The sequence below is a fragment of the Eulemur rufifrons genome, chromosome 8 (genome assembly GCF_041146395.1).
Source record: "Eulemur rufifrons isolate Redbay chromosome 8, OSU_ERuf_1, whole genome shotgun sequence".
NCBI lineage: Eukaryota > Metazoa > Chordata > Mammalia > Primates > Lemuridae > Eulemur > Eulemur rufifrons.
The window spans coordinates 103170548-103299419 of NC_090990.1; the positions used below are offsets into that span (position 1 = coordinate 103170548).

General features: G+C 48.1%; 8 protein-coding genes across 12 annotated transcripts in view; 6 read left to right on the forward strand and 2 right to left on the reverse strand.

Moving 5' to 3' along the window:
- Positions 1-17341: 17341 nt before the first annotated feature.
- On the forward strand, positions 17342-24324 carry THEM5 (thioesterase superfamily member 5). The gene is made up of 6 exons (XM_069478760.1): positions 17342-17464; positions 18716-18917; positions 20567-20705; positions 23426-23536; positions 23842-23966; positions 24278-24324. Exons 1-6 carry the CDS (start codon positions 17342-17344, stop codon positions 24322-24324), a joined length of 747 nt encoding a protein of 248 aa, XP_069334861.1.
- Positions 24325-32385: 8061 nt separating this feature from the next.
- C2CD4D (C2 calcium dependent domain containing 4D) lies at positions 32386-34190 on the forward strand. Its single transcript, XM_069478761.1, has 2 exons — positions 32386-32600; positions 32923-34190. The coding sequence occupies exon 2, from the start codon at positions 33017-33019 to the stop codon at positions 34079-34081; it is 1065 nt and encodes a 354-aa protein (XP_069334862.1). The 5' UTR covers positions 32386-32600; positions 32923-33016; the 3' UTR covers positions 34082-34190.
- A 5176-nt stretch (positions 34191-39366) lies between these two features.
- On the forward strand, positions 39367-67845 carry RORC (RAR related orphan receptor C). Of its 4 annotated transcripts, none has more exons than XM_069480578.1 (11): positions 39367-39449; positions 41626-41655; positions 53954-54039; positions 54399-54540; positions 55766-56272; positions 56512-56633; positions 57903-58035; positions 58203-58310; positions 58489-58599; positions 60107-60216; positions 63842-67845. In XM_069480578.1, the coding sequence occupies exons 1-11, from the start codon at positions 39410-39412 to the stop codon at positions 64001-64003; spliced, it is 1551 nt and encodes a 516-aa protein (XP_069336679.1). In that variant the 5' UTR covers positions 39367-39409; the 3' UTR covers positions 64004-67845. The 4 variants fall into 4 exon arrangements, with proteins under 4 accessions (XP_069336679.1, XP_069336680.1, XP_069336681.1 ...); XM_069480579.1 differs by having other exon boundaries at positions 58203-58274; XM_069480580.1 differs by lacking the exons at positions 39367-39449; positions 41626-41655 and adding an exon at positions 43824-44790.
- LINGO4 (leucine rich repeat and Ig domain containing 4) lies at positions 67845-71107 on the forward strand. Its single transcript, XM_069480583.1, has 2 exons — positions 67845-67917; positions 68680-71107. Exon 2 carries the CDS (start codon positions 68693-68695, stop codon positions 70472-70474), a length of 1782 nt encoding a protein of 593 aa, XP_069336684.1. The 5' UTR covers positions 67845-67917; positions 68680-68692; the 3' UTR covers positions 70475-71107.
- Positions 71108-81297: 10190 nt separating this feature from the next.
- TDRKH (tudor and KH domain containing) lies at positions 81298-95893 on the forward strand. Its single transcript, XM_069478762.1, has 14 exons — positions 81298-81353; positions 88191-88339; positions 89050-89156; positions 89775-89964; positions 91067-91206; positions 91303-91624; positions 92437-92597; positions 92763-92935; positions 93147-93211; positions 93498-93649; positions 93875-93976; positions 94244-94340; positions 94882-94973; positions 95166-95893. The coding sequence occupies exons 2-13, from the start codon at positions 88216-88218 to the stop codon at positions 94932-94934; spliced, it is 1686 nt and encodes a 561-aa protein (XP_069334863.1). The 5' UTR covers positions 81298-81353; positions 88191-88215; the 3' UTR covers positions 94935-94973; positions 95166-95893.
- Positions 95894-97410: 1517 nt separating this feature from the next.
- On the reverse strand, positions 97411-100357 carry OAZ3 (ornithine decarboxylase antizyme 3; the record flags this gene model as incomplete). Its single annotated transcript, XM_069479237.1, is given in 6 exon segments — positions 97411-97553; positions 98260-98345; positions 98831-99006; positions 99770-99844; positions 99846-99906; positions 100197-100357. Coding segments are annotated over 6 exon segments (702 nt in total), but the record flags the coding sequence as incomplete, so codon positions are not given.
- A 4012-nt stretch (positions 100358-104369) lies between these two features.
- On the forward strand, positions 104370-108280 carry MRPL9 (mitochondrial ribosomal protein L9). Of its 2 annotated transcripts, XM_069478764.1 has the most exons (7): positions 104375-104661; positions 104838-104994; positions 105484-105608; positions 105828-105878; positions 106915-107016; positions 107544-107627; positions 107738-108280. In XM_069478764.1, the coding sequence occupies exons 1-7, from the start codon at positions 104509-104511 to the stop codon at positions 107870-107872; spliced, it is 807 nt and encodes a 268-aa protein (XP_069334865.1). In that variant the 5' UTR covers positions 104375-104508; the 3' UTR covers positions 107873-108280. The 2 variants fall into 2 exon arrangements, with proteins under 2 accessions (XP_069334866.1, XP_069334865.1); XM_069478765.1 differs by lacking the exon at positions 106915-107016 and having other exon boundaries at positions 104370-104661; positions 107738-108263.
- A 20214-nt stretch (positions 108281-128494) lies between these two features.
- RIIAD1 (regulatory subunit of type II PKA R-subunit domain containing 1) overlaps positions 128495-128872 on the reverse strand; it is a 7607-nt gene continuing 7229 nt past the window's right edge. The window contains exon 5 of the mRNA XM_069479238.1: positions 128495-128574. The gene's annotated coding sequence lies outside the window, so the exon portion shown is untranslated. The remainder of the gene's footprint in view (positions 128575-128872) is intronic.

Below are 128872 nucleotides of genomic sequence, written 5' to 3' on the forward strand. Positions count from 1 at the left end.
GTCTCTAGTGTCAAGCTACAGGAAAGGGACCAGTAGTAGATGGGGAGCCCAGCAGGAGGGGGAGGGACACGACAGAGGTGAAGCTGGTAGTTCCTTCTCCCTGGAAACCAACAGAGCTTAGAAACTGCCTGGCAAATGGCTGAGCTCACAGCCCTGCAATTTACATGTCTGGCAACAGCCAGCCTTTTTTCCCAGTCTTCCTTCCAGCTAATCCTGAAACTGCAGCGACAGTGGGCTCTTATGACAACTGTATGTCACATGTTGAAAAATGTGAAGCTGAAGGAATGAGCCAGCACTGCTGTCTAGTTTCACTTAACACGTGGAAAGGAAGTTTCAACAGTGAAGATACTTTACTCTCATCGTTGGGTTTATCTGACGGGCTTGCAAAACTGCCATAGCACATCAGACCTCCACCCAAGGCAAAAGAACCTACCCAGAAGAAGGCCAAATGACCAGTTTTTCTTCTTCCTATTAAGTATGCTCACCGCCCCCTTCTCTATCCACTTTTATAGTTTTAGTTCTCACACTGGTTTGAGCCTGTCCAGGGTGGTTGCAGCAAGTGAGCGAGACGCTGCACAAGGGCCACTAAGGGAAAGCTCAGCCACTGTTAACACAGGGATTCCTCACGGCCAGGGAGGAAAAAATGGTTTCCCTGCTTCATAGCAGCCCATTCATAGGCTTCCCCAGGCCCTGGCCTTCTTGCCCTCACCAGCTGTATGTTGACAAATACGTGAAACGGCAAGAGGTGGCTGAACAGTCAGAAAGAAGGAGGAAGGTGCCATCAGAACTGTGGCTCCTTCTACTCCATCACCGGCTCACTGTGTGACCTGATGGAACTATTCCTCGTTGCCTGTTCCCCGCCCCCCTACGCTGCGTGGTAAATAACATTTTGAATGAAGATTCCCACCCATTACCTTCTCGGGACCCTTGGCCCTCCCTCTCCTGGAGAGTTGTGAGGCCAAATTACTGTTCTACCTAATAACTGGCCATCACGGACCCTACACAAACATGTATTTTTCAGTGCCAAGTATACAACATTATCTATGGAGGAGACAACAAGTCAGTCTCTTTCAAATTTAAGTCATGGATTTTGTGTCTCAATTTTAAAATACCACTTGATAGTATTCTTGGTCTGGCACTACTATGGCGAGTTTAAAATTACAGAATTGGTTTATTCCAACTATTCTTAAATATAGATTTAAAATTAAGTGGGCTGGCCAGGCGCGGTGGCTCACGCCTGTAATCCTAGCACTCTGGGAGGCCGAGGCAGGCAGATTGCTTTAGCTCAGGAGTTCGAAACCAGCCTGAGCAAGAGTGAGACCCCGTCTCTACTAAAAAATAAAAAAAAAGAAATTAGCTGGACAACTAAAAATATATAGAAAAAAATTAGCCGGGCACAGTGGCGCGTGCCTGTAGTCCCAGCTACTTGGGAGGCTGAGGCAGAAGGATTGCTTGAGCCCAGGAGTGTGAGGTTGCTGTGAGCTAGGCTGACGCCATGGCACTCTAGCCAGGGTAACAGAGCGGGACTCTGCCTCAAAAAAAATAAATAAATAAAATAAAATTAAGTGGACTGCAGACAAAGATACCACAAGAGAAAAAAGACAAAACAAAATTATAGACCAATATCCCTTGTGAACATAGATGCAAAAATCCTCAAAAAGATACTAGCAAACCAAATCCAATAACACATTAAAAAGGTTATACGATATGACCAAGTGAGATTTATTCCATAAATGCAAGCTTGGTTCAACATAAGAAAATCAATGTAATATACACATTCATGGAACAAAGGAGTAAAACCACACGATCATCTCAATTAATGCAGAAAAGGCACTTGACAAAAATCCAACACCCTTTCATGACAAAAACACTCAGAAAACTAGGAATAGAAGAGGTCTTCCTGAACATAATTTATGGAAAATGTACAGCTAGTATCGTACCCAATGCTGAAAGACAGAAAGCTTTCTTCTAAGATCAGGAACAAGATAAGGATTTCTACTTTCACTACTGCTATTCAACGTGGTACTGGAAGTCCTAGTCATAGAAATTAAAGAAGAGAAAGAAAAGGCATGCAAATTAGGAAGAAGTAAAACTATTGGCAGACAACATGCCTTCATATAGAAAATTGCAAAGAATTCATAAGAAAAAACTACTAGCACTAATAAATGAATTCAGCAATGTTGCAGGGTACAAGACTTCATAAAAATTAAAAACTTTTGTTCATTAAAGAATATTACCAATAAGGTGAAGAAAAACAGAATGGGAGAAAATATTTGCAAATTATATATCTGATAAGCATTTAGTATTCAGAACATGTAAAGAATTCCTAAAACTCTACAACAAAAACACAACCCAATTTGAAAATGAGCAAAAAGACTTGAATAGATATTTCTCCAAAGAAGATATGGAAATAGCCAATAAGCACATGCTCAACATCACTAATCATTGGAGAAACACAAATCAAACCACAATGAGATACCATTTCACACCCACTACGATGGCTATAATCTTTTTTTAAAGGAAAATAACAAGTGTCAGCAAGGACATAGAAAATTAGGAACCCTCATACATTGCTGGGTGGATATAAAATGGTGCAGCTGCTATGGAAAACAGTTTGGCATAGAATTACCATATGACCCAGCAATTCCATTTCTAGGTATAAATCTAAGAGAAATTAAAATTACATCTACACAGAAACTTGTATACTAATGTTTATAGCAGCATTATTTATAATAGCCAAAATATGAAAACAACACAAATGTCCATCAGTGGATGAATGGGTAAACAAACTCTGGTACACACACACACACGTACACACACACACACACACTGGAATATTATTCAGCCATAAAAAGGAATTACATACCAATACGGGCCACAATTTGGATGAACCTTAAAAACTTTATGCTAAGTGAAAGAAGGCAATACTATATTCAGAATAGGCAAGTCCATAGGGAAAGAAGTATAATAGCCGTTGCCAGGGGAAGGAGGGAGATGAAGGAGAGAACAGGAAGTGATTAGTACTGTTTGTCTGGGGTGATGAAAAATTTTGAAACTAGAGAAAGGTGGTTGCACAACACTGTGAATGTACTAAATGCCAATGAATTGTACACTTTAAAATGGTTAATTGTATGTTATGTGAATTTTACCTCTTTAAAAAAAATCGACTACGATCGAGATACCAATTTACAACTACCAGGTTGGCTATAATTTTAAAAAATGGAAAATAACAAGTGTTGGCAAGAATGTAGAGAAATCATATGTTACTGGGAGTATGTAATATGGTGCAATGACTCTGGCAGTTCCTCCAAAAGCTAAACAGAATTACCATATTGCCCAGCTATTCCACTGATAGATACATCTCAAAGAAATTGAAAAGAGGGACTCAAATAGATACTTGTATTTCAATGTTCTTTGCAGCATTATTCACAACAGCCAAAAGGTGGAAACAACCCAAATGTCCCTCCACAGATCAATGGATAAACAAAATGTGATGTATATGTATGATAGAATATTATTCAGCCATGAAAAGGAATGAAGTTGTGACGCAGGCTACAACATGGATAAACATTGAAAACATTATGCTAAGTGAAATAAGCCAGATATGAAACGACAAATATTATATGATTCCACTTACATAAAATATCTAGATTAGGCAAATTCATAGAAACAAAGTAGATTGGAGGTTACCAGGGACTGGGAAGAAGGAGGAATGGGGAGTTATTGTTTAATAGGTACAGTTTCTCTTTGGGATGATTAAGTTTGGGAAATAGTGATGATGGTTGTATAATATTGTGACTGTAATTAATGCCACTGAATTATACACTTAAAAGTGGTTAAAATGGCTAATTTTATTTTATATATATTTTACCACAACTTCAAAAAGTTATTGTAATATATCAAAAACCATTGAATTGTATACTTTAAATGTACAAATTATTTGTTACATGAATTTTATCTCAACAAAGCTGGTTTTTTTTAAAAAAAAAAAAAAGGCCGGGTGCAGTAGCTCACGCCTGTAATCCTAGCACTCTGGGAGGCCAAGGCGGGAGGATTGTTCGAGGTTAGGAGTTCAAGACCAGCCTGAGCAAGAGCGAGACCCCGTCTCTACTAAAAATAGAAAGAAATTAACCAAACAACTAAAAATATATAGAAAAAATTAGCCAGACATGGTGGCGCATGCCTGTAGTCCCAGCTACTCAGGAGGCTGAGGCAGGAGGATTGCTTGAGCCCAGGAGTTTGAGCTAGGCTGATGCCACAGCATTCTAGCCCGGGCAACAGATTGAGACTCTGTCTCAAAAAAAAAGAACAGCCTGGGCACCATAGTGAGACCCCGTCTCTACTAAAAATAGAAAAATTAGGCCGGGCGCGGTGGCTCACGCCTGTAATCCTAGCACTCTGGGAGGCCGAGGTGGGCGGATCGTTTGAGCTCAGGAGTTCGAGACCAGCCTGAGCAAGAGCGAGACCCCATCTCTACTAAAAATAGAAAGAAATTATATGGACAGCTAAAAATATATATAGAAAAAATTAGCTGGGCATGGTGGTGCATGCCTGTAGTCCCAGCTACTCGGGAGGCTGAGACAGGAGGATCACTTGAGTTCAGGAGTTTGAGGTTGCTGTGAGCTAGGCTGACGCCACGGCACTCACTCTAGCCTAGGCAACAGAGTGAGACTCTGTCTCAAAAAAAAAAAGAAAAGAAAAATTAGCCAAGCATAGTGGTGCGCACCTGTAGTCCCAGGAGGCTGAGGCAAGAGAATGGCTTGAACTCAGGTGTGTGAAGTTGCAGTGAGCTATGTTGACACCACTGCACTCTAGCCCCAGCAACAGAGGAAGACCTGTCTCAAAAAATAATAATTAATTTAAAAAGTAAATAAAATAAAACTATTTTAATTGTTAAGAATTAAGTGGTCGGCCGGACTCGGTGGCTCATGCCTATAATCCTAGCACTCTGGGAGGTCGAGGCAGGAGGATCGCTTGAGCTCAGGAGTTCGAGACTAGCCTGAGCAAGAACGAGACCCCGTCTCTACTAAAAATAGAAAGAAATTATCTGGACAACTAAAAATATATATAGAAAAAAATAAAATAAAATTAAGTAGTCTAGGCCGGGCGCGGTGGCTCACGCCTGTAATCCTAGCACTCTGGGAGGCCGAGGTGGGTGGATCGCTCAAGGTCAGGAGTTCGAGACCAGCCTGAGCAAGAGCGAGACCCCGTCTCCACTAAAAATAGAAAGAAATTATCTGGCCAACTAAAATATATATAGAAAAAATTAGCCGGGCATGGTGGCACATGCCTGTAGTCCCAGCTACTCGGGAGGCTGAGGCAGTAGGCTCGCTTAAGCCCAGGAATTTGAGGTTGCTGTGAGCTAGGCTGATGCCATGGCACTCACTCTAGCCAGGGCAACAAAGCGACACTCTGTCTCAAAAAAAAAAAAAAAAAAAAATTAAGTGGTCTAGAAAATGCATCAATCTTGCATTTGTGATAAATGTTTATTTTGTAGATCTTGTTTATTTTATTAATTAAGAGAAATTAAAATTGCACACGCAAGAGAACTTAAAGTTTTCATTTTTTTCCGTTACTGCCTTCTCAGGTTCTTCCTGTTTCTTCCATTCCCTGTCACCAGCAGAACTTTTCAAACTCATCCCACTTGTCTTTAACTCTCTAAAGTCTTTCAGTACTATGACCTGAGTCTTACCTAATACCTAATTATTTAACAAGTTAATAAGAAGCCAAAAAGTCCACCCTCCCTTGATGTCTTTTTTTTTTTTTTTTTTTTTTTTTTTTTGAGACAGAGTCTCTCTCTGTTGCCCAGGCTAGAGTGAGTGCCGTGGCGTCAGCCTAGCTCACAGCAACCTCAAACTCCTGAGCTCAAGGGATCCTCCTGCCTCAGCCTCCTGAGTAGCTGGGACTACAGGCATGCACCACCATGCCCGGCTAATTTTTTCTATATATATTTTTAGCTGTCCATATAATTTCTTTCCATTTTTTTTAGTAGAGATGGGGTCTCGCTCTTGCTCAGGCTGGTCTCGAACTCCTGAGCTCAAACGATCCACCCACCTCGGCCTCCCAGAGTGCTAGGATTACAGGCGTGAGCCACCGCGCCCGGCCTTAAAGTCCACAAATTATTTCATGCTTCTCCCCTCAAAAGGTGGAGCTTAATTCCCCTCCCCTTGAGTGTGGGCTACACTTAATGACTCACTTCTAACAAATAAAATATGGCAGAAGTGATGAGATGTCACTTCCAAGATCAGATCAAGTTATAGAAAGACCGTGGCTTCCATCTTGATTGAGTGTTCCCTCTCCTCCTCTCTCCCTCTCTCCCTCTCTCTCTCTCTTTCTCTCTCTGTCTCTCTCCCCCCCACCTCTCCTAATTCACTCTGGGGGAAGTCATGTCAACAACAGCCCTGTGGAGAGGTTAACATGGCAAGGAACTGAAGTTTCCAGCCCTGGTCAAGTCTTCAGAGAATGTAGCCCCTGCTAGCAGCTTGACTGCGACATCATGAGAAACCCTGGGCCAGGACCACTCAGTTATCATAATCCCAGATTCCCGACCCACAGAAATGGTGTGAGATAATAGATGTTACTGTAAACTGCTAAAATTTGGGATAATTTTTAATGCAGCAATAAATAACTGATAAAGAGGAGTAGGGGATTCAAATGCTAGTAGCACAGATGATCCCAAACTCAATAATCCTGTGGTGGTTTGGGGAGGGTACCTAAAGATGTAGCAGTTTTCAAGTCTAATTATTAGACTGATATTAGGAGTGATTCATATTTCCTAAGCGTATGTTGTATATATTTGTGATTAAAGCCTGGGAATGCTGTTGAAACAAAATCATCAGGACTTAAAAATTGGCAGCAAATAAATTGCAAGGTAGAAGACCAAGAGTTTGGAAGACCAGGATTGAGCCTCCCAATGCCAGAATTGAGTTATTTTGTTCTTTAAGAGATAATTCACTCCAATATAATAGAAATCTTAAACATCTAATCATTAAATACACAAATTCTTACAAAGCTCCTATTAACAACCTAGTGTATGTATGGTGAAGTTTCATAGGTTCTAATTCAAAACAAAATGTGGAAATGGTGGTAAGGGAAATGAAATTAGAGTACCTTGTCAAGTCTAAACCTAATACTAAAAAATAAAAATGTAGCACCTTAAGCAAAAATTTTAAAAACCAAAGAAATAGGCCGGGCGAGGTGGCTCACGCCTGTAATCCTAGCACTCTGGGAGGCCGAGGCGGGAGGATTGTTCGAGATCAGCCTGAGCAAGAGCAAGACCCCGTCTCTACTAAAAAATAGAAAGAAATTATCTGGCCAACTAAAAATCTATATAGAAAAAATTAGCCGGGCATGGTGGCGCATGCCTGTAGTCCCAGCTACTCAGGAGGCTGAGGCAGAAGGATCGCTTAAGCCCAGGAGTTTGAGGTTGCTGTGAGCTAGACTGATGCCACAGCACTCTAGCCCAGGCAACAGAGATTCTATCTCAAAAAAAAGACAAAGAAACAGCTATAATAGTTAAATGTGATGGAATCCGTGGAAGTTGAAAATGAAGCAGGGTGGAAGGAATGCAGTTTTTCAGTGATAAACATTGCTTCCACAAGGCTTGACTCTAAACTGCATGCAGCTACTCCTTTGATAAAATAAAAACTGAATTTTTAAAATAGTGCATACTTCATAGGGATGTTTTGGGGCTTAAAAGAGTAAATAATACATGTCCAGTGTTCAGTAAATATATGTCTGCATCCCCAGGTAGAAAAGCGGACACCCCATCCTTACGGAAAAGACAAAACTCACAAAACTTGGCTTTTGTTGGCCAGGGCTGGGCTCCGTGCTCATGTAAGGAGACCCTTGGGCCGTGATTTACAGCCTCTGGCTAGTGAGAGAGCTCGGTAACTGTCGGTCCTTCTTCTGGTAGCTCCTCATCCTGCCTAGACTGCCTCCGAGGAGTCCTCTGGCAGCCCATGACCTGTCGGCGTTTGTTACAGTGAAAGAAAGTCGGAGTCTGGGCTTGGGAGATCGACGCCTGGGTTCCAGTCTTGGCTCTGTGCCGCTGGGCAAGTTAGGTCGCCTCTGAGCACCTCTGCTTCCTCATCTGTAAAATGGAGGTAACATTAGTCCCTATTTCCTAGGATTGTCATGGAAGGAAGTGAGTCAACAAATATAAAATGCTCAGAATGGTACCTGGTAATGCCATACACACGTTGACCGTGATGGTCACCACCGTCTCTGCCCACGTTGGTTTGGAGCCAGGTCAGCATACTTCTGAACCCACAAAATACACAGAAATGTGTTAAGTGTTCAGAGCTTAAATAGTAAATAAGCATAGCTGTCGTCAAGGAACTTACAAGACAACGGAGGAGATAAGCTCAACGTATCAACAGTGAAGTGCTTAGTGAGTAAATACTTCAAAGCATTTTTCCAGGCGATTTAGCCACTTCTGATGGACTTATCCCCGTTTATGGCCCCAGTCATGGAATCTTGTCAGACAGGTAGAGGGACAGGTAGAGCCAAGTTACACTTCTTACCCCCCCTTCCCACACACCCGCCCTTTCACTGCTGGTTTGTGGAGCCTGGAGAGTAACTGCAGAGGCAGGGACAGGGGTGACTTGCACAAGCATCCTGGGTCTTTCTAAGAGGGAAAGGACCAAGATCCCAAGATTCAAAGTGCTTTGCTTTGTTTTTTTCTTTCTTTCTTTCTTTTCTTTCTTTTTTTTTTTTTGAGACAGTCTCACTCTGTTGCCCTGAGTAGAGTGCCGTGGTGTCAGCCTAGCTCACAGCAACCTCAAACTCCTGGGCTCAAGCGATCCTCCTGCCTCAGCCTCCTGAGTAGCTGGGACTATAGGTGTGTGCCACCATGCCCAGCCAATTTTTCTATTTTTAGTAGAGATGGGGTCTCGCTCTTGCTCAGACTGGTCTCGAACTCCTGAGCTCAAGCAATCCTCCCACCTCAGCCTCCCAGAGTGCTAGGATTACAGGTGTGAGCCACCGTGCCTGGCCCCCAAGATTCAAAGTTTTTGAACTGTGTCTGGAAGTATCTAGGTGGCATGGGGGAGCTGCCTTGGTAAGGAGCAGGACAGAAAGAGGCAGCAGCAGTGGGCAAGAGTCAGAAGAAGAAGGGTTTGTAGAGTCAGGGCCACAAGGTGGCTGGACTCCAAAATGGGCCCCTTCAGCCTTTGGGGACAGAGTCTGCATGCGACGAGGTGGCCACATGTGACCACAGCTGATGAGCTGTCTGTTGAGCATCGTGGTCTACCTGGTGGGAGCACCCAGAGGGGAGCCTCACTCTTGGGAGAGGAACTTCCTCTTCTCTCCCCATCCCCAGAGAGTAGTGGTGGCTGTTATCATGGAGGCAAGAGTGTGTTTGGGTGGCCATAACTGTGGAGGAAAGACGGGCTCAGTGGGGGATGTGTTTCAGTCACCACAGTGGGCTGTTGGAGACACAGCAGAGGTGACAGCAGCACCAGCATCAAGGACTGGGTCCCTCAGTAGTCCTCCCACCCTGTTTTCCATGTTAGGAACTGGGACTGTCCCCTTGGCCCTAGTGGCTCCTGGTTTCCTGGACTTCCTGCAGGAAGCAACCCTGGGACAGAGTAAGATATGACTCATGCCTGCCTGCACAGGTTGGGGTGGCTTTGCAGCTCATGGATCAAACTTGGGACATCTTCTATTAGACCAGTATTCACGCCCTGAATAGTGTATGTATGATTATGAATGACTTTAATGAAAATGAGGGTCCCTGCTGGCTCCCCTGGGACATGTGTCCACCCTTTAGCTGTGGCAGCTCACACCCCTCCTGCAAGCCCTGTCTCTCCTTATGCTTCCAGAGCGTGACAATCTGACCAAGTGCAGAAGGGGCAGGAAAGAAGGGGGCAAAAATGGAGGGATGTCAGCTTCCGGGACAGTGATTTACCTTGACCTTAAAGAACCTTTTTTAGGTGCGTATGTGTAATAGATTTAATGCAAGATTTTTATTTTGTTAAAGAAAACATACAGTTAAATGTATTTCTCTACTACCATAGTATTTTAGTTGTAACTTTGTATCTATAACTGAGCTTTCTCATCTGTCAACTGCTTTGATTTTCTTCAAATCTTTTGATTCTAGATCCACCTTGGTTTTTTTTTTTTATTTTCCATAAACCTTTAAATGAAAAAAAAAGACATACAGATTCTGTTTATGAAGGGACTGTATCCATCTGTGTAGTCGGTTTTGCAGTGCTATAAAGGAAATACCTGAGGCTGGGTAATTTATAAAGAAAAGGTTTATTTGGCTCACGGTTCTGCAGACTATACACGCATGGCACCAGCATCTGCTTCTGGTGGAGGCCCAAGGAGCTTCCAGTCAGGTGAGGGGGAGCAGGTGTGTCACATGGCAAGAGAGGGAGAAAGAGATGGAGGAGGTGGTGCCAGGCTCCTTTAAACAGCCAGCTCTTCTGTGGACTAACACAGTGAAAATTCACTCATTATCCGGGGAGGGCACCCAGCCATTCATGAGGGATCCGCGCTGTGACCCAAACACCTCCCACATCCGACACTGGGGATCACATTGCAACATGAGGTTTGGAGAGGCCAAACATCCAAACCATATCACCATCCGTGAGTGAAATGATGAATCAGCCCATAACGCTTCTCTTCAGTGGTTCGAGCCTGCTGCAGTACAAGTAATTATGAAAAAAATGATAGGTATTACTTAAAATTACGATTTGCAAGGCATTGTGTAAACATTATTTGTGTCACCTCCTTTACTTCTTAGATCCTGTTGATAGCCTCAACTTACAGGGGAGCAAATTGTGTGAGGTTTAAGTAAATTTCCCAAAAGCACACAGCCTCTCCCGAGGTAGGTACTCTTATTCCCATTTGACAGATACGGAAGCTGAGGTAAACCTGTGCATGTACCTGTGTGTACGTCATACGTGTGTATGCGTATACATGAATGTAAATGTGTGTGAGTGTATGTATGTATGCATGTGTAAACCTGTGTGTGCTGTGTGCATGTGTACGTTTCTGTGTGTATATGTCCACATCTGTGATGTGTGTCTATATGAGTGTCTGCGAGTGTATGTGCATGTGTGTGCGACTATGTGTGTGTGCGTGACCATGCACAGTACGCTTGTGTCTGTGTGCATGTACATGTGCCCCGTATGTGTGTGTGCCTGTGAACGTACTAAATGACCAGGTAATTCTGGAGCTGCAGCTGCTGACGGTGGGGGCGGGGAGGAAAGCCCACAGTGCCAAGGAGTCAGGCCCCCTCTGCCTAACGGGGTGCTGGGGAGGGAGCAAGGCTTTCTCCCGAACTCTGGCACCAAGAAACTCTACACTGGAGCAGCTATAGCTGATGGAGCCACCGAGGCACAGTGGCCAGCCATGGACGGGAGAGGCGCCTTCCAAGAAGGGCTCATCTCCAGAGCTTCCCTGCCCTGCTGAAAGCCAGGAGCCACAGCCACAGCCACAGGAAGGAAGGGACTTCCGGATGGGTTCTTTGTCTTCAGAGACAGAACCCAGGACACAGTCTCAGAGCCAGGCACTCCTGGACAGCCCAGCTCCGAGGAGGGAAGTCTATGGGCAGACTGGTCTAGTGTGAAACTTTCCCCTCACCCTCCAGAGGCGTGAAGATAGAGCCCTACCAGCCCCCAGGAAAAGAAGAACCAGTTTCAGATGTTAATTATATTATCCTGCCCAAGTTTTACCTGCTGGGAACTCCTGTGAAAGATGGGAAGAATTCTGAGAAGAAAGGGGACGCCTCTGACTAAAAGGCAGAAGAGGACTGGCTGGGGAGAAGGGAGGTGGAGATGGTGGCTACAGGGGGTTTGTCAGGGAAGGTTGTGGGAAGGGGAGAGAGCTCCTTGTCTGGGACCACAGAGGTGGAGGTGGAGGTGGGAGAACCTTGGGAGGCCCCTGCAGGGACAGTGTCCAAGAGCCCCTCTGGGAGCTGCTTGGGAGCTGAGTCACTTCCTGAGGCCAGAACAGGACTAACCTGCACCCACACCCCTCCCCAGCCCCTCCTGTGCCCACCACAAGGGCAATGCCCTGTCAGGGCCATGGGAGCAAGATGTTCACAACCCTGAGAAAGGGGGCTGGAGTCCTGGGCACCCCCAGCAGCTGATGAAGTCTCCGCTCCCTATATTTGAAGGGCTCAGGAGTGTGGCTCTCGGGCTGGCTCAACAGTTAGTGACACCCCTGTTTCAGAGTCTTCAGGGGAGAAAGGGGCTCAGGATATCAGGGTGTTGGTAGTTTAATATGCTTTTTAAAAGGAATGTAGCTTTACTTTGTAACCCAAGCTGGTGACGCAGATATGCCAGTGGCACCGTGTGGCTGTCCCCTTCATTGGTTTGATGGTATCGCCCCGCAGATTATTGCCTGGGTTTGAGGAGGAGGGAACTTCAGGAACCAGGCTGGCAGAGCCTGTGAGTCCCACCCTGGGTGCATGTACAGACACACACACACCCCTCAGGATTTGTCACTGCAGCTTTCTGAGCTTAGAGGTCCTGCCTCTCTTAGCATTTCACAAACAGGAACTCAGTTTCAGTTGAGCAGTGGTCGGGGCTCTGACATTTGTGGAGGGGCCTCAGGTTCCCCTTGGTCCCAACCCAGTTCCCTGTCCCTGTTCTCTGCCGAGACCCCCTCCCTCAGCCCTGTGACCACACTGGCAGCTGCCACCTGGAGCCAGCGCCTATACATCAGCTGCCCTGACCCCCCTAGGCACAAGGTCCCTCTGCCACAGACCTGGGCCATTCTTCACCCAGGCTGGCACATGGAGTCCAACCACCTCGGGCCCCTCTGGGCAGAGCACTCAGCAACTTTTTCTTTTAGCTCCCATGCTATGTCCCAGGTTTTGTCAAGCCAGTTTTCTGAGGACAGCCCTGGACTCTCTGAGGCTGAGCTCAGCCCCTTCCCCAAGCTGCCCGTTAATAGCTTCTACCCACAGCAAAGACCAAAACCCTTAGAAACCAGATGAAGCACAAACCCTGAGGCAGTGTAGAGCCTACTGATTCATTCATCTTAACATGTGACAATTATTTTCCTTTCCAAAGAGCCCATTGTGGGCATCCAGGGTGTAAAATTAGTCTCAGGAAGGCGCCTCCCAGAGGGAATCAGGAAAAGGCGGCTGATCTGGGAACAATCAGGACTAGATCTGGAGCAGACAAGGGCAGACTCCTGGGATGCCCAGGAATGAGTTTAGAACCAGGTGGCCTGACCAGTGGCCCACAGGACAAGATCCAGCCGGAGACATGTGGTTTGGCTCATTCCGTATTTTTATAAATTAGTTGCAACATCCAAAGGTTAGAAGGTTTCACACAGTCTAGATTTGCACCAGCTTTTCTTGGAAAATCAGAAGTGCTGGCAACTGGGCACACATTCCACCATGCAACTCCTGCATGCAGCAGAACCGGGGTCGCCCCCACTGAGCACCCTTAGGTGTGCCCACTGCCCCTATTATGCACAGCTGCTCCTGCCCAGCTGGCCTCCGGCCGTTAGCTAGAAGGAGATCAAGAAACCCAGCTTTCCTGAGGGCAGGAGTTTGGGAGTCAACCACGGACTGACAGGGAAATGGGTGGTCTGGGCGCCCTCCAGAAATTGCCTGTGGTGACCCTACAGGGCTGAGTCTTCAGGAGGGATCTGAGGTCAGGAATGTTGTCTGGGAAAGTTCCTTCCTCATTCGGAAAGGCCAGGTAGGAATCAGCCCAGGCAGAACCACTCCAAAGTGCTGGGACTCCCACGATCGCAGCAGGGCGTCAGCCGGCCCAGGTCAGGGAGCTCCACCGCAAGTCCAGAATAGTCTGAGAAGGGTTCCCAGGGCCACTCAGGATGAGGAGGACTTTGTAAGATTTCTGGAAATGTTAATAATTTTCCTCTTGGTAGTTAGTACATACCTTTAAACACACAAAAAAGTCCTATTGTTTGCAGGGTAGGGGGGAGCAAGAAGGACAGGCTGGGGAGACTAAGCACTCCACTGTCAGTCTTATGAGGGAAGAAAACCCCAAAAGATAGGGAAGTGCAAGCCAGTTTAAACCTGGGACCAAGAACTGATCTGCTAAACTACCACGGCCTTGGTTGCTGCTTTGGTTTCACTCCAAGCGAGAGAAGTCGCCAGCGCCGTGGCATGCCAGCGCCGGTTCCTACTGGTCTGCAAGAGCCGACTGTGCACGTCTCTTCCTCACTCCATACTCAGGGTCAGTGACTTCACACTGGTAGCTTGAAATCAGCTGCAGTGGGAATATTTACACTGCAGAAACTGGCAAAATGCTACAAATCAGAGCTCCCCCAACCTTTCCCCCGACCCCAGAAAAGACTGTTAAACATTTGCCAGTGCACCACTGCTCGTCCTTCTGCGTGCCTCCCATCAGCCCGGGCCCAGGATGCGCTCCTGGGGACAGGTCGTATCTCAGCAAGAGAAGCCCCCAGACTCAACATTCACCCATGGGTGCCAACCCGGAAATGAACCAGGCAGGCAACAAGCTAAATCAGAATCCGGCAGGAGTTCTCAATTATGCTTAACCTTCACTGACTTTCCTCTTTTTTCTAATTATTTGTCCAGACAGCCTTGATCTAAGGAGAGGCTTTCTCTAAGCTGGGTTTTCTTAATTTTTTCTGAGCTTAATTCATACACAGGGAGAAGGGTTGGGGGCCAAAGCTCATGTTGTAACAAAACCCATTCAAAGTATTAGCCAAGCACCTTTCCACCTCCCTAGATCACTCAGCACTCAGCCCACACCCAGGAAGGGCTCAGTGTTGCAGAGAGGATCCACAAGATGTGCAGAATGGTGGGAAAAGGAGTTGGAAAGGGGGAAAGGAGCACTTTGTCAATAGTCCTAACCTCTCTCTTCCTAGATGGACTTCAATAAGCTCCTCCATCCTCCTCCAGCCACCCCAGTGGAAGGCCATACCCATGGTTTTGGTGTCACCTACAGATGTTCTCCTCAGATGTCTTTCCACATCTGCTCTTCAATATCACCCAGCGTCGCCAGATCCTCCTTTATTTCCTCCCTCGTGGATGTTCTCCCCTCCCAGCTGGGAAATGGTCACCTCAGCCACTCGTCAGCTGCTTCCATTCCCCTGCGTTCCCTTGTATACATCACCCAGCTGAACCTTTGAAATTATCAACTCAAGAAAATAAAAGTCGTACAAGAAAGGGAATATAAGTGTAGTGTGTGGCAAGGCTGAGAACAAATGTTGCATAATCATAATTATGTAAACATTTGAAAGTCAATTTAACAAAAAGTTGTGAAATGACTAAAGTGGGAGAATGTTACTCCTCTAGTCGGGCAACACGAGAATCAGATCCCACTGGGATGTACGATCACCTGCCCCTGCCGGGATGATAACCCAGCTCCCAGGTGGCTCTTGGGCAATGAAACAGCAATTTCCTCCCCAGTTTCACCCACTGTTCTTGGAAGGACAGCCCTTTCCTCCTCCTGGGCCCTCCTTGCTGGGATCAGTTCCCAGCCGTGAGGGGCGTGAGAGGAGCCCCCTTCTCCCCACTCCCCTTCCCTGTCTCCTCCCCAGTCCCTCTACCCTTTCTAGGAATCTTCTTTTGTTCTGTCTCCTCCTCAAGTCCTACCTTCCAAGGCAAAGATCACACACAGATAGAGGCTGGCCAAGGGAACAGAGGGTGCCTAGTCCCGGGTAGGCCTGGACAAGCCACAGGCACAGGGCACCAGGCACAGCAACCTGTTGCTCAGGAACAAAGATTATTGCTGGCAGATCGTTCGACTTTTCTGGAGATCCTCGACCTTCTGCTTTGTAGGAAACTTCCTGTTTTGTTTTGTTTTTTTTTCTTTTTTTTAATTTAATTTAATTTTTTTTTCTTTCTTTCTTTTTTTTTTTTTTTTTGAGACAGAGTCTCACTCTGTTGCCCAGGCTAGAGTGCTGTGGCATCAGCCTAGCTCACAGCAACCTCCAACTCCTGGGCTCAAGCGATCCTTCTGCCTCAGCCTCCTGAGTAGCTGGGACTACAGGTACATGCCACCATGCCCGGCTAATTTTTCTATGTATATTTTTAATTTTCCATACAATTTCTTTCTATTTTTAGTAGAGACAGGGTCTCGCTCTTGCTCAGGCTGGTCTCAAACTCCTGAGCTCAAATGATCCTCCCACCTCGGCTTCCCAGAGTGCTAGGATTACAGGCGTGAGCCACCGAGCCGGCCAAAACTTCCTGTTTTTAAATGTCGACCACTAATTCAAATATCTTTCATTAGACACAGAGCCTGAATCGATCAAAAATCTGGTTCCCCCAGTCCTTAAGGAAGTTTAATTCAAACCTTCACAGGAGGTAAGGGGAAATATTTATATTCTAGTCTTCTAGGGCAGCCAAATACAGACGGTGAGACAAACCCTTTAAATTTCCATATTAAGTCAGTTGGATCTTCTGGAAACTACCAAAATATCATAATCATCACTATTATCATCATCATCATCATGATTCCACTTTTGCCCAGTTCTGATCTTTAGAATAATGCTTTTATTTTAATAAATTAAAAACTGGGACTTTCAATTGAAAATGGACAGTTTTAATTCAATAGAAGAAACAATGCCACCAAAAAAAGTCCACGGCCTTGCAGACATTGGCAGAGCACTCCTTCCCCTCACCTACCCAAGCTTCCAGGCCTGCCAGTGGCAGAGCCCCCACTGCCACTGCCACCTGGCTCCCAGCACTCTCTCCTGCCACCATCCCCTCCCTGCGGTCCCCAAAGCATGAGTATTTCCTTGCTAAGCTGCTTCCTCCCAAATGATGTTCTGTCCTCCCACCTCAAGCCCTCCCCAACCCCCAACTCCTATCCCCGGCCAGGGACCAGAGGTGAGACTTCCCTGCGCTAACCCTTGTCTGGGATATAAGAAGGCGGTGTCCAGGGGTTATGAGCTGGTTTTCTGAGTCCCCAAATCATACCAGAGCTTTCAGAGTCTTACTGCAGAGCACACACCACAAATGCTCCACCAGTACCCTCCAATCACAGAACAGATTTCCCTTGTCTTTCTGGACATATTCTTGGGTTCTCCCCCAGAAATCCCAAGGCAGCTCCCCAAAGCTCCATGTACCCCATACCATTTGTTTATGCACACTTTTACCCCTTTAACAACTCAGGCCAGTCCTGCTGCTATTTCATGCCTAAGCAGCATCTGCTCTCCGCAACCCCAAGTGCTTGGGTAGGGCTCTGGGACCAGACAAAGGCTGCAGGCATCTGTGGGCGTTGCAGCAAACGAGTCCAGCCTTGCCCAGTCTCTCTGCAGTGGGACAGAACGGAGAGGCTTGTGGGACTCGGCTGCACCTACAGCCCGGAGGGGCAGCTGACAGTACCCCTCAGGAGTCAGCCCCATCCAGGCAGGGCTGGGATCCTAGCACCCAACCATGATAAAGAGAGCCTTCCAGGTGGTAGCAAGATGTGGCCAACAGGGAGCCCTCCTTAGGGCCCTCCGTATCCTGCCCGGACTCAACCCTGCTTCAGCATTTGGATCCTCCACAGACTCCCTGGTGAGTTCCCAGCTCAGCCAGACAAGCAGCCTTTCTCGGTGGAGCCTATTGCTTAAGGCACATCCCGAATCGCTTCTTCTCAGCTGGGGGAGGCGGGTGGTGTTTTGAGCAGCTATTTTTTTTTTTTCTTTTTCTCTTTGGAGACAGAGTCTCACTCTGTCACCCAGGCTAGAGTGCTGTGGCATCAGCCTAGCTCACAGCAACCTCAAACTCCTGGGCTCAAGCAATCTCCTGCCTCAGTCTCCCAAGTAGCTCAGAGTACAGGCATGCATCATCACACCCAATTTTTGTATTTTTTGTAGAGATGGGGTCTCATTCTTGCTCAGGCTGGTCTCGAACTCCTGACCTCAAGCGATCCTCCCACCTCGGCCTCCCAGAGTGCTAGGATTACTTACAGGCATGAGCCACCGAGCCAGCCTTGGGGAGCTATTTGATTTGGCAAGGGGAGGGTGCTCTGGTATACCAAGTGACCCTGGTTCAAAACTAAGACCAGCAGAATACTTGCATCCTGGACTGAATCTTGTGTGGCCACCAACAAATCACCTTCCTCTTACGGGGCTCAGACTGTTGCAGCTAAGTTGGGGTATCCCCAGACAGAAGCAGCTCGCTTGCTGCCCACAGTTGTGACTGGTGTGTGAACAGCTGATGCTACAGAGGTCTCCCCCTTGTCCCACAGATGGACACATTGCCTCTACCCCAGCCGTGGCACCGCACCTCTGTGGGAGCCCAAACATGTTTCAGAGGAGCGCCCTGCCTGGGCAGGCCCACAGCTGGAGACAGCGCTGGGTTAACTCCTGAAGTGAGAGCTCAGAAAAGTGGTCCTCACCAACTGTCCTCACTCCCTAGGGTAGCCCAAGTCCAGTGTGACCACCCACTCTCACACTCACAAGCTTGGCAACCTTGGCGGTATTTGCTCAGTTTCCCCATCTGTACAGTGGGGCCAATGTTGGCAGTTCTCAGCTTCAAAGCAGAAGAAGGGTAATGCACCACCACAGAGCAGCATGCCTGGAATTTCTGGCGCCCATTCCCTCCCCTCCCTTCCTTTGCTCTTTAGTGTCTCCTTGCCCAGTCACCCACAGAAGTCCCCCCACCCTCTGCAAGGAAGATTGGCCCTGTCCCCAAGGTTAACACAGGCAGAAGGGATCAAGGAGCCCAGGAGCCCAGGAACTGGCTACCTAGAGGGGCTGCAGCCCAGGCAGCAGCCCTCATCCTTCAGGACACTGGCTAGTCCCCCTGATTTTTCCTGCCCAGGTCTCAAGATTCTGTCCAGAGAAGACAGACTTGAAGGATTATGCCCTTCCCAATGCCAGCTGGTGTCCAGATATGCTGAGCCTGTACCAAGAATACCTGGAGAAGACCAAGTCTGGAGGCTGGATCAAACTGCCCTCCTTCAAGTCCAACAGAGAGCACATCCAGGGGCTCCAGCTCCCATCCGGGTTGGCAGTCGCCTCAGGTAAGGGTGGCCTGAGAGGGCCCGTGCATACACACAGCCCCTTTACCTGTGTTCCAAGACTCCTGGAAGGAGATTCACAAGCTCTCTTCCAGTTCTCAGCCTAGTGCTCCCTGCTGCCTAACTTCACCCTCACGCTGCGGCCCTAGGCAGGAGTGGGCAAGCGTCTGCTCAGGTCTCTGGCTCCCGCCCTCCCAGTGAAGCGCACACACCCTGGCGGGCCTGGTTTTGCTCCCAGCCAAGTGTGTTCCCACTGAGAACTGCCACTCAGCCTTGCCCTTTCTGGCTTCTCCCTGGGTGTTCTTCCCTTCCGCCAACCCTTCTCCCCAAGGCCACCAAAGCCTTTGGATCCCCCTCATCTCCTGCAGGCCCTGCACACCACCCCTGCTCTGCTGGGCCCGGCACTCCTGACACACCCAGTGCATCCAACTGATAGACCTTCTACCTTTGTCTTTGAGTGTGTCTGTCTGTCTGTGTCTTCCTGTCACTCTCACTCATCCATGTGGTCCTCCTGCCCAGTGGTGAATGGATGGTACTGTGGGCAGATGCCCTTGGGTTTATGGCGCAAACAAAGCAGGTACACAAAATAATATTTTTTAAGAATTTGATACTTCCAAAAAAGGATGTTGGGCCGGGCATGGTGGCTCACGCCTGTAATCCTAGCACTCTGGGAGGCTGAAGCGGGAGGATCACTCAAGGTCAGGAGTTCAAGACCAGCCTGAGCAAGAGTGAGACCCCGTCTGTACTAAAAATAGAAAGAAATTAGCTGGACAACTAAAAATATATAGAAAAAATGAGCCGGGCATGGTGGCGCATGCCTGTAGTCCCAGCTACTCGGGAGACTGAGGCAGAAGGATTGCTTGAGCCCAGGAGTTTGAGGTTGCTGTGAGCTAGCCTAGCCAAAAAAGGATGTTGTTGTAGTTGTCTTTTGAAGAAATCAGAACTTCGATGAACTTCATGAACAATTATTTTACTGTTTAGTATTATTATTTTGACATGTGGATTATGTGAATTCCATGAATAATTACATCTTTTTTTTTTTTAACAGAGTCTCACTCTGTTGCCCGGGCTAGAGTGCCATGGTATCAGCCTAGCCCACAGCAACCTCAAACTCCTGGGCTCAAGCAATCCTTCTGCCTCAGTCTCCCGAGTAGCTGGGACTATAGGCATGTGTCACCACGGCCGGCTAATTTTTTCTATTTTTAGTTGCCCAGCTAATCTTCTTTCTATTTTTAGTAGAGACAGGGTCTTACTCTTGCTCAGGCTGATCTCAAATTCCTGAGCTCAAGCAATCCTCCTGCCTTGGCCTCCCAGAGTGATAGGATTACAGGTGAGAGCCACCTCGCCCAGCAGAGTAATTACATCTTTAATTTTCAATGCTATGGTCTCCTAAAATCTCAATCTGGCCCTGATCCTATCTTCACCCTCACCCAGGGCACTTCCCTAGACAGAGGGCTCTCTGAAGACAGGGACCATGCATGCCTCTGCTCCTAGAAGAAAGGCTGCCTGAGGGCAGAGCCAGGTGTCTTCTGGTTCTCTCTCCTTGACCTTGTACCCAAGGCAGGGCTCCACACATGGTGCTGCTTCCTGACCAGGCCCCATGCCCCCACACCATCCCTTCTCCAGCCGCAACACTGCCCATCTCTCCCCAGACAAAGGTGACTGTCGCATCTTCACCAGGTGTATCCAAGTGGAAGGACAAGGCTATGAGTATGTCATCTTTTTCCACCCTTCTAAGAAGAAGTCTGTCTGTCTGTTCCAGCCAGGCCCCTACCTGGAGGGGCCCCCAGGGTAAGTCCACAGGCAGGACCTTGGCTGCCTCCTGGGCGTGGCTCAGCAGGAGCGAGGATGTGGGTGTTGGGCACTGGGCTTCAGCCTCACAGTGCTAGGCCTGGAAGGACACACTGGGTCATCTGATCTGGTCCCCATTGTGCAGATAGGGGAGAGCTTCCTTATTGAGGTCTCATAATTTTCTAGGCAAAGGACCTCAGAGCCCACTTTGAGAAGAATGTGGTACACATTCCAGAGGGCAAGATCCGGAATTCAGAGCCCAACTTCCAGTCCTGTTCTGCTGCTGTTGGCCTCAGGACTCCAAGCAAGCAATCTGACCTCTGGTCTTTAGTCTTACCTTAAACCTGGGGCAATAATATCTACCTGAGAGATATGATATTATGGGCCTGTATGTGTGTGCTCGTGAACCATAAAGCATGATATAGCTATCAAACGCTATCTATCCAAACCCCACATTTTATCCACGGGGAAATGGGGGTGCACGGAGGTAAAGTGACTTGACCAAGATAGCATAGGCAATCAAAGTCAGATCCAGGACTCCAATCTAGGAGCTGGGATTCCAAGTCTATTGCTCTCTTCACTGTACTCTGCTGTCTCCAGGCTTGGAAGAGAACTAGGGCGGAACTCACACGGGGCATAAATACACCCACAGGGAAATCAGACCAGGCCTGGGCCTCTTGCCTAATGTCATATGGTCACCAAGTTTGTGGTTGTCTGCCTTCACCTCTATCCCTGTTCCTGCTCCAAACTGAAGGCTCTTGGTGGTGCTGGAGCTCCTGCAGGGGAGAGAGAGCCAAGAGAGGGTCAAAGCAGCTTTAAGGTCCTGTGGCCCGAGAGGGGCTCAATTGGGGCTGAAAAGAACCCAGAGTGCTAAGTAGATGTCCACAGGTTATACAGCCCTCGGTCACCATGGCCATCCTGAAGGCACTCTCCATGGAGCACCACTCCTCAGACTAGTGCATGCAGACACTGGGGTACAGCTCAGAGCCCTGGCACCCTCCTTTCCAAAGAGGAAAACCCCAAAGAGGCAGGGGTGAGGCTGAAATGGGGCTGATTTTTATTTAGAGGCTCGTGGAGATGAGGCTGAAGAGGCAGAGGAGGACCACCCAACACTGAGGCCAGTTCATGGATCGAGGAGGGGTCCAGAGAAGAAATCAGTCCCCACCAGGCCCCTGAGCAATGGGAAGTAGGGAGGAGGGACAAAGTGGTTGATCAAGAGCTATTCTGCAGACTCACGTAATGCCAATGTGTCTCTGCCTGGCCAGTGGGGACGAGGAGGGAAGAGCAGGTCTAGGCCTCTTTGACACACTCCTTTTAACCTCTTTGAAGCAATTTGGGAGGTAGAGAAGGAAGTGCCTGGAAGTGTGCATGAAATTTTGCAAATATTTGTTCATTTAATATGATGAATAGGAGTTATTTTTAGTCCCAATTCATAGTGGGAAAACTAAGGCTCAGAAAGGTTTAGCAACTTGCTCAAGATCAGACAGGTAATGAGTGGTGAAGCAAGGACTCAAACAGGTGAGTGTGGTTGCTTGGTCTCCAGCTCTCTCCACCAGAGGAAGGGGGCGGGCAAGAGGGTAACCTCTGCAGTACGGAGCGGATAGCTGGCCTGGGTCCACGCAGAATTGAGATTACACTTTTGAAAATCAGAAACTCAGATGTTTGGTGTTATTTGCATTCTATTTTGCCTTTCTATTTTCCCCAATTCTACTAACAATGAAGTAGCTGGCATGGAGCTCGCACAAGTGAAAATGAAAATTGTGTGCACTTTAAATAAAGCAAATGTTTGCCGGGGCCTGCTGAAGTGGCTCTCAGCTTTCTGCAGGCAGCTCTGCTCAGGAGTCCATCTTTTTTTTTTTTTTTTTTTTTTTTTGCGACAGAGTCTCACTCTGTTGCCCAGGCTAGAGTGAGTGCCATGGCATCAGCCTAGCTCACAGCAACCTCAAACTCCTGAGCTCAGGCGATCCTCCTGTCTCAGCCTCCCGAGTAGCTGGGACTACAGGCATGCACCACCATGCCCGGCTAATTTTTTCTATATATATTTTTTAGCTGTCCATATAATTTCTTTCTATTTTTAGTAGAGATGGGGTCTCGCTCTTGCTCAGGCTGGTCTCGAACTCCTGAGCTCAAACGATCCGCCCACCTCGGCCTCCCAGAGTGCTAGGATTACAGGCGTGAGCCACCGCACCCGGCCTCAGGAGTCCATCTTGCCAGCACTTTCTAGGGCATAAGTTACGTTTCACATTTACCTGTCTTGAAATGTGGGCCCAGCATCGGCCATAGTGACTGGTAAGGTGAGAGATGGCCTGAGGCTGTGCTGCAAAGTCTAAGTCAAAAAGTTCAGGTTCCCTGTGTGCGCTCACCCTTCCGAATTACGGCAACTGTTGCCAGCAATTAGGTGATGAATCAGAAAAACGTTTTCCATCAACACTAATGAGAAAAAAAACTGTTCTGGTGAAATAAAATATTAACAATGTATCAGTGGCTGCTAACACATGCTGAGGCAAAACAGGAGAAAAACTCAGTTGATTTTGACCGGTTTGATCAGATGGGATACAGCCCTGTTTCCTTTCCTCGTGGCTGCCCTGAGGCTGAAGATCAGTATTGGGAGGGGCCGGGGGAAGGAAGAGGCAGGGTTCCACCACGGAGTGGATGGAAGGCCCAGTGGCGTGGTCTGCCCAGCGGCCCAGCCCTAGCCTCTCTCCCTGTCCCCACCCCAGGTTTGCTCACGGTGGGTCCCTGGCAGCCATGATGGACGAGACCTTTTCTAAAACTGCCTACCTGGCTGGAGAGGGGCTGTTAACACTAAGCCTCAACATCAGATTCAAAAAGTAAGTGTGGATCCTCAGGGCATTGACCAAAGTCATGGCCCTTTTCGTCACTGGGGGTGGCCATCCTTGGCATTGGGGCATGGAGCTCTGCCTGCCACACTCCTTCCCCAGCACTCACTCAGACAGTTCCTCTAGGATGCAAACCCTGGCACCCAACTTTGGGAGCTGACAGGCAGACCTTGAGCCCAGATCCACTTGTGAGCCTTGAGGCAGGGTGGGATGAAAAGACCAATGGGGCCCAGAGGGTGAAGGGATGGGGGGCTGGGGCTCACGGGAGGGATGGGCTACGCCATCTCCTCTCCCAGCTTGATCCCCGTGGGCTCTCTGGCTGTCCTGAACGTTGACGTGGAAAAGATTGAGGACCAGAAGCTTTACATATCCTGCGTCACCCAGAGCAGAGACGAGCAGACAGTCTATGCCAAATCCTCAGGTAAAGAAATCCCCAGCCTTAGCCCCAGGCCCTGTCCTGCCCCACCCACCCCCAGAACAAACGAGAGAGGATCCGTCCTAGGCTGGGGTCCAGCTCTTTTAGGAATGGGGTTGGGCACCTACTGGAGACACAGGTGAAGTGCGGGAGAAGCCAATTCGGATTGTTTTCTACCTATGAGTTACCCAACCTGTGCTGTATAGACGGGATCCAGGTAACGGGTAATTTGGAGCCAAATGCTCACTCAGATCACCCCATCAAGCTCCAGCCACCTCAGTCCCGCTCTGGCCACTCAGCTCACTCTTCTCTTGCAGGTATTTTCCTTCAGCTGCAGCTGGAAAAAGAGTCATCCCAGCAATAGTCACTGTGCCTTCAGGAGAGCCTACTGCTGACCGGCCTGCCCGCCTGGGACCCACTCTAGAGCGGTGGGGCGGGGAGGTTTCCCAGGAAGCAATTGGTGAGGTGAGGGAGAGGGCCCTGGCTTCCGAGTAAATAAAGTCTCACAGCCCCATTCTCAGCCCAAAACCTTTCAGTGCTTGGAAATCAAACTCTGTCCAGGGAATCCCACATACCCACCTTCCCGTTCAGCGTCAACAGAAAAGATGTACTGAGCACCTGCCAGGAACCAGGCGCTGGGTGAGGCACCAGGCACGGCAGCTGCAATGAGAGACAGGGCCCCTGGCCTCAAGATACACAACTGGGGCCCGGGGCCAGCAGCTGACAGCACAGAGTGCCCCAGCAAACTCCTCCCAGGCCCTCCCACCATGAGTGCAGTGCAGGCCCAAAGGGAGGAGGGTCAGTTCTGTTCTATGAAGAGATCAGAAAAGGCTTTGAAGAGGAAGCTCTGCCTGCACCGAGTCTCAAAAGTTAAGTGGCATTTAGCGGGCAGGCAGGTGAGGGGAGGCTATTCCAGGCAGAGCAATGTAAGGACAAAGGCACAGAGGTGTGGAAGCGCGCAGGGCCTCCGGAAAGGAGCGAGGTGTCGAGCAGGCTGCAGCTGAGGGCAAGAAGGTGAGCAGGGAGCAGCCGTGGAAAGCTTCATAAACCCTGGGAGGGAGCTTCACTTTGTCTTGCAGGCAAAAGGGAGCCTTTGAAGGGCTTGGGCTGGGGAGTGACAGAAAGCTTTGTTATTTAGAAAGATGACTGTGGTGGCAGCAAGAGGTCAGCTGGCTAAAGGCAGGAGCACTGGTTGGGAAACCCCTGCAGGCTCCACTAGAGACCGTAGGGCCAGAGTGGGTCAGGGCCGTGAAGTCGAGAGAGACGGGCAATGTTGCTGATGAAACAAGTGCAGGAATTTGCCACTAACCGTACATAATGAAGGAGAGCCTTCTAGGGTGACTCCAGGCTTCTGGCTAGGGAGGTTCCGAGTGGTATGGTATCACTGGAAATATAGAAAAAGCAGGTTTGAGGTGGGAGCAGAGAATGAGTTCAGTTTTACATGCATTGAGCTTGAAGCGCCCACGAAACTTGCACCACGGAACTTGCACCATCTGGCAAGTGCCAGCAGGAACCTGGATATTGTGATTCGGAGCTCGAGAGAGATTTGTCAGTCAATATAAAATCTGATATGGAACCCCTGGGAATGCCTTATGCAGAGTGAAAATGAGGAGGGGGCAGGGCAGTGACAGTGGGGGTAGGGGGAAGAGGTCAAAGATAGAACCTTAGGTCACACTAAGGCTTAAAGCTGGGACAGAAGACCAAGGACACATGAAGGAGGCTGCAAACAGGACTGGAATGACCATCCTAAGAGGGCAAGGTCAGCGGTACCAAATACTAAAGAGAAGACAAGGAAAATGAAAACTAAAAAGAGGCTTTGGCTTTTGCTTTGGCAATAAGGAAGGTGGTGGTCTCCTTTGCCAGAGCAATTTTAGAAGGCGGGAGCAAAATCCAGATTACAGTGGACAAAAATAGGAATGGGGAATGAAGAAATGAATGTAGATAACTCATTCTAGGAATTTTGTTGTTGTTATTCAAGAAAAGAGATCTGGGCTGTATTTATAAATTGCCAGAGGAGAGAGGCTGAAGCTTTTAGGAGAGAGAGAGGTGTCGTCCAACAGAGCAGCTCTCTGGTCTTAGAGTGGATCAAGGGCACACGTGGAGACGGCGTCATGGGAGAGCATCAGCGTGACTCTGAGCCCAGCAGGAAGGAGGGGGCGTGCAGAGCAGGACAGGAAGTTGGGGGATTCACGCCAGAGCACCTCAGCCTTCTCTGTGAAATAGGGGCCAAGGCCATCAGTGGGGGAAGGGCTCTAAAGAAAGGGGGATGTCTCAGAAAAGCCACTGTGGAGATCAGGAAAACAAACTGACCGATCACATGTGTGATCAAGGCGTGCTGAGGGCCCCGCTGCTGGGAGAAAACAGGTGTCTGGAGTGGCACCTGGGGTGAGAGGAGGTGGGAGCCAGCCGTCGAAACCCAGGGGCGTGGCAGGTAAGTCAGGCAAGAACAGTGGGAAAGGAGGAAAGAGCAACATGGCTGGGGCACATTTCTAAGGCGGAGATTTGCCATGAGGGAGGCCAATGGCGTGCAGCAGGCAATGGCTACCCAGGAGAAGCCAGTAGCTCCTCTGGGCCTGGGGAGGGGAAGGGTGAAAAACTGAGCAGCTTTTACAGGGAGGGCTGTAAGAGAAGAGGTGTCTTATTCTGGGATAGCTGGAATTCCATTAAGGCCAGCAAGGGGAGGGGATATTCAGGAGTAGGTCAAGGTTGGGGAAGTTTTACCAAAGAATTAGAGCTTCAAGGGCTATATCATAAAGGATTTTATTATTAGATACAATAAAGCCAAATGCTGAAACAGGTAAACTTTTAAATCTCCATAGCTTAATACCCATCTTCAGAAGAATGTATTTCTCACTCACATAAAGTCCAGCTGGTGGTGTCTAGGAGTCATTCAGGAGCCTGGCTGACAAAGCCCCGCCATATCCAGCACGTGACTTCCAAAGTGATGCTGGGTATTGGCATCCGGGTGCCAGGTGAAAGATTTGGCCAGCTTCAGGCCTAAGCTGGGGGGCCAGGATCTGGGGCTGGGGCTTCAGGAGATCAGAGAGATGAAACCCTTTGTGCATGGAACAGGGTCAGAGAGTTGGGCACAAATAATTTCAGCAGTGGTGGTGAGGTAGGTGGATTAGGTTCTCTTTCCAGGACCTACACCATACGCTTCCTAGGACATCAGTCTCAAATGATGGGCAAAGGACAGGTGGACATGGATTTGAAGGCCTTGACCCAGTGCCTTCCAAAAGCTAAGGATGTACTGGAGGCCACGGCCAAAAATCTTATCACAATCTACTATCCCCTCCCCCATATACTCACAAAAATCCCTTTCTCCTTTTGTGCTTTCACAGTTGCCCGTGATAATCTATTAAACCCAGAGTCTAAATCATTGTATACTGAAACACTGATCACCCTTTATTCATGGTCAAGGAGAGCCTAATCTTCATTCTAACATTCCCAAGACAAGAAGGGAAATATACTCCATCCTTCCTACACAGCCAAGAAAAGGAAGAAAAATAAAACAGCTGTGTTTGAGTTTCCATAATAGGTTAAATGCATCCAGGCATTTCTCTGCTGGGGCCAGTTTCTACCAGAAATAGGCACAGAGTGGAAACCTACAGAGGTGGGAGCCTCTCGGGCAAGGCCCCACAGCCAGGCTTAGAGTGTCAGCCTTGACTGGGTAAGGCCTGCTGGGAAGGCATGGGTCTTCCTAAAGGAAATAAGGTCATCGGCTGCTGGGACACTTCTGCAGAGTCTAGAGCTTTGGGAGATGCCTCTCCTCCCCCAGGGGGCCAAGTACTGCAGCTGTCTGGCAGAGGCAAAGGGAGCTGCTGCCATCACATTTGCAAACCCATTCCCCATACGTCATGCATTTATCTGGAATAAAGCTACTGCAGAGGTAGATAAGGTGGAATCCAGTAGGCCACCCAGGCAAATGCAGCAGCTTATTCTGCTTAAAGCAGAGAATATATGTTCTCCAGATGCCTGAGTCAAGTGCCAAGAGAAACCAAAGAATGAATAAGGCCATTGCAAAATCAACCAGTTCAAGAAGGCAGGGATGTCAGTAGCTCATACTAGCTCTTAAAGAAGGGCCCCCCTTGAGGTCTTTCTGGAACTGAGACTACAGAGATAGGCCATTCATTACAGGTCCTAGGTGAGAAGCCAGAGCTGCAAGACACAGTTTGTCACCACCCCATCACTTACCAGAGTCCATAGTGAACACTGGTAGCCAAGTCACACTGCATGAGGACACCACTCAAGGCCACAGGACCCAAAAGCCCAGGGAGCCTTGTAGCAATTGCCTGCCTAACTGGAGGAAAGGTCCAGCTGGCCTGGACCCAGAAAAGCACTCTGTACTGCCCAGACCCTTAATTGTCCTTCTACAATGGCACCAATAAGAGACAGCACTTGGGTCATTTGAGAAGTTCTCAAGGAGTGGCAGCAATGGTGCAGGGGGAGGGGAGCAGGCAGCACTCTGAGTCCTCACTCAAGGGAGCAGCTCTGACCGGCGCGGTGGCTCACGCCTATAATCCTAGCACTCTGGGAGGCCGAGGCAGGAGGATTACTTGAGCTCAGGAGTTTGAGACCAGCCTGAGCAAGACCGAGACCCCGCCTCTACTAAAAATAGAAAGAAATTAGCTGACAACTGAAAATACATAGAAAAAATGAGCCAGGCATGGTGGCACATGTCTGTAATCCCAGCTACCTGGGGGGCTGAGGCAGAAGGATTGCTTGAGCCCAGGAGTTTGAGGTTGCTGTGAGCTAGGCTGACACCAGGGCACTCTAGCCCAGGCAACAAAGTGAGACTCTGTCTCAAAAAAAAAAAAAGCCAACTTTTGGCCAGTCATTTGTCTGATTGCTCACAGATCCCAGCCTCCACATCCTGCTTTATGTTGCAGAGGGCTAGTGCCTGCAAACTATACTTTCCAGTCTCCTTTGTCATCTGGCTTTGGGAGGCTCTGGCAGCAGACTGGAAGATGGGAAAAAGGGAGAAGCCAGAGTATTTCTCCCCTTTGCTTTGCTTTGGGAGACAACTTAAGTAATGACTCTGTATCCATAGTTACAGATCCTTCTAGGCAGCCCTTCACTATCCCATTTGCCTTTTAAGTTCTTCCAGTACCTTTGTAACAAACTCCCTTATTGAGCCATGTAGCACATGCCATTTTCCTGACCAGACCCTGACTAATACAGCCAGGCTGTGGATATCTATAGTCAGTTTTCAATCCCACTGCTGTGCAGCCCAGATGATATGCAGCCTCGTACACAACCTTAAATTAATGTTCACAAAAAGAAGGAAATTGAAGAAGAGAGGGAGCAGGAAAGTGAATTGTCAAAGAGTAAACACAATCCTGGCTAAATCCAAATCTCTACCCCTTTTCCTCCTGCACACTGCACAGCTGAACACAGCTGGAGAAAAAACATGCAACCATGCTGTCCAGTTTCACTTTAAAGTCATGATCACTACCCTCAGCCCATAATGCTGCCCTGCAATCATGCTGAGTTCCCTAGACCATTCAGTCTCCTGCTCTCCTAGGTGACTGTTCCATTCCTGGTCTTCTCTACTCAAACTCCTACCACCACCTTCTACTGATCATCACTCAGCTGATGACCTTGCTTCTTGTGTTATGGAGAAATTAGAAGCATTCAGAAGAGACAAGCTCCCACCATCACATCTCTCCACCTGCCAGCCTCTATCCATTTAATTCTACCTTCTCTCCAGCATCTGTGGGAAATCTGTTCACATAGAAGGCAAAGGACAACCCCTAGCCCTATTTCCTATGAACAACATTCATTTCTTCTTGTTTACTCAGGAGCATTGTCCCAATAAATCTCCCTTCTCTCCTCTGCATTATCATTTTTTCCCTTTCTATTGGATCTTTCCTATCAGCATACAAACATTCCATTGTTTCTCTAATTTAAAAATTCTCTCTTGATTCTACTTCCATGTCTGGCCACTACCTCTCTTCTCCCCTACTCTTTCAGCAAACTCTTCAAGGGAGTTGTCTTTGCTCTCTCTCTTTCTCCTCCCCTTCTCTCTTGAGCCCGCTCCGATCAGGCTTTTGCCCCACCACTCCACCAAAACTGCTCTGGTCAAAGTCACCAATAACTTCTTGCTAAATCCAGTGGTCAATTCCCAGTCCTCATCTTACTTCATTTTGCCTTCTCATTTGATACAACTGGTTCCTCCTCCTCTCACCGATCGCTAAATGAAATGAACACCCAGGACTCATTCTTTGTATCCTTTCTCTTTTCTATTTACACTTCAACAAGTCTCATGACTTTAAATTCCACCTACATTTCTCTTGGTGTCCACATATGTACTTTCAGTCCAGGCCAGATTCGTACATCCAACTGCCTACTCTGCACTTGGATGTCTAATGGGCATCTCAATTTGAAGAGATCCAAAACTGAGCACCTGATACTTCCCCCTCTTAAATAGTAACTTCATTCTTCCAATTGCTCAGGTCAAAAACCTTGGCTCCTCCTTTCTTGTTGGATGGGGATGGATCCATTAGGAACCCCTATTTACTCTGTCTTCAGAATATATCCAGAAGCTGACTACTCAACTCTGATCCATGCCGCCATTATCTCATGCATTAGTAGGTTGCGAAGTCCAGATCCCCAGCCCGTCTGACTAATGCCAAAACCATGAGCTCTTGGCTGCAGCACTCCACACAGACTGACCCTCCCCAGAAATAACACCAAGGCTGCGCTGAGTTGGGAGCCACAGGAATGGAAGGTCTGGGGGTTGGCAGGGATCCTCACAAAAGAAACACTTGCTTTGTTGAAGTCTCCAAGTATCAGATGAAAAAGTGTTTTTGCATTAACTGGTTCATTTTATCTTGGTTGTATCCTGCATTTCACAATTTGTCTTTTTGTTGTTGTATGCACGTTTATTGTCTGTCTCTCCCCTTAGCTCCCCATTCTCAGCACCTAGCATAGTGCCTGGTATATTTTAGGTACTCAATAAATAGATGAACAAATGGTTTCAAGTATAATTCTGCTTAATATCACTAATTCACTCATCAAATCCTGACTGAACACCTGCTTTGTGCTAAGCCCTGTCCTTATGATGCTTATAGTCTAGTAAGAAATGCACACATTAAATAATCATATAAATAGAAAAAAACTGTAATCAATTCCATAAAGGAAAAGCATGGGGTGCTGTGAAAGTACAGAGCAGGTGCCCCCAATTTAGATGGGAGGGTGTCAATGAAGGCCTCCAGAGCTGAAGAATGAAAGGGAAGAGTGGTCATAGAAAAGGAAATAGCCTATGCAAAGGTCCTAATGAGCTTTCTGCCTTTCAGGGACTGAAGGATGGTGGGTATGCCTGGAATGCAACTGATGGTCTCATCTTCTCAGTGGTGGCCTGCGTGACCTAGGGTCTCCCAAGGATGGAGGGCATAGGCGAGCCTAATATGGACTCACTGTTGAAACAAGCTCTGTCCTCTGTCTCCCAGAAATCTAAGCCTGGCCACGGTTCCTTGAGCCAGTATAATTCAGAGAACTGGTCAATGCAAGTCACTCTGCCTGGGAGCTATTGGGATGGCTCCAGAACGGAGCGATGGGGGCCAAGGCAGGATTCCAGCAAGAAGAGCTTTGCAGAAGATGGGATTTGTGTAGCCATAGCTATGGGCTTCACGTGGGAGGGCTGGAGTAGGGCCACTGCCCACCGATGGCAGTCTCCCTCTTCTCTGTAACCCTCCCCAACCCTTAAGCAGCCCAGGCCCAGCAGAGGAGGCCTGGCCAAAAAGCTGCTTGCTGCTAGAAATCTGGCTCCAGCTGAAGGAAGAAGTTAAGAAGGCCGGGCTGATGGCCGCAGAGACAGAGCTGTGTTTATCCAGGAAAAGAGGTAGGACGTAGGCAGCTAAGGCCCTTGCCAGCTCCTCCCAGAAAGACTGGGCTTGGGGAGCAAGCTGGAGAGGAAGCTGCTCCCCTCGGGCTCTGAATGCATCCGGGCCAGAGGCCAGAACCCCAGAGGCGGCCCACAGGTGAGCCCTGCACTCCGAGCGCACGGCAGAGCCGGTAGAGGGCTCAGATTCCCGGGCAGACTGTCGGAACATCGCGCTCCGGGTAGCTCGGTGCAGGCGTGCGGTGAGCGCGTGGCGGCGGAGCCTTCCAGAGGCCGCTCTGGGGCCAGCGGAGAATCAATGCTGCCTTTGTGCTCGGTGGTTTCCTAGGGAGAAAAGGAGTGGAGAGTGGGAGGGGCGACCCAACGGCCGCCCGTAGGGCTGCGAGGCGCGGGCGGGACGGTCAGGACTAAAGAAGGGGGTGGGATTCTGTGCCCCCCTGAGAGGTGCGTCTCGTTGGATCGGCCCTGAGTGTCCTCAGGTCAGCGGCCAGGTGTGTTCTCTGGCTGACAGGAACAGAAGTGGCCAGGAGCGACTTGAGAATGCGAGGGAGGAGCCAGAGGAGGCAGGTGGGGCTTTGACCGAAGGATGGCTCAGTCCAGAAAAGCTTGCTCCCAGGCGGCGGGGCAGGGGAGAGAGTCCCGAGGGGCGACAGACCATATCCTGGAGGAGAGCCCAAATCTTCGGAATGGCCGGGGCGTAGGGAGGGGGGACGAGAAGGAGGTGAACCAGCCTCGGCCTTGGTGTCCCTTCAGGGCAGTTCGGAATCTGGGTCCTTTTTGGGACTACAGACCTTCTGGTAATCCGGATGTTATACTGTTTGTCCTAATAGTACCCTGGGGTTCTAGTGGGTGTGTTGGGCCCTCTAACTCTTAGGTGGGTGGGTCATCTTGAGTACAAGTGGGAGAGTCTGTGTACTTGGTGTCCGAGGCCTGCATTTGAAAATATGGCTGTATGGCCCTGGGCTCCCTCCATTTCTCCCCAGCCGGCCCCCTTCCCCCTCGACTTCGCAACCCTTTTTCTGCTCAAACAGGCAGCCCGGGGACAAGGGCGCAGCGGCTGACCGCCCAGTGAATACTCCAGCATCACCTACTTCTGGTTCCTCTTCTCTCCTCTCCCAGCCCAGCTCCGCCCAGCACTCCCACCCGAGTGAGACGTGGGATTTGGACCCTCTCGCCCTGCGGAATTCGGAGTTTTATTACTCCCACCCACTGCATGTGGCTCTTGGAGAAAGTTGGCTACAGGGTGGGGACTGCGGAGCCCAGGGCCGGTCGGTGGGCGCCCTCCAGCCTGTTCTCTAAGCGCAGCGCCCTGGGCCCAACCACGCGCGCCTGCCCCAACGTCCTCACCCCGGATCGCATCCCGCAGTTCTTCATCCCGCCTCGGCTCCGGGACCCCGGCGGCGCCGAGCCCGCAGCCCGGCGTGACGCGGCCGGGCGCGGCCTCCCCTCGGCCTGCTCGCTGCCGCACCTGGCAGGCCGCGAAGGCTGGGCCTTCCTGCCCGAGAGCCCGCACACGCGCCGGCGCGAGTCCCTGTTCCACTCGCCGCCGCCCGCCCCGGCTGAGGGGCTGCCCCCGGCGCAGTCCTGGCTGCACGTGTCCGCCCCGGACCTGCGCCTCTGCCGGGCCCCCGACAGCGACACTGCCTCGTCGCCCGACTCATCGCCCTTCGGCTCCCCGCGGCCCGGCCTCGGCCGGCGCCGGCTACCCACGCCGCACTCGCTGTCCCCGAAGGAGGCGAGCTCAGCGGACACCAGCCCCGCCGCGCGGCGCAGCGCGGGGCCGCCCACGCCGCCGCTCTTCCACCTCGACTTCCTGTGCTGCCAGCTGCGGCCGACCAAGGAGAGCGTGCTGCGCCTCGGGCCCCGCGGCGGGCAGCTGCGGCTTTCCACCGAGTACCAGGCCGGGCCCGGGCGGCTGCGGCTGCGCCTGGTGAGCGCCGAGGGCCTGCCCCCGCCGCGGGCCTGCCCCGGGAGCGGCGGCGGCGGCTGCTGCGTGGTGCTGAGGCTGCGGCCCCGCGTCCGGCCGCGGGCCCAGCGGAGCCGCGTGGTCAAGTGCAGCACCAACCCCATCTTCAATGAGGACTTCTTCTTCGAGGGGCTCGGCCTGCCAGACCTGGCCGCCCGCAGTCTGAGGGCCAAGGTGCTGGACAGGGGCGCGGGACTCCGCAGGGACGCGCTGCTGGGGGAGTGCGAGACGCCCCTTATTGCGCTGCTGCCCCCCTTGGGTGGGGGGCTAGGCCCAGGGTCCTCCCTGGCGCCCACCCATCTCAGCCTGTAGACTGAGACTGTGACTTCCCCAGGAGGTCTCCACTGGGTCTACAGACCTCATTCTTTCCATCTGCTCGGCGTATATTTATTTTTACTAATAAAATGTCCATTTGTTCCTAGCTGGCTGTTTCCCCTTGTTGGCACCCTACACTCTTCAGGTGTGCAGCCTACCCTCTTCCCTCTGTCCAGGGCATACATGGGGTGGAAGACGTTCATTCAGATTGTCTGAGTGGGAGCAGACCTTAAGCAGTGGTCCTCAAACTTGAAGGAGCATCAGAATAACCAGACATCAGAAATCTTGCAAGAGCTTGTTAAACATGCAGAGTCCCGGGCTCCATCCCCAAGAGATGCTACTTCAGTACATCTGGGCTGATAGGTCCTAGGGTCCCTGTCCAACAAGGCCCCAAACCTTCAGGGAGCCCTTCAATCACTGAGTCAGACAGAAACCAACACAAGCCACCTTCCTGAGGGTTCCTGGGGGCTGCACAGGGGAAATTAGCACTCCTCCCCCATGCCCCCAACACCTACATCTGTCCTGAAAAGAGATGAAATTTCCGGGTCTTAGGAGTGAGTCAGGGATTTCGGACTGATACACAGTGCCCTTTAATCTTCCTGCCTCCCTCTTGCCTTTTCCACGCCTGTGCCTCCCTGTGGGGCAAGGGTGGAACCAAGAACCAGAGCTGTGATTGGGTACCAAGTGAATGAGGTATAATGTCGCAGGGATTGCGATCTGGGGGAGGAGGGGTACTACCGCAGTGTGAGAACTGTTCTCAGGAAAGCTGGACAGGGGTGCAGGATTCTCCAGGACATGCTGCTGGGAGAGTGTGAGGTGCCCCTTATTGCACTGCTGCCCCCCACTTAAGGGGGAGCTACTACAGCCAGGAGCAGGAGTGGGTGGAAGATGGATAAATGTAGGTCAGAGTGTATTTACCTCTACCTGAATGTCCCTGACGTCAGCGGTGACCTTCTCTCTGCCTCCACCTTCTTGGGAGCTGGTTCCTCTTGGCTTAGGCCAGGCTTGGAGGAAGGGGGGAGGGAGGAAGGGAGTAGGCAGGGCCAATCCAGCTTTGTTCTCCCTTCCCCTTGGGCCCTTTCTTATTTCCCATGGTGCCAGCTGTGGCCCACAGCAGGGCTAAGCCTGTTGGATCCCAACAAAACACAACACACACACATACACACACACACACACACACACACCCCTCTCCATTGAAATAGCTCCCTAGTTCCTTCCCCCTCCCCGATTGGGTCCCCACCACCTAGCCCTAGGCCAGGGAAACCTTGCTCCACGTGTCCACGAGGTGGTAGCATTGACCAAACAATCAGAAGTGCTCACAGCTACGCATAGATTATGCCCACACAAGGAACTGTTCCAACAACTTGTCAAGCCATTTATTCCTCTCGGCAACTCACACAGGGTGTAAGTACTATTGTTATCCAATGTGACCTTGGGCCTTCTGTAGCTAGTAAGAGGTTGGACTAAAATTCAGAGAGTCTGGCTCCAGAGTCTGGGCTCCTAATCACCTCACTATAACAGCTGCAGCTACAACAGCTGCCAGCTGTTGCCTCCCAGTCAAGTCAGTCTGAAAGGGCCCTCCTTCCCCAAGATGATAGTTCTCCAATCATTGCACACCCTGTCAGTTTGAATTCACCTATAGGTTTAGTTCTATCCCTTGTACTGTACTCCCATTTCAGCCCCCAAATCCTCCCATGACCACCTTTGGTGAGCAACTGGATTTGGTACCCTTTTGAAAGTACCTGGAAAGAAACATACAGGTCATATAACCTTCATTCATGCATTCTTTCAGCTAATCCTTAGGGTCTAGGAAGTGCCAGGCATTGGATACAGCAGTGGCCAAAACAGACATGAGGATCAGACAAGTTACAAAATGAACAAGTAAAATGTAAAGAATTTTACTTGGTGATGTTATAGAGAAAAAGCAAGCAGGAAAGGGAAGGGAAAGGGGAGTTCAGATAAAAACGAGAGACGACTATAAGAATGGAAAGAGGGAGGGAGGAAACAAAACATTTTTTTAAGCCTCGGTACTTTGGAACAGGCCCTGTACTGCACCTGTGCTGTCTCAGTTAATCATCACAGCCACTCCGTAAGGTAGGTGTTATTATTCCCACCTTACGAAGGAGGAAATAGATCAGAGAGGTTCAGTAAATTTGCCTGGGCATCAGCCCTGGCTGTAGAGAGGGGTTCTGACTATGGCTCCTCCTAGACACCCCCACCCACCCTGGCTGCTCAGGGAAGCTAGCAGAGCCCCTGAGGGGACATCCTGGGCAGCTAAAGCCAGGGAAACATGCCTGGGGAGCAAATAAGGTCCTAAGGACCCCCCCCCACCCCCAATGTGCAGACCGCTCTGGCCCCAGAGCAGGTGTGCAGACAGTAGTCAGAACAGTTATGTCTGCCCCCTTTTTACCGATGTGGTGGCTGAGGCCTGGGATTTGCCTCAGGGCCCGCAGCTAATAAACAGCAGACCACATTCTTACAATGTATTTCTGCTCCAAAAATCAGAGCTCCTGTTTCTTTTCAACCGTCCTTGCTGCCTCTAATCCTGTGTGACTGTAAAGGGTAATTGATAGATGAGAGGGACAGGCTGGGTCACCAAGGGAAGTTCAAGGCCAGGAGCCAGGGTCAAACTCCCACTGTTCCCTCCACCCACAGTGGCCTTTGTGACAGGAAGGAGAGGGGTGGAGGCTGTGAGATCTGGAGGCTACAGATGTTTATAGAGCCTGAGTTGTCCTTTTTTTTTTTAACAGTTGGGGCACAGCCCATCCCTAAATCACTCCACTGGATCGAGGTCTCCCCGGACTTGGTGCCCCCTGGGACCCAAAGAAAGGTGGTCCCTAACCACTGGATCAGGCTTTCCACAGGAGAGGACACACCAAGGATGGGGCTGGGTCAGTGTGTGGCATTGCAGGCTGCCCGGGCCACACACATTTCTACCTTTCGCCCCCAGGCCCTCCCTGGAAGGGCAGGTTGTGCTGAGCTTTAAGTGGTTTCTGTGGTTCAGGGGTGGGGAGGGAGGGAAAGAGAAGTTGGTGACTTCTCCCCAGTTCCAAGCCACCACCACCACTCTCCACCCCCTCCACGCTGTTTGCCCCCTGCATTGAGATTGTCAGGCCTGATAAGGGGACTGGGCACGTGGGGGGTGAAATGATTCTTTGATCTCTATCAGCCTTGTCCTTGCATTTGAATGTAAGACTGTATTTGATGAGGAAATAACCACTGCCCTGCTTTGAAAGGACTGATTTCTCCAAAAAAGGAGCTCTGATTGCAGCAAGAGGGAGGAAGTTTAGACAAGAGGGTAGATTTTCCAAAAGGATAACCAAGGGAACTTCTTGCCCTGGGGAGAAAGAACCCAAGCCATCCATGCTTAGGGCAGGGAAGGGGCAGAGAATGCTTAGAAAGCATGTGATTCTCTTAGGCCTAGAGGCAGGATGCTGTCTTCTCAACCTCCAGTCACTTCCTCCCCACCCCACACAGTAGCACAAAGTGGCACAACTGGGCAGGCAGCCATACCTGCGGTATCTGGGGATGCCCAGTGCCCACCCTCAAGCATTCTGCGTGACCTCCACCCTGTGCCTACAAGGGATGGGGGTGGTTAGTCAGGAAGGGCCCTGGGAGACCCAGAGCCACAGAGGCAGAGAAGCCTCAAGATGAGAAGAGATAGAGAGGGGAAAGCTGGGAGGCACAGAAAGTGAAGAGCCACAGCCAGCAGGGACCAGGGGAGAGACAGAGAGAGAGGATAATGGTGGAGTTCTGGGGCAACAGGGACAGAGCCACACTACCCCCGGCACTCCAATTCACCCCTCCCATACCCCCGCCCCACCTCTTGCTGGCTCCACTTGTCAGCCAGAGGGTCCTGGGTGCTGCAGAATGCTTTGCCTATAATGCCAAACCTGCCCAAGGGCCAGAGCCCCAAAACAGATCAATACCCTGTTCTGTGCAGAGAAGCATAGATGGAAGCGTGGGCCCCCATTTACCAAAAGGATATGGGGACAATCCAAGCCTAGAGGCACAGAAACATACCCTCAGACTCAGTACAGAAGGTCCCCCAAAGCTTCCCTTCGTCTTCCTCACTCCCCATCCCTTGTCAACCACCTTAAGAGTTGGAAAGTCCTTCTCCACTTCTAACTTTTGTCCCGCAAGCTGCAGACTTTGGGAGGTTCTGGGAGCTACCCAGGACCAGAGGTGCTGATGGTAGCAGAGTGTGAAACTCCAGGGTGGGGCAGGAGCAGGGGATGGCAAGATGGGACGGCAGAAGAGGGAAGGGACAGCTGCCTGCACTCTCCATGCCAGGTGCCACGTGCACCAGGTGGGGGGAGCGGGCGAGTCACGAGGCTGTGGCGTGGCTGGCTCCTGCTCCGCTGTTTACCAGCTGGGAAGGAGAGCGGGAGGTGGCGCCAGGGAGCCTCCCGCTGCAGCCTGGCCCCTAGCCAGCTGCCTGTTGGGTAACCGGGAGAGCCAGGCCCAGCTAATCAAACTCTGGGCCCAGGCCACGCAGGAGAGAAGTGGCCTCCAGCATGCACGGAAGCCTTGTTCCTCGACCCTCCTCAGAGCCCTTCAGTACAGGCCTCAGTGTGGGCCCACTCAGTCTAGGGGGCTCTCCTTCTCCCAACTAGTCCAGGGTAGCATCTCTCGTCTGCACTCCTCTCCATTGCTCCTTTGCCCCAGCACACTCCTCCACGCCTGCCCCTCGCCCTCAATGCCCGAGAGCACGTGGAAGCGGCAGGGCAGCAGGGAGTTCCAGGGAACTGAGGCATGACTGGGATGAGTCCAACCCCGTTCTGGAGAAGAGGCAGAATCCCCCCAAACATGCCCTCCCCTCCTCCCCTCTCCTCCCCTCATCGCTCCTATTCCTGACATCATCTGTCTTAGGTAGAAAATCATAGCTCAACCATGTATTGTCCTTGTGTACGTCCTTGGGCAAGTCATTAATATTTCTGAGCATCACCTGACTCATTGATGAATCTGGAATAATTATGCTTCCCTGTGGTGGGTGTTGTGAGGATTTATACAAAGTATTAATAAAATCATGGAGTTACATAAAGTACCTGGCAGAAGCACCAGCATACAGTAGGTGATCAATAAATGTAAATGCTATTTCCCTTCCTCTCTCCTATCCTGTTTCTCCTCAAGCCTCCATACTCTGGTCAGCTGCTCTCTCCCCATGTCCCCTCCTGGTGCCAGGACGCTCTGCCAGCCACTCCTTTCCCCTGCCTGCTGACGGGCCAGGTGCTCCCTCCCTCGTCCCTCCTCCCTCCCCTGGGCCCTGCTCCCTGCCCTCCTGGGCAGCCAGGGCAGCAAGGACAGCACCCAGGGAGCTGCCCCATGGACAGGGCCCCACAGAGACAGCACCGAGCCTCGAGGGGTAAGACGCCCCACAGCCCGGGAGGCAGGTGGAAGAGACTGCCAGGAGGTCCAGAGGAGGGGAGGGATGAGAAGAGACTGGAAGTGAGGAAGGAAGGGAGAGAAAGGCTGGAGGAGAGAGCAATGGGTTGGCTGGGCAGTGCAGGAGGCTAAGACAGAACAAGTGTTGATAGAAACTGAAGGAGGAACTAGAGGAGCAGCTGGGGAAATGCCAGAGGAGGAGAAATAGGAAAAGGGGAGAAACAGGAAATGCATGGAGGGGAAAGAAAGGAAGAAGTGAAGGAGGAAGAGACAGGTGGAGGAGGGGGAGGAGGGAAGAGCAGAGTCAGGGAAGCTAGACCACGATCCCTTGAGGGATCAGAATGTGGGCAGGTGCTCCCAGGTGTGAGCATGCCCCTGGGAGGAGGTGGGGACACTGCTTTCCTGATCTTGCCTGGCCAGGACCCCAGGCAGCAGCGGCTGGGACGCTGGCAGCTCCAGCTTCGTCTCATTCCCCATTGGAGAAACCTGCCCTTTAAGGAGTGACAGACCTGGCCGGGGAGAGGGCAGCCACACCCTGACAGCTGCCCATGACCACTGGCCTGGCACTTTCTTCCCCACTGGCCCCCACAGGGGTGTGGGGTTTCATTTTTGCAGAGAATGTGGGGCACCAGGTCGGCGTCGGGGAAGGACAGAAAGTCAGGTGGTCCTCGGCCCCACGCATGGCCTAAGCAGGAGCCCCCCAAGGCAGGCGCCCCCCCAGGCAGGCGCCCACTGCCGCATGCTCAGTCAGCTCTGAGCACGGAGGGGAGAAGTTTGAGTGCCAGAGCTGCCAACTCCAGGGCCACCTGGCGGAGGAAGAACTCAGCTGCCGGGGCAAGAGAGGGGAGCACGAACCGAGCCGGTGCCACGTCAGGGAGGAAGCTGGGTGGGGCTGGACAGGATCACTCGGGGTGTGGGGGCACACCCTCTCTGTGCAGTCTTGTCCCCGCACCCACTCTCCCCCACGCTGCCCTGTGTCAAAAGCCTGCCAGTGGGGCACATCTCCTGAGCAGAGGGGCAGTGTTTGGCGGGGGGCATTAGGATTGGACAGCAAACTGCACAAAAATAACACAAGAACAGAGTCAGAGATTAAAGAAGCTGTAGGGGGCATAAGACAGGGCCAAAGCGCTTTCTGGGACAAAAGACTGGCCCTGTGCTCTGTGAGGAGCTGCTGTGTGGATATAGGAAGTGGACCAAGGACTGGCAGAGGAAGTCTCTTGCCAGGGGCTCCCTAGCTAGGTGTTTCCTAAATGCCAACTGTGTGACGAGCAAGCCCCAGCGGCGCTCTAGCTAAGGCTCTCCCTCAGAGCTGCCCCTTCTGGAGTCCTCAAGTCCTTGTACCCCGTCCACCCACCTGTGCTCCCTACTGCCTGGTCTCCACGCAGACCAGGCCACACAGCAGCAGCAGCAGCAGCAGCGACGCCTTCCTCTGCGGGCCGGTGGCCAGCAACGCCTGGCCCGTGGAAGCCAGAGAAGCCTCTGTGTTTGCAGCTCTCCCTTCCTCTTCCCCCACATGTCCTCTCCCTCCTACTCCCAACCCCATACCTCTGGGGCTCCCTGTTGCTTTCAGGCAAGGACAAGCAACCAAGAGACTTCCCTCCCACAGAGATTTGCCTTTGGCTGCAGAATATTTATTGTGCACCTCTAATGCGCCAAGTCCTATGGAGGGCTCTGGGAATAACATGGTGAAGGAGCGGTGTCCCTGCCTTCACAGAGTTTACAGTCTGAAAGGAAAGACCCATCTCATAGAGAACGCCACAATTGTGGCAGTCAGGTGATGCCACGAGTGCCAGGAAATCAGAAGCAAGGTGCTGCGTGTGTGCAGGGTGGGGATGGGGCGTGGATGGCTTCTCCCAGGAAGAGACACAGTCTGAGACCCGAAGGCTGAAAAGAAGTTGCTAGATTTGGGTTGTGGGAGGGAAGGGCACTCCGGGCAGGAGCAGCTCGGGGAAGCACCAGAGGCAGTGAGGAGCCTGGTGGAGGACTTGGAGGAGGACCAGCGTGGCGGAAAGGCAGAGGAGGAAGGCGAGAGGGGCACAGCAAAGGATAGCCCACCTGGCAAGGGATGAGGTGGTATGGGATCTTGGGAGTGGGGGGAGTCTCAGGCCCTTGGGGGCTCCAACTTTGGGTGCTGACGCCCTCTCCTCTCTTTACAGAGCTGCTGGCCGCAAAGAAGACCCACACCTGTGAGTAGGGGGTGGCAGGAGCTGGTGCCAGGGTGTGGTGAGAGGGAGAAGAATTCAGCCAGGGAGCTGGGGGAGTCAGAGGTTGGGCGGAGATGGCAGGGGCTGAGGACAGGGTGGCCTGGGAAAACAGGAAAGGAAGGGGCAGGGTGAGAAAACAGACTGGGGCAAGAGGAGATAAGGAAGAGGACTGAAGAGTAAAAGGGCTCTGTAAGGAAACAAGGAGAGAACCACGGGAAAGGGAACCGTGACCTTGACGAGAGGAGAAGAGAGATGCTGGACAGAGGCAGGTGGGTGGGAGGGGGTGGGACAGGCTGCTGGACCAGGGGAGGAAGGAGGTGGAGGTGGGGGTGTGAACTCAAGGCCAGGGAGCCTGCACCAGGCTTTGTGGTGCAGAGCCAGGTTTGGTGTGGTTAACACATCCTGAGGTGTGAACCAGCCTGGAGCCAGGCTGTGCAACACTGGAGCGCAGGAAAGTGCAGGAAAGCCTTCACCTCTGTAGAGACAGAACGCACTGTGCCCTGGGGCCCTGAAGACTGAGGCTACAGCATGTGAGCAGGGCGCTAGAGCTTAGAAAGGACTTCCCATGGACACTAGTGAGTAAGCATCCTCTCTAGGGACCTCTCAGCACATCAGATCAACTCTCCTAGTTTGTGGGAGAGGCTACTCCCCCACAAATGCACCCACTCCACCTCAGTCCCAAAGCTTATGCACATCAGGACCATGCATGCCCTCAGCACCTGAGCACTTCTGTGAGCATGGGTCCCTGGATTGATGGGGACCTCTCTAGGCCTCCCTTGATTGCCTACCAGTTCCTCCTGAGAGCTCACTGCCATCCTTCCCACTGCCAAAATCACCTAGAGCCTCCCTGTTCCAAGCAAAGACATCTCAGAGAGCAAAGCATCACCCTCCTCCCTGAGCTGGGCAGCCAGGGCCAGGGGGCCATCTAGGATGCTACATCCTCCCAGGTGGGGGGTTGCTTTGCTCAGCATAATCCTGATTGGTGCCTTGCCTGCCGCGAGCCACAGGGCCCCACGGAAATGCTGAGCAGGGCCCTGGGAGGAAAGCGGGTCAGGGAGTGACGCAGGTGAGCTGGGGGAGGGGGTCAGGGACTGTGGGTGGGGGGAGCAGGGGGACTTTTGGAGCAGCGGGAACTGGGAGAGGCCAAACCCCATTCCTACGCTTAACCTCCTACCACAGAAACCTCAGCCAGGACCCTGCCTCCTTATCCCCTCCCTGGCCCTCTGCCACCATCCCTACCCCACCCCATGAGTGTCCTCAGGAGGATCCAGGCGACAGCCCCTCCCCCATCCACTGCCCAGCTTCGTGGGCACTGGGAAGGCCGGCAGGAAAAGGCCTGTACCTGGCTGAGGAGCTGCTGGAGTGCTAGCAAGATCAGAGGCTTCTTAGGTGGTTGTTAGCCTAGAGAATCGGGAGATATTAAGTCCTCACCCAGGCCGAGAGACTCTGCAAATTGTCCCCCAAATTGAGACAATCCCAAGAAGGGGGTCCAAGATGAGGAACCCAGGGGGAATCCCCAGACCAAGAGGAGCCCTGAATCCTGAGGGGCCCTAAAGAGGGATTCCCAAGGCCAAGCTACCCCACAGAGCAGACATGAGGCTGCAAAGAGCCTCTGGAATTGTTTGACCCTTTTGAAGGACACATAGGCCAAGAAACTACAGAGAGACTCACGTGCCAGGAGATCTCCCAGGCTGAGATACCCTCAAAAGCAGGCCTGAACTGGAGAAACCCACCCATCCCTCAGATAGACTCTGGGGCCAGTCTGCTTGGGTTTGAATCCTGGCTCCACCACTTACCAGCTGTGTGACCTTAGGCAAGTTACTTAACCTCTCTGTGTCTTACTTTTCTCATCTTTGTGGGGTCTGCTTTTTTTTTTTTTTTTTTTTTTTTTTCCCTGAGACAGAGTCTCACTCTGTTGCCCAGGCTAGAGTGCTGTGGCGTCAGCCTCGCTCACAGCAACCTCACACTCCTGGGCTCAAGTGATCCTCCTGCCTCAGCCTCCCAAGTAACTGGGACTACAGGCATGTGCCACCATGCCCGGCTAATTTTTTCTACATATATATTTAGCTGTCCATATAATTTCTTTCTATTTTTAGTAGAGACGGGGTCTCACTCTTGCGCAGGCTGGTCTCGAACTCCTAAGCTCGAGCGATCCTCCCTTCTCGGCCTCCCAGAGTGCTAGGATTACAGGCGTGAGCCACCACGCCCAGCCAGTTTTCTCATCTTTGAAATGGGGATAATGGTAGTACCTCATAAAGTATCTGTGAGCATTAGATAATCCACATAGAACATTTACAACCATTTCTGGCACATAGATTATGAATGTGATATGCTGATGAATTCACTATCATTACCTGCATTCCAATTGTAGCAATTTCCCCCTAAGGATATTTCTGATGGACCAATCCCTCCAGCACATCTCGGGTATTTGCCTGATGATTATCAGTGCTACATTATCTTCATTTATGCCCCAGCCCAGGGTGTACACTGTGTCTGCAGGGAGGAGCCTGGGCATGGTGGGTGGTGGGAGAACCTCCCTGACTGGATCGCACCTGGCACAGCTGTTGGCAGTCCACAGGGCCTCAGGCAGCACATGCCACCATCCTGGGCAGACATCCTGGACTTACCTCAGAAAACATCCCTGTCCCTGGAGTCACCTGGCAAAGAGGGTCAGGCTCGGAGGGTCCTCAGAGGGAGGAGGAGTAGAAACCTGGCCCCAGGCTCGTGTGAGCTCCATTCGGCTCCCCAGCCAGAACACCCTGGTGGGTGGAAACAGCTTTTACCACGTGTGGCTGTCGCATGTGGTTTTGGAATTTTCCAACGCCCCCTGCGATTGGCTGCCCCAGGCCCAGATTGGCCACGTGGGGTGCCTGTCATCTTCCCACTGCACCCCTGGGGGGGCAGAGTAGGGGGGTGTCACTTGGCCACCTGTGTGGTGCGGAGCTTAAACCCCCCTGCCCAGAAGCACTGGGGGAGAGCTAGGTGCAGAGTTTCAGGCAGAGGCACCGCTGAGAGGGCCTCGCCCCACCTCGCCGCCAGCTGCGCCCCACTCCTGTACCACCCTGCTGAGAAGGACTGGGAGCCAAGGCCAGCAAAGCCCAGGCTCAGTCATGAGAAGTAAGTGAATGGGGCCACCTGGGCGGGGGGAGCCGGGATCCTGTCATCATCCCTGAGCCCTCTGGAAACAAGGGCGTCCTGGGAACAGTGTGAGGAAAGCTCAGGGCTCCTCCCTGGCAGGGTGCATCCGGTCAAGGTCTCGATCTGTTGGGACATGGGTGGAGTAGCTGGGGAGTCCCGCTCCCCAGGCAGTTCCCTTACGGCAGTGATGGTGAAAGGACCGTTGAGGAACTCCTCTGTCGTGAGTTCTGGAAGGAATCTCCAAGAGTACTGAGGTATCCAACGCCCTCATTATACAAAAAGAGGCTGAGACCCAGGGAGGCTGAGTCCTTCACTCAGGATTACACAGCTAGTAGCTGATGGAGGTTGGTAATTACCGGGGGCCCTGAACTTACTCTCGGGCTCCTATTGTGATGTTTCCCTCGGTGCCTCCAACCTGCTTGTGAGTGGGGTAAAAGTGAGGCCAGAGGAGTTGCTGTGCCCTGAAGCAGCAGGACAGTGAGACTTAACTGAGGTGAGCAGTCAGCAGGGCTCAGACTGCAGCGTCCAGGCCTCAGGGCCACCGTGCCTTCTGCCCAAGCCAGGGACATGAGGACTACATGGACTCCAACCTGGGTGCCCCATGCATGTATGCATGTGCTTATGTGTGTGCGTGTGTGTTGTGGGGGGGTTCCTCCAGTATCAGCTGTCCGTTTGATAGGGGGATCAAGGCAGTGGAGGTGGAGCACAAAGACCTCGGCCTCACCCTCTTCCTGGCTTGGAGCCATGGGCCAACAGCTGGTGGGCAGATGTCTGGAGCCCCTGTGCTGTCCAGCAGAGCAAGGGTGGGCACATCAGACAGCCCCTCATCCTTGTGTAAGGGAAGCCAGAGAACCTCTCAGAGCACAGGGTAAAGCAGGGAAAGGGAAGCTCATGCCCCTATGGCTTGAGGCATGAGGCAGCCCCAGCTTCAACCTGGGGTCTTCCCACAAGCCACAGAAGGGAGGCCCCCCTGGATCCTGGAAAGACCCATGGATGGAGAGTCTACAGACCAGGTTCTGGTGCCGCCTGTGTCACTGTCTTAGACATGTAGTCTTAGACAAGTCAAGTTACTGGGCCCTGGTCTACCATCCACAAACGAAGGGAGCTGAATTTTAAGATAAAACAAAACAACAAAACCAACTATGGGCCGGGCGCGGTGGCTCACACCTGTAATCCTAACACTCTGGGAGGCCGAGGTGGGCGGATGGTTTGAGCTCAGGAATTCGAGACCAGCCTGAGCAAGAGCGAGACCTCATCTCTACTAAAAATAGAAAGAAATTATATGGACAGCTAAAAATACATATATAGAAAAAATTAGCCGGGCATGGTGGTGCATGCCTGTAGTCCCAGCTACTCGGGAGGCTGAGACAGGAGGATCGCTTGAGCTCAGGAGTTTGAGGTTGCTGTGAGCTAGGCTGACGCCACGGCACTCACTCTAGCCTGGGCAACAGAGTGAGACTCTGTCTCAAAAAAAAAAAAAAAAAAAGAACCAACTATGAGAGTCTCCCAGTTCTAAGGGCCCAGGACCAAGGAGAGAGCCCAGGTCCCTGAGGTTGGCAGCCCCCAGGTAGTGAAGGAGACACAGCCTGCCCAGAGGACAGAAGGAAAGGAGGGGGCTCCCATGCAGGGGAGTGAGCTGGGTGCATAGGAGGGGTGGGGAGAAGAGCCAAAAGCTTCTGACACAGGAAGAGGGCCCCTTGGAGCCTCAGTCCCCTTTCTGGCTGCTCCCCACTAGCAAAGGCTGACAGTCTGGTCTTCCCACAAATGGCCCCAAATCAACAAATTAACCCTGGGAAGCAATGACTGGGTGTGCTTCAAGCCGGCCAGGGGGCAGGAGTCCCCAGCAGCGTCTGAGGGAGATGCTTGCGCAGCTGTCCTTCATATCCACCCCCGCGCGCACCGAAACCCACACACACACACACACACACACACACACACACGCATGCACACACACGGCTCCACACAGGCTGGCAGGAAGGAGACAGGGGTCTCCTTCAATTGGGGGTCAGTGCCACTGGTCCTTCTCACTTGGATGTTTCCGGGTATCTCATAGCCCCAGGTTATCTGACCCTGGTGAGGAGAGTCAGAGGACTTGGGCCTTGGGACTGTGACACACCCAAAGACCAAGGTCCAGACGCACAGGAGGAGAAACAGACCAAAGGATGGGAGACACAGAGGCCGAACTCAAAGGGCAGATTTATGGAGCACATGGGGAGAGGGTAATGCCCAGAGGGAGGCACGGGTGGAGAAACCCCAGGACATCCAAAGACATGGAGGCGTGACACCTAGAAGTGGCAGGAGTGCGGGAGACCCCCGGCGCACACACACAGGCAGAGGTGGGGACAGAAGATTAGCAGCCGAGTGGAGACGCAGTCAGGACTGGTCTAGGAAGCAGTACCTGGGAAGTGCAGAGGTTGTGACACTCCACACAGGGATGGCGGAGGGAACAGGGTCCCTGACATGGTGGCCTGCTGCTGTCAAGTAGGGAGGAAATGTCTGTTAGCCAAAGAGACTCCCAGCCAGCCAGAGGGAGGGTGGCCCAGCCGTCTCCCCCTAAGGGACATGGCTGGTGTGGGGCCAATGGGCATGAAGGCCCTGGCCTTAGGCCTAGATGAGGAGGTGGGAGGCCAGGGGTGTGAGGTCACATGCCTGTCTTTGCTGTGCCCTGATCTTTCTTAAGTCTGGTCGTGATGGTGAGGAACCTTGGGCCAGAAAGAACTGCAAGTCCCCAGGGTGCCACAGATCTCACCCTGAGAGCCCAGAACCTTCTGAAGACTTCATAAAGGCCTTCTTCCTTCCTTGCATCACTCCTGCGCCTTTCTCGTTCCCTTTCCTCGCAGAAATCCCAAACACTCAAGCCCAAGGCACTAGAATTTGGAGAGTCCCAGCCCGTCCCATTATGATGAAAATACGTGTGTTGGTATTGTTGTCCCTATCAGGGGCTCACTCTCCCCCTCCCCTGCCTCTGTGCTGCTTACTCAAACCAACAGGGAGCAAGGACTTGCTGAGGGCTGAGGGCTTTCCAAGGAAGGCAGCCTTAGGTCTTGCTCCTGTTCCCAAACAGCTGGTCCTTTCTGAGGTCTAACCTCCGCTCCTCCTGCTGCTGTAGTACAGCCTCTTCTCTGGGGCTGTGAGGCTCAGAAAGGATGGAGGGAGGGCAGGGCGGGGGCTGGGGCCAGGTCTTTCTGGGCAGCTGCCCTCCTGGAGGCAGAGGTGCTCTGGAAAGGAGGCACTAGGGTCCTGGAGGCGTGGAAGGCTGCTCAGGCCACGTCTGGGCTCCAGTCCTCAGAGCTTCCTCCTGTGATTCATCCCCTCCCCCCATTCACTGGTTGTTTTCACTCATTCTTTTGTTTCCCCTCCTTTCTCCTGTCCCAGACTGCGGGGGTGGCGGGGGCACCTGGAGGGGGTTTTGGGTGGCTGGCTGTCTTTCGTGGCTTTTCAAAGCCCCAGACTCTCCCTCGCCCACCTGAGTTTTAGCTTCACTATTTTCTCAGCCCTGGGATCGGGATGTATCAGCAGAAAATTCTCCCCACGGCTGTGGGGGGGGCCCTGGCCTGCGCTGGGGGCAGTGTTCACCGGGTACAACCGCTTCTCCCCTGGCCCCCACCCGGCCCTGCTCCCCTGTGGTGGCACCTACCACCTTGGTTTCCAGCTTTGCAGAAGCTGAGGGAACTGAGAGCTGAGAAAGGAGTGAGGCTGGTGACAGGTGGGGGTGTGCAAGGGACCCCTGGCCAGGAGCTGTGGTCTCAGTGGGGGAGGGACTGAGCGTTCTGGCTGAGGGGAGAGAAGGAGACTAAGCTAAGAAAAGAGATGCATTCCTCTGTCTCATTCATTCATTCATTTCTGCAAAGAGAGGCCCACCGAGATGTGTGGAAACCCCGTGTATGCCCTAAAGGAGCTGTGGTCTTCTGGAGAAGTCCACAGGAGCTCGGTGGGGATGGATAAGTTGTCCCACCTTGGCCTTAGGGAGAGGGGGAAGGGCAGGAAGAGGCTGGGACCACAGAGGAAGAGTTGGGACACAATAATATAATATTTCTTAGGATCTTTATACAGATGCCAGCCCTGGCTTTAGCTCTGTGGGTTTCCTCCCTGAATTCTATTTCCTAACCCACCACGTTCACTTCATACTCTTTCCCCTGCAGCCAATGACCTTGTCCTCTATCCCATTCTCCTTGGCGCATTGGGGCATCTCATCCTCAGAGTAGGTAGCTTAATGGTTGAGGGCGCTGGCTCCAGAGTTACAGAGACCTGGGTTCAAATGCCTGATCCGCCGCTTCTGGCCGTGTAACCTTAGTCCAGCCACTTTTCTCTCTAGGCCTCAGTTTTCTCATCTGTAAATGGGGCCAACACTAGTAACACCCACTTCGGAGGGTTGTGATTATCAAATGAAAATGTATATAAAGCCTGGCACGGAGTAAGAATTTAGCTACCACTTATGTCTATTATTATTCCTCCTAATCAATATCCATTGGAGAAAAGGGGGAGAGAAAGAGAAGAGAGGGAGGGGCCCATGTCTAGGCTGGCAGGGCACCAGGGGGAGATGAGGACTCCAAGGTTCCACTCTCTGAACCCATCCTCCACTATGACTGGGGGTGGTTCTGGGGTTTGAGGGGAGAGATCCCCTGGTTGCAGCCCCTCCTTGGCTCCTACCACTTCCTCTCTGTGGTACAGGGCACCTGGACAGGGCTCAGGGTTGGCTTCCTAAGGTGGCACAGGGCCAGGCTCTGGATGCATTCAAAGAGCACTATCAATGAATCTTGCAGCTGTGAGAAGGGTGCGATTAGAGGAGGTTGGAGGTGGAGAAGGATGGACCACTTTGTCTCTACCATATTTCTCCTCATAGGGGGTTCTGGTAGGATGCTCCTGGGGATACTTCAATCTCTGAAGCAATCCAGAGGAGATCCATTTTCTTTTTCTAGTACTGTTTCAGAATGAAGTTTTAGAGGTCCCACTGGGTGGCAGGGAAGATGCAAGAATGAGCTTGGGAAGGGATAGCCAACCCTACCCCCATCCCCTGGAAGGAACAGCCTGGCACAAAAGCAGAAAGAGGGACTAAATTCTTGCTACTCAAAGTGTAGGCTAAACACTGGCAAGCTTAGGCCCCGACTGGAAGCTTATTAAAGTGCAGAACCTGGATCAGGGCTTGAAATCCCCCAGTGTTCCCATTTGAGATGCAAAGAGCATTCAGTCACTAGGTGATTTAAGGCGCTAGCATGTGCATTTGTGCATTTCTCCGTCCTTTTGGAAGCCTGTGGAATTGGAGGGTTTTCTTTTGGTAAGCTTCAGAAGAGCGCTGTAGGTGAGATACGAAGATCTTCCCGACAGTGGGCGTGGGCACGGCAGAGTTGGGGCGGCCACAGGAGCAGTGATGCAGGGGCTGGCTAGAGGTTCCTGACCTCTGCTTGGCTCCGGTTCCTGGCACCAGCAGGCCCTTACATGGTAAGTTCCTGGCAGGCCAGGTTCCCGGGCAACAGTTTGAGTAATCCTGTGATTACTCAGCTCCCCCTCCCCAATCTGGGTTCCCACCACCTGCTGCTGCAGGGAGTGGCTCCCAGGGGTAGCTTTTGAAGGTGTGTTATCATCAGACATGTTTTCAGCTCCTCTTGCTGCCCCCCCAGACCCTTTCCCGTTCTCCCCGCCCCTCCTCCACCAGCCACACACACTCACACATGCTGCACCCGTACTTTCTCTTTGAGGTTTGGGTAGATGGCATTGAAGGGGGTACAGGTGGCAGGGGAAGGAGGGAGGAGTAGGACAAGAGGGCCTGATAGTGCTGAGGGGGCCTGGGGTTGAGCATGGGACCAGGACACGAGTGTGGGTTTTTCTGTGGCTCTCTTCATCCCTAAGTCTGTTTTTCATGGTCCCAAACCTCTTAGTTTCTCCAGTTCAGAGAGGCTAGAGGGTCTGACTCTGTGACCCTATGTGCCTGTCTCTCTGTGTGCCTCTGTCTTGGACTGTGGCTGGGGAGGATGGAGGAGGGGCTGACTTAGTGGCTGGGGTCCAAGGCTCCGGCGTTCCCCAAACACAGGTATTTGTGAAGGGGGTCCTTGGCTGGCTGCATCTTCCCACGTGAACAGCAGGGTCTTGGTGACGTTGTTGTGAGGATCCTAGGGCCAGGACCAGCAGCGGGTCAGGTGTGGGGCAGGGAGAGGTGTCTGGGGTCACCCATGTGGTCAGCACACACACGCATGCGGATGTGGCTCTTGGAGAAGGGAAGAGGCAGGGAGGCCTGTGGTTGCCTGCTGGGCCGGAGCCCGAGTTCCCACTGTGGCTTGGCCTAATCTCCCTCCCGCTTACTTTTTTGGGTGACCTGCGTTGGTTTCTCCCCTCTCCGGTCTTAGGGCCCCTGAGGAGAGAGATACCACAGGGCTGGAGGGGAAGGTGTTGGCTAGAGCAGAACCTTGGGGGCTCAGAGCTTCTCAGCCTCACCGGGGGGCTTCTTGGCCTTCACTGCGGCTCAGCAGTGACGGGCACACACGTGCTTCCCCTTACACAGTGCTCTGCTCAGCTGCCATCACTTAATTCCTCTGTGCTACCTATGGTCACCCCATGGACAGGCAATGTTATTTTTATCCTGATCTTACTAACAAGGGAACTGAGGCATAGAGAGAGAATCTAAGTGACTAGAAGTGTGAGCGCCCCCACATTTTCTGTCCCTCTTCCAGGCATCCGATCCCCACTTATTCTCTCTTCCCCTTCATGTGTTAAAATTTGCTCTTAATTTACTGGAAAAAAACCTGAAAAGCTGACTTACTGTCTGGTCCTGGGGTGACGGCAGCTAGTGAGCTGCGTGGGCACCGCGCAAGTGCGGCTGGGGGCGGTGTGGGGGGATCGAGCTCTAATGGAGGGACTTCAGACGCCACCCGCCTGTCCCCATGCAGCGGCAGCTACTTACTCACTTACTCTGACTCAGCTCTAGGCCAGCCCGAGGGGGTGATGGTTTAGGGCAATGCAAATCACATTCTGGGGAAAGGTAGACAGCCACGGTCTCCCTCCCCACCTCACATCAGCAGGCCCCACGTGCGCCCAGGGTCCAGGCCTGGGGCTGGTGTGGAATTCACGGGAATGTGGATTTGCCCTCCAGGGAGGCTGCCACTCCCTTTGCCCCTTAGATGGGAGACTTGTCATAGATGTGAAGGGACTTTAGCCCTAGATCACTTTTCTGGCCTGCTCCGCCCCAGGCCTCCCCCCTTCAGAGGGGAGGCAGCAGGTCAGCGATGGTGGGAAAGAGACCCATATGCTCTTGGAAGTGCTAAAAACACCTGAAGCAGCCAGGAATCCTGGCCTCTGCCCAGCTGCCTTTCAAGCATGGGCTGGTAGAAGGCCTCCTGCTGGTCCCTGGTAGCTCAGCAGAGAGCTGTGGCATTGACAGGGACAGGGCAGAGGAGATGAACCTGGGACCAGCAGCAAACCCTGGGGGAGAGGGAGCAGGCACAGGTTACAATGAGCTCAGTGGGAGAGAAAACCTGGGGTCCCAGTGCGCCATGAGCAAATGCTAGCGTACTAATATGCACGTGTGTGCACCAGCTCTGACAGACATGCCCACCGGCTCACAAATCACATGTACATTTCATGCACACACACATGCAAGTACACCTCCAAACATGTCCACTGATGTGTGTGTCCCAAACCCAGGTACGTAGAACAGCATAGGGAAAGCTCAGGGAACCAGGATGTAGACCCAGCTCCAGGCAAACTAGCCTTACAAACCTGGGCCAAGGGCCTTGCCTGATCTGGCCTAGTCCTTCACCTGTAAAGTGAAGAGGTTGAATGAGATGATCTCTGGTCTTAGCTAGTTTTGTTTTCTTCAGAGATGAGATCTTGTTGCCCAGGCTGGACCCAAACTCCTAGGCTCCAACGCCCAGTGTTTTTTTGTTCTTTCTTAAAAAGTCCTATTTAGCCACTTCCAAGCATTGTGAATATAGGCAAGTTACCCAATTCTTTAAGCCTCCGTTGCCACATATAAATGCAATGAGGATAATAGTACTCCTTTATAGCAGTACTTTATAGGGTTGCTAAGATTAAATGAGATAATCTATTGAAACGTGGTGCCTTGCACATAGTAAGTGCTCAGTAAAGCATTGGTTTAACTTAAAGCAGAAAAACATAACCAGTTCCCTGAGAGGCTCATAGGCCAGAGACATGCTCGTTGACACCCCATAGATAAATGGCCTCATTACAGAGGCTTTCCATTCAAACTTCAATAACACAGGTGTTAGTCGCTATGGAAAACAAAAAACAAAGAAAACAAAACTGGGCTCAAGCGATCCTCCTGCTTTGGCCTCCCAAGTAGCTGGGGTTACAGGCGTGAGCCACCATGCCTGGCTTAGCCAGTTTTAACAGTCATGATTTGTGCTCACACAGCTGGACATAGATGACCTTGTACACACATAGGCATAGCCACTTTTACACACTGACAGAGACAGAGCTGCCATCTCTCCACTCTGGGGCCAAGGGCCTAGGAGCCCTGTTTGATTCTCCCCCTGGCTCTCAGGCATCCAGCAGAGCTGTGTCGTCAAGCCCCACCCTCCTGGGCTCCATCGCCAGCTTCCATCTTTCTCTGGATCCCAATGTGAGCCCTGCCCCCTTGGCTCCTGGTCTCTGTCCTGCCCCACCCTGAGCCTTCACCATCTACCTGAGAATGCCTGGCATCTCTGCCCAGCCCTCAGATGCCTCCTGCCTGGTGTACCACATCTTCCTGCCATGCCCTACACTCTGCCCATGGGAGCTGAGCCCCAGTGGGGGAGGGAGGCACAGAGGAAACCCCTTGGGCGGGAAGCAGGTGTTGTGAGGTCGTGAGGACTCCTATGGCCCAAGGCAGGAGGGAGGCAACTGGAGCTTTTTGACTTGAAGGGCTGAACAGGTGGCCTCCCCGCAGCTGCTTTCTCTGCCTCTGTAGTGCTGATACAACTCCCAGCTGCCCCCTCAACACTACCCCCCTCTGGGAAACAAAAAACATCTTCCTCTGACTCTTTGCTGAGAAGCATTTGGCACTTCACTTCCCCTTCCAGGTTGCAGGAGGGAAACAGCAAGCTGGAGCTGCTTGGAGACGGGGGAAGCACCAGGCACCTGTATCCACAGCCCAGGTTCATGGTGGTAGAAAAAGCTCCTGGGCTGACCTACTTCTCTTTCTTTCTTCCAGCACAAATTGAAGTGATCCCTTGCAAAATCTGTGGGGACAAGTCATCTGGGATCCACTACGGGGTTATCACCTGTGAAGGGTGTAAGGTGAGTTGTAGGCATGTGTATGCACAGACAGACAGACACACACACACACAGAGTCTCATTAGAGATGGAGAAGGGGCTTAATGGCCTTTGTTCTGACTCCAGGAATGGTCTCCTGAGGCAGAGAGGGAACTGCCTGGATGGTGCCTCCCTGGAGGGCCCTGAACACAGGGAGGGTCTTGTCTTAAGCTGGGAAAATGACTGCAGGACAAATTGCAATTACACAAAGAAATGGAGAAGAGAAAACTGACAGGTTGCAGGATGTGGAAAAGCCGGGGCCAGAGCTTGTGGGTCAGAGGCCCTCAGGAGCGAGCTGGCCCTGGCCAGGATAAGCAGCCCTGGTCTCCACCTGCCTTCCCCAGGGTTTCTTCCGCCGGAGCCAGCACTGTAACGTGGCCTACTCCTGTACCCGTCAGCAGAACTGCCCCATCGACCGCACTAGCCGAAACCGGTGCCAGCATTGCCGCCTGCAGAAATGCCTGGCGCTGGGCATGTCCCGAGATGGTGAGGCCAAGCAGGCAGCTCCCTGGGGTTTTCCTGGTATCTCCGGAGGGGCAGCCTGGCCTGCGGTGCTACACATGTTAACCTGCAAAACTGCCCTTCCAGAGGTCGGCTCTCTATTCCTCCTTCTGACAGCCCCTATCTCTTCCACCCCTTTGATGGTCATCCCCATCAAAGCTCTTCCAAATCCCCAACTTTAGGCTTTGCTAGAACAAACCTCTTTTTCCCAAGGTCCCAGACCTCTTGTTTGGCACTTCTTCCTGGAGCTGCATCCTCACTGTGCTCCCCTCTGGCCCATCTCCCATCCGGTTACCACATCTTTCCCTCCTACCCAGTGGTTCTAGGTCTTATTCCATCTCCCTCCCCAGGTCCCCATTCCTGTCCTGGGACATGGGCTATGGCTAGCAGTGGAGCCAGAGTCAGCCTTTGAACTACCCAGAAGGCATGGAGCGGGGGCGGGGCGGGGTTCCTGGGCCTTCTCCACCTTCCTCGCCCACCACCTCCTCACCGGTGCCCCCACGCCCCCCACCACAGAAGGAGCCAGGGCGGGGCTGGGGGAGGCATGAGGTGACGAGGAGCCAGAAGGAGCCTGTCAGCACTTTTCAGTGCCCAAAATAACAAAGCGAAAGGAAGCACGCAGGGGTGCAAAGGGGCAGGCGGGGCGAGGGGCTGTGCCCCCACACCTGGGAGGGGTGGCGGGGGGAGTGAAAAGGCAGGAAAGAGAGAGCAGAAGAGGATGTTCAGAAACGAGCCGCGGAGACCGGGTTGGGCTGTGGTGAGTATCTAGGTCACCAGGGAGCCTGCAGGCCTGACCACAGGGAGACCTGTGTTCTCAGCCCTCCTCTTCCTCTGGCCCCCACAGACAGGCGGGGTGACCCCAATACAGCTTGAGGCCCTCTGCTCGACCACCCCAGCCCCAACATCAGGAGGCCAGAATCCCCAACCCAGATGCAGTCCTTGGATTCTGCCACTGTTAGAAGCTGGTTTAGAACTTAGAAGATTTTGCTCAGGAGATGGAAGTGGCAGGCTGGACAGATCCTGAAGCAAACGAGAGTGAGAGGTGGAAGGGAGCTTGAACATAAGCTCCCTAAATGCTGGAGAAGCTGTGCTTGGAGCCGGCTATTCAGGGAGTAGCAAGTTAGTCCTGTACTAACCAAAATGCCTGTTGCCCCTGCCCTGGACCGTGTTCTCCCGCCTCATAAACTCCTAATTCCTGGATCTCTTTCAGCTGTCAAATTTGGCCGCATGTCCAAGAAGCAGAGGGACAGCCTGCATGCAGAAGTGCAGAAACAACTGCAGCAGCAGCAGCAGCAGGAACAAGCAGCCAAGACCCCTCCAGCAGGGGGCCAAGGCGCAGACACACCCACCTACACCTTGGGGCTCCCAGATGGGCAGCTGCCCCTGGGCTCCTCTCCTGACCTGCCCGAGGCCTCTGCCTGTCCCCCTGGCCTCCTCAGAGCCTCGGGCTCTGGGCCCTCATATTCCAACAACTTGGCCAAGGCAGGGCTCAACGGGGCCTCATACCACCTTGAATACAGCCCTGAGCGGGGCAAGGCTGAGGGCAGAGAGAGCTTCTATAGCCCAGGCAGCCAGCTGAGCCCTGACAGACGTGGACTTCACTTTGAGGAATCCAGGCATCCTGGGCTTGGGGAGCCAAGACAGGGCCCAGACAGCTACTGCAGCCCCAGTTTCTGCAGCACACCAGAGGCGCCTTATGCCTCCCTTACGGAGATAGGTGAGCAGCTGAGGAGGTGGAGGGGGTGGAGAAGATGAGGGAGGGGCTTCGGCCAGCACCCCATATTAACCAAACATAAGGCCAGGAGGGTTGAGGGGTCCTGGACAAGGGGTTGAGAGGTCCTGGACAAGGGGCCGAGGGAGGAGGCAGAGTAAGACAGGACAGGCAGAGAAATGACCTTGAATGGGTGGGAGTAGGAGCTGGCTGGGGTCAGCCATGCCTTCCTTCTCTGGCCCCAGAGCACCTGGTGCAGAACGTCTGTAAGTCCTACCGAGAAACATGTCAGCTGCGGCTGGAGGACCTGCTGCAGCAGCGCTCCAACATCTTCTCCCGGGAGGAGGTGACTAGCTACCAGAGGAAGGTGAGGCCAGGAGACCACGCAGGAAGGGAGGACATCCCACCAGCACAGGGAGAGAAGGCTACCTGCACACTCGTGGGGGCTGGGGCGGGCAGGACATCACAGACACAGGCTGGCCAACAAGCGTGTGCACCACTTTTAAGTATGGTTGTGAGCATGTGTGTATTTGTGTGTGTGTCTACACCCTAGCAGATAGATGAGTGCTTTTCCTTAGCCCTTGCCTATTGAAATTTTACCTGGCCTTCATCCTACCTCCTCTACCACCCAGACTTGATGTACTTTCCTTCCTCCTCCTCCATCAATAGTAACAATAATCAGAACCCTGATGCCTATTTATTAAACACCCCTTCTCTGCCAGGCATTGTACTAAATGCTTTATGTAATTATCTTCAACCATTACAATCAATCTATGAGGATGGCATTTCTTCCTTTTTTTTTTTTTTTTTTTTTGAGACAGGGTCTCACTCTATCACCCAGGCTAGAGTGCAGTGGCATCATCATAGCTCACTGTAACCTCAAATTCCTGGGCTCAAGTGATCCTCTGTCTCAGCCTCCTGAGTAGCTGGGACAGACACCTGCCACCACACCTGGCTGATTTTTTCTATTTTTTGTACAGACAGGGTCTTACTCTTGCTCAGGCTGGTCTTGAACTCCTGGCCTCAAGCAATCCTCCTGTCTCTGTCTCCCAAAGTGCTAGGATTACAGGCGTGATCCACTGTGCCTGGCCTTTATTCCTATTTTTAGCAGACCGGGAAACTGAGCTCTGAGGAGTTAGTAGACTTCCTCAAGGTCCCAATGTGGTGGAGCCAAAGTCAAATTCATATCTATCAGACCCCCAAGTTTATTCTCTCTCTTCTGTCACACTCTGACAATACCACCTGCTGTAAAAATACTCATTTGGAACTTCACATTTGCTTCTCTAGGTTATTAAGACCTTGGGCATGTCCTTTGTGGGGGGAGGGGAAGCAGTATGTCTTTTTCACCTCAAGATCAAATTGTTTGAGGGCAAAGCTGTATCTCATATGTTTTTAATTCCCCCACAACAGCTAACTCAGTGTCAGTAGCTGGTGGGTGTTCAGTATGTGGGGCCAACTGACAGGAACTGACCCCTGAGTGCATTTGGCAAAAAATAGGCTTTTCAAAATGCCAGTATTGAGAATGTGGGAGCCCAGAACCCAGCCCTGCCACCCTATCAGGCGGGGCTCCCAGGGGCTGGGGGGGATCGCAGGGCCATGCAGAGCGCTGCAGCGAGATCCCCCTCCCTCCCCGCAGTCAATGTGGGAGATGTGGGAACGCTGTGCCCACCGCCTCACCGAGGCCATTCAGTACGTGGTGGAGTTTGCGAAGAGGCTCTCAGGCTTTATGGAGCTGTGCCAGAATGACCAGATCGTGCTACTAAAAGCAGGTGCCCAGGGATGGGTGGGCAGGACCGGGGTGGTAGAGGGGGAAGAGCATGGAATGGAGTAGGGCCAAATGGAGGGGGGCTTAAGGAAACCGGGATGCCGAGGCGGTCGGAGACGGATTCCTGGCTTCGCTTGACGCTGTTCCTGCGTTTTTCCTCCCACTTTGCAGGAGCAATGGAAGTGGTGCTGGTTAGGATGTGCCGGGCCTACAACGCTGACAACCACACAGTCTTTTTTGAAGGCAAATACGGTGGCACAGAGCTGTTCCGAGCCTTGGGTGAGGGGCAGGGAGAAATGAGAGAGAGGATTCTGATGCCAACCCCACACAAAACTTCATGACCCGGGCACCCTGTTTTAAAAGCAGATTGTCCTCCTGCTCCAAACACCAGGGGGCGGTGTCCTTGGGCACCACAATCTCACCCACCCACTTATTCTTCTCATTTCCACTCCATCAGGCTGCAGCGAGCTTATCAGCTCCATCTTTGATTTCTCCCGCTCCCTAAGTGCCTTGCGCTTGTCCGAGGACGAGATTGCCCTCTACACAGCCCTTGTTCTCATCAATGCCAGTGAGTGTCGCTGGGCTTGGGTAAAGGACATTCAGGTATCAGGGGCATGGCAGATATTGAAGAGTCTGCAGGTGTGGTTAAATCTGGGAAATCACTTTAAATAGCAGAATGAGCCCCACCCAACATTGCCATAAAATAAAATGAGTTGAAGATTCAGAGGCGCCTCAGAGACGGACAAGAGCAGCCAACGGTGGGATCGTAGAAGTGGAGAGAACTGAGATTGAGAGGAAGTGAGCCCCTTCCCTGATAGAAAAGTGTCTGATTGTTAGTCTGTGTCAGTGATGCCATTAGAATCACCTGGAGAGCTTTAAAGACTATTTCAGCCTACGTCCCATTTCCAGAGATTCCAACGTACAGATGGATGCTCCCCAACTTACAATAAACCCATCGTAAGCTGAAAATATCCTAAATCGAAAGTGCATTTAATACACCTAATCTACCAAACGTCATAGCTTAGCTTAGCTCACCTTAAACGTTCTCAGAACACTTACATTAGCCTATGGTTGGGTAAAATCATCTAATACAAAGCCTATTTTATGATAAAGTGCTGAATATCTCATGTAATTTATTGAATACTGTACTAAAGTGAAAAACAGAATGGTTGTGTGAGTACTCGAAGTACGGTTTCTACTGAATATGTATTGCCTTTGCACCATCGTAAAGTTAAAAATAGTAAGTCAAATCATCGCAAGTTGGGGACCATCTGTAATTGATCAGGGATGCACCCGAATTTTAATAGCCTCCCTCAGGCCACCATGATTGAGAATCACTGCTCTGTGTGAACTCATGTTGAGACTGTATGCCCTTAACGGCAGGACTCTCACATCCACTCCACTGGAATGGAGGGGTTGGCCTGAGCCTGCTGAGTGCTGAGTAGTCAGAGAACCCGGGGAAGTGGGTCAAGCCACTAACCGGAGTGTGCAGATCAAGAGTATCAGTCTTCTGGCTCTGCCAATGAGTAGAGACCTAAACATGCCCCTCAAAGTGGAAATAAAAACTTTAAAGAAGATTTCTGAGTATTTTATGGAACCAGGGCAAAGGTGGTTTTTGTGTTGAAGTTAGCCACAGACAGCTGCAAAGCCCCTGGTGCTGGCCTGGGTGGCTTCAGGAAGGCCACCCCCTATCAGGAGCCATCTTTGGTAGGGGTCGGAGGAGCCCTCTTCCAACTCTTTTTTCTCCCCATAGCAGAATCCTAGTTCCTGGCATTGAATGAGCTATGTGAAATATCAGGTTACCTGGGAGAGAGTAGTTTGGAGTTAGGAGATTAGACATTCTCATCCCTGTCATTTCTCCCCAGTTTTCCTTGTAGACAGCTAGCCAACCCCCAGGTCCCAGAGTTAACCATTATCAAAACAAGACACACACACACACACACACACACACTCACACACACACACACTCAGCTGAGAAGGCCTCTAGTCAGCACAGATGTCAAAAAAGACAGCCTTTTTTGAGGAGTTAACATCCATGTTCTTTCTTCTTGCTATGGTCCCACCCCCTCCTTCAGACCGGCCAGGGCTCCAAGAGAAAAGGAAAGTAGAACAGCTGCAGTACAATCTGGAGCTGGCCTTTCATCATCATCTCTGCAAGACTCATCGCCAAGGCATCCTGGCAAAGGTAGGAACAGTCCCTGGGGTAGAGGAGGGCAGGCCCAGTGCCAGATCTGGGACAGCAGGGCTCCTGAGGGCCAGGGTCTGCAGGTACAGGGCCACGTCATGTAAGAGAGCTCGCAATGGCAGTGGGAACTCAGCAGCGTAAAAACTGGAAAGTTAGAGAGCCTGCAATTGGGAGGTACCTCCAGGGAACAATTCAGTTTAATATAGCCAGCGCTTACCCAGCACCTGCTTATACAAAGCGCTATGGAAAGATACAGAAACTCGGGTGTTGCCCCGCCAAGAGATCTTAACTTGGCATGAAGGAGAGATTTGTGTACCAATAACTCTAATGTAGAATAGGATGTGGCACGTGATATAATAATAATGCTATTAACAAAGTGCCTTCACTGACATGCTCTCAACCTCATGGCAACCCAGTCAACAGGACAGGTGTTAAAATCTCCCTGTAACAATAAGGAGACTTCAGTGACTTGCTTATATGATTTTTTATGGGCTAAATGCAAGATTTAATCCCAGTGCTCTTTCCACCACATCACTGTCCCCCCAATATATTAATAAGAGATATTAGGGAAATGTTATGTTGTGTGTTAAACAGAGATTAGAAATAATTTGGAGGTAAAAGGGATGGATCATGAATGCTTCCTAGAGAAAATGACATTTAAACTAGGCCATGAAAGATATACAATTTTAACAGGCATTCGTGGGGGTGGGGCAGGCATTCCAGGCTTAGGGAACAATACAAGCAAAAAAATAAGGAGGCAAATGGTGCATATGTGGACACTAGCTCGTGGTACATTCTGGCTAAAGGGTAAGATCAGGAGCTGGGAGAGACTGAAGGGGCAGAAGAGTAGCAGAAGATAAACCTGAAAAATTAGGTCAGGGGCAGATCAGAGAGGACTTTCAATGCCATATAAGAATTAAGGCTTTATTTCTAGATAATGGAGAGCCCCAAAGGCTAGAAAAAGGATATAATCAGAGCTGTTATTTAGGCAATTTACTTTGGAGCCAGTGTAAAGGAAGTGTGTGTGTAATCATTCAAGAAGGCCCTTGCTATGTGTGGGGCACAGGGCTGGGTGTTAAGGATACACGAATGACTTGTCTTAAACAGTCTCGATTCTAAAGAGCTTGAACTTTAATCTACTACAGGACAGATTTGAAGGAGGAGAGACTGGAACTTGGGAGAGCAATTGGAAAGCAAATCTGGTTGAATCCACTTTCACAATGCGTCCCCTCCCCCACTGCCACCCGCCAGCCCTCACCTTACACTTGGACTATGAAAGAGGCCTCCTAGGGACTCCTGCTCTATCCTTGTCTGCCCCATGGCAGTCACACAGCACCCACAATGTCCCTTTGTAAAAGCAATCACATCACGTCCCTCTCCTATTCCCAACCCTCCTATAGCTGCCTATCCTGCTGGGAGTCAAATCTAGAGTCTCTGTCATGGCCAACCCCTGCCTTCTCCCTCATCTATCTTCCCCTGGTCCCTCAACCACCCATTCCAACCACACTGGCTTCCTTGCTGTTCCTTGGGCACATCAAGCCCAGTTGCACCTCAAGGTTTTGTACCTGCTGTTACAGTCGCCTGACAGCTCTTCCCCCACTTTTCCAAATGGTTTGCTCCAGGAGAGGTTCACCCTAACCAGTTACCCCACACAAAAAGCCCTCTCCCCCCTTACCTTGCTTTAGTTTTCTTTTCTTTTTTTTTTTTTTTTTTTGAGACAGAGTCTCACTCTGTTGCCCAGGCTAGAGTGAGTGCCGTGGCGTCAGCCTAGCTCACAGCAACCTCAAACTCCTGAGCTCAAGGGATCCTCCTGTCTCAGCCTCCCGAGTAGCTGGGACTACAGGCATGCGCCACCATGCCCGGCTAATTTTTTGTATATATATTTTTAGCTGTCCATATAATTTCTTTCTATTTTTAGTAGAGATGGGGTCTCGCTCTTGCTCAGGCTGGTCTCGAACTCCTGAGCTCAAACGATCCGCCCACCTCGGCCTCCCAGAGTGCTAGGATTACAGGCGTGAGCCACCGCGCCCGGCCTAGTTTTCTTTAAAGAACTTACTATCTGATATATATTTATTTTCTGGCTTCCTCACTGGAATGTAAATTTTTTTTTTTTTTTGAGACAGAGTCTCACTCTGTTGGCCGGGCTAGAGTGCCGTGGCATCAGCCTAGCTCACAGCAACCTCAAACTCCTGGGCTCAAGCAATCCTTCTGCCTCAGCCTCCCCAGCAGCTGGGACTACAGGCATGTGTCACCATGCCCAGCTAATTTTTTCTCTATATATTTTTAGCTGTCCAAATCATTTCTTTCTATTTTTTTAGTAGAGATGGGGGTCTCGCTCTTGCTCAGGCTGGTCTCGAACTCCTAAGCTCGAGCGATCCTCCCACCTTGGCTTCCCAGAGTGCTAGGATTACAGGTGTGAGCCACCTCGCCCGGCCCTCGGAATATAAATTTAATAAAGGTAGAGATTATATTTTATTCACTGATATATCACCAGAGCCCATCACGGTGCCTAGCCCAGATTCAGATAGGTTCTCAACAAATATTTGCTGAACGAATGAATGAAGCCATTGCAGTGGCCCTGACAACCACAGAGTAAAGCAGTGGCGATGAAGAGAATGAATCCAAGAGATGTGGAGGGGCCACCCCGCTGCCCGCCGGTCCCTGACTTCTCAGGGACTGAGCCAGGGCACAGGAGGGAAGGGCTGGCGAGAGGTATTTGTGAGCCTCTCTTAGTTGTATAGGAAACTGCAGGAGATAAATGGTTCTTTCAGCTTTTCTCCAGTGAAGTCTCCCTGCCTCTGTCTCTTCATGGGTTTCTGTGCCTTTTTCGTTCCTCCTCTGGCTGAGTGCCAGCATAATGTTAGTTACTACTTGCAGTGCTGGGTACCTGCTTAGAAAGTCTGTTTGCCGTGTGCCAAGCATTGTGATGGGTTCAGAAGGTACAGACAGGGAGAGAAACCCTACCTCAGGAGCTTATGTCTGAGTGGGAAGGCAGACACATTGGATCGTTTTCCTCCGGCGTGGGAAGTGCTGCAAGCCCAAAGGAAGGGCCCTTAATCCAGACGGGGGAGTTAGGGAAATATTCCCAGAAGAGGTGACACTTGGAGGCGAGTGAGAATTAGCCAAGCAAGGAAGAGCTGGAAAGGCGATCCAGATGAGGGAAAGGTGATCCAGCTGAGGGAAAGGCGAGCCAGATGAGGGAAAGATGATCCAGCTGAGGAAAAGGCAAGCCAGATGAGGGAAAGGTGATCCAGCTGAGGGAAAGGCGAGCCAGATGAAAAAAGGCAGAGGCATGCAACAGCGTATAACAGAGAGTCCCAGAAATTCACTATAATAAAAGCATACGGTGTGTCTTTAACAAGGTTCCTTTTAGCAGCAGCAGGAACATGATTTGGGGGCTTCATCCAGAAAACATTCAACCTGTGCCACACCAGCTCCTGTCACCTCCAGTGTCCTGAAGCATACATACTTCCACTGTCACTTTTGGATTTGGTGGATCCAAAAGTGCAAGTGCATGGAGGGAAGCAAGGAGGGTTAATCCCAGCCCAGGAAGGATGAGAGGACTGCTTTGCTCTGGGGAGAGAGACGAAGTGCTGATCCTTCCTTCCCATTATCCCATCTCCAGCTGCCATCCAAGGGGAAGCTTCGGAGCCTGTGTAGCCAGCACGTGGAAAAGCTGCAGATCTTCCAGCACCTCCACCCCATCGTGGTCCAAGCCGCTTTCCCCCCACTCTACAAGGAACTCTTCAGCACTGAAATCGAGTCACCTGAGGGGCTGTCCAAGTGACGTGGAGGAGGGACTCCTCTCCCTACAGCCTGCTGGCCCACCTCCCTGGACCCTGTCCCACCCTCAGCCTCTACCTTTCCTGTGAATCCGGGAGGGTGATCCCCGCCTGTTCTTTGGGAGAGAGCAAATGCTGAGACTGGTTTTCTGCCCACAGGCTTGCCTGACCGTGGGACAATAGCCAGAGGGTGGGGATGACACCATCTCCAGCCTCGGCTTTGTTCCTCTCATTTCCTCCTTCACCCCCAGCTTCTGGAAGGCATGGGGGGATGGGATGTAAGGAACTCCAGGGGGACCAAGTTGTCCTCAAGGAAACAGGAGAACCCAGGACACCCTGGATGAACAAAACTCAACTCTGGGCTCAGAAGCTAAGAATAGGCCTTTGAAATACCTCATTGCATTTCCCCACGGGCTTTGGCGGGGGGAGATGGCTCAAGCTCAGAGACTGGCGGCTAGAGCCCAGAGGACCTGTACATAACATGAATCTGGATCTTTAGACTTTCTGCCTTCCCCCTTTCTCCCAGCTCAGCAAGGAAGTAGCTGGGCACCCTGCCCTTTTCCTGGGGTCTAAAAACAAACTGGATGGGATAGGGGTGAAGGGCCAGAGATAATTGTTTTATGGGATTTGGGCATGGGAATAGGGTACAATGAAGGCCAAGAGCATCCCAGACAGATATAGAGTTAGAACTCAAACCTCTTATGTGCACTTTAAAAATAGACTTTAGGAGTTAGCAAAATCTGATGAGAGACACACATCCGCATACAGGTGAAACACATATAGACTCAACCTGCAATTACGCAGTTCTATAGACACATTTAATCTGACACAATCGCTCTCATCCTTGAGGGTCACGGCTCAGAGGAGCCTAGTGGCCTCAGGGAAGAGTCCCAATCCTGAGGGACCCTAGAACATTTCCATGGTGCTTCAGTCCACCAGTCTTAGACTTGCGGTGGTCCCAACTGTATCCCAGCTGCAGCTGTCTTCTACCACAAGAAGCCCCAAGAGAAGCAGGGGTGGCTGGACACTGGTCAGCAGAAAGCCAAGGCCAGACCCTGGGAGGACTTTCTTGGCCTGCTTTCCAGCCCTGGCCTTGCTGTAGAGAAGGGAAGCAGATGCAAGCGTGCTGCCCAGTGACTGGGCACCACTGACTCGGCTGGGGAAGAGGCGGCCAGGGAGCAGGGCAGCTGTGATCTTGCCCCAGAAGTCCTCGGCTTTATCAGCAGCTGTGAGCCCTCCTCTGAGGGATAAATGACGATGAGGGAGGGAGGGGGGGAGTTTCCTCTCAGGGCAGGGGTTTAGCTGAGTAAACATAAACCCCAAGTTGTGCCATTCTTTATTTTATAAAATGATTTTAAAGGCAAGAGGTGTGTGTGTTGGGGGGTAGAGGGAGCCTTAAGTAAGATCTCCCATCTTGCTCCTGGGTGGAGACCAGGTTCCAGCTCAGCGTTCCGCAGATTCCAGCTAGTTCTGCCCCTGGCCAAGCGTTCCCCAACGAGGCTTGGGACCTGATCCTCAGGAACCCTCACCGAAGGAGCCTCAAACTAAGCTCCACAGGGGGCGTTGTGTTCTGCACCAAGAACCGTCCCATGAATGATACCCACAGGGGACGTTTAGATTTAGAGGTTGCACAGAATTGCCACGCATCTGGGAGCCCAAAAGACAATCCTCTGGAAGGCGGTTGGCTGGAGCTCCGAGCGGGGGAGGGGGAGTGGGGGGGCGAGTAGGATGTCAGGATGTCAGATCCGTTAGACCCCTCCTTGGCACCAGAGCCCCCCTCTGGTCTCCTCCCCCTCACTCGCCATCCTGTAGTGGTGCCTGCTGCAGCCCTCCCAGGTTGCTTTATTTATTTATTTTGCACCAACAGGGTTGCAGCAGACTCATTCTCGCCTGGTTTAAAAAGAGAGAGAGAGAGAGAGGAAAAAGGAGAAATGCTTTCTGGCTCTTTTCTCTACCTCAGTCTTGGCAGCAGCGGCCGCAGCAGCACCAGCAGCAGCAGCAGCGGTGGCGGTGGCGGTGGCGGTGGCGGTGGCGGCAGCGGGCGGGCAGGCGGCAGGAGTGGGGAGTGAGGTACACGGGGGAGGTGCAGGGGCCCGAGGGGCAGCTCGAATGGGACAGGGCCCCCAGCCCTGGACAGATGCAGTGCCAAACTTGATGTCACCCGCCAGCTTCTCCGGTAAGTGCCCCTACCTTCTGTCCCAAAGCTGCAGCTGCCTTTCCCATAATATTCTCAGCGACAAGGCCAGTCCAGTGCACCTATCCAGGCAAGAGGGTTTGTACCCCTATCCCCACCCTGGCCAACTATTAATCTTCGCCCCATAGGACTTTGATGGGGAATCTAAAATGTGCAGGTGCCCCTGAGTGGAAGGACTCTAAGGAGACCTCCCTCCATCTCCCCAGTGCCCCCTCTGCCTCTGGGAAGGGTTTTTCCCCACAATCGGTGTGGATATTCAGTAAATCTCTGCTCCGGGAGTGCCCTCCGCACACAGGTCCCAGCCCTCAATCAAATGTGCTTTAAAGAGAATATCCATGTTCAAATGTGTCCCTGGACTGCCACATAGAGACAAAAAGAGAGCTCCTTATCCTTGAGGGAATGGTGTCCCAGATCCCACCCCCCTGAAGGAGAGAAAGAAGTGGTTCTCACACCTGTCTCTTCCTGCAAAGTGGCCAGAGGCCAGTCTTATAGGCCTGAAGGTTGGCAAGGGAAGTTTGTGACTGTTAGGCACCGCGTAAATAAAAGGGGTTAGCCCCAGGGCCCCCGACCCAGCAGGCTTTGGGGACTAAGGAAACTCGCAGGAGCAGGAGGGACGAAAGCTGGCTTACACGCTTCATTGCACTTGTGCCGAATGCAGAGCAAAAGGATGAGCAGGAACTGCAGCAGCAGTGATGAAAAGCTAGCTGTCAGGTGGACTTCCCAGAACAGGCACAGGGAGAATGAGGGGGGCTGGGACACATCTCTTCCTGAAGAACACGGAAGAGCCATGGATACCTGTTAGGTCAGGGGAGGGGCAAGAGGAGTCTGGTCAGCAGCCTTTGCCCCATGTTATTCTTCCTCATCCCCGAGCCTCGGACCAGTTTCCTGCATCCCTCTGCTCTTGTGGCCTCTTTCTTTACTTTCCCAACTACTACAATCCTATGAAGTGTCTCTAAGACAGCCATTAAATGCATGATCCTTCTAGAGAAGGGTATAGAGTGGGAAGAAAGAGGGGAGAAATCACCATCTCTTAAACTGCCTCTCCCAAGTTCCACATGGAAAAATATGGGGCAAGTAGAAGAAAGCTGACCCCGTAGGGCTCAGAGAGGCTGAAGCCTGAAAGCCCAAAAGTGACCAGGGTTGCACTGCAGCTCGGCAGAAACCAGGCACGCTGCCTCCCAGGGAGCATCCGTGGGCTCTTGCTCCTGTTTCTTTGGCCATTCTTTGCCAATTCCAATACTTCCTCTCCCTTGGGGTCCCTGTTGGCATTGAGCAGGGTGAGTCAAGGGGCTCTCACCACCTAGAGGACTCCTTTTCTATCACCTCAGCCAGCCTCCAGTAGTCATTGTTGTCACCATCTTCCTGATACTGCCCAGACCCTGGCACCCAGAAACCTACTTTAAGTTGACAGGCTCTGTACATAGCCTGTGCCCAGACACCTGCTGTGCCAGCCAAGGGCTCCCTTCCTCCCACTCCACAGTGTCTGCTCAGACGCTCTCCCTCCTCACTTACCTACACCTCCCTGGCTCACAATCTGTCCCTTGAGAATTACTCAGGCAGCTCAGGCCAAAGGGGACAAGAACTCTCCCTTGGATTCACACACTGGACTAAAAACAAAAAACCATAAGGAGGGATATAAGAGAAGCCTAAGACTGAGCACCAAGCAAAAGAACTCAGAACTTGGGCATCGTTTGGGTGCCGCATACACCCCAACTTCATCTGTAGGTGAGCGGCAGTTGCCCTTTGGCTCTTATGGGGCATTCTTGGCTTCTCAGTCAAATGCCCCCTGCATCCTGGCCACGGCTAATGTGCAGCCTGGCTATCGTCCACACAGGCATTTGAGGGGGATTGGAACTTGCTAGTCCAGGGCTCAGGCCCTGGGCCAGGCTAAAGGAGGTCAGAGAGTGGGGGAAGAGCTGAGGCCTGCATGCTTCCCAGCCGTGGGTGACTTAGTCAAGGTGAGGACCTCTCTCCAATCAGGACACGGAGCTCTGGGCCAAGGATGTGATCTCCCTGAGCTTTAGGCAAAGCTATGGGTACATAAAATGGGAGAACCAGGGTGGGCAGAGAGGAACAGAGCAGAGCTTGAGGAGAACAGATATCAGGGAGAGGGGACCTGAGATATTCCTGGATCTCACAGGGAAAAACCTACTACAAGGAGACTCAAAGTTACTTCCTTCCTGTTCCCTGTCCCATTCCCTTAAAACTTTCCCTACAGAAATCAAGCTCAACTAGGGTTCCATGAGCTAGTAAGCACTTGGCCAGTTAGCCAGGGCTGGGAGGAGGAAGAAAGTAGAGATTCCGCAAAGAGGAGTCCCAGGAAGGCCCAGGAAGGTGGTGCATCAGAACTCTTCCTGGTTCTGTGCCCTACTTGCTGGCAATGCTGAGACAGACCAATTTCTCTCCTCTGTAAGGAAGGTCAGGGAAGTTCAGGGTCACCATCATCTGAAACCTTTCCAAAAAGGGCCATGTCATCATCTATTTCAGGATTGAAGAGGGAATGGATGTGGTCACAGCTCCAAAGCAGGCCTGGACCCCGTGGTGCCCCCTCCTTTTCCTGCTCCTCCTGCCCGGAGGGAACAGTGGCAGCTGCCCTGCTGTGTGTGACTGTAGCTCCCAGCCCCGGGCAGTGCTCTGTGCTCACAGGCGACTGGAGGCTGTACCTGGGGGACTCCCGCTGGACACTGAGCTCCTGGACCTGAGTGGGAACCACCTGTGGGGGCTTCAGCGGGGAATGCTCTCCCGCCTGAGCCTGCTCCAGGAACTGGACCTCAGCTACAACCAGCTCTCCACCCTGGAGCCCGGGGCCTTCCACGGCCTGCAAAGCCTACTCACCCTGAGGCTGCAGGGCAATCGGCTCAGAATCATGGGGCCTGGGGTCTTCTCAGGCCTGTCTGCCCTGACACTGTTGGACCTCCGCCTCAACCAGATTGTCCTCTTCCTAGATGGAGCTTTTGGGGAGCTAGGCAACCTCCAGCAGCTGGAGGTTGGGGACAACCACCTGGTGTTTGTGGCCCCAGGAGCCTTTGCAGGGCTGGCCAAGCTGAGCACCCTCACCCTGGAGCGCTGCAACCTCAGCACAGTGCCTGGTCTGGCCCTCGCCCGTCTCCCAGCACTAGTGGCCCTTAGGCTTCGAGAGCTGGATATTGGGAGGCTGCCAGCTGGAGCGTTACGAGGGCTGGGGCAGCTGAAGGAGCTGGAGATCCACCACTGGCCATCTCTGGAGGCGCTGGACCCTGGGAGCCTGGTCGGGCTCAACCTCAGCAGCCTGGCCATCACCCGCTGCAACTTGAGCTCGGTGCCCTTCCAAGCACTGCACCACCTGAGCTTCCTCAGAGTCCTGGATCTCTCTCAGAACCCCATCTCAGCCATTCCAGCCCGAAGACTCAGCCCCCTGGTGCGACTCCAGGAGCTACGACTGTCAGGGGCATGCCTCACCTCCATCGCTGCCCAGGCCTTCCATGGCTTGACTGCCTTCCACCTCCTAGATGTGGCAGACAATGCCCTTCAGACACTAGAGGAAACAGCCTTCCCTTCTCCAAACAAACTGGCCACCCTGAGGCTGTCTGGCAACCCCCTAACCTGTGACTGCCGCCTGCTCTGGCTGCTCCGGCTCCGCCACCACCTGGACTTTGGCACATCCCCTCCTGCCTGTGCTGGCCCCCAGCACGTCCAGGGGAAGAGCCTGAGGGAGTTTTCAGACATCCTACCTCCAGGGCACTTCACTTGCAAACCAGCCCTGATCCGAAAGTCAGGGCCTCGATGGGTCATTGCAGAGGAGGGGGGGCATGCCGTGTTCTCCTGCTCTGGAGATGGAGACCCAGCCCCCACTGTCTCCTGGATGAGGCCTCCGGGGGCTTGGCTGGGAAGGGCTGGGAGAGTAAGGGTCCTAGAGGATGGGACACTGGAGATTCGCTCAGTGCAACTGCGGGACAGAGGAGCCTATGTCTGTGTGGTCAGCAACGTAGCTGGGAATGACTCCCTGAGGACCTGGCTGGAAGTAATCCAAGTTGAACCATTAAATGGCTCCCTCTCCGACCTCAACATCACCGTGCCAGGGATCCCAGGGCCCTTCTTTCTGGATAGCAGAGGCCTGGCTATGGTGCTGGCTGTCGGCTTCCTCCCCTTCCTCACCTCAGTGACCCTCTGCTTTGGCCTGATTGCCCTCTGGAGCAAGGGCAAGGGCCGGGTCAAACATCACATGACCTTCGATTTTGTGGCACCTCGGCCCTCTGGGGATAAAAACTCTGGGGGTAACCGGGTCACTGCCAAGCTCTTCTGACCTTTCCTTCCACGCTGGTGACCCAGCCAAGTCAGCTCCAGATTAAAAAAGGGAAAAACAGAACCAAGCCTACTTGGACCAGAACCTAGTCCCAAGCAGCACACATCGCCCCACCTCCTGCCTGCACTGTGCCAGCAACTAGTGATGCCTCTGCTACAGAGTCTACTTCCCTGAGCTTTTCCACCCGTCCTCTCTTCTCTGAGGGTCTCAGGGAGCTGCAGATACAGACCCTATAGTCAGTCCAGCCCTCTTTGGTCCCCCACCCCTTCCACACACACAAAGCAAGAAACATAACCAAGGCTGCAGTCTGCTAGTCTAACCACTGGGCTTTCTTCACACATACTTACATCTTTTAATAACCAATACCACTTGCCAACCACCGCTACAAGATTATCTCAGAGGTGGGGCTGGGAAGTGCCATTTGCTTCCTGGAGTCTCTATTCCTCAACCAGGCAGTCTCCCTTTCTTTTTTGTTACCCATCCCCACCCCGACCCTTGCCCCTAGGCTCCAGGAACTAGAGCCCAGGGCTCTGAGGCTATGGAGAAGAGGACGGGGACAGACCACACACTGGTACTGTGTCTGCATGAGCCTCCACCACCTTCCTCTGTCCGTCAGACCATTAAACCTGCTGCCAGAAGGCCACATCGGTAGCAGCCAAACCTAAACATGATCTCTGGAGTTTTCTTTACTTCAGTCTATTTCCTGCCCTCATTTCTGTTTTCCTACCCTTTCTGCTGCCCATTGATCATGTATCCCAAAGGCCTTGCCCCCATCTAACACGGCCCGGCCAACAGGGTAAAGAGGCCCACCGTGCCTGCAGAGAACAGCACTCCCAGCCCGTTTCAGTCTCCATCTCTGGAGCAAGAGAGATCCTCCACATTCCAGGGGATCCCTACGTGGGAATTCCAAACTAGGACACCCAGCTTCTGCCCTCTTTCCCATTTCTCCAATAGGCTCTCCCTACCATTCCAGTGTCGCAGACCCCTAGTGCCCTTGGGGGAAAGCCAGAAAGGAACTCCCAGAGAATGTGGAACGAAAGCAAGAATCTGCAGTTGTCAAAGGAGAAAGACCCAAGACACAGTAGGGACTAGGCTTGGAGGAACCAGGGAGGAGGGCACTGCAAGCTGCAGTGAGAACTGGAGGGCAGGGGGCGTAACTCCCTGCCTGGTTCATTTCCACCAGCCCTCTGCGGCTTCCCCTTGCTCTGTGCTTAGTGCAGCCCCAGCGGGAAGCTGTCTCTGGATAGAGGTCACTGACTTATACTTACCGAGACCCCAGATGGGGAGGTGGAGTGGGAGGTGGAACTGCTGACTACCACTGAGTGTACTTCAAAAAGAGGGCGAAGCAGAGCCCAAAGAGAAGTAGAGATGCCGATGCCAGGAGCTCAAGGGACAGGGCAACAGCCCCAGCATCTTGGAGGGGATGAGTGACGGGGGAGGAGCGTGGAGGGAGGAGGGATGAGAAATGGAGATCATGTGGCCCTGGGGAGCCTCTCTCTGCAGCAGCGTCTGCCCAGTGTCCTTAGTTTCCCTCCAATCTCTGAACTCCCACCCACCCCTACGCCAAAGCATACGCAAGCATCATGAGCTCTCCAGCTGATTCCTGCTGCTGCCGTTTGTCCTTGTGAGGAGACGCCACTCATTAGAAGATTCCCAGCTCAAACTGTCCCTGATAGGCGACAGGAGCCAGCACCATGGAGAAGGCAAAGCTGGATCACAGTCAGACAAGCTCTTTAGTGGGGCAGAGACAGGAATGTGGGGGTGGGGCCAGAGGTGAATGTGAGAACCCAGCAGTTTGGAGAGTGAGGCTGGAGATATAGAAATTCTTGAGAAATGGGTATCCCTGAGCCTCCAACCTCCCCATCCCCCATGCACACACAACTTAATTAGCATCTCGGCAACCTCCCCACGCCAGTTTATAATGTTCCAGAAAGGGTTCCTGGGGCACAGCCCTCCCTCTCCTCTCCATAATCTTCCACCAGCAGCTTATTAGGTTGGGACTTGGGAGTTGGGTGCTGGAGCTTCTCACCCTAGTTGCCCTCTCTGCAATGCACATACGGGCAGAAGTAGCAATGCTGTTCAGAGAAATCTTCTCTGGGGAGCCCCTGACACAGTTAGGAACCGATGACGGGCTGGGAGATGCTGCCGCCCAAAGTAATCCAAAGCAGCCCTGCCCAGTAGAAATAGAATTCAAGTCATATATGTAGTTTCAAACTTTCAAGTAGCCACATTAAAAAATCAAAATGAAACAGATACAATTAATTTTAATACTATATTTTATTTAACTCAATATACCCAAGTTATTATCATTTCAACATGTTATCAATGTAAAAATCAGTAGTGAGATATTAACACTATATTTTCATACTCAGTCTTTAAAATCCAGTGTATATTTTACATTTATAGCACATCTCAATTCAGTCACTAAATTTTCACCGGAAATATCTTAATTTAGATATCACAAAATTCACTGTTGAAAAAGATTCACACATCCAAGTTGTTGCAAACATAAAACATTTCCAATAACTAAATCATTCTATGTTTTAAATTTTCAATGAATTAAAATTAAATAAATTTAAAATTCCATTCCTGAATTCACTATCTACCTTTACCAGTGTCCAATAGCCACGTGGCCAACGACTACCGCACTGAAAAGCTAAGCTCCATCATACGATGACCCGCAGCATAGACTCGGGTCTCCTTAGCAGCAGTGGACAAAGTATCCCCCCCAAACACATTTATTCTCAGGGAAATGCCTGTGGAGTTACCCCCCACTACCACCCTTGCACTCCTTTCAGAGCTTTTCCAGAATACCTTCGAGAGGTGAGCCCGTTACTGTAAAGCGGCTACTGTGTTGGGCACTTCCATAGCTCGTCCAGTCATTAGCAAGACAGTCCTGTGTCTCACCTGAGGAGGCTGCCCTCAGCTCAGTTGTGGCTGTACAGGCTGGAGTGTGTGTGTACCCAAGAGTGTGCAAATGTAATTGGGGCATGAGCGGGTGGTGTGTGTGCGTGAGTTTTGTGGCCACGTGCATGTGCGGGGATGTTATGGGACAGTAGTACAGAGAGAAGAAAATAACATTTATGTCAGTGGCTTTATATGTTTTCTTATTTAATCCTCACACCAACGCTATACGGTAGGCAGGCATTTTATCTGATGGAACTAAAAGTCAGACAGATTAAGTTGCTTGAGAACACAGCTAGGTTAGTAAGGGAACTGCATTTGGTTTTGGTTGGTTGGTTGTTTGTTTTTGAGACAGAGTCTCACTCTGTTGTCCAGGCTAGAGTGCGTTGGCATCAGCCTAGCTCACAGCAACCTCAAACTCCTGGGCTTAAGCGATCCTACTGCCTCAGCCTCCCGAGTAGCTGGGACTACAGGCATGTGCCACCATGCCCGGGTAACTTTTTTCTATATATATATATTTAGCTGTCCAAATTATTTCTTTCTATTTTTAGTAGAGACGGGGTCTCACTCTTGCTCAGGCTGGTCTCAAACTCCTGACCTCGAGTGATCCTCCCACCTCGGCCTCCCAGAGTGCTAGGATTACAGGTGTGAGCCACTGCGCCCGGCCAGGGAACTGCATTTGAACTCAGAGCTGACTCAGAACTCATACACTTTACACCATACTGTCACACTCACTGATACACTTTTATAACTTCCTCTCCCAGGGCCTTTCAGCTGCAGGACATGACCCCACCCACTCTGAACTTTCAGGGGGCACTGGGGTCAGATGCTGATGCTCACCTTTCTTCGATACCTCTAATATACTGGATTCAGGAAGTTGGAATTTTTTGTTTGTTTTTACTCTTTCTTCTCAGCCCCTCTCTCAATGTTTTTACTGACTCTGCCTCAGGAAACAGTAGAAAGGAACAGAAATTCCAGGGATCAGATAGACTGAAGTGAAATACCTGGCTTCCAGCAAAGGAGCCTCTCAAAATTAAAAATGGAGGCTTCATTGGACTGATTCTTGATATTAGGGTAAAAATAAATAAATAAAAACAAAATGGAGGCTTCACACTTCCTGGTTCCTTTCTAGGTTCTAACCTCAGCAAGCTCTTATGTTACAGAGAAAGGCTGCTCAGGAATTTCCAATATGGCAGAACAATCCATGAGCCATTTCAGATTTGAAATCTTTGACTCTGCCCACCTCTTGCCTACCCCTGCCCGATAGAACCTTGCTGAGGTCATCCCATCCTGCCCTCCTCCCACCCCTCCTCCCACCCCTCCTCTCTTCCATTTCAGACATGGTCTCACCTAAGCTGAGAGAATATGGACCCAAAGATACTGTGGCACTGTTTCAACACTTTGAATTTTGGTTCCTGTTACATTCTTTCTTTTTATTTATTTATTTATTTATTTTTTGAGACCGAGTCTCCCTCTGTTGCCTGGGCTAGAGTGCCATGTCGTCAAGCTCACAGCAACCTCAAATTCCTGGTTTCAAGCAATCCTATTGCCTCAGCCTCCCGAGTAGCTGGGACCACAGGCATGTGCCACCATGCCCAGCTAATTTTTTCTATAAATTTTTTAGTTGTCCATATAATTTCTTTCTATTTTTAGTAGAGATGGGGTCTTGCTCTTGTTCAGGCTGGTTTCGAACTCCTGAGCTCAAACGATCCACCCGCCTCGGCCTCTCAAGTGCTAGGATTACAGGCGTGAGCCACCTCGCCCGGCCACATTCTTTCTTCAATTTCTGGCTCCATCTTCTTGGCTGTGCTGGATCCCTGATTTCCTGAGAGCCTTGCAAGGCAATGATCCTTAGTTTTTTTGAGTCACAACCCCCTGAGCATACCTGGTGCAATCTATGAACAAAAGTCTTTACACATTATCCAGTCATTCTCAAGCCATCACAGACTCCATGGAATGCAGGTTGAAATCCTCTACCCTGAGAAGCCCCAGGTTGAGGGGTGGCATTAGAGGTAAGGAGAAAAGGCTAGAAAGTGTGAACTAAAATAAAATTTTAAGGCTCACCCCCCCACCGGCTGACTGAATGGACCCCCTCTTGGCCAAAGGAATATCCTAAAACTAAATTGCCTGCCAGGGGGAGGGAGGTCAGACATGCCTCACCATGCCCCCCTCCCTTCTTGGGGACATCCTTTGTAACCCATTAACAAGCCTAAGGGTATGCAAGACAAACCTACAGGCCCTCAATTTACACAACAAATCTATGTCCTGGGGTGGCTTATCTCTGATAAACAGCAACTACGTTAAAATATTCCAAGCCTTTAGACAAAAGCTTCATGTCTTTAACCAATTACAAGCCAAAGAATCTTTAAACCCACCTATAACCTGTAAGATCCCCCCCACTTCGAGATGGCCCACCTTTTCAATGTATGCCTCCCACGTATTGATTTATGACTTTACCTGAAACCCCTGTCTCCCTAAAAATGTATAAAACCAAACTGTAACCTAGCCACACCCCAGTCAACTTGCCTAAGGCCTCTTGGGCGTGGCTCCGGGTCACGGTCCTCAAATTTGGCTCAGAATAAACCTCTTTAAAATTATTTTACAGAGTTTGGCTTTTTTCCGTTGACAAAAGCCTACAGTGTGAAGCAGACGTCAGCACAAGTAAGAGCAGGTGGTATGAGGGGTCCTGTAGGAAAACATGCTCTTGCCTCTAGCATTCTCTCCTCCCCAGTCCCCTTCTCCCACCAGTGCCCATCTCTCTGGGAGAAGCAGGAGACTTTGGGTGGGACTCTTTCTCTGAGAAGTATGGTGGTGACTCAGGCTGGAGAGTATGAGACCAGGGACTCTTGAGTCCTGTTCCTCCTAACTGCTTTGTAAGGGGATTAAGTAGGAAAACAGAGGTGAGTGGTAGTACCGGACAGGTTAGGAGAATCTCTCTCCTGGGACACCTGCCACAATTCATCAATCTGACCTAAAGACTGAATGAGTAGCACCAGCATAAATTATGATAATAAGGCTCAGGCTCTCAGTCTTCCTTTTGGTGAAGAGGGCTTGATTAATGGGGGAGGAAGCAGTGAATCCTACAATGGGAAAAGGAGAAATCAGTGCTGTTTTTCAGAGACTCAGATTGCTGAATATTGTTTGAATGGATCATCCACCTGTTGTGCAGGAAGGGAACTCTGTGCACAGTCAAGACTCTGGAGCCAGGTTACCTGTGTTGGAGAACCCCTCACCGCCCAGACCTCTAGCTAAAGTCTACTTTCCTGCTTCAGCTTATTGAATGGAAACACTTGCCCACCGAACTCTGAACTCTCTGGCAACCCAGACCTTATGTTAACTCATTTCACCTACTACCTCCTACAGCCTGTTCAGAACACCCTTCAGGAAAGAAACTAGACTCTTAGAAACTGGAGATGAGAATAAAGAAATTACATTTCAGTCAATCCCAGCATACCACAACTCAATCTTTCAATCCTGATTTGAACTCTTAGAGGGAAAATGAGATGAGAAATCCCAAATGCACAGTGACTTGGGAGTGAATTTGGAATCAGCTCACCTAAAGTTATTCCTTCTACTCCCCAACTTCCCTACCCAGCCAGTTAGAAGTCAACCTTCTTTTTAAAAATTTCCAGAAGTGATTTCACCTGGATTTTTCACTACTCTGATTAAGAAATTCCTCCTGTTAATTTTTAATTTTTAACCCTTCTTTTTGGACTTACACTTCCACCTGGATTTTCACTGCTCTGATTAAGAAATTCCTCCTGTTATTTAATTTTTAACTCTTCTTTTTGGACTTACACTTCCACCTGGATTTTCACTGCTCTGATTAAGAAATTCCTCCTGTTATTTAATTTTTAACTCTTCTTTTTGGACTTACATGTCCTCTTTTTTTGCCCATGCTGAAAGCCAATGGGAAGATGACAGGCCCGTGAAGAAGTAGGTCTGTGCTTTTTATAGCAACGTTGGATATTCTTCCTTGGATTTGAACTATTCTTTTACTTTTTTTTTTTTTTTTTTTTTGAGACAGGGTCATGCTCTGATTGGGGCTAGAGTGCAGTGTCATCATAGCTCACTGCAGCCTCCAACTCGTGGGCTCAAGTGATCCTCCCAGCCCAGCCTCCCAAGAAGCCTGGTTAATATTTTTTATTTTTCATAGCAACAAGGTCTCACTATTGCCCAGGCTGGCCTCAAGTGGTCCTCCCTCTTTAGCACCCCAAAGTGCTAGATTACAGGTGTGAGCCACAGCACCTGGCCATCTTTTACCTTTTTCTTTTTCTTTTTCTTTTTTTTTTGTATTTTATTCAGTTTTTTTTCTTTTACCTTTTTAAAAGTAAAAATAACTGTAGCAATCAAGGCACTCAAATACCTAGGAATAAACTTAACAAGAAATGTATAAATTCTACATGATGAAAACTTAAAAATGCTACTGAGGGGACATCAATGAAGATTCTTTATCATAAATACAATTCTCCTTTACATAATTTAAAAATATATGATTCCAATCAAAATAACATTAACAATAGAATAGAAAAGTAAATCATGGTATAGTCTCACAATACTACACAGTAATGAGAAGGAATGGACTAAAACTATACATACACAGCAACATGGCTAAATCTCACAGAAATAATTTGAAAGAAGCCAGACACAAAAGAGTACATACTCTGTGATTCCCTTTATACAAAAAAAAACAAACACAGGCAAAACTAGTTTATAGCATTAGGTAGAAGTCAGAAGAGTGGCTATCCTTGAGGGGAGTAGTGACTGAGGGGACACAGGGCGGCTTCTGGGGCACTGGTAATGTTTCTTGATCTGCTGCTGGTTACACTAATGTATTCCATTTTTGAAAACTCAAAGAGATATACTTATTTGTGCATTTTTCTGCATGTATATGGTAATTTTTTAAATTGTGGTAAAAACACATGTACAGCAATGTAAAAAACAATATGGTACTAGAACATAAATAGAACAAATAGGACACAATGAAAAAATCTAGAAATAGACTCAGATACATATGGCAATTTGGGTATCATAAAGAAAACAAAACAATGTGGATATAACAAACAAAAACAATGGAGAAAATACAGGTTATTCAATAAGAAGTGTTGGATAAAACAAAACAAAGACTGGGTGCAGTGGCTCACGCCTATAATCCTAGCACTTAGGGAGGATCTCTTGAGGCCAGGACTTCCATACCAGCTTGAGCAAGAGTGAGACTCTACAAAAAGTAGAGAAATTAGCTGGGCATGGTGGAGCACACCTGTAATCTCAGCTACTTGGGAGACTGAGGCAGGAGGATCATTTGAGCCCAGTAGCTTTAGTTTGCAATGAGTTATGACACCACTGCACTCTAGTTCAGGCGACAGAGCAAGACCCTATCTCAAACAAACAAGTTGGATCTCTATTTCACACCCTTACTCTAAAATTCCAGATGAATCAAACACATGTACAAAAAGACTCTACAAAAGTATTTGAAGAAAGCATAGGAGTTTTAAAACTAATTTTAAGTAGTGGGAGACTTTTCTAAATATGATATGAAACCCAAAAGTTATCAAAGAAAATGTTCATAAATTCAACTACATAAAAATTGAAATTTGCAAAGAATCACCATAAACAAAGTAAAAAGATATAGAACAAACTGGGAAAAGAGAAAAATATTTTTAACTTATATACAAAGAGCAAATATTAAGAAAATAAGCAACAAAAATATGAACAAAGTATATAAACAGATTTGCAAAAAATTTTCCACTTTAACACATTAAAAGATGTTCAACTTTACTTATAAGAAAAGTGAAAAATCTAAATTGCAAAGAGATATCATTTGCACTATCAGATTGTCAAAAATTGAGAAATTTGATAACACATTGTGTAAGTGGGCTATCAAACAGCTCACTCCATTGCCCTGAGTAGAGTGCTCTGGTGTCAGCCTACCTCACAGCAACCTCCAACTCCTGGGCTCAAGCGATCCTCCTGCCTCAGCCTCCAGAGTAGCTGGGACTACAGGCATGCAGCAACATGCCCGGCTAATTTTTTCTATATATTTTTAATTGTCCAGATAATTTCTTTCTATTTTTTTTTAGTAGAGACGGGGTCTCGCTCTTGCTCAGGCTGGTCTGCAACTCCAGAGAGCTCAAGCGATCCTCCCGCCTCCGCCTCCCAGAGTAGTAGGATTACAGGTGTGAGCCACCACCCCCGGCCACAAACAGGTCCTTTTCACACATTACTGATGGGAGAGAAAATTGGGTACAACTTCTGTGGGAGGCAGTTACCAAAACTCTTTTCAAAGATTGCTGGTGGAATGAAAATTAGAACAATCTTTGTGGAAGGAAGAGAATTTGAAAAATTGTATCTATCCAAATGAAAAAAACAGTGCACACACTTCTTTGACCTAGTATTTGCATTCCTAAATATTTATCATGCAGATATACAAGAGTGAAATGAAGTATGACTGTATATCGATATAATGTTAAAGAACTAATTCAATGTATCTTAAGATATCCCTCAGCCATCCTGTGAAAGTATCACTATGAGGCAGATAGGTGCAGCTATGGAAAGATTCCTAGACTATATAAAAGACAGTTGCAAAATAGTATGTATGTTAACAACTGGGTCATTTTTACATATATACGTTAACTTGTGAAAAAATTCACAAGAAAGTGATAACACTAGCTGCATTGAAGATTATTCACTGTAATCACTTTGTTTCTTTTGAATTTGTAGAATGTGCATGTATTACTTATTCAAAACACATTTTTAAATTAATAGAAAACGAAAAACTGAGGCCCAAAGACATCTCCCTAATTGACCAAAGATGCAATCTTTCGTTCATTCAACAAACGTTTGAGTGTTCCTCACGTGCCAGGCATTGTGATATTAGCTAGTGGCAACTCCTTGCCCCCAGGGCGAGGGCGGGGAATAGGGTGGATCGGGTAGGGCGCAGAGCTGGGCTCGTGAGGTCCCGCGGCTCAGAGGCGGTAGCAGGACCCAACCGTTCTTAACGGTCCCGCGGCTGGAATTCAATTTTCCAAAGCAAACCGCTAGCCCGAACAGAAACGGCCCCTGCGGCCTCGACCTGTTTCCCTCAATCCCCAGGGAGGGGCGGGCCCCTGGCGCCTCCACTGCCCGCAGCTCCCTTACCCCTGCAGTCGGAACTCGGGTCTCATCTCCAGCGCTCCCGCTGCTGTTTCAGTCCACACCATGTTTTCATGCCTCAGCAGAGGAACAGAAGAGTGGGTCTTCGCTCTCTGCGGTGCAATGCCTTCCCCTTGACCTCTCCATCTACGAAGTCTATTTCATGTTTTCAAAAAAAAAAAAAAAAGTGTCCCATGTCTTCTGAGCCCGTCGCTATATGGGGGACCGATGGATGCAAAAGATCGCAAGAGAAACAGTGATGGAGCGTCGCCCATTATGAGGCTGCTTTCCCAACGGTCACTGGGTTGTGGAGTGGCACTGGCTTTGTACAAAGACACCAGTATGCGAACTATGACACCCATGAGTGATTCAACCCCCTCACTCCTCGGTCCGAACCTCGGGCGCGCTGATTTTCCCCTAAGGCTTAGGAGACCAAAGCCTCCTCGGTAGTTGGCCTAGAGGTGGGCTGAGAGGACTCCGTAAAGCTTCTAATTGGCTGTTTAATTCTCAGCAGGTGCAATCTCAATAAGCAACATCTGCTTCTCTGGCCCTTATTGGCTGACAGGGTGGAGTGGCCTAGGATTCCATCCGGGTAATTGGGCATTAGCTAGCAGCAGCTATGTCGCTCAGGAGCAGCTCGCAGCAGGATTGGTTGTGGCAGGGGAAGGCGATTGGTCGGACTGCAAGCGGGGGTGTTGATTGGTGTGGGCGGGCTGTCGGGGCGGGGTGGTGGAGGCTGAAGCACCGCCCGCCACGCTGGGAGTGGTGGTGTGAGTGGTAAGAGGTGGCGGCCGCTGAGGTGAGGTGCGAGGCGGAGCGCGCGACGACTGACTCCAGAGGAGTGGTAATCGAACTCAAGGTTGGGGGTGGCCGGGCCGTGGGCAGCCGTGGCAACTGGGAGAGGGAAATGCGGGGTTGAGGGGAAAGGAGGCGTCCGACGCGCCCTGGGTCCAGATGAGGGTGTGGGGCCCAGGGCGGGCGTCAGAGCCCGGGGCTGTGAGGCGGTACTGGCGTAGCTTTACCCTCCGAACTAGTTAACCCTTTCCAAGGGAAACGCTCCTGCCTAGGGTTAGGCCGCAGTGTCCCGGAGCGAGAGGGTTTATGTTTTCTCCGAGTCAATTTGAACTCTTTGACAGGGTCTTCTTGAGACTGCAAACCGCCATCAGTTTATCACTTTGTTTTTAATTTTCTCCAGCTTTTTCCCATTAGAGATGGCTATTTAGAGAAGTCAGAATAATACATTGGGGGTTTTTTTATTCCTTAATGCAGGTATCGTCGTGGGGATTGGCTGGAGACCCTCATTTCAAAGCCTTATTTTTAAATCCTTAGCTTGGGAGAAATGGGTTGAGGCTCTTTTTCACTAATGGCTTTAAAATAAACCTACCAAGGATGAAAAAACTGAATGAGCAGCTTCAACTTAACAAGCATGTTACCATGTTTTGGGTACTTCTAGGTTCTGGTTATTAGGAGATAATGGAAGGAGATAACCTTGCCCACGTGGAGCTCAGAGCTCAGAATGTGATTTGACTCCTGAATGTTTTTTAAAATGATAATATAAATGCATGCCTTGGTTTTGCCTATCAGAAAGCTGTTGACAACTGTTTAATACAAATGTCAGGAAACTTCAAAGTTTACTTTTACTGAAAACCATTATCTAGCCACATTTCTCATTCAAATGACCCGCAGATGTCTCCTCTTCTTAGCTTCCCCTAGAAACTGTGGTCTCAAGTTACAGTGTCTTCCTCCTTCCCTTTCAATTTTAAGTAATAAAATCAAGCAGAGCTAGCATTCAGTACTATACAGTTATCACCATTTCCATCATATTTCCCACTTTTATTTAATTTGTTAAGAGAAACTTATAACTGAAAAGATATGCAAATTATAAACAAAACTATACTTGGTTAATCAAGTAGATATTCTTTGAGACATCAGCTGATAACCCAGCACAAATTCATTTGTAATATCTGAATAGGAGCTAGTGAAATTTAGCTTTTGGTTCAAATGGCAGTTGCCCAACAAATTTATCATTGTCATGGACCTTCATCTTCCTATGACACACTCTCTCAACCCACCAAATCAACATTGTCTATCTCAAACACCACCATCTACCAGGTACTCAAACCAGAAACCTGGTTCTACCCTCTACCACGTCATAAATCAATTGCTAGGTCTTATGTATTCTACTTATTAAAACTCTATATAGTCCATCTACTTCTCTCCATCTCCATCATTGACACCTGGACTAATCTGTTTGGTCTCCCTGCACCCACCATGCTGCCTTCAATTCATCTTGCTATAAACACAGCTGTTAAGAGTTAGAAGCATGGCATGTGTTATGAAGGGATGTTTGGTATACTACAGAAGCCCATAGCAATGAAACCCAACCTAGTGGAGGGGGTCAGGATTGAGAGGGTTTGCTGGCAGAGCCAGAAGACTATCAGGTATCCTTTTACTTTGAACTTAATTATCTCAGAGCTGGAAGAAAAAAATGCTGTTAGTCCTTTGGGCCTGTGTAAAAAGTTGTGATCATGACTGGCCTTCAAAACAGACTTATTTCCTTTGCACACTGTGTTATGTAGAAATGACTAATTAGCTGTGTGACCTTAGGGAAATCCTTTGGTATCCCTGAGCCTCAGTTTCCCAAGTTGCAACATTATTAATAGAATCAAATAAGTTCTGTGGTTCTTTCTCGTTCTGAAATTCTATCTGTGCCCTAGAAGCATGAATTATAGCTAGAAAGGTGGTGTTAAAAGCAGACAGCATGAAAGTGCAGATCAAGTTTATTGCTCTTGTTCACAGGGCTAGATTTCTTTGAGCTTCTCAAAGCCTTTAATACCTAAAGACTCCTGTCTTTCAAGATCTTCCATGCCAGGCAGGAAGCTCCATGAAGGTAGCCAAGTCCATCTTGAGTATTATGTTCCCAGGGCCAAGCATATTGGATGCTCAATATTTATTGGTTTGAATGCAGAAGAAAAGTGAGTTGTACTTTAATGAGATTGTTTTCAATTATGAACCATCTAGGAAATAAACCTTTTAAGTTTTGGCTCCCCTCAACTGTTGCATTGACCAAGAATTTATATAGTTGTCTCTCGTCTCGGTATCTGTAGGGGATTGGTTCCAGGACCCCTGCAGATACCAAAATCCAAGGATGCTCAAGTCCCTTGTATAAAATGGCATAGTATTTGCATATAACCTATGTACATATATTGTAAATCATCTCTAGTTTACTTATACAATGTAAATGCTATGTAAATAGCTGCATTTTTTAATTTGTATTATATTGTTACTTTTTATTGTTGGTTTTTTTCCCCTTAATCTGCAAATAAGGAGGGCCAACTGCATTCTCTTTGCATTGCCATGTAATTAGTTTTGATATTTATCCTTCCTACTAGACTGTATCTCAGAGCAGGAATTTTTATTTTTCCTTCCATCTCCAGCATGCTCAGCACATAACAGCTAGCACTACTTAACTGAGGGACATTAATAATGAAGACAAGCTTTGTGCTTTAGAGACCATATGAGAAAATATATGAAGTAACCAAAAGATTAAAAGAATCTAGACGTCTGGAATAAATCATCTATTAATGTAGGAAAGTAGCAATTTGGGGTTATGTATTAAAGAATTATTTAAGCAAAAAAATATTTATAAAACCAAACTTGTTTCCTTTCCTTTGGTATATACAAAGGTGTTTACATGCTACCACCCAAACATTCAGAGTGGTGAAAGGTTTTATTTGCAGCCTGTCTAAAAAGAGAAGCTGGCCAGGAGGGGTAGCTCACACCTGTAATCCTAGCACTTTGGGAAGCCTAGGTGGGAGGATCACTTGAGGCCAGGAGTTCGAAACCAGCCTGAGCAAGAGCGAGACCCAGTCTCTACCAAAAAAATAGAAAAATTAGCCAGGCATGGTGGCTCATGCCTGTAGTCCTAGCTACTCAGGAGGCTGAGGTGAGAGGAACACTTGAGCCCAGGAATTTGAGGTTGCAGTGAGGTGTGATGAGGCCACTGCACTCCAGGTTGGGCAACAGAGCAAGACCCTGTCTCAAAACAAAACAAAACAAAAAAAAAAAAAACACCTGATTTTTACCTAGTGACTTGGGGGAATAAACCTCATAAATGAAAATAAACAGCCTATATTAAACTCAATCCCAGCAGTCTAAAGGACACAGGCATAACAATTAACAGGATCAACAATTACATATAGTGTGAACAAGTGTGGTCATGGAGGCATCATTCACAGAGCCATGTGATCTAAGGAGACGCTCACTCTAAATGAGCTAGGGGAACTCTCAGAGGCCTCAGAAGAGAAGGTGGTATTAAAGATGAGACTTGAAGAAACAGAATTTTGCCAGGTACATGAGATGGACTAAGTAGGAAGACACAAGTGAAATGTGTCAGAGCAAGGATACATAAGAAAGCACATATCCTATTCCCCGGGTAGAGGTGGGGTAAGAACATGAGGCTATGAAGATGATAGGCAGAGATCAGATTATAAAGAACCTTTCATGCAATTAAGGAGTTCTCATTTACGCAACAGAGAGCCACTGAAGGAGTAAGGCATTCATTGAACAGATTATTATTGAAAATATCTATTTTTTCTTGCGGGCAGACTCAGAAGAATATCAGATAACCCTTTTACTAGTAGTCACAAGTGGCTACTGTATGCTAAGCACTGAGGAAGGAAAGTAAATTTTTGCCTTTGTGGAGTTTATATTCTAATGTGGAGACAATCAAGATGAAGCCTTGTAGATTATTATAATTTTGACTTTTAATCATAGTGTTATGGAAAGCTACTGGAAGGTTTTGAGCAGGTAAGTAATGTCATTTGACTTCAGCTATTGTGTTGAGAATAAACTGGACAATGGCAAATGCAGAGACAAAATTAAGCAATTGCAACAATCTAGGCAAAAGATAATGGTGTTTTAGAGCAGGGTCATAGCAATACAGAGGTAAAAAGTGGTCAGATTCTGGATAATTTGAAGGTAATTTGAATAAGATTTGCTGATAGGCTGGATGTACAGTTTGAGAGAGAGGATGACTAAAGAACTATATAGAAGAATGGAGTTGCCATTTACTGAGATGGCAAAGGTGACAGGAAGAGGGTGGATCCAGGAGCTTAGTGTTGTACCTGTTTGCGATGTCTATTAGACATCAAATGGAGATGCCATGTAAGCAGTTGGATATACAAACCTGGAATTCAGGACAAAGGTCCTAAGTGGATCTATTAATTTGGAAGTTATCAGCATATAGGTGGGATTTAAAGCTAGGCTGTGGAGCCAGGAGAGGTGGCTCACGCCTATAATCCCAGCACTCTCGGGGGCTGAGGCAGAAGGATCACTTGAGGTCAGGAGTTTGAGACCAGCCTGAGCAAGAGTAAGACCTTCATCTCTACTAAAAATAGAAAAATTAGCAGGGCATGGTGGCACGTGCCTGTAGTCCCAGCTACTCGGGAGGCTGAAGCAGGAGGATCGCTTGAACCCAGGAGTTTGAAGTTGCTGTGAGCTAGGCTGATGCCATGGCACTCTAGCCCAGGCAACACAGCAAGACTCTGTCCAAAAAAAAAAATAATAAGCCAGGCTGTGAATGATACTTGATGAAATCACCAAGGAAGTAAAGTGGAACAGAAAAGAGATCAAAGGGCAGATCCCTGGGGTACTACAGGGTTTAGGAGGTTAGAAAAATGAAAAGAACCTGTAACTAAGACTGATGGCACAGCCAAAGAGGAAGGAGGAAAACCAGGAGGGTGGGTGTGCTGTAGGGGAAGCCAAGGGAAGAAAGTGTTTTCAGAGAAAAGGGAATCACCAGCTGTGCCAGATACTGTGGCGAGGTCTGGTAAGATGAGAACTGAGAATTGATCTTCAGGTTTAGCAATGCAAAGTCCTTGGTGACCCTGAGGAAAGCAGACAGAGTGGATTCAAGAAAAGGAATTCAGGACAGAAATATCGAGACTCTCTTGAGTTTTCCTGTAAAAGGACAGAAAGAAATGGGAAATAGCTGATGGAGTAAGTAGAATAGAGAAAGGTTTTTCTTAAGGGAGGATGTTTGTCTGCTGATGGAAAGATCCAGTAGAGAGGAAAACATTAACAACACAGGGAAAGGAAAGAGAACTGGTGGCACAACACTTTTATGAAAGACATCGGTGCTAGAAGCAGAGACAGTTCATCTGTGGTCACAGGAGAGAGGAGCAAATATTTAGGCACAGGTGGAGGTAGGTGGGTAAATATGTGGAAGCTAATGGAAATTTTCTGTTAATGTTCTACTTTCTCAGTGAAATAGGATGCATGGACATCAGTTGAGAGGGGTTGGAGGAGGCACTAGAGGTGTGAGAAGAGGTCAGAAATAATTGGGAGGGTGAGAAACTGTGTGGAATAAGGAAATATAGTGAGGAACATGTTAAGATTTGGTGGGCAGCAAAATGAAGATACAGTGTCAGAGATTAATAGCAAGAAAGCCTGTAAGGCCATTGCAGTGGTCTAAATGAGACTTGATGAACTTTTGAATCAGGCCAGGTGCTATGGTGTTGGAGTCATTGACATAGGTAGTAATTGAAGCTGCAGGTGTGGATGAAATTGCCCAAAGAGAGCAGAGTGGCAATAACAATGGATAGAGGGCACAGGAAGACAAGCCCAAAATTCAGAAGCACCCTCCAGGGAAATAGGAGAAACCAAGAGAAAGAGGGCACAGAAACCAAGGAAAGTTTTATGGAAGAGTGGTTGCCTTCCTATTGCTGCAGAGAGGTAAGGTGAGATGAGGTTTCATGCATGCCCTCTAGGTTGATTATCTGGGAAGTTATGGTTTTGGTGAAGGAGCAGGGCAGAACCCTATTTCACTGTTGGTTGAAGAGTAAATAGAAAGTAAAAGGAGAAACAGTAAATGAAGATTGTACTTTCAAGAAAGATAAGTAGCAAGGCCTTCTCTAGGCATGGAGTGGCATTCCTTGCAGACAACAGCTTCTGGAAAGGCATGAAGGCATAGAAGGATTTAGGTTTGTGTTTTTTGTTTTTTGAGACAGAGTCTCGCTCTGTTGCCCGGACTAGAGTGTCGTGGCATCAAGCTCACAGCAACCTCAAACTCCTGGGCTTAAGCAATCTTTCTGCCTCAGCCTCCCAAGTAGCTGGGACTATAGGCATGTGCCAGTATGCCTGGCTAATTTTTTCCTATATATATTTTTAACTGTCCAGATCATTTCTTTCTGTTTTTTTAGTAGAGACGGGATCTCGCTCTTGCTCAGGCTGGTCTCGAACTCCTGACCTCGAGCAATCCTCCTGCCTCATCCTCCCAGAGTGCTAGGATTACAGACGTGAGCCACCACACCCGGCCCATAGAAGGATTTAGATAAGGAATTTTAAATTTTTTCATATGAAATCTAAGTATATACATTCTAAGTATTTGACTCGTTTAATATTTTCTTTCATCATTTAAAACTGATTATAGTTCTCCTTGGGGGGAAAAATGAAGTATGCTTCTATTTAGTTGTAGGTATATGTGTGCCTTAGCTAACTTTTAAAAAAATATCCTGAGGCCTTTTATCTGAAATAGATTTTGGAATTGCTGAAGCTTTTGAAATGGGGAGGGTAGGCAGCAGTATTCTTTTCAATAATATAATAATGTGTTCCCATGCTTCTCTGCTAGTCATACAAGTGTTGGATGAAAGCTTTCTTTTCCCTGGTTTGCTTGTTTCAGAATGTAAGTCGGCATACAGCAGAAAATGTCCACTGAACGGACTTCTTGGACAAGCCTGTCCACTATTCAGAAAATAGCCCTGGGCCTCGGGATCCCAGCCAGTGCAACAGTTGCCTATATCCTATACCGAAGGTATAGGGAAAGCAGAGGTATGGCTGTACGTGTGAAAATGTTCAATGTTCCTGCCTTGTTAAATTGAGATGAAAACTCTTTCCTTACCAGACCGGGTATTGTTGGGGTGCATTTGGCTTTCTGTGAGGAATCTTTAACTGAAACTATTTGGTTTCTTCTTTCCCGTGTTCTTACTATGAAGCTAGTCTATGAAATGAACTCATTTTATAATTCCATTCATCTGCTCCTTCAACATTAATGCAGCAATGGTTTTTTTTTTATTTCTATACTCTTATATATATGTTCCTTCTAATTAATTGTTAGGAGAAGTCCGTTTCCTCGAAGGCTGTACCTACAGAATAGGACCTAGAGAGATGACTTATGTACACACGAGTCAGGAGAGGTTCTGAGTCCAGTGAATGCCTTGGACAACTTTTGGCCTTCATTTCTCTTCAGTAGTCATGTCTTGGGAGAAGTAGTTGTTTGCCCAAAACCCAGCACCTCTTGTTTGCAGAGTCTACTTTTCCCATTTTAGCATCTGAAACAGTATCCCAGAGAAAATTCCCATCTCTAGTTTTTGGGAACCTTCTAATTCCCATCCACATGCTGTTTCTCCTTGTTATGCTGGTTGAGATCCTCAGTTTATATTTTGGATCAGTGTCTCTTTGACAGCCAGATCTGAGGGAGGGCTGGTAGTAGCTTGTTTGGTGTTATCCGAGTCTGATCTGATGAGCCATGATCTGTGCAGAAGAGCGGCTGACGTTTGTTGGGGAGGATGACATCGAGATAGAGATGCGAGTTCCCCAGGAGGCTGTGAAGCTCATCATTGGCCGGCAAGGAGCCAATATTAAACAGGTGAGTGTATGAGCAGGCAATCAGCTTTCCCAGGGATTGAGTCTATTTATTGATCTTTTGTTTCCTTCCTCTGACCCCATATCACAAAACACACCCATGCTATGTATATTGTAAAAAGAAAAAGTACAGGAACTTCTGAGGTAACTATGCTGTTTTCTTTATACAGAGGAGTACTCCCTAGAGAATGAATGACTTAGCTTGAAATAGGGGTTTTTGAATGGATGATTGTCAGCATGAAATAGCTTGAACTATTCTTTTCTATGGAGCTAATGAACTCACTAACTTGACAGTAAATATTGCTGCCTGTTCTTACCATCTTCCATTGTTGAAATGTCAAGAAAACAAAATATTTGATTCTCCAGTCTAAATAAAATTAGGGGAGAAAAACATTCTAAACACAAAGAAATGGTTTTGAATTAGCTGCTATTTGGGGTTACCTTTGTTATTAATCTCTTTCCCTAAGTACAAGTAATTGAGGACTGATTATAGCAACCCAGATTTTGCTAATGTCTTTGGCCAACTCTTTATACCTCCAGGGTTTGCTTCAGAGTGTCCTTAGCTGGGCCCAAATAGGAGGTCTTCCAGAACATACTGCCACGTATGTCCTTTTCTCTGCAGCTGCGGAAACAGACAGGTGCTCGAATTGATGTGGACACAGAGGATGTAGGCGATGAGCGAGTACTGCTTATCAGTGGTTTTCCTGTTCAGGTGTGCAAGGCCAAAGCAGCAATTCATCAGATCCTGACAGAGAACACCCCAGTGTCTGAGCAGCTCTCGGTTCCCCAGAGATCTGTGGGCAGAATCATAGGTATCACTGGATGGCTTCCTCTGCTGTTTCCTGTATTCTTTACCTTTGCCTTTCTTTCACAACTTCCTGAGGGTGTTTTCCTGGCCTATTCCCCTTTCACCTTGCTGAGGGAAAAAAAAAAAAAAAAAGACAGGGACATTGAGACAAGAGCTTTACTTTTTTATTTATTGTATTTTTTTTTTTGCAGAATTGGTGATAAAACCCATTACCTCAAGAAGTCATATGATCTGAACCTTACAAATAGGTTCCAGAGGGTTCTGGGTTCTGTTTAATGTATTTACCTTATAATAGATTTTTAAAAGGAAGCTAGGGATGCTCATGTTATCCAAAATCTTTCAACATCGTGCTCTAGAGAGTACCTAGTATGCTTTCCCCTAGATCATTCCTTAGTGCTGCTGTCAGAGGCAGAGAAATGTCCTGTCCTTGGTCCAGTGTTCTGACACACCCTGTAGCATACCTTCTTATAAGCTGGGAATATAAAGTATAGCCTTGCTGAGCGATCAAAAACATGAAAATGACACTAAGTTAACCTAGCCTAAGTGTACAGTTTAAAATGGATAACATATAATCCTAGCACTCTGGGAGGCCGAGGCAGGTGGATCGCTCAAGGTCAGCGGTTCGAGACCAGCCTGAGCAACAGCGAGACCCCGTCTCTACTAAAAATAGAAAGAAATTATATGGACAACTAAAAATATGTATATAGAAAAGTTAGCTGGGCATAGTGGCGCATGCCTGTAGTCCCAGCTACTCGGGAGGCTGAGGCAGGAGGATCGCTTGAGCCCAGGAGTTTGAGGTTGCTGTGAGCTAGGCTGATGCCACGGCACTCACTCTAGCCTGGGCAACAAAGTGAGACTCTGTCTCAAAAAAAATAAAAAAATAAAAAATAATAATAATAAAAAATAAAATGGATAACATAAAGAATCCAATATTCTTCCCACAGTAATGATTTCGGTAGCTTCCTGCTTTCTGTTCAGCATCTTACATTTTGTCCAATTTGGAAATGAGAACTGACTCCCTTCTAATATACACAAACTAGTGATTTCTCTAGTAGTTAAGGTTGACCAAGAGGAAAGGACAGGTTTTTATGTATTGTTCAATGTAGGGAGAGGCGGTGAGACGATTCGTTCTATCTGTAAGGCTTCTGGAGCCAAAATTACCTGTGACAAGGAATCAGAGGGGACATTACTACTATCAAGACTTATAAAAATCTCAGGAACACAGAAGGAAGTTGCAGCCGCCAAGGCAAGTAGCTGATAGACTTAAATCTTACCTAAAAATGAGAAGAGCCCTTTATTCCACCCAGGGTCATAATATCATCCTTTCTCTTATTTTCCACAGCATTTGATACTGGAAAAAGTTTCAGAAGATGAAGAACTTCGGAAGAGAATTGCACATTCTGCAGAAACCAGAGTCCCACGCAAGCAGCCAATCAGTGTGAGAAGAGAGGAAGTGACAGAGCCAGATGGAGCTGGAGAGCCAGCTTTATGGAAAAACACCAGTTCTAGTGTGGAGCAGGCCACACCCCTGGCAGTTACTCCCCACAAAGGAGGTGGTGACGGGGCTGTTGTAGGGCCAAAAGAAGGTTCCTGGGAGAAACCTAATGATGACAGCATTCAAAAGTCTGGAGCCCAGGCCATTCCAGAGATGTCCGTGTTTGAAAGTATGTAACAAAGACGGAAGCTGCTAACAATATGGAATATAAAAATACTGGTTTAGATAACCCAAAATAAGAAGCAATAAAAAAATCATTTCTGTTTTCATAACTACATCTATAAGTCTATCTGGTAATATGTTACTTGGATTAATACTAATATAATATTTTCCTGAATATAAACCAGCTGATGATAAAGGAAAATGAGAGAAATACGCTGACACAGGAACTAGTCTGTGAGTAGTAAATTCCATCAAATAATGGAATTTACGTGATATTCTTTCTCCAGACCTACTTTATAAACAAGTAAAATTCTCAGATTTTTTTTGGCTGTCTCATTACTGTTTCTGAAAATCATCACTATTTAAGCTTTCTCTCCTATACATAGGTACTGGCACGGGCAGAGAGGACCAGGGCCCCAAGAGGCTCACGGACTTGTCCAGGGTCACATGATGAGTCAGTGGGAGAATGGGATCTGGAATAGCCCCATATCTGTGCTGTCCATGTGAAGGTTGCTTTTTACTAATCCATGCTGCAGCTAGCATATGGAGGGCCTACCTTCATTATAATTGGTGACTGATTTGAATACATGACACATGACTAAGAATGTAAACAGTTACTAAGTTACATGGAAAGGTACAGCAGATAGCTTAGTATTTTTCTTTAGGAGGTTCTGGTACGATTCATCCAGTTGTCCCTTCAGCCATTTTTAAAATGGTAACAGCCATTTGGTATTCGTACCTCTCACTCTCCTGATGCAGTTTCCCCAGTCCAACCAGAGATGGTTCTGATATAGCCACCATCCTTATCCCTGTGTTCAGTCCCTAGTCCTGACTTTAGTTTCCATGCTGATGAGTACCTAGAAGTCTACGTCTCTGCTTCTGAACACCCTAACCACTTCTGGATCCAGATCATTGGTTCCCGCAGCCTGCAATTGGATAAGCTTGTCAATGAAATGACCCAGCACTATGAAAATAGCCTGGTGAGTTGCATAGAGACAGGGCTGGGGTTTGATGAAAAAGGGACATATCTTTTTCATTGTAATATAGTCTTCCTTGGGACAACTGTTCTTTCTTCCTCTTGCTATTCCGTGTTTACTGGCCTACCACCTTGTAACTCTGTCTTCTCCTGACATCCCCACCTGTAGCCTGAAGACTTGACTGTGCATATAGGAGACATCGTAGCAGCACCTTTACTTACAAATGGTTCCTGGTATCGAGCCCAGGTCCTTGGCACCTTGGAAAATGGGAACTTTGACCTCTATTTTGTTGACTTTGGAGATAATGGAGATTGCCCACTGAAGGACCTCAGGGCTCTCAGGTCAGTGCAGAGGCCAGGGTGGAGTCAGCTGGAATCCCAACTATTGACTCAGTTCTGGCCACAGAGTGGTGAGCTGTTGGCATTCATCGCCAGGGGATTTGGAAGAGAACCTGTTTACAGAGAGCTGGGTTAGTTGGTTCTGCCTAAAAGTAAGCAGTATAAGAAGGCACCTTTGGCCCTAGGATTCTAATTTCAGTTTCTTTCACTTTAGGAGTGACTTCCTAAGCCTTCCATTTCAAGCAATAGAGTGTAGTCTGGCCCGGATTGCCCCCTCAGGTAAATTGGCCACACCCCTATTGACTTTGCCTCTGAATAGAATAACTTTCACACCACACATGGGAGGAATTCTCACATTCCCAGACTTTTTAAATTCTGGGGACTTTTCCTAACCATCACTAGAGAGCAGCAGCCAGAAATTTACCTGTTGGACCCAGCCCCACCAGAGAACACACAGTTGCCTTCCTGAGTAGAGAGGGATAGTTCCCACTTCCCTCCAAGGTATAATCCCCACCCCTGTCAGCACTGACCCCTTTTGAGTTACCTTCACACAATCTTTTGCCAGGTGAACAGTGGGAAGAGGAAGCTTTGGATGAATTTGAAAGACTCACTCACTGTGCTGACTGGAAGCCCCTTGTGGCCAAGATCTCTAGCTATGTCCAGACTGGGATCTCTACTTGGCCAAAGATCTACTTATATGATACTAGCAATGGGAAGGTAAGATTGGAGTCACTCCTTGCTCACTATAACTTCGGTATATTTATAGGAACCTTTACTTCCCCAAAACCCTTATCTGATACTACTACAACTTTGTGAGATCCTGCTCACCATCCCACTGAAGGAATGTTTTTGAAGTGTCAATTCTAGCTCTTCTGCCTTGTTTCCTCAGATTTGCCCATCCTTACAGAGAGAACATCATTCCCTCTTCATTTTTCTTCCCAGAAACTTGATATTGGGCTAGAATTAGTTCGTAAAGGATACGCAATTGAGCTTCCTGAAGACGTGGAAGAAAACGGAGCCGTCCCAGACATGTTGAAGGGTGTGGTGAGTGAGCCATCACTGTCATTTAGGGTGCTTTTTCCAGACAAGTATAGTGCCTGGAGAGACAATGAGGGCTCCTAGTCATGACATTTTGTTAGCTTTCCTAAAGACTCTGAGCTGCTCCAGTTGATCCAAGGAGGCATTGTATATCCCCCTTAGCAGCCAAACTCAACTGCCTTAACCAGATGCCCTGAGCAGGATGACAGGATGGCCTTTCCTTTCCCAACAGCCAACATGTTCTTACTTTCTCTCCTGTTTTCATACCCTCAGGCCACTGAAACAGATGCCTCTCTCGGCATCATGCTCACTGAGACCAAAAAGAGCCCTGGAGAGACAACACATACCCTGTCCTGCCTCAGCTTATCAGGTACAAACAGCATTTCCTCCCTAGAGCATCTTTGGAGGTTACCTTTTCTCAATCACTCTGTGTTTTTTTTTTTTTTGTTTTTTTTTTTAAAGGTAGTCTCACTCTGTTGCCCGGGCTAGAGTACCGTGGTGTCAGCCTAGCTCATAGCAACCTCAGACTCCTGGGCTCAAGCAATCCTACTGCCTCAGCCTCCCAAGTAGCTGGGACTACACGCCCGGCTAATTTTTTCTATATATTTTTAGTTGTCCAGCTAATTTCTTTCTATTTTTAGTAGAGATGGGGGTCTCGCTCTTGCTCAGGCTGGTCTCGAACTCCTGACCTTGAGCTATCCTCCCACCTCGGCCTCCCAGAGTGCTAGGATTATAGGCATGAGCCACCTCGCCTGGCCTCTCAATTAGTCTTTCTAAACTAGGGAGGTTAAAGCTTGGTTTTCAGTCACGTCATTGAGCCACCAAGAGGCCCATTTTTCTCCTGAGCCTCACTAGCAGTGCCTTGCTAGAACAGGGCAGTGTCTGACTTTCTCCTCCTCACTACTCCATAGAAGCTGCCTCTATGTCTGGTGATGATAACCTTGAAGACGACTACTTGCTCTGAAGTTTGGACTTCAGCTGGCTCAGCCATCTGCTTTGCTGTGTGAGTGGAGCCATCATCTATCTGTAGCAACAGGAAAGTAATGAGGGTGACAACAGGGGCCTTGCTTGATTCCCTCTTCCCTGTGCCCTGTCTTAATATACTTCTCTGAAGCTGCTTTCCTATAGCTTAACTTGCTGTCAGATTGAGCCCTTTCAAGCTTTTTGTGTCTTTGTGTGTTTGTGTCTTTGGCAGGATTTGGTGCCTGGAGAAAGGAGTCTGTGATAAAGAGAGATCCATGAAGTCCTTTATTGCGTACACAGTCTGGCTTGCTGTGGACCAAATTCGTTTTCTCCTTCCACTGGACTACCAAAAAGAGTGGGGCAGAGGGAAACAGACACATTCCCCCTACTCCAACTCCTATTTCTCCCGCTTCCTCCAGTGTTTGAATACTGCTGTTCCGGGCTGTTCAGCGCCAGGCTCAGTCCCCTCTGCCAGTCATAATGCACAGTACTGCTAGGCTGTGTCATTTTTGAGGCTGGGAAACAGCCAGAGTTTGGTCATTGGAAGTGATGATTCTGTAAACTTCTGACTCACCTTCTCAGGTGACTATGGTTAAAGGAAGTTTTTGAGTAGTAAGCTCAAAGACTGGGGGCTCAGACTGCAGTTGAGTCAGGAGGCAAAGGCAAAAATAAGCATAATTATATTAAAAAGCCTTGAAGTAAGAAGAGAATACTACCTCCTAGCCTCAATTGCTGGTGTTATTGGAGACAGGTTTTTGAAACTGCTCCAGCTATTTCTCTGTAAACTTTAGTTAAAATACAAGTAAAGGGGAGAGGAAGCTCAGGAAATACTTTAAATTGCTAAGATACTGTCCTTATGTATGCATATACATGTACCCGTAGAGAACATATATAGTTCTGTTTAAATCATTTTGGGGGGATTCTTTGCTGAATAAAGTTCTCAAGAAAATTAAAACCAAATGTTTATTGAATCACAAGGTGTAAACAGGCTGTGGGAAAGTATCTTCTGAGCATAAATCTGGTAAAAACTTCAACCACCTCAGGTAAAGCAGCCTATCTATGAAACAAGCATTCAGCCCATGCTCACGTTCATATTCTTTCCCTGAAGTTACTTCAGATATAACCATTCACTAAGAACCAGCACCAATTTAGGCTGTGTGAATAAGACCCCACCTAAACTATTTGGAAGAAAAGGCCTGGATCAGGATTCTAGAAACCTGGATTCCAGAAATAGATCCCTACTGCAAACTTAATTAAGACTAGGTAGCCTATTTCCTTATAGCACCTTTCCATTTCTGACAGTATTGGGAGGCTAGGTGAGAACTTTGAAGGTACTTGAAAGTAAATATAAATGTATGGTAATGTGGGTGGTAGAAAAATGGCAAATGAAATGAACCAAGCAACATGAACTGGATAACTTAAAACCTGTATAAGGCAGCGTTATGTGACAATTTTTTAAAGTCTAGGGATTAGTGAGGTCTGTCTATATATTACATGGCAACTATATTTTTCCACAACCACAATTTTCAAAATTAATTTTCTCAGAAAAATCTCAGCACCAATTAGTAGAAAGCCCTACTGAAGGAGCAGCTCTGGTGAGCTGTTCGTGTAGTCTTGGAGGAATCCTTGAGGGGCTCCCCCCTTTTTTTTTTTTTGACATTTCACACGTCGGCTGCAGTGAACTCACTGAGGCATGCTCGGCCCTGGAATTGGGGCCACCATACAACAGGGTCATGAGGCCGTTTAGTCCCCATTTCCTTAGTTCCTCAGGGGATTTTTACTCTTAAGGATAGAGGTCACTTGAATATCACTCATAGGACTTCCTACTCTGAAAAATAAGTAGTGTCTCATTTCTCCCCATAACTTGTTACTGCATATAAAAGTCTATTCCTTTAATATGCCCTGTAAGTCTTGTCAGTTTACATCTCGTTCTGATGAGTTCCTTGTCATTCTAATGCAATCCAGTACTTTTTCTGCTGTCTATAATGCCATCTTCTATGCTACCTATTTCATCTGTTGATCTTCTCCATGAGCCAAAGCCGAGGAATCCATGTACTTTCTCTGGTTTTCTCCACATTTAAAGAGTTAGCACTTGTCTCCAGTTTGAACTGAAATGTATGGATGAAAACATCTAACATAGGCCTAGTCTTTCTGAACTCCCTTTCCCTTGACAAGTGCTCAGTAGAAGGTTAGAATAAGTTGGGAAATGATTTGGGGGCAGAGAGGAAGGCAAATCCTTGGGTCCCTTCCATCTCTGGTTCAAGTCCCTCTGATCTAAAATCACGGCAGTGAACTCAGCTCTGTAAGTTTCATGTTCCACTCCAGCCAACCCTACTATCCCCCCAAGAAAGAGTGAACACTTGATGATTGCACTACCCTTTATTCCTAGGATGGATGAAGTTGTCTTGAATCACATCCTGGGCCCCTGGTTCCCATGTGTCAAGCCTTCCAGCCCCTCAGAGTTGGAATAAGCATGTTCAGAGAGGTTCGCTGGGCAGGTGGCCAGGGTCCCTTTCAAGGGGGTACATCATAAAGATGGCATTGTCCCAGGGAGGAAGGGCAGGGTGATCTGGTCTGACCACCTCAAAGCCCATGTAGCTGAAGGCCCTCAGCAGGGCACCTGTGAAAGGATAGAACAAATGATTAGAATTCTGTTGAAACAATACATGTATTGCCCCAGAGATTTGATTTCTCCCACTAGAGAGTGGCCCTGGGAAGCAGTGTAGTGCAGGCATAAAGATGTGCTTTAGAGTCAAATGGACCTAGAACTCTTAGCTTATAATGTTCTATGAGTTAACTCTTCAGTTTTCTCATTTGTAAAATGGAAATCCATAGACCCTTCCTCATAGAATTTAAGATTAAATGGGATGTTTATGAAGTGTTTAACACAATGATAGTAAACTCTGAAAGAGTATCTATGAATGGTTATTGACTATCCTTTGTTTTATATTCAACAGAGTATATAAACTCCTTGAGGGAAGAGATTATAGCTTCTATAACATATGCTCCAGGCATCTGGTTAAATATATTCTTGTTTTGGCCTTGCCCAACCCTTTCACACTGTAGGTGCTCAGTACATTTGAGATCCTTTTTGTCCTGCTGACCACATCCCTTGAATGGATTCTGTATAATTTCACCAGTGCTCCTTCAGTCTGGCCTCTAATACCAACTGCAAGGAGCTTCCTGATAGTCTAGTTGTAACTTAATTCCCTTAATTTCCTTTTGTGATGGGAGGCAAGAAAAGGGGGAAGAGGGTCTCCTACAAAGGAAAAGGAACTGTCCAGCTTCCTCAGCACAAAGGACAAGGGAGGATAGTCAATCCCCACCTCTGTCATTCCGATCATTTTGGAAGTTCACAAACACGGAGTCGACGTTGGTCTTCTCCTCCACGTACTCCAGTGTTGCGGTCAAACTAGGGGCCAGAGACAAAAACACAGTTAATGAAATGTTCAGCCAACTCAATCTAGAAAGACACCCATTTGGAGCAGAAGAAATCTTTTTTGTCTTCCTGGACGCACCCAAGCCAGGAAATGAAAGTTGCTAAACTCGTTTTGGTAGATTTTTCTCTGAAGCCAAGGCATTGCACACTACTGGACTAAGGCATAAACCACAGAATGGGTCTAGGGCAAAGGAACTGCTCTATTGAGATGAACAACTAGAAAGTACTTCCTATCATTCAACTATTTCTGGATTCCCACTTCTGTGTTTGAGTCCAGAAACTTCCCATGAACTTGTTCCTTGAGCCCCAGTCCTGGCTCAGTTCATAGGCTTGTCTGTATGCCAGTTGAGTGGTTTGCGTGTATCCAGTTCCTGAATAAGCCCCACTTAACTGATTATGACATAAGGGTGAAATGCCCTACCTCTTCCCTCCCCACACTCCCATCCAGGCTCAGTCACCTGTCCCGGTTGCCTTGATCCAAGGCCCGATATGGAATATCCAAGAAGAGTCGGTGGTCACAGAGAAGGCCGTGCCAATGGGCAGAGGTCTGGGGGGTGAGGCGGAAGTGGAAGTCTAACTGTATTGGGTCTTGGTGGAGCAGGGGGTCAGTAGCCAGCACCGTCAGGCTTCCAGCCTGGAAAAGGAGTAAAAATGATTGTAATAGTCTCCTATGTGCTCATCTAGTTCTCAAATCAGATTTCAGGCAGATTTGTGTCTGTGGAAGCAAGCCAGGGTTAGTAGGGGGGCCCTGGGAGAACTGGAGCCAAGGTCTTAGAGATGCAACAATATCCCTTAGTCCTAGGAGCTAATAGCCTATCCCTATTATGGAGTTCTCCTTGATTCAAACAATCTGGACTCGAGTTGAGGCAGTATTCCTGCCTGCTGACCTCGCCACAGGAGTACAATAACCATTTAGAAACTTAAGATGTTTAGAGAGCTTATTGTTTAAACAAAGCTCTACTGTCCATTTCCTTTCTCACTAATAATACTCTTCCACTTTTTTCATCATAATGGTTTTCTTTTAATTCTTCCATTTCTCACTTAAAATGCACACGGCACAACCAGGCATGTTACTGCAGTATAATACAAGGGCACGTGCAAGAGTCCTGGATTCTAGACCCAGCCTAGCATCAAAACAGCTTTATGTCCCAAAAATCCTGTCTGCTGTACCTTTGTCCCCACTTCTTTTCCCATCCTGCTTTTCACTACCAGCTGTATGACCTGAATTTACCATCTCTGGGCCAGAATCCTTGTGTATAAAACAAGTAGCTTTTACACGTGAGCTCCAAGGTCCCATCTACCTCTAGCTTTCTGATTCATTTTCCTACTAGCTAATGTCCCTCTCTGCAAGGTAACATTTCAGCAAGCAAATGGCTGCCCTGTCACAGTCCACTTACCGAGTACAGTTCTTTAAGCTGGTTGTTGTTATCCTGTTCGGTGCTTCTGCCCACCTGGAGGCCGGCTGGGGACTCAGGAGCACTGGAGGCAGTAACGGGGCCGGAGGGTCAAGTCCTCCTGTTCCTTGTAACAGATGCTGGTTGGGAAAGAGACCCAAATTAGTTTATCTCAGAATCTGTGGTGGGGAGAGATTCATAACTTCCAGGTATACAGGACCGGGCTCTGGCGCTATCTGTATTTTCTGTGGACCAGCCTGTTTCCATGTTCCCAGGTCAGGCAGAAGAAAAAATTCTGCTAAAGTACCATGCCAGCCATCCACCCTATTTTGCTATTATCACTTCTTGCCACTTGGGAATTCCTTTCAAATTCTTTTCTTTTTCCTTACAGTGTATCCCAACAACTACAAACAGAGATGAAAACAAGTACCTTTTATAGCAACAAGGCAGCATCTTCTCCCGGAGGGTGATCCGGTATTTGTAACAGTAAAGGTAGTAGGCGTATGGTGACCAGATCGGGTAGAGGTAGTTCCGTGTTTTTCCCCTCTTGATATAAGAAAGGGAGTAGACAGAGGGGCGACACCTGTTACAAGGCAGTTTTTCAGTTCAGTGCCTCCCTGCGGCAAAGTGAGGTTCAGAGATGGGGAGCAGAGGTTTAGGCCAACTGGTGTCATTGTGACTCAGTGGGCACTATGACATGGACAAGGTGTCAGCCCTTATGTCACTTCAGGACTCTGCTGCTCCCCTCCCCCCTTAACCCAGGCTCATATTCAACTAGTATGCACTTCACAGCTAGATGAGTGGTTAAAATACAGTACTTGCCAGCAGGGTTGGTTTCTAAAGGAAAAAGAAAAAAAAAATACAGTGCTTTAAAACCTCTGTACTGGCTGGCAAACAGTCCTGCCTTAAGCACTTGTGCCTACTTGCTCTGCCTCTGGGGACACTTCCTCCAAAATCTAGCAACTAAAGAGTTGGTGTTTGACACTGCAGGAGGCTTCCAAGGCCCTGATCCAGTGTTGAGCTTTAGTTGGTTCCCCGTTTCTACCAGATCAATATTTTTATTATCGTCCCTACCCTTAATAACCCAGGGGTGCTACAGATGATTGAACTTTCTCTATTGCCTTGTAGGGTAGCAATTGCAAACTAAATGCCTTCAGGGTTTTTAGCTAGGGGGAGGGGGCAGTAGCAAAATGGAAAGCTTACACCCTGTCTACAGCCGACACAACTCAGCTCCATCCAGTTGGCAGCAGGCATGCAGACTTGGTGGTGCCAGATCGTATGATTTTTCAACAGAAACTGAAAAGACACAGTTTTGTGGTAAATTGCTCCAATTTTTAAAAAAAATACTGGCTACTAACTCAAAAAATAAAAACTGATGATAAAAAAAATCAATGTTGTGAGCAAAATTTCGTTCTGGGGCCACCAGTTTGATATCTCTGCATATTTGTTTATTCATTCTTTCAACAAACATTTATTGAGGGCCTACTGTGATAAGCCAGGCACTATTCTAGATGCTTGGGATACATCAATGAACAAAACAGGTCCCTGCCCCATGGGACTTACCTTCTAAAAGTGAGAGAACAAACCTAGAAAATAATAAGTAAATTATTTAGTATGTTAGAAGATAACTGCTATAGGACAAAAATAAAGGAGGATCAGGAGTGTGAAGGGGATAGGACAGGGTTGCAGTAATAAATAGGATGATCCAGTGGGCTTAACTGAAAAAGTGACATTTAATCAAAGACTAGAGGAGATGAGGTTGTTAACCAGATCAGCATCTGGGGATAAGGGCCTTTCCATGCAAAAGCAACTGCCAGCACAAAAGCCCCAAGGAGGAAATGTGCCTGGCGTTTTCATGAAACAGCAAGGCGGCCACTGGAGGTGAAGCAGTGTAAACTATAGGGCAAAAGTAACCTGGGCAGATTATATAGGGCCTTGTAGACCACTGTATGATATTTTTCTTTTTCTCTGAGTAAAGGGTGATGTCATTGCAAACCTCTGGGTGGAAGAATGACATGATCTGACTTATGCTTTTCTCTCTCTCTCTCTCTTTTTTTTTTTTTTTTTTTTGAGAGATTCATTGCAAAGACTGACTTATGATTTTAAAAAGGTCATTCTGGCTGCTATAAGTAAGCTGCAGAGAATTTATTACAGAGAATTAATTGGAGACTGTTGCAGTAACACAGGAGAAAGATAGTGTCTTATTCCAGGATAGAGCCATTAGAGGTGGTGGCAAGTGGTTGGATTCTGGAAATACAGATGCTCCTTGACTTATAGTGGAGTTATGTCCTAATAAACCCATTGTAAGTTGAAAGTATCCTAAGTCAAAAATGCATTTAATACATCTACTGAGCATCATAGCTTAGCCTAGCCTACCTTTAAATGTGCTGAGAAAATTTATGTTAGCCTACAGTTGAGCAAAATCATCTAATACAAAGCTTATTTTATAATAAAGTGTTGAATATTTCATGTAACTAATGTTCTACTCAATGTGTATTGCTTTCACACCATTGTAAAGTCAAAAAATTGTAAGTCAAACCATTGTAAGTGGGGGCAAATCTGTAGTTTAAAGGTAGAACCCACAGGATTTCCTGATGGAGTATGAGAAGAGTTAAGGTGAGTCCAGGAACTGAAAGAATGGAATTTCCACCAACTGGGATGGGAAAGGATGCAGGTGGGGCAGTTTGGGGGATGGGGTATATATATCAGTTTAGTTTCGGACATGTTAACTTTGAGATGTCCTTTATGTTATAAGGGGAAGATGATATTGAGGACTGAACTCTGATCTTTTCCTTTTCCTCCTTCCTAAGGAGGCCAGATGAGTCACACTCACAAATGGTAAAATCCCACTAAGCAGGTTTTTGTTAACCAAATATAGTGTGGTTTACTTCCCAATCTGATTCCGGTATAACATTAACATCACCTAAAAGGTAGAAAGCCCCCATCTTAACTCAAGTATCCCAGCAGATCCTTATCTTAACTTGAAAGATTCTCCTGTCTGGACCTCCCAGAATGCTTACTCCTTTATCTTAAATTAAGCATTTCCTTTCTGGTCTTTTAGATAAAGCCTAAATCTCTCAGCCAATTGTCAGCCAAAGAATCTTCAAACCCAACTTCCAGATGTCCCACCTTTTCGGGCCAAACCAATGTATGATTCCCACATATTGATTTATGACTTTACCTGTAACCCCTGTCTCCCTGAAATGTATACAACCAAACTGTAACCCAGCCACACCAAATCCACTTGTTCAAGGCCTCTTGGGCGTGGCTCCAGGTCATGATCCTCAAATTTGGCTCAGAATAAACTTCTTTCAAATATTTCAGAGTTTGGATTTTTCCGTCCACAATATATAAGCAGTTGAATATTCAAGTCTGGAGTTTGGGAGAAGTCTATTATGGAGATAGAAATTTGGAAGGTACTGGCATATAAACAGTAGTATAAGCCATGAGAGTAAGTGTATACTGAGAGGAGTAAAGGTCCAAAGACTGAGTCATGGGGGCACACTAAGAAGTGGAGAGAAACAAGAAATAAGCAAAGGAGACTGTGAAGACTGTGAAGTAGGAAGAAAACAAAACTGGTGTCCTGGAAGCCAAGTAATATAAGTGTATTTAGAAGGGACGACTGATCAGTCTGTGTAAGGGCCAAATATGATGATGCATAGAGCCTTTTTCCATAATCTCCGCTGCCAAATAGACCCTCTTTCCTCCCGTGTTTATGGTCTTCAGTACTGAGACCCTCCACGGGGGAACTGTCTGGGCCCTACCATCGTTTCTTTTTTCTGTGGCTATATCCCATATGACTTAAAATTCCTTAAATATTAGTTTAAATATCGCAGTGTAATGATTAAGGGTCAGACGCCTCCAGGAGTTGTCAGTTTTTTCCAAAGGATCCCATCCTTCTACCACTTTTAGGTAGATTTGAAATAAGGAAAAAAGAAAGCAACATTCTTTCTTCAGTATCCAGTTATCATAGAACATCAGAATTAAAAATTGCCTCAGACAGCAACTAGAGCTAAACCGAAGCCCCCACTTTATTTATTTATTTATTTTATTTTATTTTTGAGACAGTCTCACTGTGTTGCCCGGGCTAGAGTGCCGTGGCATCAGCCGAGCTCACAGCAACCTCAAACTCCTGGGCTCAAGCAATCCTCCTGCCTCAGCCTTCCGAGTAGCTGGGACTACAGGCATGTGCCACCATGCCTGGCTAATTTTTCTATATATATTTTTAGCTGTCCATATAATTTCTTTCTATTCTTAGTAGAGACAGGGTCTCGCTCTTGCTCAGGCTGGTCTCGAACTCTTGAACTCAAACAATCCGCCCACCTCGGCCTCCTAGAGTGCTAGGATTACAGGTGTGAGCCACTCCGCCGGGCCCGAAGCCCCCACTTTAAAGATAAAATCGAGAGAAAGATACTGCCTTTCCGGTGTCATCCACCTAATACTCATTCTATTATCCGTCAATAATTATGGGTGTCCCTCCCCCTGCCAAAAAAAAAAAAAAAAACATAGCGAGAGAGAAGTGAGGAAAATGCGGAATCATGGAGCATGGAGCATCTATCTCAACTGTCTTGTCTCCCGACAACGTTGGCGTTTCAGTGAAGCCGCAGTCCAACCCGTCCCCCCAGCTCAACCCAGACCAAAGCCGCGCCGGCTCAGGCACGCCGCGGGCAGCCCCCGTGGGGGCCTTTCCTGCCGCCGAACGCCGGGGGTCCTTCCTCAGAGCTCCCTCTGTGCTCGGAAATATGGCGGCGCCCACGGTCACGGCGCCAGGGAGAGCTCTCTTGCGGGCAGGCGCTGAGCTGCTGCTGCGAGGAAAAGTCCGGGAGCTGCTCCGGCCGCGACTTGAAGTGGGCATCCCCCACCTGGAGCGCGACTTCAGCCTCTCTCAAAACCGGGTGAGAGTTGGGTCTGGCTTATGGGGCTATTACGCCCGAGTACCGTTCCTGGGGGCGCGCTCAATCCAGACTGGTGTGGCCCGGTCTGTGGGGTGGCGGGGTTTCTTTGAGGTGCAGGCGGTAGGAGAGGGTGTTCTCTGCGGAGACTTGCTCACCCTTGCTTTCCTGGCGTCCAGGGCACGGTCATCGTGGAGCGCTGGTGGAAGGTGCCGCTGGCTGGGGAGGGCCGGAAGCCGCGTTTGCACCGGCGACACCGCGTCTATAAGCTGGTGGAGGACACGAAACATCGGCCCAAAGAAAACCTGGAGCTCATCCTCACGCAATCTGTGGAGGGTACGGCCCCAGCTGAGCTACTTCATCTCTCAGACTGGTCGTGTTCGGCATCAAATTTTTTCCTGCCCTTCTTCCTCAGCTGTTTGCCTTGCTTTTTCAACTTTGTGGAAATAATCAGTTCCATATGTAAAAAGAGAAAGCCTTGAAAAGTACTGTGATTGTGATATGGGTCTCTGGCATGAAAGATTAAAACATGAAGGCAGCAACATTAACAGTGTGTAGGGAGAGGGGCCTGACAGTTTGTGCCACAGATACTGAAATCTGACAGGACAACTCATCATTCTATACAGGGAAACTAAATTTCTACATCAAGTCTTAAGAAGACTAATTAACAATCTCTTAAGTGTTGTTTCTGGAGAATATAAATTAACATTTGTTTTAGGACGAACAAATACTGTGAGAAAACAAGAGGTGCTTCTCTCTTTGATCTTCTTTTCTTTAGGGACTCATAGAAGGGTTCTAATCCAATGTCTCTGTTCTCGTTGGTAGAAGTTGGAGTCCGGGGTGACCTGGTCTCAGTGAAGAAATCTGTGGGTCGTAATTGGCTCCTTCCTCAGGGACTGGCTGTATATGCATCCCCTGAAAACAAGAAGCTGTTTGAAGAGGAGAAATTGGTGAGCTTAAAGGAAGGACAGAGAGACTTGTAGGAATAAAACTTTAAGATTTTCTTTAGCAACTTTCTTCCCTTTGATACTTAATTTGAAAGTAAAGTACGAACTAGGAGAAGAGGAATACAGAAGCCCAGTCAATGCCCAGCATAGTAAGAGTTTGATACTACTTAAGATGAGCTCATTTTTCCTACACTTATTTTCATCTTTAACTTTCTATTCTAGCTGAGACAAGAAGGAAAATTAGAGAGGATCCAGACCAAGGCAGGTGAGGCGGTGAGTAGAAACATGGAAAGTCTTTAATTTTTGGTTCCTTACAGGAGTTACTGATCTCTTCCTGAGTGTCTCCCTGATTTCCTTGAAGTTTTCTGATTGCAGACACAAGGATGGGAGAAAGGGCAAGTGTTGTGGCTGCCCTATATAACTGGTATGGAGACTTCTTGGGAGATCCTGATGTGTTGCATGAAGTACTCTAGTATATCGAGGGAAGCTCCAATCTGGGCATCAGGACCCATAGGAAAGTTTGAGATGAGGGCTGTGCCTTCAAGAGTGTTTACAGGCAAGTTGGAGAGAACATATATACATGAGAAAGTGATCAGTAAGCTCAAGGCAGTAAATTATAAGAGTGCCATGGCATAATGGGTTTTGGGGTGGTTGGGCAGGGCTTTTTTCCACATGGAATTAAATTAGGCTTTATGGAAATAGGTTTTGGTTAGGCCAGGAGGATGGGAAAAGTGTTCTTAAGGGAGAAAAGATATAAGTAGTAATTTAAAGCATGTTTTAACATAGAAAGTGCACCAGTCTAGCTAAAGCAGAGGATTATGTAGTATTAATATAATATTAGGAAACATGGCTGGAAAGGGGATTGGAGCAGGATTTGCAACACTTCTTGAATTCTCGGCTAATGAATTTATACTTCATTCTGTACACAGGGAAGAACCGTTAGTGGGTTATGGGTGGGATTGAAGGGCCAGAAGTATTGGGCTAAAACAGTCTATTGAAAGTCATTCCATTCTGAGATATACTAGTGACCCCCACTGATGATCCTAACTTTGACATACCCTGTTTCTCCTTGCTTAGGAAACAGCAAGGTATAAGTAACATCTCCCTACAAAATATTGCTGAAATATCTTTTGACAACATTAGCCTTGAGACAATAAAAATATTCTATTTTTCCCATTGATCTTCTCACCTGTCTTGGCTGTGAGGCAGAAATTATGCCCTTTTCCTGAACAGACCTTGTGACATGCTAACATGTTTCCTCTCCTTTGATTCCAACTCTAACCCAGTCCCTACTTAAAATTCCTTTCAGACAGTGAAATTTCTGAGAAGCTGTCACCTCGAGGTGGGAATGAAGAACAATGTCAAATGGGAGCTGAACCCTGAAATAGTTGCCCGCCACTTCTTCAAGAATGTGAGTGTTCCCAAAGGCCACCATATCCCTGGGATTGGAAGCTCCCTCTGGGAATTAGACCCAAGATTGATCCCTTCCTTAGGAAAGGATGTGATCCTACAGCTGGGAGTTAAGGGAAGTGTTCTGGGTTGGTATTCCAGGGGGATGGGAGGGAAATGGCTAAGGACTAGTGATGGTCACATAGAATTTAAAGACTGATAGGAAAAGATGATGGTTTCCATTTATTTCCTGTCTAGCTAGGGAAAGCCTAGGGATTTGTGACTTGCTGAGAATTGTTACTTTTGTAGCTGAAGTGATTTTAGTCTCAAGCCCTGTTTGTCTTTGTGAATCTACCTCCCTTTCTGAGAACTTAGGATTGAGTTTCTCTACTATCATCTGTGAAGGTCTGTGCCCTCCCATGAGATCAGCCAGAGTAGACTCTCCAGTTTTAGTCATCCCTATTTAGGAAATTCTAGAACTCTCTTTATGAGGTTACCTACAGTGGCAGTCATGAAAACAGAGTGCATTTTGGCTGTGATTTTTTGCAGCTCGGTGTTGTGGTTGCCCCCCATACATTAAAGTTACCAGAAGGGCCCATCACACGGTGGGGCGAATACTGGTGTGAGGTGACTGTGAGTATTTCTCCTTTCTCCTTTTCTTGACTCGGTGAAAAGCTGGGATTGGGTAGTGTTAGCTCTTTTCTGCCTGACTGATCTGAGGATCCCTGTTGTCTTGTGTGCAGGTAAATGGGCTTGACACTGTGAGAGTACCTATGTCTGTGGTGAACTTTGAGAGGCCCAAGACCAAAAGATACAAGAGGTGGTTAGCCAAGCAAGCTGCCAAGGGCATGGCCCCCACCAGCTCCGAGACGAGCTGAGCCTACTCTCCCTCCAAGGCAACAAAGCAGAATCAGAGGAGCAGTGGAATAAAAACGGGCAGCACCCTGACCAGCTCTCACCAAATACGGAATTTGAGAGAACATGTGGGACATCAGACTGAACTGCATATGCACGTTGAATTCTCCATTTTTGCCATCTTCATCTTTAATTTTCATCACATCCAGCCTTATTGGGGCAGTCCTGCTCAAGAAGTACCAGGCTGTGGATTTGATCAGCTGGACATTAGTGGACTGAAACAGTGCAGATCCTATTTAGCCACTTCCTCCATTGGAGCTCATAGGAACAAACAGAAGAGATATCCATTGTCTTTAGTACTTGGCTTATTCTCATCATCCAAACTGAACATTTGTATCTCAAGGAGAAATAAAAAGGTTGCGTTCTTTTTAGGTAATGTTTACTGGGTTTAAGTAGACTGGGGACAAGACATCCAAGTGGGATGTCCTCTCGAACAACTGAAGTTTGCTGCTTAAAAGGAGGGGAGAAGAGAATACATTAGCAGGCTACCCCCCTGAGATTGCTCTGAGCAAGCTGAGTATGTCTTTGCTTTTTAAAATTTACTCTCATTAGATACATTGATAAAGTCATCAATCAGTGTGAGTAAGCACAATGGGTTCTACTTCTGTAAGGGAAATCTGAATAAGGCTTAAGAGTAATTGTTAGAGAAAATGAAGTTGGGATGAAAGAAGCTTAAAAAGGGAACTTATGTATTGTTTCCTGAAACAGCTCCTGAAATTCTGAAAAAGATACCCCGATTTCCAGACCAAAGTTAAGATATGGAGCTAGTCATTAGGTAATGCTGGAATAGATGTTTTGATGGGAGATAAGGTAAGTAGATAGTTCTGTATGAAAGTTCAGAAGTCCATTAGTAGAAAAAAGAACATCCATTTACAGGTGGATTGTGCCAAGGTCACTCAAATGCAATGTGAGGTCATGCAATATAGGAAGGGAAAGAAGATGGGACAGTTGACTCCTTTGCTATCCTTAGCAGAAGCTCATAGATTGGTTTCTATCCTGCCACTCTGAGCCAGTTAAGCACTTTCATTCACTTTCAGCTTATCCCAGCTGATGAGAAATTGGTCATCATCAGTAGTTGTACTGAACTATAGTCAATGCCACACTTGCCAAAACTCCGTAACTCAGATCTGGCACTGGTACTAATTGAAATTTACCATTTCTTTCTTTCTTTCTTTTTTTTTTTTACTAAATGGGAAAATAATGTTATTTCATTTGGAGGAGTGAGCAGGCATCCAGTCTCAGAACTTCTGGAAATGCTTCTTGGTCCTGGCAGCCTTGGTGACCTTGAGCACTTTGACATACACTGCCTTGCTCAGGCTGGCATTCACCCACCATGATGTCACTGATCTAGACGTCCCTGAAGCAGGGGGACAGGTGCATGGACATGTTTTTGTGGCTCTTCTCAAAGCAATTGTACTTGCAGATGTAGCAGAGATAGTCCTGGTGGATGACTGGTCTCTGCCTCTTCATCTTGTTTGCTTCACCAGACAGGATCTGCCCTCCAATGGAGATGTCTGTGTCAGCTCAACTTCTCCCTCAACGCATTCCTACTTCGCTTCACTTATGAAGTCATCTGATGTTACCAGTGAACGGGCATTTCTTGTCAGTGCAGGTGCCCTCAGTGGCCTCTTGGGGTATCTTGAAGCCCAGACTGATGCTGTTACAGTACTACAGGAGCTTCTCCTTTCCAGTTTCTCCCATCAGAACCCACTTGTTTTAAAAGATGGTTGGCTGCTTTTGATTGGCTTGCTCAGTCTTAGATTTAAGAGGTTAACTCCTAAAATGCTTCAGCCTCCATTAACTTGCAGATTTAGGAAGCTCTAATCTAGACTGATGCAAATGCATACACCCTCTGCCCCAGTTAATCCCTAGGAAATTGGAGATGCCTGGAATTAATCCCCAAACTGGGCATTGGGTTCTACCCTCCTGGATGCACCTTTAAGGCCTAGGTTGAACCTGCAGCCTTAGCACCAACCCGGAGCCTACACTTGAATCTGAAATTTACCATTTCAGTGATCCCCATCCCCACTGTCCTTGAAATGGAAGGCTCACTTAACACAGCATCTTTCAATATTACCATCACCATCATGAACTTCTCTGAAATTGAGCGACAAGCATGATGTTTCACACAGTGAATCTCAAAAAGTGTTTAAATACTTGTTGATGTTGAGTTCTTGGCAAAAACACTCTGAGTTAGAAATTTGTGTGGGAGAAGTTCTCAACACCCGTGGGGGCCTGAAGGAAGCAGGATTGGGTGGAGGGAGAAGTTGAGCTGACGCAGTTTCAACGAAGTAAACTGCCAATCCCACAGGAAGCTCAAACTAGAATGGCTGTGCTAGGGAAAGTGGGCTGGACTTACAAACCCTGCCTTAACTATGAAAGGGGCATGATCTTGGGGAGGTAGCTGACTTTAGTCAAAGGCAAGCCCTGAAAGGGGCTCAGGTGAGGCATCAACTTGTCAGCAATCTCAGCAGCTTGGGGAATGTGTACTTCGGTCCTGAAGGGGGAAATCTGGGCAGCACAGCAGTCACCACTGCAGTCCACCCCTTGCACTGCTCAGTAAGATCCATTTGCTTCACAAGTTCCAGAATGGTTCTTTCAGGATTCTGATGGGTCTCTTCCTAAAAAGACTTAAAAGAGGAAGGTCTGGGACAGACCAGAGCCCCTGCTGCTGGAGCTTATCTTGGGTCCGTAACTGGTGTTTCTCTCCTTCGTCTACTACCCATTCTAGATCCCTTCCCTGACCCCTTCAGACTTGCACTTCTGCTGGCCCATGTGTGGTTACCTGATGAGGTACCTTGCCAGAATGCCCTTCTCAGGCCATGACTGCCCTTGTTCATTTGTCTTTGAAATTGGGCATGGGAAAAACAAGATACTGAAGCAGATGACCTGGGTGCCAAATATGTTCTTCCTTGTCCCCACTGTGTAACAACAGCCCTGCCTCCTGATCATCAGGGTCAATGACTCCTAACGGGATAGTGACTCCTTTCCTTACCTAGTGATCTGAAGTTATCTGCTGGCAGCCATAACTTAAAGTTTTTTGATTCTTGGTGTGTCCACTGATAGAAATATCCTCCTCCTGGGATCCAGGAGTTCTAAACTCTCAGAGCCCAGAGTTGGGACAGGAGGCACATTGCATCACTAGGAGTGATGGTAATGTGGGGGCTGCTCCTACATCCACCCCTTGTTTCCCAGATGTGTATTGTACTTAGTGATGCAACACTATTTGATGGCCATTGATTTAGGATAGGTACTGCATCCTGGAGGATGGTGCCCCATCCTAACAGGGTATCTTCTCCAAGCTGGTGCCTTAGCTGTGCCTTTAACAGGCTGTTCCATCATTCTATTGGGATTAGCTTTTGGGTTGTATGGTATGTGATTAGAGCAGATCCCATGGTCGTGTACCCAGTGCTGTACCTCCTTGCTATAAAGTGGGTCTCTTGGTCCATTGCAATGTTATATGAGCTCTCATGCCAATGGATCAAAATTCTGTAAGCCCTTGGATGGTGATGTTGACTACGGCTCTGCAGACAGGAAAGGCAAACCCATACCCATAATATACATCAATTCCCAGTCAAGATGGAACACTGCCCTTTTTCCAAGGTAGCAAGGATACAATGTAATCAATTTACCACCAAGTGGCTGGATGGTTTCCTTGAGGATTGGTGACATCAGGCTAAGTGCTGGTTTCTGTTGCTGGCAAGTTAGACATTCACAGCAGCAATGGTTAGATCAGGCTTGGCAAGTCCATGACGTTGGGCCTAGGTATTGCCTCCACCATGGCTCCTCCATTCATATGCTCACTATGCCAGCACTGGGATGCCAACAACAAAGGCTGGCTACCATTATTTGACTAAGTCATTCGATCTACTTGGTTGGTTGAAGCGTTTTTGTGGTAGATGTTCTCTGGTGGACATTAGCATGCAATACAAAGATTATCACACTTTATACCCATTCTCCGGTACACTATGTACCTTTTCCTCAGACTTCCTTGTTTTTAATCTTCCAGTTTGTCTTTTTCCAGGCTCCTGATCAACCAGCCAAGTCATTCACCATTGCCCACAAATCTGTGTATTTTCTTACTTCAGGCATATGCACAGGCCATCTCTAAGTGGGGCTGGAGTGCAGCCACAGTCTATTTTCAGCTTACTTCCACCTACTGAGGCAACCCAAACATTGACCAAGCTCAGCCTTTGCCCTCTTCTGTCATCTGATCATGAGGGATCCTCCGATCCATGTGGCTATAGATGTAAACTGAGGAAGAAGAACCAGTGCAACAGTGGTAGGTGACAGGAGGTCCAGTCACCTACCTATGCAGCTCACTTTTGCCTTCCAGCCCTGCTTGTGCTGAATTCCGTACATCCCAGTTTTATCATATGAAGGATTGTTGGTGGAAACACCTGGCCTTATGACTTGTGGGTCTGAGAGAACCCAGGTTACAATACGTTTGTCTCAGGTCAAGCATGCTGTCTCAACTAGGACTCAGTAGCATGCCAGGAGCTACCTTTTGAAAGATGTATAATACTCTGTTTCAGATGGGCATGGCCTTGCTCCAGAACTGTAGGGGGTCTATGTGTGATGTCAGTTGGGGCTTATGCCAATAAGAGTATGTGCTGTTTCCTCACCAGACACCTCTAATGTATGATATTATACATTATATATATGTATATAGTGTCTGTAGTCTAAGCAGCAGGGCCACCATATCACAGAGCTACAGAGCCTTTTCTTCCTCTGGGCCCCACTCAAAGTTGGCAGCCTTTTGTGTCACCTGATATTTGGATCAGAGCAATCCAAGTGTGGAATAAGCCATCTGTAGACCCCAAAGAGGTTTACCAGGCATATTGCTCCATTCTTAGTGATGAGAGACATGAGATGCAAAATTTCTCCTTTAGAGATTGTTCTGGTGTGCTCCGGACCACTGAGCTTCTAAAAACATCACTGACTTGGCAAGATCTTGAATATTTGTAGGACTTGAAGAACATTTATCCTACCAAGGTCTCCAGTGTACTTGCCATTATTTGCTTACCCTGTGCAATTACCATGATGTCATCAATATAATAATGTGATGTCCTATGGAATGTCCAGATGGTCCAGCTCCCTTCAGACTATATTATGACAGAGGGCAGGAGAGTTTACATGGTCCAGGGGCAAGACTGTAAATGTATATTATTGCTTATCTCAATAGTGAAAGCAAACTTTTATTATCTTCCTTTTTTATAGAGAGATAGGGAAAAAATGCATTGCCCAGATCCATACATAACATATAACTGAGGCTGTGTTAATCTTCTCCAGCAAAGATACCACATTTGGGACAGCAGATAGAATTAATATTACTTGTTGACTGAGACTGCAGTAATCCACTATCATTCTCCAGAATCTGTCTGGTTTCAACAACGGCCAGACTGGTGAATTAAATGGCAATATAATGGGGACCACCATCCATGCATTCTTCAGGTCTTCAAGAAGGGCACTGATGTGCCATTTTTTATTTATTATATTAGTCTATAATGGTGGAGGCAGTTTCAGGGGCTTCATGGTGGCTTTCCTCACTATGATATCTCCTACCTTATAGATCAAAAATCCAATGCCAACTATGAAACATATTCATTCCAATTATCCATTAAGAACTGGTGAAATAACTACTAGGTGGGTCTATAAACCCGGCAGATGCACTGTGAGCCAGATCTGGGCCCGGTACACCTTCCTCACCCAGCCCCCCACACACTGCCAGTCCCACAGAGAGGCCCGTGATGGAGCGTGAGATCCTGGGCTAGCAATGTCAAAAAGCATTCTACACCACAGTGCTTGAAATGTTTGGATACCACTCCTCCAACATCTGTTATGAAAATAAAGGTCACAAGTCCCTGTGGATTAGAACCAAGGGAATTATCTTATACATTTGTCATAATGTATCAGGATCCCCTTTCTCCTGGGGACATAGCCTCTTTAATCAGTTGTTTACAGCTGAAAAAACTGGCTCAGGAAGACTTTCACTTCTACCCATGAAGGAATTACAGCTATAGAAATTGCCCTCCCACAATAAACAGCTATAAAACCAGACAAATTTTAAAAGAAATGTTTATAGACATTGGAAAGCAGGTAGTGTGGAACTTTGACTGAGAAAAGGGAGACCAATGAGGTGAGCCCTGTGATTGCTCAGCTTACTGCTTAGAGACAGCTTCCTGCACTGCAGTGTAAGGAGCAGTGAAGAGGGGGGAAGCCAAATAGTGCCAGCAGTCTCACTGAGTGGAGAAATCAGTGATTAGAGATTAGAGTTGGTAGAGGATGAGTTGGCTAAAAATTGAGAAGCAGAACACTAGAGATAAGGGAATAATACAGAGAGAGCTTTGGAGATCTGCAGAGAGGCCCCTTCAAATCTGTGGCTGAATACTGGTATATATGTGCATGGGGTGAAATTCCACAGGCTGCAAGAAAAAAAAAAAATACCACCAGAAAGTGGTAGGCCAAACAACTCCCAGAGCTCACATTGGGAATATTTCATTTGTGTTCCTGACAGCCTGTATGAATAGATCTTATAGTACTTGGGGCATCAGACCAGAGACTTCAAAAGGATTCAACAGTGAACACTAGAATAAAGGCTACTCTGGACCCACCACACAAAGCTTGAAAGCAATACTTGAAAGGATCAAACTGATACCAACCATGCCAGAACCAAGCCCAATACTCATTAGAGAAATGCAACAAAATCTAGCACTGAACAAAATAAAATTCCAATGTCTAACATTCAATTAAATATCATAGAGTTAGGTGTGGTGGTACGTGCCTGTAGTCCCAGCTACTTAGGAGGCTGAGGTGGGAGGATCACTTGAGCCCAGGAATTTGAGGTTGCAGTGAGCTATAATGATGCCACTGAATTCTATCCCCGGCAACAGAGCTAAGCCCTATCTCAAAAAACCCCAAAAAACAAAACAGAAACAAAAACAGAAAACAGAACAAGCAAAACTTAAAATGGCAGACTTAAGTCCTAACATACCAACAAGTACATTAAGATTAGCAGAGTGTACTAAAAAATGTGACTCAACTATGTACTCTCTACATGAAACTCACTTTAAATATAATTATATAGGCAGGTTAAAAGGATTGGGAAAGTTATATCATGCAAGCATTAATCAAAGGAAAGCAGAAGTGGCTATATTAATATCAGATAAAGTAGGTTTCAGGCAAAGCAAATTACCCAGAGACAGAGAAGGTCATTATATAATAATAAAGGATCAATCCATCAAGAAGACATAGCAATCCTAAATGGATATGCACCAAACCAAAAAGCTGGAAATTACGTGAAGCAAAAACTCATTTAACTAAAAATAGAAATAGACAATCAACAATTACATTAGGAGGCATCAACACCCCCACCTCAAAAACTGATAGAACAACTAGACAGAAAATCAACAAACATACAGAAGAACTCAACAATACCATCAACCAACAGGACCTAGTTGACACTAGGTCACCCTAGTCATTGTTTACCCAACAATAGCAGAATATACTTTTTTTTTATGTTCCCACAGAATATACACCAAGGTAGACCATGTCCTAGACCATAAAAAAAATCTCAAATGAAAAAGTATTGAATTATACAGAGTACGTTCTCTGACCACCATGGAATCAAACTAGAAATCAATACTAAAAAGATAGGGGGAAAATTTCTAAATACTTAGAAACTAGACAACACACTTTCTTGTAAATTATCCATGGGTGAAAGAGGACGTTTCAAGGAAACATTTTAAAAACATATCAAACACCTCAGGCACAGTGGTGCACACACCTCACACCTGAAGTCCCAGGTACTCAGAAGGCTGAAACAGGAGGATTGCCTAAGCTCAGGAGTTCAAGGCCAGCCAGGGCAACGTAGCAAGATCCTATCTCTAAAAAGGTTTAAAACTACATTGAACTGAATAAAAATGAAAACACAATATATCAACATTTCTGTCACACTTTAGCTGAGGGGAAATTATAGCATTAAATGTACACATTAGGAAAAAGGAAAAATCTAAAATCAATCATTTCAATTCCTACCTCAAGAACCAAGAAAAAGAAGAGCAAACGAGCTGGGCATGGTGATTCGTGCTTCATAATCCTAGCTACTTGGGAGCCTGGGAAGGGAGTGATCCCTTTTTAAGATCAGCCTGGGCAACATAGTGAGACTTCATCTCTAAAAAAATTTTTAAATAAATTTTTAAAAAATGAGCAAACTACACCCAAAGTGAGCATGAGCAAGGAAATAATAAAGATACAAAAAAGAACAGAAATCAGTGAAATTTATAAAAGAAAAACAATAGATAAAATGAATGAAACAAAGAACTGTTTCTTTGAAAAAAATCAGTAAAATTGACAAGCCTCTTGCAAAACTGATGGGAAAAAAAAAAAGACACAAATTACCAATATCAGGAATGAAACATGGCATATCACTAGAGACCTTGCAAACATCAAAAGGGTAAAGGAATACTATGACTCTATACACACAAATCAACAACTTAGACAAAATGGAACAAATCCTTGAAAAACATAAATACCACAACTAACCCAATATAAAATAGATCACTTGAACAGCTCTAGAACTACTAAGGATATTGAATTCATAATTTAGAACTCTCCCATCTCCCAAAAAAGGAAATCTCCAGACCCAGATGGTTTTGCTGGAGAATTCTACAACATGATTAAAGAATAATTAACACCAATTCTATACAATCTCTTTCACAAAATAAAAGAGGAAGGAATACTTCTAAATTCATTTTGTGAAACTACTAGTACCCTGAGGGGAGGAAACACACAAAACAGTATAAAAAATTTAAGTAACAGACCAACATCTCTCACAAATATAGATGTAAAAATCCTTAACAAGTATCAGCAAATAGATTTCAGCAATGTAAAAAAGCATTACACACCATGCCCAGGTGGGGTTTATTCCAAGGATGCAAGGCTGGTTCAATATTCAAAAATCAATGTAATCTATTATATTAATACTCTAAAGAAGAGGAATCACAAGAGCATATCAATTAATGTAGAAGAACCATTTGACAAAATTCAATATCCATTCATGATTCTTTAAAAAAATCTCAGAAAAATAAGAATATGAGGAAACTTCCTCAACTTGACAAAGAACACCTACAAAAAGCCTATAGTTAACATTGTATTTAATGGTGAAAGTCTGAATGCTTTTCCTCTAAGATCAGGAACAAGGCAAGTATTTCTGTTCTCCCCTCTCATGTGCAATATAGTGCTGGCAGTTCTAGCCAATGCAATAAGAAAGGGAAGTAAAAGACATACAAATCAGAAAATAAAAAATATTTATTGTTCCTGTTTGCAGATAGCATGATAATCTTTACAGAAAATCTCAAGGAATCTACAAAAAAGAATACAAAATACATACACATACAATGTGAACATCAAAATTAAAAATATAGTACTGTTTACAATTGCTCAAAAAATGCTTAACTGTAAAATAAATACAGTATTTATACAATGAAAACTACACAATGTAGATGAAAGAAATCAAAGATCTAAATAAGTGGTTGAGAGACATACTGTGTTCTTGTAGCAAAAGACTCACACAGTAAAGATGTCAATTCTCCCCCAAATTGATATTCAGGTTTAATGTAATTACTATTAAAATCCCAGCAGGCCAGGCGCGGTGGCTCACGCCTGTAATCGTAGCACTCTGGGAGGCCGAGGCGGGTGGATCGTTTGAGCTCGGGAGTTCGAGATCAGCCTGAGCAAGAGCAAGACCCCGTCTCTACTAAAAATAGAAAGAAATTATATGGACAGCTAAAAATATACATATATAAAATTAGCCGGGCATGGCGGCGCATGCCTGTAGTCCCAGCTACTTGAGAGGCTGAGGCAGGAGGATTGCTTGAGCCCAGGAGTTTCAGGTTGCTGTGAGCTAGGCTGACGCCAAACGGCACTGCAGCCTGGGCAACAGAGAGAGACTCTGTCAAAATAAATAAATAAATAAATAAAAATCCCTGCAAGATATTTTGTAGATATATACAAGAATGTTCTAAAATTTATATGAAAAGGCAAAGGAACTAAAATAGCTAAAACAATTTTCAAAAATAAGAATAAAGTGTGAGAAATCAATCTACCCAATTTCAAAACTGATCTAGCTACAATAATCAATGTTTTGTATTGTAGTATAGGTGGAGGGACAGACACATAGACTAATGGAGCAGAATAAAGATCCCAGAAAAAACCCACACAAATATGCCCAACTTTTTTTTGACAAAGGTACAAAAGCAATTCCATGGAGGAAAGATAGCCTTTTCAACAAATAATGCTGGAACAATTGGACAGCCATAGGCAAAAAACAGAAACTCCACTTAAGCTTAATACCTTATACAAAAATTAATTCAAAACAGCTAAACACTTAAATGTAAAATGTAAAACTATAAAAATTATTTTAAAAATAGAAGAAAATCTTCAAATTCTAGGATTAGACAATGCGTTCTTAGATTTGACACTAAAACCACAATCCATACAAAGAAAAGTTGAGAATTTGGACCTCATTAAAATTAAAAACTTTTGTTCTTGGAAATCCAGGTGAAGAGTTTGAAAAGACAAGGTCCTGGGAGGAAATATTTGCAAATCACATGTCTAACAAAGGACCAGTACCTTGAGTGTATAAAGAATCTTCAAAGTCAATAGTAAAAAACCTACAAACAATCCAATTAGAAAATGGGTAAAAGATATGAATATGTCTTTCACCAAAACAGATACACACAAGGCAAACAAATACATGGAAAGATGTTCAACATAATTAGCCATCAGAGAAACACAAATTAAAACCACAATGAAGCACTATTATGCACCTATCAGAATGGCTAAAATAAAAATTAGTGACAACACCAAATGCTGGTAAGGATGCAGAGAAACTGGTCATACACTGCTGGTAGGAATACAGACTGGGATGGCCACTTTGGAAAAGAGTTTGACAGTTCCTTATAACGTTAAACATAAACTTACCATTTACTTTACAAATCCCATTCCCAGATACTTACCAAAGAGAAATGAAAATTTGCTAATAATATATTAATGTTCACAGTTTTTTCATAATAGTCCCCAAATGGAAACAATCCAAATGTTTACCATCTATAGCATAAACAATGGAATACTACACAGCAAGAGAAAGGAACTAATGATACAATACTGACAAACCTGAAAATATGATACATGAAAGAAGTTGGACACAAAAGACTACATGCTGTATCATTCCATTTATGTGAAATTCTTAAAAGAACAACACTATCAGTGGGGGCTAGGGACCAGAGCTGTGGCTAGGGATTGACTGGAAAGGGGCATGAGCAGCGGTGCAATTGGGAAATGTTTAGCAGCAGGCTCTTGGTGGAGGGGGAGCCCTGGTTTGTAGCACTTGCCAGTTTCCATGGTGTAAAGAATTGCTGACTTCAAGGTGCCAGTGTGACATCACTGAATCTTTAGTAGAGAAGAGAGGCTGGTTAACATTGGATGGCACAAGGTGGTGTAAGTGGGCTCCAGCCTACCACTTGGGCACAGGGGAATCTGGGGGTATGATGGAAACGTTACATATCTTGTGGTGATGGTTAAACAACTGTCCATATCTGCAAAACTCATCAAAGTGTATATTTAAAATTGGTGAATTTTAATGCAGGTAAATTATACCTCAATAAAGATGATTTTTTTTTTTTTTTTTTTTTTTTGAGACAGTCTCGCTCTCTTGCCCCAGCTAGAGTGCAGTAGTAGTGTCATCATTGCTCACAGCAACCTCAAACTCCTGGGCTCAAGTGATCCTCCTGCCTCAGCCTTCCGAGTAGCTGGAACTACAGACTTGCGCCACCATGCCCGGCTAATTTTTGTATTTCTTGTAGAGACGGGGTCTCACTCTTGCTCAGGCTGGTCTCAAACTCCTGAGCTCAAGTGATCTTCCCACCTCAGCCTCCCAGAGTGATAGGATTACAGGTGTGAGCCACCACTCCCAGGCCAAAGATAAATTTTTTAAAAGCTGGGTGCAGAAACAGCAGGGAATTGTGACTTTCTATCAGGGTGGCTTCCCTCAGCCTCCTAATCATCCATCCTTAATTTCTTTTTATTGTACACATTGAGCAATATCCTTGTTTAGTACCATCTATCTTGTCCCCAGGAAGCCGTGTTCTATCAGTGATCTCCAGAGCTCTCTGCTGGCCAGACTCTGGCTACCTCTCCAAACTTTACGCTCAGTACAGTAATTCTGCCACTTTGCTCCCAGCATCCTATCATCCCCACTGCTATCAGTGAGCGCAGCTCTGTGACAGTGCGCCCTATGTCAGCTCTGGCCTACAGAGTATGGCCATCCCTGAGCTTCTTAATGAGCTAGTGCCCATCTTCCCAGCATGTTCTTTATGACTTCAGTAAATGGAGTATCCTTTGGGTTGTCTGATAAAACATAATCATTTGGTGAGTTTTTTGACTTTACACATTAACTCTAGCATGCTCACTTTTTGAGCCTTTTGATGCCTTCTTCCACTATATGCCACAACACTTCACTTAATGTGGGACATGGCTTTCTCCAAGCTTCCCAGAGCCATCCTATCAGAACATTAGCAACATCTTTGGGGTTCCTGTCAGAATATTAAACCCTATGTCATGGGAAAGTACTCCCATATCCATATACTCTCCCTTATCCAACTTTATGTCCCACCCTCGTTGACCCAACACCCTCAGCATCCAGTTCCATACATCTGCTCACAAGTCCTGTACATGCTGGCTAGGTCCTCTGGTAGCTCCAGGGCATACCTCCTTTCTTCTCTTAGGGGGCTCTTAGCTGGGTTCTGAGGGGACTTCATCCTACTTACTGGTTTGGAGGTTAGGAGTGGAAGTGGGGTAGGTCTTGAAGGGAGCGTGTGTTGTCTTGCAAGGCAGAGGCCTCTCCATCATCTGTAAGCAAGGCAGTAGTGACAGCCTTTAACAGCCAGAAGTGGACACCTTTGCAGTCTCAAAAGATGCAAGAGAATTTGGGGATTCATGAATTTTTCAAGCATCAACTCAGATGCCCCCATCCTATGTCCCAGGGTCTCAACCCTTCCCAATAGACCTGCCAGAGTTAAGAATTCAAACTTCTCTGGAGCCCTGCTACTCTTATAATTACATCCTGGACCTTATTCTCAGCTTTTTGAGACCTTTAGATGCAGGAGCTAAAAATGTGTTTTAAGTTGCTAAGGAGGGCCTTGGGCTTTCACACTTAGCCTTTATTTGGTGATCAGTCACCCTCAGCCTTTCATTGTCTCCAATGCACTGTGATTGTCTCCAGGAAGAGCCATCCAGTTCCATTGTCTTTATAAAACCTGATGTATTTATCAGACTTGATATATTTCCCCCACTAATGCATTCCCTTCCACCAGGATCCCATACCAGTTCAGCACTGGTGAAAGGTTTCACAGTTATACTGTTCCAGCGTGCCGGGGGGCTAGCCACGCTCTGCCTGCTGCCAGCGACCGGGTCCTCATCGCCTGCTGGCTGGCAGGTAATTCCACTTAAAATCTCATTTTAGAATCTGCTTCCTCAGCACTCTTGGCACCAATTGCCAGGTTGGATTCCTTGGAAAACATACTCTGAGATGGAGATTTGAGTAAAGGAAGTTGATTAGATTGTCCTCTCTGGATCAACAACACTGTGAGAAAGGCAGACAGACCACAGGACGGGACAGAGGGAGTGCTGGAACTGCTGTGGCCCTGCAGAGTTGTCCCATATTGAGATAAGGAAATCAGACCTTTATACTCCCACACTGACCAGTGGAGGCAGGCTGTCCCAGGATCGGAGCATGATCTTGCATGAATTTTCAGTTGAGGCTGGGTGCGTTGGCTCACGCCTATAATCCCAGCACTTTGGGAGGCTGAGGCAGGAGGATCACTCGAGTCCAGGCGTTCAAGACCAGCCTGGGCAACATAATGAGACCCTGTCTCTACAAAAATAAATTAGCTAAGGCATGGTGGCACGCGCCTGTAGTCCCAGCTACTCGGGAGGCTGAGGCAATAGGATCACTTGAGTCCAGGAGTTCGATGTTACAGTGAGCTGTGATGATGCCACTGCACTTCTGCCTGGGCAACAGAGTAAGATCCTATCTTTAAAACAATAACATGTTGAGTTGGGGGCAATTTCTGGAGGGGCCCATGTCAGCCACCAAAATTCCCAGCAGTGTTGTGGGGAACACAAAGATGAGTGCTTCACTCCTGAAGAGGGGCGGACATCTGGGCAGCACACCATAGCGTCTACTACAGTACCTCTAAATATGAGAAATGAGATGTATTTTTTGATACTTCTCACAGCTCTAGACAGCTTCTGTTCCTTCCTGGTTGGTTTGCTGTGTGGTGTTTCACAGTGTTACTTGACTGTTGAAGGGTCATCAGCTGAAGGGGGAAAAATCATACAGTGGTATATTCCAAACCTAAACATTGTGTTCCAATTTTATTATAGATTAGTCCTAACACTACTATGACCTCTTGAATACGTGTGATCAAGAATACACTGTGCATCTTGCATTTTACTTTTTAAACTATAATTATCTATGTTACCTGTCTTCACTCACTAGACCATAAGTTCTTTGAGGAAAGAATGTCTTAGTCTCAAAACTTTGCATCTTGAGTACACGATATGTCCTAATATTTGTCGAGTAGATGAGTGAATAAGTGAATGAATAACCAAACTTGCCAGGTTTCTGTCTTCAGATACTTGTAAGAAAGAGACATCTAAGGTGCTCATTGAAGCGGCAGTGCCCAGAGCTGGGGCCCAGAACTTCGTAACTTCTGAAGAAACTTTCTATTACAGGAATCTGTAAATTTATGACTATTTGCCCCTCCTAGACCTGTTTCCTCTTCTCTTCCTCCTGCTGACTCCACTGAAGCATTCTCTGAGTGGTGTGTCAACTCTGCGGCCATGCCCAGGAGAGGGCAGCAGAGGCCCGGCCAGCTGGGCTGAGAGTGGCCTGCTTTCTAGACACTGCCCTTCCTTCCCACCCTGTGGACACAGCAAGACTGAGGACATCCTTACTGCAAGCCTATGTGAGAGCTACTGCTCCAATTTTTTTTTTTTTTTTTTTTTTGAGACAGAGTCTCACTCTGTTGCCTGGGCTAGAGTGCCGTGGCGTCAGCCTAGCTCACAGCAACCTCAAACTCCCAGGCTCAAGCAACCCTTCTGCCTCGGCCTCCCGAGTAGCTGGGATTACAGGCATGCACCACCATGCCTGGCTCATTTTTTCTATATATTTTTAGTTGTCCAGCTAGTTTCTTTCTATTTTTAGTAGAGACGGGGTCTCGCTGTTGCTCAGGCTGGTCTCGAACTCCTGAGCTCAAACGATCCACCTGCCTCGGCCTCCCAGAGTGCTAGGATTACAGGCATGAGCCACCGCACCTGTCCTTACTGCTCCACTTTTGAGGACCAGGTTGCTCTAGGTCACTAGGTGGCAAAGCTAGGCCTTCCTGTAGCCCCCTTATTACCTCATGTCTTGCTCTCTGAATATCAGATCCAATCTGAGCAGCAATTCCAAGAAGCTCCTAACTTTTTAGCCTCAAAGTAAAATAGATCAGAAGAGATGAAAATGTCAGATCACTGGGTTCAAGCATCTCCCATTACAAGAGACCACCTTTGACCCTGCTTCCCCTTCCAGCGACTGCCCTTCCTCAGTCTTCCTCTCACAGCCATGCTCCTAGAAAGCTGTCTCCATGGGCATTATGCATCCATTTTCACATCCTCATCTCACAAGTGCTACCAGGCTCACTGTGGTTGGACTTCTGCCTACCCCACTGAAGCTGTGCATATTAATATTACCTATGACCCAAATTCACTGGAAATCATTTGGTCTAAATTCATCCCGATTCCCCTGTCCCTACCCACTTTCCCTCTGTATTAGTGAATGATTCCATCATCCCTGTCCTTGCCCATGCAAGAAACTTGGAAGTCACTCTAGAATCTACACCTTCCCTTATAACTCCGCCCCATTCAAATCACAAGTCCTGTCAATTCCTCTCCCATTTTCATGCCACTGCAGAGATCAAAGCCTCATCCTGCAATTCAGTCTTCCAACTGCCAAGCCATCCATCCATGCAATCATTCAGCAAATGCGTATTGTGCAGCTACATGTGCCATTGGAGGGATGAACAGGCTTATTCTCAGTGGAGCTCACATTCTTGGGGCCACAGATGGCAACAACAAAATCAGCAAGATATCAGACAGTGATAGATGCTGTGAAGAAAACAAAACAGGATGATGTGAGGAAAATGACTGGGGAGAAGGATTTTTTAATTAAATATTGAAATATGTTTGGAGGCGGCTACTTTAGTTGGATGGCTAGCAAAGTCCTCTGAAACCGGGACGAGAAGCTATCTAGGCCACTGTTGGCTGCCTAAGTACTTCATTTCCCAGCCTTCTTTAAAGAAGGGACATGTACACAGTTCTAGCCACTGAGATGCTGGTGAAAGTCAGCTGAGGAGGATAGGGGTATTCTGGGGACGCTTTTCCTTTTCTGAAAATAAAGACAAGTATCACTGCCACAGTCCCTTCCTGGTCCTCCTACTCCTCCTCTGACCATGAGGGAAACGAAGGAAACACCAGAGATGCAGGCCCTGAACCAATGCCAGCAGCCGCCACCTCCAGACTTGCTATGGGAGAAAAGCAAGCCCTATTTGTTTAAGCCACTCATGGTGGGGTTTTTTCTTCCTTTCAGCAGAGCATCCCAGCTTGGCCCAGTAGCCATGTGAAGATCTGGGGAGAGAAACGGGCAGAATTCAAAGGCTCTAAAAGTGGGGACTACCTTGGCATGTTTGAGGAACAGAAAAAAAGATCAGTGTGGGCCGGGCGCGGTGGCTCACGCCTGTAATCCTAGCACTCTGGGAGGCCGAGGCAGAAGGATCACTCAAGGCCAGGAGTTCGAGACCAGCCTGAGCAAGAGTGAGACCCCATCTCTACTAAAAATAGAAAGACATTATCTGGACAACTAAAAAATATATATAGAAAAAATGAGCCAGGCATGGTGGCACATGCCTGTAGTCCCAGCTACTCAGGAGGCTGAGGCAGTAGGGTCGCTTGAGCCTGGCAGTTTGAGGTTGCTGTGAGCTAGGCTGACGCCATGGCACTCTAGCCCAGGCAACAGAGTGAGACTCTGTCTCAAAATAAATACATAAATAAATAAATCAGTGTGGCTTACAGTGAGGGAAAGAAAAGATAAAGTCTGAGAGGTGGAGAGGGTCTTGCAAAGCTTTGTAGCCCCGGGAGAGCCATTTGGATTTTAAGTTCATGGGAGACCACTGAAGGGCTTTAGGCAGGAGAGTGACATACTCTTGATTTGTTTCTTATAAGATCATTCTACCTATTTCATGGAGAATGAATCAGGGAGTGAAGGTGGTGGTGCAGACGCTGCTTTGGGGCTGACCCCACAGCTATTCCCAATCTCCTTTTGCTCTTTTGCCTGGTCTCCACTGAGCTTGGATAGGCCACATGACCCCTACCTAGTCTGGCCTGTGAGACACACAGGTGGGGAGGACTTGCAAGCAAGCTTCTTTCCTGATAAAAAGGAACAGAGTCAGCTGGTGTGGCTCTCCTTGCCTGAAATGAAACGACACCCAGGAGCACAGGAGCCAACCTGCAACTATGAGGCAACAGGCTAAGGCTGGCAGAGTGAAAAGACAGACTTGTTAACATTATTGAACTTCTGAATCTTGCCTATGGCCAGACTTCTTACTACGTGATAAAAATAACCCCCTATTTGTTTAAGCCACTATAAATTTTCTGTTACTTGCAACTGATACAGTGGACAGGACAGTCAGCAGAGACGGGGTAAGAAGTGACTGAAGTGGTGCAGGTGACAATGGTGTCTGGAACGATGATTATCTCCCTACAGGTCTTTCCACTTCTAGTCTTAGTTTCCCCTACTTTGTCTTCCACACTATCACACTTTCTCAGCACAGATCTCTCTATGAATTCCTCTTGGCTTGAAATTCTTCGCTGGCTCTCCATTGCCTACATGATAAAAATCTAACACCCATTGCCTAATACACTGCACCCTTTGTGGAGCATGAAGATTCCACCTTTTCTGGCATCTTCTCTCACCACTCCCACCTTTGTACTCTACATACCTCCTAGGAGCCACACCCCCTACTGAACACCTCCCACATGCCAGACACCATCCATTCTCTAATCCAAACCCTGAGAAGTGTGTGTTGCAAGTCTCATTTTATAGGTGAGAAACCTAATGCTTAAAGGAACACATCTAGTAAGTAGTAGATCAGGATTTAAACTGATTTCAAAACGAAAGAGATTCACCATTCTCATGTGCCCAAAAGTCTGAAGGTAAGTGATTGCTATGCTGTTTAAGTGCTCAAAGATGTCAACGGGGTCCCAGGGTCTTCCAGTCTTCCCTCTCTGCTGCTTTAGAGGACTGGCTTTCACACCCACGCTGGTTACTCCATGGCTGCTCATCTCTAGACATTGCATTCAGGTCTAAATCAGAAAGAAAGGAGAGGGCTACACCAGCTCACCCTGCCCATCTCCCAACTTTTTTTTTCTTTTTTTTTTTTTTGTGGTTAAGAAAGCAAAGGTTTTCCTAGGACTCCCTAGCACCCTTTAGCCTATAGCTCATGGACACATGGCTGCCCTAGCTGCAAGAAAGGCTGGGAAATCAAGGAATGTCGTTGTTATGGTTGGCCTAGATCAATCTGAGCCCACTGGTGCACTCAACAAACCTGGAGTTCTGTTAGCAAGGAAGAAAGGAGTAATAAGGATGAGCAGGTGACAAACAGGGTCTGCCACGCTAGCCTGCTCAACAGAACGGAAGCACCTGAGGTGCTCTGACTAACCCACACCTCTCCCCAGGTCTGCCTGGCAAAACTTTGCTCATCCATCGCGTGCCAGTTTCCGTGAGACTTCCCTCACTCTCCTAGGCAAAACCTGGTGCTTTTTCTTCTACCTCCTATATTATGTGCCTACTTCCATCACAGGTATAAATTTGCCATTAGAGCCACTGATGTAATGTGATTGCTCATTCAATTATGCGTGCATTCATTCTCTCCACAAATGCTCACTGAGCACTTGCTATTTGCCAGACGCTGCTAGGAGCCAAGAATTCAGGAGTAAACAGGTTAGATTTTTAGGTTTGGTCCCTGCCCTCATGGAGCTTTCAGTCTGAGATAGGTGAGATACTGAGGCAGGTCAGGTTAAGGTAAAAAAGCCCATCTCTCCAGACCATAAACAACTGTATGGCAGGCCTGTCTTCACCCCCAGGACCCAGCACAGTATCTCACAGAGAGTAGATGCATCATGAACCTGTGTTAAATTCATTCTTTACTCAGGAAGGCTTTGAAGTGTATTTTAAATGTATATATTAAGTATTTTAAAAGAAATGCATTTCTTATTTCTGCCAGGAACACCTTCCCCCCCCGCCCCGCCCCCGACCCAAGACTGAGCCATTGTATTCTTCCAGTATTAAATCATGCACTCAAGCATCCTGAAAAACATTTTGCTCCCACCGACACACACACACACACACACACACACACACACACACATTTTGCAGGTCTCTTCTCCCAGGGAAGATTCTAACAGTGTCTGATACAACAATTCACATCAGAGGTCCTTAGGAGATATGCGTTTTTTGCTGAAGGCTTCATTTGGATTTTTTAAAGAAGGCTATCTCATTGTCAGTGCCATAGCTGCTGAAGTGTGATTCTGAAAGCACCTAAAATAACTCCTCAGGTTCCTATGCCATAGCTTATTATGTGTAGTTTTAATAGTTCTTTAAATGCCCTGTTTTGCTGCCCTTTCTACTACTGCAGGTGATGGCAGCTGGGAACAAGGCAGGCAGAGGCAAGGGAAATAAAAATAATACAACCCCTGCTTTGGTCTGTGTTTATGTTGCCATGGTAATGTTGACAAGTGACACGCAGGTGAGAGGTTCTTTCTACAGTGGAGCCAGTGGATTGTGGTGGCCAGAGAAGTAGGACATAAACACGGAGACCCCTAAGCCTCCAGGCCTGGAAAGGGCTTCAAGAGGCTAGCTGGTCCACTCCCCTGCCTCTTACCTGAAAATCAAATGGATGGGCAGCCTGTTTCTAGAACTCCTCAAGAACTAGGCTCACAATCTCTCCAGTCACCTGTTAGGCTCGTATTTCACAATATTCATGACCCTGAATGGGTTTTCTATGCCTAATTTCATACTCTCTTGATGTTCTTCCAGCCCAATTCCTCTTACTATTGCTTCTATGAAAATAAAAGTTAATCATCACTTTATACTCTGTACAGTAACCCAGGAGGGAAGAAAGAGAAGCAAACCACAACTAAAGCGTGGACTCACTTGTTTCTGTGCCACCACGACCAGCTGTGGTCGTCTCAGTGTCACCACCCATTTTTTTTTGCCAGTCTTGGCCCTGGGAGTGAGTGGCTGGAAGGGGAACAGCCCACTGACCCAGCCAGAGGACCCCGGCTGCCACTGAAAGAGGAACAGGCCTGCTGCCTAATATGTCAAAGTCGGGCAGAGCAGCCCTCCCATGAAGGATGTCTTCCTCCTTCTGAGTGAAATAAAGCAGAGAGAGCAGGAAGGTCTGTTTTTAACGAGTATCTTTAAAAGCCTTTGCGACAGCAGACAGAGCCCAAGGCAGCTTGCAAACCCACACTGATGGCAACAAGGCTCTCATGCTTCCAGATGACCCTGCAAAACAGAAATGGTTCCACTAAATTAGGACTCTGGCCTTTTCCCACCTCACATTAAAAAAGAAAAAAAATCTCCACTTTCAAAATAATTTCAGGAATCATTCTGCCTAAAAAACACATGATGGCCTTAATGTCACAGCCTGGCTTCAAAGTGAGTAGGAAAGCACCCAACCCAAGATTCAAGAGAGGAAACTGCTCCTAAGCCTTCCAGAAGCAATGAGAACCCCCTCCCTCTCACCACCAAGGTCATAAGGGAAAGGCCACCTGCAGGACACTAACAGCCCTTCCCCATTTTC

Bases quoted from the DNA above. Each gene is read 5' to 3' on its own strand.
- C2CD4D (XM_069478761.1), top strand. From the start codon at position 33,017: ATGTGGCTCTTGGAGAAAGTTGGCTACAGGGTGGGGACTGCGGAGCCC.
- MRPL9 (XM_069478764.1), top strand. From the start codon at position 104,509: ATGGCGGCGCCCACGGTCACGGCGCCAGGGAGAGCTCTCTTGCGGGCA. The intron at 105,609-105,827 runs GTGAGCTTAAAG...TTTCTATTCTAG, and splicing joins TGTTTGAAGAGGAGAAATTG to CTGAGACAAGAAGGAAAATT. The intron at 105,879-106,914 runs GTGAGTAGAAAC...AATTCCTTTCAG, and splicing joins AGACCAAGGCAGGTGAGGCG to ACAGTGAAATTTCTGAGAAG.
- RORC (XM_069480578.1), top strand. From the start codon at position 39,410: ATGGACAGGGCCCCACAGAGACAGCACCGAGCCTCGAGGG. The intron at 56,634-57,902 runs GTGAGGCCAGGA...CCCTCCCCGCAG, and splicing joins TGACTAGCTACCAGAGGAAG to TCAATGTGGGAGATGTGGGA. The intron at 60,217-63,841 runs GTAGGAACAGTC...TCCCATCTCCAG, and splicing joins GCCAAGGCATCCTGGCAAAG to CTGCCATCCAAGGGGAAGCT.
- LINGO4 (XM_069480583.1), top strand. From the start codon at position 68,693: ATGGATGTGGTCACAGCTCCAAAGCAGGCCTGGACCCCGTGGTGCCCC.
- THEM5 (XM_069478760.1), top strand. From the start codon at position 17,342: ATGATAAAGAGAGCCTTCCAGGTGGTAGCAAGATGTGGCCAACAGGGA. The intron at 18,918-20,566 runs GTAAGGGTGGCC...ATCTCTCCCCAG, and splicing joins CGGGTTGGCAGTCGCCTCAG to ACAAAGGTGACTGTCGCATC. The intron at 20,706-23,425 runs GTAAGTCCACAG...TCCCCACCCCAG, and splicing joins TACCTGGAGGGGCCCCCAGG to GTTTGCTCACGGTGGGTCCC.
- TDRKH (XM_069478762.1), top strand. From the start codon at position 88,216: ATGTCCACTGAACGGACTTCTTGGACAAGCCTGTCCACTATTCAGAAA. The intron at 92,936-93,146 runs GTCAGTGCAGAG...CTTTCACTTTAG, and splicing joins AAGGACCTCAGGGCTCTCAG to GAGTGACTTCCTAAGCCTTC. The intron at 93,650-93,874 runs GTAAGATTGGAG...TTTTCTTCCCAG, and splicing joins ATGATACTAGCAATGGGAAG to AAACTTGATATTGGGCTAGA.